Genomic DNA, 144,179 nt, shown 5'->3' with positions numbered 1-144,179 from the left:
AGCATCTTACCTGGTCTCACTCTCTCTTCCAAGCCATCCTTTATGTAGATGTCAATCATCTTTCTAAAACAAGTCTATGACTCTCTAACTTCCATTCAAGAGATCATCACACATAGAGAATAAAGACCAAACTCTGTATTCCATCATTTCAAAACCTCAACAACAGCTTCATCCCATTCTCCCTGCCCTGCCTCTTTCTTCCTAACATCCCTCTTCCTTTTTTTTTTTAAATCCCTGATGGCATGTATGTTGATTCTTTGAACTGGTTGTAAATCTTGCCGGTTCCCTCATTCATGAGTTAAACAAATCATTGACACGTGTTTTTATATAATGTATGAGTCGTGATTTCTCCCTTTTACTGGCAAAACCTCTGTGTAACTTCATGTACGCTTACCCCTACCCTCTTGTGCCTTTGGTTCATAGTACGTTCTTTCTGTTACTAGTCTCATGTGATAACACTGCATCACAATACTGTCACCCCTGGTCACAAGAATCTGACCTTGACTTTATCCCCGGTGCTTCATACAGTGCTTTGGTGTGTTGTCAGGCACTTGACATGTTGCGTGAGATCTGGGGGAGAGGATGCAATCGCTGGGCTCTCCTGGGTTTGCAGGTTTGGGGAGGGCACATATTCCCCAGGCTTTATGGCTGCCTGGGTCCTCCACCACCCGCTTCATCCCCAACCTTACTTTCACACTACCTGCCATATTCATTTTCTACTGCTGCATAACTAGTCACCACAAACGTAGAGGCTTTAAACAATATCCGTTTATTACCTCATGGTTCTGTAGGTCAGAAGTCCAGGCAGGCTCACCTGGGTTCTGTGCTCAGGGTCCCTAGGAATCATACAATTCTGCCTCCCATACCTGCCTACCTGCTAACAGTGTCACATCCAACAGAAATGAGATTCAGAAGGGCATTCTGTGCACTAAAGTTTAGGGACAGAAGCTGGCAAAAGGGGAGCCTCTTGGGGTAAAAGGACAGAGTTGTGCCTGCAAGAGCAAAGACTGACAATAAGAAACTGCTCTCCAAAGAAGAGCACTTCATGTACTTCCTATACCCACCACTTAAAAGATAACAGGCAGCTAAATGCACCTTCTGAAATCTGTCTAACATGGATAAAATTCTACAGAGGGTTGCCAGACATATTAATGAAATAATGTATCTGAAAAAACTAATTTTTAAACTATAAAGTACGAACCAAACCTGAAGTTATTACTATTCAAATGTTTCATATGTTATTAATATTTTTGTTATATAAAAGAAGAACTAACAGTTTTTGAATTCTTGCTATATGCCAAGTCCTACACTTTCACATGGATTATGTCTCACAGCAACCCTCTCTGGTGAGTAGTAGTATTATTCCCATTTTATAGATGAGGAAACTGATTACCAAAAAATTTAAGAGAATTACCCCAAACTCATGCAGTCAGGAAAATAGAGCCAAGATTCAAATGCAGGTCTGTCTAGTGCCAAGCCTGTTTGTGATCATTATGCTTTTCTGTGGCTGTTAAGGAAAGAGTCAGACAGTTACAATCAGGGAGAAAGACCTGAAGATGGACAGACAAATGGAGAATATGAACATGGACCCAAGCTCTGCAGGGTTAGGTTCACTAGCTAAGGCAACCTGCTCTAGTTGCAGTTTGCTTTTCACAGCTTTTCTGGAATCTTTCTGGAATTCTGTTTCATATTCCCTGTTTTCATAATGTTTGATATGAAATTAGTTCTTGAGTATTCACTTGTTCTTTATGACTTTCACTTTTTTTTCCTTGCCAAGTTGTCGGGGATACCTTCTGTGGCTGGGGCCAAGATGGAGAATTACCATACTGATTAAATTGCTATGGACAGAACAAAATTACCTCATTGGAATTAAATCAAAACCTAGCCATGACTAAATATTCCCTACTTCTATAAAAAGCAAAACAGTGGGGTTTGGAGAACAGATACATTATGAAATCTGTCTCACGGAAGGAAAACTAAAGAGAAAAAAGTGAGAAAAGGAAGCCAGTGACACGTGGGAACAGGGAGAAGGGGAAATGGTGGACTGGTAAAGCAATGATGTTGGAAATGTAGCTATCCATTTATGGGGGAAAAGTTAGCTCTTTACATCACAGGTGATTTAAAATATCACCAAGTATGTAATTAGATCTGTCGTGCCATTGTTCTACTTGATTTATTTATAAAATAATAAATAAATTCCTATATCAATATCACACTGTAAGGTTTTATATTGTATTCTGATATCTTATAGGGTAGGACTTCCCCATTGCTGTTTTTCAAAAATTTACTGGTTCCAAAGCAATGTACAGAAAGAACAAAGCTGAAGGCATCATGCTCCCTGATTTCAAACTATATTATAAATTATAGCAATGAAAATAGGATAGTACACAGATCAATGCAACAGAATAGAGAGCCCAGAAGTCAACCCACACATATACGGTTAATTAATTTATGACAAAGCAGCCAAGAATATACAATGAGGAAAGGACAGTCTCTTCCCAATAAATGGTGTTGGGAAAACTGGACAGCCACACACTGAAGAATCAAACTTGACCACAATCTTACACAATAACATAAAAATTAATTCAAAACAAATTAAAGACTTGAACATGAGACCTGAAACCATAAAACTCCTAGAAGAAAACATAGGTGGCAAGCTCCTAGATATAGGTCTTGGTGATTATTTTCTGAATCTGACACCAAAAGCAACAGCAACAAAGGCAAAAATAGATAAGTGGGACTACATCATACTAAAAAGCTTCTGCACAGCAAAGGAAACCATCAACAACATGAAAAGGCAACTTACTAAATGGGAGAAAATAGTTGCAAATCATATATATGATAAGGAGCTAATATGCAAAATACAAAAAGAACCCATACAGGTCAATGGCAAGAAAAACAATCTGATTTAAAAACTGGCAGAGGATCTGAATAGACATTTTTCCAAAGAAAACATACAGGTGGCTAACAGGTATGTGAAAAGATTCTCAACATCATTAATCATCAGGGAAATGCAAATCAAACCACAAGAGATATCACCTCATATCTGTAAGAATAGTTATTATCAAAAAGGCAAGATATAACAAGTGCTGGAGAGGATGTGAAGAAAAGAGAACCTTTGTGCATTGGTGTTGGGAATGTAAATTGGTGGAGCCACCATGGAAAAGAGTATGGAGGTTCCTCAAAATATTAAAAATAGAACTACCATATGATCCAGCAATCCCATTTTTGGGTATTTATCCACAGAAAATGAAAACACTAACTCGAACAGATATATGCACCCCCATGTTCACTGCAGCATTATTTACAGTAGTTAAGATATGGAAATAACTTAAGTGTCCACTGATGGATAAATGCATAAAGAAATCAAGGTATATATACATACAATGGAATATTATTCAGCCATAAAAATAATGAAATCTTGCCATTTATGACAACATGGAGGAACCTCGAGGGAATTATACTAAGTGAAATAAGTCAGAGAAAGACAAATACCATACAACTTTTCTTATATGTAAAATCTTAAAAAAAACAAAAGAACAGGGCTTCCCTGGTGGCGCAGTAGTTGAGAGTCTGCCTGCCGATGCAGGGGACACGGGTTCGTGCCCCGGTACGGGAAGATCCCACATGCCGCAGAGCGGCTGGGCCCGTGAGCCATGGCCGCTGAGCCTGCGCGTCCGGAGCCTGTGCTCTGCAAGGGAGAGGCCACAACAGTGAGAGGCCTGCGTACCGCAAAAAAAAAAAAAAAAAAAAAAGAACACACAAGTTCATAGATAACAGAGAACTGATTGGTGGTTGCCAGAGGCAGGGGCTGGGGAGTGGGAAAAATGGGTGAAGGGGGTATAAATTTATTTTAATTTATTTTACTTATTTTTAAATTAATTTATTTATGGCTGCATTGGGTCTTCATTGCTGCGCACGGGCTTTCTCTAGTTATGGCAAGCAGGGGTTATTCTTCGTTGTGGTGCGTGGGCTTCTCATTGAGGTGGCTTCTCTTGTTGTGGAGCATGGGGTCTAGGCACGCGGGCTTCAGTAGTTGTGGCACGTGGGCTCAGTAGTTGTGGCTCACAGGCTCCAGAGCACAGGCTCAGTAGTTGTGGTGCATGGGCTTAGTGGCTCCGCGGCATGCGGGATCTTCCTGGACCAGGGTTCGAACCCGTGTCCCCTGCATTGGCAGGCGGATTCTTAACTACTGCACCACCAGGGAAGTCCCAAATGGGTATAAATTTATTTTAAAAGAAAAAGAAAAAAAAGAGGAAAGTGCAAAACAATATATATCGTATGCCAAATTTGTGAAAAAAATTTATTGGCTATTTTTTTCGCATTTTCTGTTCCAGATGAACTTTAGTATCAGCTGTCAAGTTTCACTTTATAATTTCAATTGAAAGTGTATCAAATTCATGGATTAATAATTGACATTTTTACACTCTTGAGACTTTGCTTCAAGGAACCTGGTATGTGTACCACTTGTTCTTTTTGTCTTTTCATAAACTTTGTGGTTCACATAATTTGGGTTTTACACATTTTTGGAAGTTTATTCCTAGATATATAATGGTTTTCGTGGCCATTGTCCATGGAATTTTTTGGCTGCTATATTTTCTAACTGATGTACAGGACAGCTAGCTTATTGAGTTCTTTTATAAGATCAAATTGTTCTTTGAATGATTTCTCGAAATTTCTAGGAAGACAGAGATACTGATTGTTCAAAAGAACAAATAGGGCTTCCCTGGTGGTGCAGTGGTTGAGAATCTGCCTGCCAATGCAGAGGACATGGGTTCGAGCCCTGGTCTGGGAAGATCCCACATGCCGCGGAGCACCTGGGCCCGTGAGCCACAACTACTGAGCCTGCGCATCTGGAGCCTGTGCTCTGCAACAAGAGAGGCACGATAATGAGAGGCCCGCGCACCACGATGAAGAGTGGCCCCCACTCGCCGCAACTAGAGAAAGCCCTCGCACAGAAACGAAGACCCAGCACAGTCCAAAAAAATTAATTAATTAATTTTAAAAAAACATCAGAAAAAAAAACAAATAGTTCTTACTTCCTTTACTTGTTCTTTATTAGCTAGGACCTTCAGCAAAATGTTGAATAGGGCTAGTAGTGGAAGACACTTCCTTTATTGGGCTTGCTTCTAACATTGCCCCATTCCATATGATATTTGTTATTATTTTTTGATATGTACTCTTTATCAAATAGAGAAGGTTTCCTTCTATCCTTGACTGGCTAAATATATTATTACCAATGGGTAGTGAATTTAACCAAATATATTTTGTGAATCAGTTGAAATACAGTATTCACTTGGTTGTGTTAATTTCTGGAGCATGAGGTCCTCTTTCAGGTTCATGCGGTTGTTGCTAAAATTCAGTTCATTGTGGCTGTGGGACTGAGGTACCTGCTTCTTTCTGGCTGTCACCTGGGGGTAGCTCTCATCTCCTAAAGGCCCCTGATGTTCTTTGCCATGTGGCCTCTTTACAGGCTCTCTAAAGACTCTCTAACAACATGGCAACTTGCTTCTTTGAAGCCAACAGGAGACTCTCACTTCTGACTCCTCAGATGGAGTCTTATTTATTTCTTTATTTATTATTATTATTTTTTAGGCCATAAAACACGGCATGCAGGATCTTAGTTCCCTGACCATGGATCAAACCTGTGCCCCCTGCATTGGGAGTGTGGAGTCTTAACCACTGGAATGAAGTCCCAGATGGAGTTTTATTTAATGTAAGGTAATCACAAGAGTGACATATTCTATTATATAGTCTATTCTGTTCTATATCTATGTCCTATTCTATTGTATCCTGTTCTACTTGATTTTATTCACAGTTGTCACACTTCATTGGCTATAAGCAAGTCACTCAAGGAGAAGATATTATATATTAAAGTTGTACATAACGTGGCATACATCATGTTCTCTCATTAAAAAAATTCTCTATATTTGTGATCACACTCTTTCCAAAAAAATTCCTAAGGGTTTTTATTTGTGCCTTTATTTTACTTACATTTGTCAGATTTTATATTTCCCAGGAACTAGTTGGTTTTGTTTTCTATGTAATTAATTTCTGCTTTATCTTCAGTCTTTAAATAATTTTTTGTCTTTCTTTGTGTGTGTTTTGACTTCAATGTTTAATTCAAATTCATTGAATCTTTGAATTTTCTAGTGTTCTAACAAATGTATTGAATAGAAACACACACACATTTTCTTCCAGTATGGCTTTGACTACATCCCAAAAGTTTCGATAACTATTTCTTCTTTTTTTTTTTTTAACATCTTTATTGGAGTAGAATTGCTTTACAATGGTGTGTTACTTTCTGCTGTATGACAAAGTGAATCAGCTATATGTGAACATATATATCCCCATTACCCCTCCCTCTTGTGCCTCCCTCCAACCCTCCCTATTGCATCCCTCTAGGTAGTCACAAAGTGCCAAGCTGATCTCCCTGTGCTGTGCAGTGATTGTCACTAGCTATCTATTTTACATTTGGTAGTGTATATATGTCCATGCCACTGTCTCACTTCGTCCAGCTTACCCCTCCCCCTCCCCATGTCCTCAAGTCCATTTTCTACATCTGTATATTTATTCCTGTCCTGCCCCTAGGTCCATTAGAACCTTTTTTTTTTTTTTTCTGACTTACTTCACTCTGTATGAAAGACTCTAGGTCCATCCACCTCACTAAAAATAACTCAATTTTGTTTCTTTTTATGGCTGAGTAATATTCCATTCTACATATGTGCCACATCTTCTTTATCCATTTGTCTGTCGATGGACATTTCGGTTGTTTCCATCTCCTGGCTATTGTAAATAGTGCTGCAATGAACATTGTGGTATATGTCTCTTTTTGAATTCTGGTTTTCTCAGGGTATATGCCCAGTAGTGGGTTTGCTGGGTCATATGGTACTTCTCTTTTTAGTTTTTTAAGGAACCTCCATACTGGGCCTTCCGTGGTGGCGCAGTGGTTGAAAGTCTGCCTGCCGATGCAGGGGACGCGGGTTCGTGCCCCAGTCTGGGAAGATCCCACATGCTGCGGAGCAGCTAGGCCCATGAGCCATGGCTGCTGAGCCTGCGCGTCCAGAGCCTGTGCTCCGCAATGAGAGAGGCCACAACAGTGAGAGGCCCGCGTACCGCAAAAAAAAAAAAAAAGAAGCTCCATAGTGGTTGTATCAACTTATATTCCCACCAACAGTGCAAGAGGGTTCCCTTTTCTTCATATACTCTCCAGGATTTATTGTTTGTAGATTTTTTGATGATGGCCATTCTGACCAGGATGAGGTGTTACCTGACTGTAGTTTTGATTTGCATTTCTCTAATGATTAGTGATGTTAAGCATCCTTTCATGTGTTCTTGCCAATCTGTATATCTTCTTTGGAGAAATGTCTATTTAGGTCTTCTGCCCATTTTTGGATTGGGTTGTTTGTGTTTTTGATATTGAGCTGCAAGAGCTGCTTGTATGTTTTTGAAATTAATCCTTTGTCAGTTGCTTCATTTGCAAATATTTTCTCCCATCCTGAGGGTTGTCTTTTAGCCTTGTTTATGGTTTCCTTTGCTGTGCAAAAGCTTTTAAGTTTCATTAGGTCCCATTTGTTTGTTTTTATTTTTATTTCCATTTCTCTAGGAGGTGGGTCAAAAAGGATCTTGATGTGATTTATCTCATAGAGTGTTCTGCCTCTGGTTTCCTCTAAGAGTTTGATAGTGTCTGGTCTTACATTTAGGTCTTTAATCCATTTTGAGTTTATTTTTGTGTATGGTGTTAGGAAGTGTTCTAATTTCTTTCTTTTACATGTAGCTGTCCAGTTTTCCCAGCACAACGTATTGAAGAGACTAACTCTTCTCCACTATATATTCTTGTCTCCTTTGTCAAAGATAAGGTGACCATATGCACATGGGTTTATCTCGGGGCTTTCTATCCTATTCCACTGATCTATATTTCTGTTTTTGTGCCAGTCCATACTGTCTTGATTACTGTAGCTATGTAGTGTAGTCTGAAGTCAGGAAGCCTGATTCCTCCAGCTCCGTTTTTCTTTCCCAAGATTGCTTTGGCTATTCGGGGTCTTTTGTGTTTCCATGCAAATTGTGATTTTTTTTTGTTCTAGTTCTGTGAAAAATGCCATTGGCAGTTTATTAGGGATTGCATTGAATCTATAGATTGCTTTGGGTAGTAGACTCATTTTCACAATATTGCTTCTTCCAATCCAATAACATGGTATATCTCTCCATCTGTTTGTATCATCTTTAATTTCTTTCATCAGCGTCTTATAGTTTTCTGCATACAGGTCTTTTGTCTCCTTAGGTAGGTTTATTCCTAGGTATTTTATTCTTTTTGTTGCAATGGTAAATGGGAGTTGTTCCATAATTTCTCTTTCAGAATTTTCATCGTTAGTGTATAGGAATGCAAGAGATTTCTGTGCATTAATTTTGTATCCTGCTACTTTACCAAATTCATTGATTAGCTCTAGGAGTTTTCTGGTAGCATACTTAGGATTCTCTATGTACAGTATCATGTCATCTGCAAACAGTGAAAGCTTTACTTCTTTTCTGATTTGGATTCCTTTTATTTCTTTTCCTTCTCTGATTGCCACGGCTAAAACTTCCAAAACTATGTTTACCAGTAGTGGTGAGAGTGGGCAACCTTGTCTTGGTCCTGATCCTAGAGGAAACTGTTTCAGTTTTTCACCATTGAGAACAATGTTGGCTGTGGGTTTGTCACATATGGCCTTTATTATGTTGAGGTAGGTTCCCTCTATGCCTACTTTCTGGAGAGTTTTTATCATAAATGGGTGTTGAATTTTGTCAAAAGATTTTTCTGCATCTACTGAGATTATCATATGGTTTTTATCCTTCAATTTGTTAATATGGTGTATCACATTGATTGATTTGCGTATACTGAAGAATCCTTGCCTTCCTGGGATAAACCCCACTTGATCATGGTGTACGATCTTTTTAATGTGCTGTTGGATTCTGTTTGCTAGTATTTTGTTGAGGAGTTTTGCATCTATGTTCATCAGAGATTTTGGCCTGTAGTTTTCTTTTTTGTGACATCTTTGCCTGGTTTTGGTATTGGGGTGATGGTTGCCTCATAGAATGAGTTTGGGAGTGTTCCTCCCTCTGCTATATTCTGGAAGAGTTTGAGAAGGATGGATGTTAGTTCTTCTCTAAATGTTTGATAGAATTCACCTGTGAAGCTATCTGCTCCTGAGCTTTTGTTCGTTGGACGATTTTTAATCACAGTTTCAATTTCAGTGCTTGTGATTGGTCTGTTTATATTTTCTATTATATCCGGGTTCAGTTTCAGAAGGTTGTGCTTTTCTCAGAATTTGTCCATTTCTTTCAGGTTGTCCGTTTTATTGGCATAGAGTCACTTGTAGTAATCTCTCATGATCCTTTATATTTCTGGAGTGTCAGTTGTTATTTCTTTTTCATTTGTAATTCTGTTGATTTGAGTCATCTTTTTTTCTTGATGAGTCTGGCTAATGTTTTATCAATTTTATCTTCTCAAAGAAACAGCTTTTAGTTTTATTGATCTTTGCTATTGTTTCCTTCATTTATTCTTCTTTTATTTCTGACCTGATCTTTATGATTTCTTTCCTTCTGATAAATTTTGTTTTGTTTTGTTTTGTTTTTTGCGGTACACGGGCCTCTCACTGTTGTGGCCTCTCCCCTTGTGGAGCACAGGCTCCGGACGCGCAGGCTCAGCTGCCATGGGTCACGGGCCTAGCCGCTCCACAGCATGTGGGATCTTCCCCGACTAGGGCACGAACCCATGTCCCGTGCATCAGCAGGTGGACTCTCAACCACTGCGCCACCAGGGAAGCCCCGGGGGGCTTTTTGTTGTTCTTCTTCTTCCTCTAATTGCTTTAGGTGTAAGTTTAGGTTGTTTGAGATTTTTCTCGATCTTTGAGGTAGGATTGTATTGCTATAAACTTCCCTCTTAGAACTGCTTTTGCTGCATCTCATAGGTTTTGGGTCGTCATGTTTTCATTATCATTTGTTTCTAGGTATTTTTTGATTTCCTCTTTGATTTCTACAGTGATCTCTTGGTTATTTAGGAGCATATTGTTTAGCCTCCATGAGTTTGTATTTTTTACAGTTTTTTCCCTGTAATTGATATCTAGTCTCATAGCGTTGTGGTCGGAAAAGAAACTTGATATGATTTCAATTTTCTTAAATTTACCGAGGCCTGATTTGTGACCCAAGATATGATCTATCCTGAAGAATGTTCCATAAGCAGTTGAGAAGAAAGTGTATTCTGTTGTTTTGGAATGGAATGTCCAAAAATATCAATTAAGTCCATCTTGTCTAATGTGTCATTTAATGCTTGTGTTTCCTTATTTATTTTCATTTTGTATGATCTGTCCATTGGTGAAAATGGGGTGTTAAAGTTCCCTACTATTACTGTGTTACTGTCGATTTCCCCTTTTTTTGGCTTTTAGCATTTGCCTTATGTATTGAGGTTTTATGTAAATATTTATTGTGCATAAATATTTACAATTGTTGTATCTTCTTTTTGGATTGATCCCTTGATCATTAAGTGGTGTCCTTCTCTATCTCTTGTAATAGTCTTTATTTTAAACTCTCTTTTGTCTGATATGAGAATTTCTATTCCACCTTTCTTTTGATTTCCATTTGCATGGAATATCTTTTTCCATCCCCTCACTTTCAGTCTGTATGTGTCCCTAGGTCTGAAGTGGGTCTCTTGTAGACAGCATATGTCTGGGTCTTGTTTTTGTATCCATTCAGCCAGTCTATGTCTTTTGGTTGAAGCATTTAATCCATTTACATTTAAGGTAATTATCAATATGTATGTTACTATTACCATTTTCTTAATTGTTGTGGGTTTGTTTTTGTAGGTCTTTTCCTTCTCTTGTGTTTCTTGCCTAGAGAAGTTCCTTTAGCATTTGTTGTAAAGCTGGTTTGGTGGTGCTGAATTCTCTTAACTTTTGCTTGTCTTAAAGTTTTAATTTCTCCACCAAATCTGAATGAGATCCTTGTTGGGTAGAGTGACCTTGGTTGTAGGTTTTTCCCTTTCATCACTTTAAATATGTCCTGCCACTCCCTTTTGGCTTGCAGAGTGTCTGCTGAAAGATCAGCTGTTAACCTTATGGGGATTCCCTTGTATGTTATTTGTTACTTTCCCCCTGCTGCTTTTAGTATTTTTTCTTTGTATTTAATTTTTGATAGTTTCATTAATATGTGTCTTGGTGCGTTTCTCCTTGGTTTTATTCTGTATGAGACTCTGTGCTTCCTGGGCTTGATTGACTATTTCCTTTCCCATGTTAGGGAAGTTTTCAATCATAATCTCTTCAAATATTTTTTCAGACCCTTTCATTTTCTCTTCTTCTTCTGGGGCCCCTATAATTTGAATGTTGTTGCTTTAATGTTGTCCCAGAGGTCTCTGAGACTGTCCTCAATTCTTTTCATTCTTTTTTCTTTATTATGCTCTGTGGCAGTTATTTCCACTATTTTATCTTCCAAGTCACTTATCCGTTCTTCTGCCTCAGTTATTCTGCTATTGATTCCTTCTACAGAATTTTTAATTTCATTTATTGTGTTGTTCATCATTGTTTGTTTCATCTTTAGTTCTTCTAGGTCCTTGTGAAACATTTCTTGTATTTCCTCCATTCTATTTCCAAGATTTTGGGTCATCTTTAGTGGCATTACTCTGAATTCATTTTCAGGTAGCCTGCTTATCTCCTCTTCATCTGTTTGGTCTGGTGGGTTTTTACCTTGCTCCTTCATCTGCTGCATATTTGTCTTCTCATTTTGTTTAACTTACTGTGTTTGGGGTCTCCTTTTCGCAGGCTGCAGGTTCGTAATTCCCATTGTTCTTGGCCTCTGCCCCCAGTGGGTGAGGTTGGTTCAGTGGCTTGTATAGGCTTCCTGGGGGAGGGGACTGGTGCCTGTTTTCTGGTAGGTGGGCTTGGATCTTGTCCTTCTGGTGGGCATGGCCGCATACAGTCATGCGTTTTGGGGTGTCTGTGAACTTAGTATGACTTTAGGCAGCCTCTCTGCTAATGGGTAGAGTTGTGTTCCTGTCTTGCTAGTTGTTGGCATGGGGCATCCAGCACTGGAACTTGCTGGCTGTTTAGTGGAGGTGGTTCTTAGTGTTGAGATGGAGATCTCTGGGAGAGCTCTCGCTGATTGATTTTACATGGGACAAGGAGGTCTCTGGTCGTCCAATGTCCTAGACCCGGCTCTCCCACCTCAGAGGCTCAGGTCTGATACCCAGCCGGAGCACCAAGACCCTGCCAGCTACATGGTTCCAAACAAAAGGAAGGGGAAAAAAGGAAAAAAACCCACAAACAGGGAGAACCCCAAACCAAACAGTAAAAGCAAAAAAAAATTTTTTTAATAAAAAATATATTTAAAAGTAATTTAAAAATAAAAGAGAGCAACCAAACCAATAAACAAATCCTCCAATGATAGCAAGCACTAAAAAGTAAACTAAGATATACATAAAAACCAGAAACAAATCAGATGCAGAAAGCAAACCACAAGTCTACTGTTGCTCCCAAAGTCCACCACCTCAATTTTGGGAACATTCATTGTCTATTCAGGTATTCTACAAATGCGGCATTCATCAAGTTGATTGTGGGTATTTAATCTGCTGCTCCTGAGGCTGCATGGAGAAATTTCCTTTTCTCTTCTTTGTTTGCACAGCTCCTGGTGTTCAGCTTTGGTTTTGACCCCACCTTTGCGTGTAGGCCACCCTCAGGCATCTGTTCCCTGCCCAGAGAGGGGGTTAAAGCAGCAGGTGATTAGGGTTCTCTTGCTCACTCAGGCCAGGGAGAGGGAGGGGTATGGTAGTCATAACTGGAATGCGGGGGGAGCCTGCGCCGGCAGAGGCTGGCGTGACATTGCAAGAGCATGAGGAGTGCCGTGTATTCTCCCGGGGAAGTTGTCCCTGGATCACAGGACCCTGGCAGTGGCGGGCTGCACAGGCTCCCAGGGTGGGTGGTATGGATAGTGACCTGTGCTTGCACACAGGATTCTTGGTGGCAGCGTTAGTGTTTCATGCCTGTCTCTGTGGTCCAAGCTAATAGCTGCAACTCACACCTGTCTCTGGAGCTCACTTAGGTGGTCCTCTGCCTTTTGTGGGCACACAGGACAGGAAGCCCCTCTCCTCACACACCCTGAAACAATGGTCTCTTGCCTCTTAGGCAGGTCCAGACTTTTTCCCGGACTCCCTCCTGGCTAGCTGTGGCTCACTAGCCCCCTTCAGGCTGTGTTCACACAGCCAACCCCAGTCCTCTCCCTGGGATCTGAACTCCAAAGCCTGAGCCTCAGCTCCCATCCCCCACCCACCCTGGTGGGTGAGCAGACAAGTGTCTCAGGTTGGTGAGTGCTGGTCAGCACCAATCCTCTCTGCGGGAATCTCTCTGCTTTGCCCTCTGCACCCCTGTTGCTGCGCTCTCCTCTGTGACTCTGAAGTTTCTCTTCCCCTGCCACACCCCGTCTCCACCAATTAAGGGGCTTCCTCGTGTGTGTAAACCTTTCCTCCTTCACAGCTCCCTCCCACTGGTGCAGGTCTCGTAACTATTCTTTTGTTTCTGTTTTTTCTTTTGCCCTACCCACGTACGTGGGGAGTTTCTTGCCTCTTGAGAGGTCTGAGGTCTTCTGCCAGCATTCAGTAGGTGTTCTGTAGGAGCTGTTCCAGGTGTAGATATATTTTTGATGTATTTGTGGGGAGGAAGGTGATCTCCACGTCTTACTCCTCCACCATCTTGAAGGTCTCATTGATAACTCCTTCTTTTAACGTTTTTCATTTCTAAAGAGTTTGTGTAAGGAGAACAACAGGAGCGGCAGCTGCTCTCCCTCTGTGTCCCACATTTCAGACAGCTATTTTCTTCCAGTCTGAGTCCAGAGAACTGATAAACTCTCCCACAAATGGCCTGCATTCCCCAAGAGTACCTGCCTTTTAAAAGTGGATACAGCAGAGAAGAGGAGAAAAACCTTAATGTAAAGAAAGGAATGGATGGGTGATTTTGAAATTCTAAGCTGAGAGGGAAGTAATGGAGTGGGAAGAAGAGAAAGGTGGTAGACCTCTGGTGTCTCTAAGACACCATAATTAGGAAAACAGTCATGCTGCTTTATATACAAGGAAGATACATACTCTTGCTGACTGAGGCTTCTCAGACACAGGTGTTCCAGAAAGGTGAGAACTTGGGACCCAAGAAGAATTGCTTCTCTGTGCAGTGTACAGAACTGGCAAAGCAGTGGCAAATTTGCTAGTGAGCTACCATCGCTCTTAGGCAAACTCTGACAGAAAGAATACAAGTGCTCGAGCAAAATGGTTTTATTCTTTCAACAATTAGTTTGTTTCATTGGAATATAAACACTGTGGAGCTGAACCAAAAAATACTAGACATTCTCTCCATCGTTCTAGTTTTGAATTTTACTAATTTGATCATAGACACACTCGTCGATACGGATATTCTGAAGATGGTTACTGTGCTGGGCAGAACGTGGTACCCCAAAGACATCCACTCTTAATCCCCAGAACCTGCAAAAGGTACTTTGCAGATGTGATTAAATTAAGGATTTTGAAACAGGAGATCATCCTGGATTATCCACGTTAGGGCCAATGTAATCACAAGGGTGTTTTATAACGGGAAAAGGGAGACAGGAGAGTCACGGTCAGAGAAGGAGATATGACAGTGCAATGATTCATTTGCTGGCTGCCAAATGCGATAAGTGTCTGGAAGCCAAAAAAGACAAGGAAAAGAATTCTCCTCTGGAGCCTCCAAGATGAAGACAACTCTGCTGACACCTTGATTTTAGCCTCCTAAAACCCATTTCCAGCTTTCCAACTTCTGACCTCCAGAACTGTAACATTATAGTTTGTTCTGTCTTAAGGCACTATTCGGTAGTAATTTGTTACTAGCGATAGGAAACTAATATAACGACAAAAGTCATGAGTGCGGTAGCCACAGAGCAGGCATCTGGGTATAACTGCTGGTTGATAATTCTAATCTGTGAAACCTAGTGTTTCTCAGTATGAATACTGGATCTGCCCAAGCCTAGTTTGTTTTGGTTTTTGGCTTTGGTTTTTTACTGAAATATTCTAGGTTTCACAAACTGACAACACTATCTCACTATGCATCACTATGGAACTGGTTAAGCTTGGGAATCTGGTAAATGACCTCAGCTGCACTCACAAATTCCTTGGCCCCTGGAGCTGGGGTGCAGGGCCTGGGGAAGTTCCATCTGATCCTGGATACCTCTGCCGATATAAGTCACTCCTCCACAAATCTGCTGTGCTTCTCACTAGTAGTTGGGGTTTGGTCAATGAAACCTCTGGGGACTGTCCTGAGCATCTTGCGTCACCTGTCACTTAGGTTTAGTGACTGCAATCCTTTGGAGAACACAGAATGCCTTTGAATTATGTTCAAAGGAAGGAGTTTGCATAGGTAAAAGTCTAGGCAGACAAAAAAAGATTGAGGGTGAAGGAGGGACTGGCAAGGGACTCTTTCTGCTGCCAATACAGGCAAAGGCAGGTGGCATTTTTTGCCTCTGAGCTAATGATTCCCACCCAATTTCCAACCTTAATGAGCTCAGCAACGCCACCACATGTGCAGAGCGTGCTTATCAGAGAATAAAAATTGAATTTGGAATACCTATTTTTAAAAATTAAATTCTTAAAGAACCCAAATCTTTTTTTTTTTTTTTTTTTTTTGCGGTACGCGGGCCTCTCACTGTTGTGGCCTCTCCCGTTGCGGAGCACAGGCTCCGGACACGCAGGCTCAGCGGCCATGGCTCACGGGCCCAGCCGCTCCGCGGCATGTGGGATCTTCCCGTACCGGGGCACAAACCCGTGACCCCTGCATCGGCAGGCGGACTCTCAACCACTGCGCCACCAGGGAAGCCCAAGAACCCAAATCTTACTTTACTTTCAGGTATTTAGTTATGTTACTCACCTATAGACCAGGGCTTCAGAATATCTAGTCCTTTTTCAAACTTCCCTCTGTTCCTCTGGAAAATGGAAAGCAATGCAAATATTGAACATCATATTCTGAGCTAGGCACTGTATTAGACACTTTATATTTTTAAATGGTGTGAAACCTATTAGATAATTACTATCATCCCAATTTTAAGATGAAGAAGTGAGCATAACCAGAGTGAGTGACTCACAAGGACTCACTTCTGGCAGAGAGCCTGTCTAGGGCCTAGACTCCATCCAGCTCAGGGGCCCTTCTCGTCTTTGGGTTCATTTAATATTTATCTGACATTTGTTTAGTACGTACTATGTACCAGGCACTGTTCAACGAGATGCAGACAGCAGTGAACAGACAATAATTCCTATCCTCATAGAATTTACATTCTATTGTGTTGGCAAGGCCCTGGGTTTTTTCACTGGTACCCTAGGATATTCAGCAATACATACCCATCATACACCATACAGAGAGATGCTTAATTCTAAGCATCATCCTAGTTATACTTTCCTTGGGGACCTGACTTCAACCCTAAAATAAACACAGGGAGAGTTCTGAGTTCACACTTCATGTTAATTTGCATATTTGACAAGAAGAACTGGAATTATGCATTTGTGATTCAGGTTTTATTTCCTGATGATTCCCAAGGGGTGACAGCCAATTGTGCATTTTTGGTGACGTACCCCTGCCTTCTGTTCTGCTCTTTAAGGGCTTGAACAGGTCAGGACTTGGCAAAGGAGCTGGCCCAGGTTGGATGATCCTTTATATATTGAATCCAAACTCTACTTAAATGTGGGAATTCAAGGAATTCTTTCATGTGGTAGTTCCCATAGCCCCCTACACTTCCTGTAACTTCTGTCTCACATTACTTTTTCATGCTGCCAGAAGTATAGTGGAATTTCTATGAAGATGAGTTTTTCACTTTTAACATATTTTAACAGGCAGTGAATGGAATTGCTACCATAATTGCTGAAACACATGGATACATGAGGCAAACGAAAATGTATTGGTATCCATAGAAATATGAATGCCTGTGCTATAAAGCACTTAGGTATAGGCATGCTTGTCTCAAAGATGGAAATCTTGGAGCAGCCTGCCACCTTCAGGACAACTTTCCAACTAACTCTACCAGAGAACACTGGTTTTAGCCTCTATAAATTCCGACTACCAATTCCAGTTAAAAACATTTCATGATAATCAATGGTGGAAGCTATGTTCCTTATAAAACTTTTGCTATTATTATTATATGTAATAATTACCTTATTTTTCTTTAAATAAAATGGCCCTTTCTTTACTTCAAGATTCTTTTTAAAAATTATTACCTCAATTCAATTATCTTTACATCAATTATTTCATTGCTTTTAACTTTGAGGCAGGAGGTAGATGGGCCCCCAGGGCAAATGGTTTGAGTTCGTTCCTGTGGACTGATACTCTGAGACAAGAATAACAGGACAATTGAGAGAGGAGGCTGGGCCCTGCCCAGGTAGAACATGAGACCACATATTCCTCATTCTCAAAGTCAGGAGACCACCCCGACTACACATGCATAGAAAGTCTCCTTAGAGGTCAGAAAGGGAGTGATGCCAGGTGATGTTGTGTATCCATATGCCTCTTCGGTAGAATCCATCTTGGCTAAGAGATGTGTGTGCACACGTGGGAAGATCCTGAGATATACCAAATACGGACTTTGAACCAGGCAAATCAGAATGATTGGTCAAAGGAAACCCGGAACAAATGCCCCATAAAAGTGATTCAAACTGCCACGAGGGTGCGACTCTCTCTGAACCCACCCATGTGTCTATCCACATGTACTGTACTCTTTTTTTCTCCTAATAAATACTTTACTTGTTTCACTACTTTCCGTCTTTGTGGGAATTCTTTTTCTGCAGAGCTGTAGAACCAGGGCCTTGTCACTGACCACTGGTCTAGTGGCTAGGATTCGGTGCTCTCACTGCCACGACCGGACCTCAATCACTGGCCAGGAACTGAAACCCTGCTTCAAGCCGCTGCAGGCCGAGGCCACCTGCATTTCACTAAGGAGAGCTGAGAACACTAAAAACAGATCTTGCAGCCACAGTCTGAAAAATACTGTAACCTTTGGAAACTGTGCTACTTCCTAGTGGGTTCTTTGATTATGGATTAATGACAATATTTCTAAAGAATCTTAAAGAAAAGCAACAACACAATAATCCATTCAGAAACAGGAGGAGGAAGAGGGAGAGAGGGAAAGAGGGAGTGAGACAGAGAGAAAGAGAAAGGAAATATGTACAGCACTTGCTTTTTTGGTTTGTTTTTTCCCTATTGTCTGTTCCTTTCATTAAGTTAAAGGAGGTCTCCCTGGCTTAAAAAGAATGAGGAAAGCAGAATAAAGGAGAAATAGGCTAGGGAATGACGCGGTGACTCAGTACTTAATAGTATGGAGATATAACACAAATTAGTATCAAAAATACACAAAGAGAAGGGAAAGGTCAGCATAACGGAAATCGATACAATTAGATCAAATGGGTTATGAGAGAGGGATGTAAAAGATTATGGTAAAAGAGAACACGGCTCAGATTCAAACTCATCAGGTAAGGGGACAGGAAAATAAGGCACATTTAAATAAAAGAGTGACAGAACAAATATTCATGGAGAATGATTAAACTTTCATTATTTCCTTTCACAAAAGCAGGAAAGGGCCATTTTAGAATCTTCCGTTACCCTGGTGCCATTAGTTCCATTTTTACTGGCTTCCTCTTTGGTTGCACTGACCTGTGAAAGGACTTCAAGGTCAATTTGCTTAGACTTTCTCAGCCCGCAACTTTGGAATCACGAGGGAAGCTTGAACCAATGCCGGAACTCACTTGGGAGGAATTAAATCAGAAAATCTGGGGTGAGGCCCGACTTGAAACTGCTTTAAAACTTCCCGCCCGACTCCACCAGTCTCCGGAGAGGTAAGCCATCGTGTGTCCGAACCTTAAGTCCCGCCCCATCTCGCCGGAAGCGGCCACAGGGGGGAGCACATCCAGGCCCCGGAGGAAGGCGCGCTTCCTTTGAGATACTCTGGGCGGAGACGCTGCATGCGCCCTCCCGACCGCTGGGGGGCGAACGGCGCGCAATCAGCGTCCGCTTTCCGGCGCGCGGCCAGAGCGACCCCAGACATGCTCATGCTCCGGTGCGTCCCGGAGGTCGCCCGCGCCGGTGTTTAACCACGTGTGGTGTGAATTTAAGGGCATCATGTTATGAAGAGATGGGGGCTGCGGTGACTCGCGCAATCAGGAATTTCAACCTAGAGAACCGGGCGGAACGGGAAATCAGCAGGATGAAGCCCTCCCCCGCTCCGAGGCACCCCTCCACCAAGAACCTCCTGCGAGAGCAGATGAGCAGTAAGTGGTGCCAGGGCGCGTGGGGCCTTGCGGTGCGGGCTCCCTGTGCGGGCTGGGCTGTTCCACGCCGGTGGACCTCCGTCCAGTGGTGGGGGTGACCGGGGTCGGCTGCAGTCACTCGGGTCAGCCGAGCGCGGGAAGGGGGAGCCACCAGGCCGGTGACATTGAGACAGTCCCCTTGCGCTCGCGGTGGAGGCGGCGGCTCTGCCTACTTCGTAGTCCTGGAGATGTTAGCTTGTGACCCCGCTGCCCCCGCCCTCCCCGGCTTTTGTCTTTAATGCTCAGTGACTTGATACAGGGAATCAAAATCAGAAGGGATCGTGTGCAAGAGAACTCTCTAGATGTCTTCACAGATTGATAGACACCGAGCTTGACCTAGCATTTTGAGTTACACTTAAAACATGTTCTGTAGTGTTCGAGTGATTGTTGATTAAGCAAAAAGTTAAAAGTGACTGTCTTGTGTTAAGTGTTTACGATCTTAGAGGAAACTTTCTTTGGCTTTAAATATTGTGACATTCTTTTTCTTTCTTTAGGCCATCCAGAAATTAAGGGAGAAATTGCTAGAAAAGATGACAAACTGCTGTCATTACTAAAAGATGTGTATGTCCATTCCAAAGATCCCGTGTCTTTTGTTCAGGTAATGTGTGTTTTAATTGAGTAAATACATAATTTAACCCTTTGGGGCTCCAGGAGAATGACCAAGAGAAGTGTGGCAAATAGTAAAAAAGAGTGAGCACTCTGCAAGTGTAAAACTGTCAGTGTGCTTCTGACCAGAATGCAGAGCATTGGCAAAGTTGAAGTACAGCAGTCTAAGCCAGACACATATGCCTCCGTTCATTGGATATTTTCCGAAATTCTAAAAGACTTGTGAAAGTATTGATTGTGTGCAACTCGGTGAATTATTTGGTATTATTTCAGAATTTGTAAGATTTGGTACGGTACTTCTAGTGATTGTCATTGGAATGACCAAGGGAGGGCTTTAATACTATTTTCTCATACTTCAGTGGATTGAGGTATGTTTTAATATCAGAGATTCCTTTAGTGTTGTGTTGTTGGTGCTTGATTTTTTTAAATTTTGTTTTTTAAGAATATTATTAAGATAGAATACGTAAAGATAGGGAGATCACAGAATACACTGGGAACGGGAACCTGTATGTAAGTGCCAGGCACAAGTGCTTTGCATACAGAGAAGAACAAAACGTCTCTAGTCCTTGATTTCACGGTGCTTATAGTGTTGTGAGGGACACAGGCATTAAACAGATGAGCAACCATAGGTACATAGTTACTAATGACTCTCTGAAGGAGAAATATAGGCACAGTGAGCATATCAGAGGGACTTTTTTGAGACTGAAGGATCAGGGATGGTTTCTGAGGAAGTGACATTCAAACTCAGGCCTGAAGGATGGGTGGGAGTTAACCAGATGAGTTTGTGGGGCAGGAAGGTTCTAAGTAGGAGGAAGAGTTTGATTGAAGGAGAGGGAATTGCCAATGACAATTCCTATCTTTCCATTCTAAAATTCTCTGCTTGTCTCTGTAGATAGGCAATAGACGGTTTGCACAGATAAAGTTATTAGTATGATTTTCACTAGAGAAGAGATATAAAACTCATGTACAATAAGGTATGTAAATTGTTGCACACAATAGCAGTTATAGAGTTCGATTATCATCACATACTCATAAGAAATATATGTATAGGGGTTGATGTTCATGTTCTTTATGTTATTTTTAGGCAGGAGTTAGATAACACTTCTAAGTATTGTTTCTCTCACATGTACTTATTCATTCGAAAATTGGCTCTTGGGGAGCAAAAAACACTTCTTATGTATAAAACACAGAAATGTAGTTATAATACATAGGATACATACAGTGGTATTAAAATTTCTTGGGGGGGGTATTAGGAAAAGTCTGAAAAGACTCACGCCGAGTGATAATGAAGAAAAGGTTGAAGTGCCTATTTATGTTCTTTGTACCTTTTTTTCTTTTGGGCAGTTCATAATTTTCTTAATGATTTGTGATGTCCCTGGACATCAGTGGAAAGTGAAGAAGTTGTTAGGAGTATTTCAGGCCAGAGTTACAGTATGAAGGTAGGAGAGAGTGTGATGCCTTTAGAGTTCAGTACAGTTAGGAGAAAGTATGAGGGATGAATTTGGGAGAAATGAGGTGGGGTAGAGAGTAATAGGGGCCAGATCATGAAGATCCTTATTTGTCTTGCTAAGGAATTTGGGTTTTATCCTGAGGGCGGTGGGAAATCATTGAAGAGTTTCCTGTCGATCAGTGACATCAGATTTGCTTCATTCTGGGGACAGTTTTGAGAGTGGGCTGGGAAGGAACGAAATGCATTTTATCTAGTTAGAGGAGACCAGGGTTTTGCAGTAGTTCCTGCAAGAGACGTTGGGTTGGACAAGGGTGATTTAGTGACTGGGAGAGAAGTGAACGGGTTTGAGAGGGACTTTGGTAGTATCAGCAGGATTTGGTCGTTGATTGCCTATAATGAGAGAGAGGGGGAGGTGTAAGGTATCACGTAAGAGAAGCTCTGGGTTTTGGAGTGGGATATGGGAGGTGGGTGGTAATGGTCACCGAGCTAGTGGATATGGGGATAGTATTGGATTTTCAGAGGAAAGGGATAAGTTCAGTTTTGGACATGTTGATTTTGATGTGCTTATAGATTATCCAAGTAAAGATGTCATTTGTCATTTGGGAATTTGGATCTGGAAGTCAGGAGAAAGGTCGAGGTTTGAGATCACATTCGAGAGTCATTAACACGTAGATAATAATAATAAGGGGGTGTGTGGGATTGCTTGGGAGGAATGTGTAGAGTGAGAAGACAGCCTGGGCTAGAATTTGGTGCACACTAACATTTACGGGGCATCTGAAGGGAAATAGTCCACAAAGGAAACAGAAGGAACCACTACAGAGACAGATGGAAAACTAGGAGAGGGGTGGTATGGAAACCAAAGGAAAGATAGTTGTGGGTCCGTGGGAGTGGTCAGCAATGTCAGGTGCTGTAGTGAGTTCAGATAAAGCCTGCAAAGTGTCCTCTGGATGCAGATCTAATCTTCTGGATTTGAGATCACAAGTATCTCTTTTAAAGTTGAACTAAAAAGAAGGAAACTGGTCGTAAAAAAAGTGTTGCTTTTGGGTTTGGTGGGTGTGTAAAATTTGGTGACTACAGCATTTTCATATTTTGACCAAACAGCAGTAATAGGCAGGGTGCATTTGAAAGGAAAGGTAAAGAGGGATGGTTGGTGTAGCTGATAGAGGAATGGAATACAGAGCACAAATGCAAGGGTTAAGCTTGGGCGGGACAGACAGATGGAAAGATGGGTGTTATAGGTAGTTTTACTTATATTTATTGCGGTCTTAGAGGCATTAGTTTATTTTCTCTGAAGAGGCAAGATCTCTAGCAATATTTGAATTCATTCAAGGTGTTTGGAGGCACTGAATATGAAATACAAAACTAGGAAACAGAATGGAGATTATCAAGGTACGCCGTTAGAGCAGCATCAGAATCCTGCCCTTCTAAAGCAGTTTTTTATCTTCTAATCAGTGCATTATTGTTGTTCTTTTAATATATATGAAATAATGTAGTAAGTGGATGGTATACATTTGATTATTATTTTCTAGAACTACCTAAATTTTCTAATGGTTGACTTATGGTTATGAAACGGTGATATGGCAAAAGTGCCATTGAACTATGACTCATTATAATGAGAAAATATAGTTTAGAAAATCATGGGTAGTATTTATTTGAAGAAGAAGAATAGAAATTCTAGAATCATGGAAGTAGATGTCAAATCCTTGCTCTCATCTTGAAAGCTTATTTTTTGGTTTTTGTTTCTTGATACTAGGTAAAGGATGCTGGAACACCTCAGAAGCCAAAGGAGTTCAGGTTGCCAAAAGACCATCATTCTGACATGATGAATGTTAAGAACATTCCCAAAGGCAAAATTTCCATTGTAGAGGCACTGACACTTCTCAATAATCATAAACTTTATCCAGACACATGGACTGCTGAGAAAATAGCTGAAGAATACCATCTAGAACAGCAAGATGTAAATTCCCTTCTCAAATATTTCGTTACTTTTGAAGTTAAAATCTTACCCCCTGAAGGCAAGAAAGCAATACAATCAAAATGAAGAGAATCTTGAAATAACTTTTCCTTTATTTACTCTGCATCCCTGTACCCTGTTTATTTTCTCATTTTTAGCATATTAAATTATATAAATTACCAAATGTGTTAAGCTCCCTCCTTGTGAGAGCATGCTATTTATTGAGCTCTGCTGAATTTTCAGGATTGCTGTTAGAATTAATTTTGTTCTCTTTTAAACTTTAATTTGGTTTAGGCATATGTTCTTATGCAATAACTTATTAGCATGACTAATCAGCACATGTATAAATGTATTATAAATAAAAGAGTTATCATACTTTAGGCAAATCATATCATCAGCCTTTAAATTGATATATAACCTCTTGGGAAATGTCCTGAATCCCTCGTTTAACATTCAAAGCTTCACCTTCCAATTTTGGTGGTTAGTTTATGTATGAAATAACTTTTTAAAAATATAAACAGGAATTGGTGTATTTAAAATTTTAGCAGTCTCTGCTTTGACAAACATAAGTTCAAAAACTTTCAGAGAGACAGGCATAGTGGAACCTATCTGAAAAAAATAACTTTTCTCTGGACTTAGCATAGAAATACAAGGAAATTTTAAAGAGTGGATAAATCAGAGAACTATGGTAAATTGAATTTGGTGATCAAATACATATATTATTTTCTAATTTAAATGCTGGTTGAAAGAAGAGAAAAAATAGCAAGTAGAAATATAAAGTGGGATCACTGGAAGGGAAATTGCTGCTTCATCCATTTAACAAACTTCTGAGCACAGTGTGTCTTAAGTGAGATTGTGTAACTTGAGCTCTGTCATATTACTACCTGTGGGATTTTGGGTAGATTGTGTAACCTCTTTGAGATTGAATTTCCCCTATAAGAAGTATAGTGCTGCCTTATTAAATCAAAGGGTTACTGTGACGATACATAAGATAACAAAGGACTACAAAGGACTGAACAAATTCGACTCATTTTTTTCCATCTGAGAAGAGCAGCCTGGGGAGGTTTCATGACCTAGCTAAGATTATTCTGTAGTTTATGACATAGCCAGGCCCAGAATTTAGGCTTTCAAAGTCCTAGTGGTATGTTTTTTTCAAAAAATATATCTCAAAAGTGTAGAAGGTGTGAGTTGTGGGAATATTCAGAGAATGTGGTAAGAAAAATTCCAGGTTATCAGTGTCTTTCTGAGGGAAGACAGGCATTCCCTACTTTCCAGGGATTTCCCTGGAAATGGTATGGAAGTTGCTGAGGAATTCAGCATGATGATGGAATGAGGCATTTGTAATGTTGAGAAGAGAAAAACTGACGGAGATGGGTAAGTTTTAAGCTGTATTCAAGTGCAGTCCCATTATGTGAATAAACTATACCTACCTATATTTGGTTCAAAACTAGTTCTTTTAAGAAAAAAAGAATTCTTAATATAAAATTGTATTTTAAAACTCCGATAACTCAATTATCAAAACTGTTTTCTTTTACCAAATAAAGGTCAATACTTGTACTTGAATCACTAATACTGCTATTTCTGATCCATCTTCCCTATTCAAATTTGCACTGTGATTAGGCGGCTGTAAATATAGCTGTTGTTATGTGTGTCACATGATAAAATAAAGTACTTCCCATATCATTCATTGGCCTATTACTGCTTTTTATTACAGGTAGGAGAGTGTTGGGTAGTAGTGGTGTCACAGAAGGCATGGAGTTGAGATTCAGAAAAATCTAGATGTAGATCTCAGCATCCGTCTAGCCATGTGATGTTAGAAATGTCCTCAACTGTAAAACAGGTAATTGCTAACATCTTAAAAGCAGTTACTGTACTAGGCATTGATCAAGAAAATTTAATAGGCATGAGGGTAAGTACTGTTAACCATATTTTACAGGGAAAATTGAAACATAGAAATCTAAAGTAACTTTTAAAAGATTACCTAGCAAACATTGGAACCTGGATTTAAACCCTTGTAGGTTATTTTCAAAACCTTGTGCTCCTAACTACAACACTATGTTGTCTTTCTGTGGGATTATAAGAATTAAGTGAGGAGGGACCTTCAAGATGGCAGAGGAGTAAGACGTGGAGATCACTTTCCTCCCCACAGATACATCAGAAATACATCTCCATGTGGAACAACTCCTACAGAACACCTACCGAATGCTGGCCAAAGACCTCAGACTTCCCAAAAGGCAAGAAAATCCCCACGTACCTGGATAGGGCAAAAGGAAAAACAAAAAAAACGGACAAAAGAATAGGAATGGGACCTGAACCTCTGGGAGGGAGCTGTGAAGAGTGAAAAACTTCCACACGCTGGGAAGCCCCTTCACTGGTAGAGACAGGGGGCAGGCAGGGGGGAAGCTTCAGAGCCACAGAGGAGAGCGCAGCAGCAAGGGTGCAGAGGGCAAAGCGGAGAGATTCCCGCACAGAGGAATGGTGGTGACCAGCAGTCACCAGCCTGAGAGGCTTGTCTGCTCACCCACCGGGGAGGGCAGGGGCTGGAAGCTGAGGCTCAGGCTTTGGAGGTCAGATCCCAGGGAGAGGACTGGGGTTGGCTGTGTGAACACAGCCTGAAGGGGGCTAGTGCGCCACAGCTAGCTGGGAGGGAGTCCGGGAAAAAGTCTGGACCTGCCTAAGAGGCAAGAGACCATTGTTTCAGGGTGCACGAGGAGAAGGGATTCCTTCCCCATCTTCCCACAGAAGGCACAGCACTGCTTAAGTGAGCTCCAGAGATGGGCGGGAACCACGGCTATCAGCTTGGACACCAGAGAAGGGCATGAAATGCTAACGCTGCCACCAAGAATCCTGTGTGCAAGCACAGGTCAGTATCCAACCCCTGCCCCCCGCTGGGAGCCTGTGCAGTCTGCCACTGCCAGTGTCCCATGATCCAGGGACAACTTCCCCAGAGAACACACGGCACGCCTCAGGCTGTTGTAGTGTCATGGCGGCATCTGCTGCGACAGGCTCTCCCTGCATTCCAATTATGACTACCATACCCCTCCCTCTCCCCAGCCTGAGTGAGCAAGAGAGCCCTAATCAGCTGCTGCTTAACCCCCTCCTGTGTGAGCAGGGAACAGACTCCTGAGGGTGGCCTACATGCAGAGGTGGGGCCAAAACCAAAGCTGAACCCCAGGAGCTGTGCAAACAAAGAGGTAAAGGAAAATCTCTCCCTGCAGCCTCAGGAGCAGCAGATTAAATCCCCACAATCAACATGATGAACGCTGAATCTGAAGAATACCTGAGTAGACAACGATGTTCCCAAATTGAGGTGGTGGACTTTGGGAGCAACTGTAGACTTCGGGTTTGCTGTCTGAGACTGATTTGGTTTTGATTTTTATATTTATCTTAGTTTAGTTTTTAGTGCTTGTTATCATTGGTGGATTTATTGTTTTTGTTGCTCTCTTCTATTTTTATTTTAATAATTAAAAAAATTTTTTTACTATTTTTTTATTATTATTTTTTTCTTTCTTCTCCCTTCTCTCTGAGCCATGTGACTGACAGGGTCTTGATGCTCTGACAGGCTTGAGCCTCTCAGGTGGGAGAGCCGAGTTCAGGACACTGATCCACCAGAGACCTCCTGGCTCCACGTAATATCAATCGGTGAGTACTCTCCCAGAGATCTCCTTCTAAACGCCAAGACCCAGCCCCACCCAATGGCCAGCAAGCTCCAGTGCTGGGCACTCCATACAAAACAACTAGCAAGACAGGAACACAACCCCACCCATTAGCAGAGAGGCTACCTGAAATCATACTAAGTTCACAGACACACCAAAACACATCACTGGACTTGGCCCTGCCCACCAGAAAGACAAGATCCAGCCCCACCGACCAGAAAACAGGCACCAGTCCCCTCCCCCAGGAAGCCTACACAAGCCACTGAAACAACCTCACCCACTGGGGGCAGACACCAAAAACAATGGGAATTAACGAACCTGCAGCCTGGGAAAAAGAGACCCCAAACACAGTAAGTTAAACAAAATGAGAAGACAGAGAAATACGCAGCAGATGAAGGAGCAAGGTAAAAACGCACCAGACCAAACAGATGAAGAGGAAATAGGCAGTCTACCTGAAAAAGAATTCAGACTTTAGTCTGAATTCAGATAGTAAAGATGATCCAAAATCTTGGAAATAGAATGGAGAAAATACAAGAAGCATTTAACAAGGACCTAGAAGAACTAAAGAGCAAACAAACAATGATGAACAACACAATAAATGAAATTAAAAATTCTCTAGAAAGAAACAGTAGCAGAATAACTGAGGAAGACTCAAATCAACAGAATTAGAAATGAAAAAGGAGAAGTAACAACTGACACTGCAGATATACAAAGGATCATGAGAGATTACTGCAAGCAACCGTATGCCAATAAAATGGACAACCTGAAAGAAATGGACAAATTCTGAGAAAAGCACAACCTTCCAAGACTGAACCCAGATATAATAGAAAATATAAACAGACCAGTCACAAGTCCTGAAATTGAAACTGTGATTAAAAATATTCCAACAAACAAAAGCCCAGGACCAGATAGCTTCACAGGCAAATTCTATCAAACATTCAGAGAAGAACTAACACCCATCCTTCTCAAACTCTTCCAAAACATTGCAAAACATTGCAGAGGAAGGAACACTCCCAAACTCATTCTATGAGGCCACCATCACCCCGATACCAAAACCAGACAAAGATGTCACCAAAAAAGAAACTACAGGCCAATATCACTGATGAACATAGATGCAAAAATCCTCAACAAAATACTAGCAAACAGAATCCAGCAGCACACTGAAAGGATCATATACCATGATCAAGTGGGGTTTGTCCCAGGAATGCAAGGATTCTTCAGTATATGCAAATCAATCAATGTGATACACCTTATTAATAAATTGAAGAATAAAAACCATATGATCATCTCAATAGATGCAGAAAAAGTTCTGACAAAATTCAACACCCATTTATGATAAAAACCCTGAAGAAGGTAGGCATAGAGGGAAACTACCTCAACATAATAAAGGCCATATATGACAAACCCACAGCCAACGTTGTCCTCAATGGTGAAAAACTGAAACCATTTCCACTAAGATCAGGAACAAGACAAGGTTGCCCACTCTCACCACTATTAGTCAACATAGTTTTGGAAGTTTTAGCCACAGCAGTCAGAGAAGAAAAAGAAATAAAAGGAATCCAAATCCGAAAAGAAGAAGTAAAACTGTCACTGTTTGCAGATGACATGATACTCTACATAGAGAATCCTAAAGATGCTACCAGAAAACTACTAGAGCTAATCAATGAATTGGTAAAGTAGCAGGATAAAAAATTAATGCAGAGAAATCTCTTGCATTCCTGTACACTAAGGCTGAAAAATCTGAAAGAGAAATTCAGGAAAAATTCCCATTTATCACTGCAACAAAAAGAATAAAATACCTAGGAATAAACCTACCTAAGGAGACAAAAGACCTGTATGCAGAAAACTATAAGACACTGTTGAAAGAAATTAAAGATGATACAAACAGATGGAGAGATATACCATGTTATTGGATTGGAAGAATCAACATTGTGAAAATGACTCTACTACCCAAAGCAATTGACAGATTCAATGCAATCCCTATCAATCTGCCAATGGCATTTTTCACAGAAGTAGAACAAAAAATTTCACAATTTGTATGGAAACGCAAAAACCCCAAACAGCCAAAGCAACCTGGAGAAAGAAAAATGGAGCTGAGGAATCAGGCTCTCAGACTTCAGACTATACTACAAAGATACACAAAAACAGAAATATAGATCAGTGGAACAGGATAGAAAGCCCAGAGATAAACCCCCACACATATGGTCACCTCATCTTTGACAAAGGAGTCAAGAATATAGAGTGGAGAAGAGACAGCTTCTTCAATAAGTGGTGCTGGGAAAACTGGACAGCTACATGTAAAAGAAAGAAATTAGAACACTTCCTAACACCATACACAAAAATAAACTCAAAATGGATTAAGGACCTAAATGTAAGGCCAGACACTATAAAACTCTTAGAGGAAAACATAGAACACTATGACATAAATCACAGCAAGGTCCTTTTTGTCCCACTCTTAGAGTAATGATAATAAAAACAAAAATAAACAAATGGGACCTAATGAAACTTAAAAGCTTTTGCATGGCAAAGGAAACCATAAAGAAGACGAAAAGACAACCCTCAGAATGGGAGAAAATATTTGCAAACAAAGCAACCGACAAAGGATTAATCTCAAAAATATACAAGCAGCTCATGCAGCTCAGTATCAAAAAAACAAAAAACCCAATCCAAAAATGGGCAGAAGACCTAAATAGACCTAAATAGACACTTCTCCAAAGAAGATATACAGATTGCCAACAAACACATGAAAGGATGCTCAACATCACTAATCATTAGAGAAATGGAAATCAAACCTACAATGAGGTATCACCTCACACAAGTCAGAATGTCCATCATCAAAAAAGCTGCAAACAATAAATCCTGGAGAGCGTATGAAGAAAAGGGAAGCCTCTTGCACTGTTGGTGGGAATGTAAATTGATACAACCACTCTGAAGAACAGCGTGGAGGTTCCTTAAAAAGTAAAAATAGAACTACCATATGACCCAGCAATCCCACTACTGGGCATATACCCTGAGAAAACCATAATTCAAAAAGAGACATGTACCACAATGTTCATTGCAGCACTATTTACAATAGCCAGCACATGGAAGCAACCTAAGTGTCCATTGACAGATGAATGGATAAAGAAGATAGGGCACATATATACAATGGAATATTACTCAGCCATAAAAAGAAACAAATTGAGTTACTTGTAGTGAGGTGGATGGACCTAGAGTCTGTCATACGGAGTGAAGTAAGTCATAAAGAGACAAACAAATACCATATGCTAACACATATATATGGAATCTAAAAAAAAAAAAAGGGTTCTGATGAACCTAGGGGCAGTACAGGAATAAAGACAAAGACGTAGAGAATGGACTTGAGGACATGGGGAGGGAGGGAAGGGGAAGCTAGGACGAAGTGAGAGAGTAGCGCTGACATATACACACTACCAAATGTAAAATAGATAGCCAGTGGGAAGCAGCTGCAAAGCACGGGGAGATCAGCTCTGTGCTTTGTAACCACCTAGAGGGGTGGGATAGGGAGGGTGGGAGGGAGACGCAAGAGGGAGGGGATATGGGGATATATGTATACATATAGCTGATCCACTTTGTTATACAGCAGAAACTAACACAACATTGTAAAAAATTTAAAAAAAAAAAAAAGGAATTAAGTGAGATGGCTCTCAAGGTGCCTAGGCCATGTGAAGCCAGGATGACTCAGTGCCCACTGTGTATGAGAATCGTCTGTGGACCTCTGGAAAGATTGGTGTCTGGGCCTTCTCTGCTGTCGTTGACTGCTTTAGTAAGGGTGAGAGACTCCTCTGTTGATGAGCTTTGGATCAGGATGTTTTGAAAATATTTAATGGCCAGTGTGGCACCAGACTGTCCAAATTGTGCAGACCATCTGTGCAGTTTGAATATCAGCATTGTCTGGGTTTAAAGTTTCCTGTGAAAGAAGAAAAGGAGCAAGAGTTAGGAGGGTGAATTTGAAGGAGTTTGAAGGAGAGAAGCTTTCCAGGGCACGAAAAAGGGAAGAAGGAAAGAGTTCCTTGAGATGAAAAGGTTTGGGTTAGCAGGGTCAGGGGAAGAGGCAGGGAGGTTAATCATAGGGTGGGCAGGAGAACTTGGATCCAGAAAGCTGATTCAGGAATGCTGCCCAAGTGGGTGGATTTGGCAGAGTTCTATCATTAATAGGGTCACCATATAATTTACTGGCCAAACTAGAACACTTTTGAGAGTGAAAAGGGCACCAATTACATTAGGACAATTGGGACAATAGTCCATGTATAAAAACCAAAGCTTTACATTCAGAGCATTTGGGTGACTAATTCCATGGTTTTTCTTTGCCATTGTCAGCACTCCAACAATAGAACTATGTCTTGGGGAGCATACATGAGAAGAATTGTAGAAGTTAGAAGAACAGAATCCTGAGCAGAGATGAAGTTCTGTAAGTTTTAATGTATTAATGTTGTGAAGTACATAGCGGATAACACCAAAATTGATTCTTCCTTACTTCCTGTGAGGAAAAAGGCAATGTGTACAGCACTATAAAGATGGGTAATTTGGAGACAAGAATTTAGTCAAATGGAATAAACCAGTACTTGGATATTGAGAAGTATTCCCTGAGATGAAAGGAAATAGGTAACAGTGCACAGTCTTGAGGAGCAGGAATATTTCTTGGCTGTGTGAGAGAATATAACCTTTGGAAATGTTATCTAATTTTGAAAGAAGAAAGCCACCACAATGGCACCTGAATGACAATGAACTCTGCTGTGGCTCCAAAGAAAATAAACTAATGAAAGGATTTATGTGTAGGATTGCTTACTGACATTCACATCAGGAAACGGAGGTGGGGGGGGTCACTGAGGAAAAAAAAATAAGCAGTATTTAATTGATTTGTAAAATAAGCCTCAGGCCTCCTCCTTATTCCAGAAGAGTAAGTAATGATTAAATGTAATATATGTTTGGTAGTAAAAATTCCATTTAGAGATAATGATTTTGAGCAGTTTTGCTCTTTTAGTATACTTTGTAGCACTTATGCATGGGAAATATCATAGCCAGATTTTTCTTTAAATGCCTTCCTGCATTTCTAGGTAAGCATAATAGTTCAGTTAAATTAATCTAATAATTTAACTGAACTATATAATGAAGTTCATTATTTTTATTCTGTAATTATCTATAGTTTCCTTTCATTTTTCAATGAGGCTTATTGCACAGTAGTATGGTTTTGTGTAATATTTAAATTTTATTTTTCGTTTAGTTTAGTTTTTTCAATATATGGCATTATGATTTCACACAAATTTATATGAATTAGTGAGTAAACAGATGCTGCATTTTAATTTTTCAATTAAGAAACAAGTGGGCTCCTATTTATTATTTAGATTTTTATTGGTGTAGGGAAACCCCTGCAGAGAGTATTCAATTCTTACTAACTCTATTTACTGCTCCTTAGGCCATTATCTGTTATTCAATCATTTCTATTTCAGCCTTTCTGTTCCTAGTGCTGGTCCACAGCTGATGCTGTTGGTTCAGATAAGGTGCTTAGAAATGGAAAACCACTTAAAATACCACAATGTCACCAAAGCGAATGAGCATCTTTTCTCCTCTTTGGTTATTCTTGTTACATATTTTTCCTATTGTTGCTGACCATGGTGTTTTAGGAGGAACAGAAAAATTAACATAAAAGATTTTAAAAGGACCAGATTTAAGAGATTCTAAAGCCTTTAAGACAACATCCTTAATGAGCCCTTTATTAAATATTTAGGTTGCCACATTCTATTTATTAAGAGACCCACTTTTAGGTAGGTCAAATGTGTGACCCACTTCTGCATGTAGGTATAAGATTAATAGCACGATTTATTAAAACTTTGCTTGCTCAAGTAATTTGTTACGCCAAAAGAAGACAAACATTTCAACTTTGCTTTGTAGTGTTTAAGAGAGAAGTGGCTTTTCAAATCATTTCCTCAAATCAGTAATAACTATTCATTTATTTATTCATCACCACAAATATTTATTGCTCTATTTACTGTGTGCCAGGCACTGTTCTAGAAGCTAGGGACTCAGCAGGGAAGATAACAAAATCTCATGGAACTTACAGTTTTACAACATTAGCTGCTGTTTTAGTTATCTATTGGTCCACAACAAATCATCTCAAAATCTAGCAGCTTAAGAAAAACAATTCCTTATTATCTTTCAGGGTTTTGTAGATTGTTGGAGCTCAGCTGGGCAGTTTTCCCTTGTGATCTCTCATGTAGGTATGGTTGGGACTGGTGTTATCTGAAGGCTAAACTGGGCTGGGCATCCAAGATGGCCCACTCACATGACAGGCAGTCGATGCTAGTTGTTGGCTGAGAGTTTAGCCAAGACTGGATCAGAGCATCTGTAGGCAAGCTCTCCATGTGGCATGGGCTTCTTATAGCATGGTGACTGGCTGGGTTCCAAAAGCAAATGTTGCAGGACAAAGAAAGAAGAACCGTCAGAAATTGTCAGAGCATCACTTCTTTACTCTATTTGTCAGTGCAGTCAGAGCATGGCTTGATTCAAGGGTAGGGGGCATAGGCCATACGTCCTAATGGGAAAAGTGTCAAAGAATTTGTTGTCATCTTTGCCCTTTGCAGTGCATCATATCAGGTAATGCATGCTGTCAATTTGTCTCATTTGGATGATGTTAACTTTGACAGCTTGTTTAAGGTGGTATCTGCCATATTTTCTCTGTAAAATTACTAGTTTTTCCCTTGTAATTAATAACTTATTGATTAAGAAGGGACATGAGAGGTACTAAAAGTGTTATCTGTTTTAATCTGGGCAGACATTGCATTAAGTATATACCTATGTACAAATACATCAAGCTGTTCATTTCAAAATAAAGCATTTTACATACTTTAGTATAATATGCTTACTATTTCAATGAAAAAGAAAAAATTTTTTTCACTCTTCACCTTTATACCTTGCCCAGTTGTACTTTGGTTGGTTTGACAATGATTCCACTAATCTCCCAATTACAAAGACCAAAAAAGTCAGACACCTCTTCACTGTTCTCTAACTTACCCCCACCTGCAGCTTCTGGCCTCTGTCATGACTCTCTATAATTCGTTTTCCAACTGGCACCCAGACTAATTTTTCTAAAAAAATGCAACTGTGAAACTGTTGTTCCCCTGCTTTAAATTCATTTCATCACCCCTAGGATAAAATCCAAGTTCCTTGAATTATAAGTAACTCCATGACTGCTTAATCTCTCCAAACTCATCTCTCATGACTCTCAGTGTGAACGCAGTCTTCCTTACTTAGTTTCCTACTGAGGTAGGTATTTGCCTATGACCTAAAAGGCAAAATAACACTTCAGCGGTTTATTGAATGGTAATTTAGTTCAATTCTGTTTGATGAATATTACTGAGTACTAATTGAGTGCAAGCCTCTGAGCTAGGTACAGAGGTAAGTGTTATGATAAGGAATGAATGTAGTCCTTGCTTCCCATTGGGATAAGAGAAGTGTACAAATTACCCCACTACAGAGCAGAATTTAATAAGTGCCCTAAGAAGTATAAACACAATGCAATGAGAATTCATAGGAGGGAGAGATGAAAGCCTTGCTGATCAGGGTTTGTCTTAATTAATGCTACTGTCTCAAGGAGAATGAAGCTGCCATTTAAGGGGAAAATCATGTAAAAGGAATTAGCTACTCAAAAAATTAAGGCTCCAATAATTCAAAAAGAGTCATGTACCAAAATGTTCATTGCAGCTCTATTTACAATAGCCAGGAGATGGAAACAACCTAAGTGTCCATCATCGGATGAATGGATAAAGAAGATGTGGCACATATATACAATGGAATATTACTCAGCCATAAAAAGAAACGAAATTGAGCTATTTGTAATGAGGTGGATGGACCTAGAGTCTGTCATACAGAGTGAAGTAAGTCAGAAAGAGAAAGACAAATACCGTATGCTAACACATATATATGGAATCTAAAACAAAGAAACAAACAAAAAATTGTTCATTAAGAACCTAGGGTCAGGAAAGGAATAAAGATACAGACCTACTAGAGAATGGACTTGAGGATATGGGGAGGGGGAAGGGTAAGCTGTGACAAAGTGAGAGAGTGGCATGGACGTATATACACTACCAAACGTAAAATAGATAGCTAGTGGGAAGCAGCCACATAGCACAGTGAGATCAGCTCAGTGCTTTGTGACCACCTAGAGGGGTGGGATAGGGAGGGTGGGAGGGAGGGAGATGCAAGAGGGAAGAGATATGGGAACATATGCATATGTGTAACTGATTCACTTTGTTATAAAGCAGAAATTAACACACCATTATAAAGCAATTATACTCCAATAAAGATGTTAAAAATATAATAATAGGGGCTTCCCTGGTGACGCAGTGGTTGAGAGTCTGCCTGCCGATGCAGGGGACATGGGTTCGTGCCCCCATGAAAAATGCCAGTGGTAGTTTGATAGGGATTGCATTGAATCTGTAGATTGCTTTGGGTAGTAGAGTCATTTTCACAATGTTGATTCTTCAAATCCAAGAACATGGTATATCTCTCCATCTATTTGTATCATCTTTAATTTCTTTCATCAGTGTCTTATAATTTTCTGCATACAGTTCTTTTGTCTCCTTAGGTAGGTTTATTCCTAGATATTTTATTCTTTTTGTTGCAATGGTAAATGGGAGTGTTTTCTTAATTTCACTTTCAGATTTTTCATCATTAGTGTATAGGAATGCTGGAGATTTCTCTGCATTAATTTTGTACCCTGCTACTTTACCAAATTCATTGATTAGCTCTAGTAGTTTTCTGGTAGCATCTTTAGGATTCTCTATGTATAGTATCATGTCATCTGCAAACAGTGACAGCATTACTTCTTCTTTTCCGATTTGGATTCCTTTTATTTCCTTTTCTTCTCTGATTGCTGTGGCTAAAACTTCCAAAACTATGTTGAGTAATAGTGGTCTTGTTCCTGATCTTAGTGGAAATGCTTTCAGTTTTTCACCATTGAGGACGATGTTGGCTGTGGGTTTGTCATATATGGCCTTTATTATGTTGAGGAAAGTTCCCTCTATGCCTACCTTCTTCAGGGTTTTTATCATAAATGGGTATTGAATTTTGTTGAAAGCTTTCTCTGCATCGATTGAGATGATCATATGGTTTTTCTCCTTCAGTTTGTTAATATGGTATATCACACTGATTGATTTGCATATATTGAAGAATGCTTGCATTCCTGGGACAAACCCCACTTGATCATGGTGTATGATCCTTTTAAAGTGCTGTTGGATTCTGTTTGCTAGTATTTTGTTGAGGATTTTTGCATCTATGTTCATCAGTGATATTGGCCTGTAGTTTTCTTTCTTTGTGACATCTTTGTCTGGATTTGGTATCAGGGTGATGGTGGCCTCATAGAATGAGTTTGAGAGTGTTCTTCCCTCTGCTATATTTTGGAAGAGTGTGAGAAGGATAGGTGATAGCTCTTCTCTAAATGTTTGATAGAATTCGCCTGTGAAACCGTCTGGTCCTGAGCTTTTGTTTGTTGGAAGATTTTTAATCACAGTTTCAATTTCAGGGCGTGTGATTGTCTGTTTATATTTTCTAATTCTTCCTGGTTCAGTCTCAGAAGTTTGTGCATTTCTAAGAATTTGTCCATTTCTTCCAGGTTGTCCATTTTACTGGCATAGAGTTGCTTGTAGCAATCTCCCATGAACCTTTGTATTTCTGCAGTGTCAGTTGTTACTTCTCCTTTTTCATTTCTAATTCTATTGATTTGAGTCTTCTCCCTTTTTTTCTTGATGAATCTGGCTAATGGTTTATCAATTTTGTTTGTCTTCTCAAAGAACCAGCTTTTAGTTTTATTGATCTTTGCTATCGTCTCCTTCATTTCTTTTTCATTTATTTCTGATCTGATCTCTATGATTTCTTTCCTTCTGCTAACTTTGGGGTTTATTTGTTCTTCTTTCTCTAATTGCTTTAGGTGTAAGGTTAGGTTGCTTATTTGAGATGTTTCTTGTTTCTTAAGGTAGGATTGTATTGCTATAAACTTCCCTCTTAGAACTACTTTTGCTGCATCCCATAGGTTTTGGGTCGTCATGTTTTCATTGTCATTTGTTTCTAGGTATTTTCTGATTTCCTCTTTTATTTCTTCAGTGATCTCTTGGTTATTAAGTAGCGTATTGTTTAGCCTCCATGTGTTTGTATTTTTTACAGTTTTTTTTTTCCTGTAATTGATATCTAGTCTCATAGTGTTGTGGTCAGAAAAGATACTTGATATGATTTCAATTTTCTTAAATTTACCAAGGCTTGATTTGTGACCCAAGATATGATCTATCCTGGAGAATGTTCCATGAGCACTTGAGAAGAATGTGTATTTTGTAGTTTTTGGATGGAATGTCCTATAAATATCAATTAAGTCCATCGTGTTTAATGTATCATTTAAACCTTGTGTTTCCTTATTTATTTTCATTTTGGATGATCTGTCCATTGGTGAAAGTGGGGTGTTAAAGTCCCCTACTATGAATGTGTTACTGTCCATTTCCCATTTTATGGCTGTTAGTATTTGCGTATTGAGGTACTCCTATATTGGGTGCATAAATATTTACAATTGTTATATCTTCTTGGATTGATCCCTTGATCATTATCTAGTGTCCTTCTTTGTCTCCTGTAATAGTCTTTATTTTAAAGTCTCTTTTGTCTGATATGAGAATTGCTACTGCAGCTTTCTTTTGATTTCCATTTGCATGGAATATCTTTTTCCATCCCCTCACTTTCAGTTTGTATGTGTCCCTAGGTCTGAAGTGGGTCTCTTGTAGACAGCATATATATGGGTCCTGTTTTTGTATCCATTCAGCCAGTCTATGTCTTTTGGTTGGAGCATTTAATCCAATTACATTTAAGTTAATTATCGATATGTATGTTCCTATTACCATTTTCTTAATTGTTTTGGGTTTGTTATTGTAGGTCTTTTCCTTCCCTTGTGTTTCCTGCCTAGAGAAGTTCCTTTAGCATTTGTTGTAAAGCTGGTTTGGTGGTGCTGAATTCTCTTAGCTTTTGCTTGTCTTAAAGGTTTTAATTTCTCCATCAAATCTGAATGAGATCCTTGCTGGTAGAGTAATCTTGGTTGTAGGTTTTTCTCCTTCATCACTTTAAATATGTCCTGCCACTTCCTTCTGGCTTGCAGAGTTTCTGCTGAAAGATCAGCTGTTAACCTTATGGGGATTCCCTTGTGTGTTATTTGTTGTTTTTCCCTTACTGCTTTTAATATTTTTTTCTTTGTATTTAATTTTTGATAGTTTGATTAATATGTGTCTTGGTATGTTTCTCCTTGGATTTATCCTGTATCGGGCTCTCTGTGCTTCCTGGACTTGATTAACTATTTCCTTTCCCGTATTAGGGAAGTTTTCAACTATAAACTCTTCAAATATTTTCTCAGTCCCTTTCTTTTTCTCTTCCTCTGGGACCCCTATAATTCGAATGTTGGTGCGTTTAATGTTGTCCCAGAGGTCTCTGAGACTGTCCTCAGTTATTTTCATTCTTTTTTCTTTATTCTGCTCTGCAGTAGTTATTTCCAGTATTTTATCTTCAAGGTCACTTATCCATTCTTCTGCCTCAGTTATTCTGCTATTGATTCCTTCTAGAGAATTTTAAAATTCATTTACTGTGTTGTTCATCACTGTTTGTTTACTCTTTAGTTCTTCTAGGTCCTTCTTAAATGTTTCTTGTATTTTCTCTATTCTATTTCCAAGATTTTGGATCATCTTTACTATCATTATTCTGAATTTTTTTAAAAAAATTATTATTATTATTTTGTGGTACGTAGGCCCCCCACTGCCGCGGCCCCTCCCGTTGCGGAGCACAGGCCCCAGATGCACAGGCCCAGCAGCCATGGCCCATGGGACTGGGGCACGAACCCACGTCCGCCACACTAGCAGGCGGACCCCCAACCACTGCGCCACCAGGGAAGCCGTATTCTGAATTCTTTTTCAGGTAGACTGCCTATTTTCTCTTCATTTGTTAGGTCTGGTGGGTTTTTGCCTTGCTCCTTCATCTGTGGTGTGTTTTTCTGTCTTCTCATTTTGTTTAACTTACTGTGTTTGGGGTCTCCTTTTCGCAGGCTGCAGGTTCGTAGTTCACATCGTTTTTGGTGTCTGTCCCCAGTTGCTATGTTTGGTTCAGTGGGTTGTGTAGGCTTCCTGGTGGAGGGGACTAGTGCCTGTGTTTTGTTGGATGAGGCTGGATCTTGTCTTTCTGGTGGGCAGGTCCACATCTGGTCATGTGTTTTGGGGTGTCTGTGGCCTTATTATGATTTTAGGCAGCCTCTCTGCTAATGGATGGGGTTGTGTTCCTGTCTTGCTAGTTGTTTGGCATAGGGTGTCCTGCAGTGTAGCTTGCTGGTCATTGAGTGAGGCTTGGTCTTGGCGTTGAGATGGAGATTTCTGGGAGATTTTCACCGTTTGATATTACGTGGAGCTGGGAGGTCTCTTGTGGACCAGTGTCCTGAACTTGGCTGTCCCACCTCAGAGGCACAGCCCTGATGCCTGGCTAGAGCACCAAGAGCCTTTCATCCACACAGCTCAGAATAAAAGGGAGAAAAAATAGAAAGAAGATAAGAAGATAAAATAAAATAAAACAAAGTTATTAAAGTAAAAGTCATTAAGAAAAAAAATTTTTTAAGTAAAAAAAAAAACGGACAGACAGAATCCTAGGACAAATGGTAAAAGCAAAGCTGTAGAGACAAAATTACACACAGAAGCATACACATACACACTCACAAAAAGAGAAAAAGGGGAAAAAATATATATATATCTTTACTACCAATGTCCACCTCCTCAATTTGGGATGATTCCTTGTCTATTCAGGTGTTCCACAGATGCAGGGTACTTCAAGTTGATTGCGGAGCTTTAATCTGCTGCTCCTGAGGCTGCTGGGAGAGATATCCCTTTCTCTTCTTTGTTTGCACAGCTCCTGGGGTTCAGCTTTGGATTTGGACCCGCCTCTGCGTGTCGGTCGCCTGATGGCGTCTGTTCTTCGCTCAGAAGGACAGGGTTAAAAAAGCAGCTGATTCGGGGGTTCTGGCTCACTCAGGCCGGGAGGAGGGAGGGGCACGGATGCGGGGCGAGCCTGTGGCTGCAGCGGCCAGCATGACATTGCACTAGGCTGAAGCGCACCGTGTGTTCTCCCAGGGAAGTTGTCCCTGGATCACAGGACCCTGGCAGTGACAGGCTGCACAGGCTCCCCGGAAGGGGGGTGTGGATAGTGACCTGTGCTCGCACACAGGCTTCTTGGTGGCAGCAGCAGCAGCCTTAGCATCCCATGCCTGTCTCTGGGGTCCGTGCTGATAGCTGCGGCTCGCGCCCGTCTCTGGAGCTCCTTTAAGCAGCGCTCTTAATCCCCTCTCCTCGCACACCAGGAAACAGAGGGAAGAAAAAGTCTCTTGCCTCTTCGGCAGCTCCTGGCCTTTTCCCAGACTCCGTCCCAGCTAGCCGTGGTGCACTAACCCCCTGCAGGCTGTGTTCACACCGCCAACCCCAGTCCTCTCCCTGGGATCTGACCTCCGAAGTCTGAGCCTCAGCTCCCAGCCCCCACCCGCCCCGGCGGGTGAGCAGACAAGCCTCTCGGGCTGGTGAGTGCTGGTCGGCCCCGATCCTCTGTGCGGGAATCTCTCCGCTTTGCCCTCCGCACCCAGTGGCTGTGCTCTCCTCAGTGGCTCTGAAGCTTCCCCCCTCCGCCACCCACAGTTTCCACTCGTGAAGGGGCTTCTAGCGTGTAGAAACTTTTCCTCCTTCACAGCTCCCTCCCACTGGTGCAGGTTCCGTCCCTATTCTTTTGTCTCTGTTTATTCTTTTTTCTTTTGCCCTACCCAGGTACGTGGGGATTTTCTTGCCTTTTGGGAAGTCTGAGGTCTTCTGCCAGCGTTCAGTAGGTGTTCTGTAGGAGTTGTTCCACATGTAGATGTATTTCTGATGTATTTGTGGAGAGGAAGGTGATCTCCACGTCTTACTCTTCCGCCATCTTGAAGCTCCTCTCCCCTTAATTACCTCTTTAAAGGCCCTATCTCCAAGTAAGTCACATTTGGAGGTACTGGGGGTTAGGACTTCAACACAGGCATTTTGAGGGAATATAATTCAACCTGTAACACCAACCTTTGTCAGATTTTAGTTGTATATAATTATTTTTTAAGGACATATTTGATCTTGGTGCGTTCTGCATTGCATAAAGTCAAGTTGGTTTATGCTGCAGTTTAGACTGCACATTTCTATTAATGATAATTGGGACTTCTGCTCATTGAAGCATCCAATAGCATTAGATGGTACTTTAGTCAGGACCAGATTCAACTCCTTCATTTTGCAGGTTCACTGTCTAAAGTCAAACAATTAAAAGCAGAGTCTAGAAATCAGGGTCCTTGCTTCCCAATTCACCAGGCAATATTGCACCTGCTTTGTAATACTACTTAATTTCCTAAAGCTGACCTGGAAACACTAAGATTTTAGAGTCTCTCTTTTTTCATCAGAAATAAAATTAGTATTTCTAGTTTTAGGTTTAAGGCTTTTAATGTATTCTAGCACTTTGAAAATATTTGCAATCCATATGTAATACCCATGTTAATTTTTCATAAGTAAATTAGAAGTTATAGAGCATATTAGCAAGGCATACCTGTGTTAAAATGTCAACTTCTCCCACCTTTTGGGAAGTTAATTAAACATTCTCAATTTCATTCCCCCAGCAGTGAAGTTCCCCCACTATTTAGCTGTGAGAATATATCAAAATAAGAAGAAATAGAAGTCTGATCTTTGTAATCTTCAGAATAAAACAAAGATCCCATATCATAGCAATGTACTATTTTTATATCTCCCTACCATAACTGTGATAATGATAAAAAAAAAATGGTTTCTGGGTCTGTGGTAATTCTTTTTTCATGTTATTATTTTATTTATGGATTTGTAAATTTAAATCCTTTCCACTTCAGATGTACTTCCAGATTTATAAACTTTTATTACAATTTTGAAATTTTATCAGAACTTATAATACAGTTTATGAGTAAAAATGGTTTCACTAATTGAGAGTTTAATCAATTAAAAGGAAAGAGAATTCTGTAAAAAGATGTATTGATTTAAGAAGAATGTCAAACATGATTTGTGATGAGTTATAGTATGAGATATGACATTAGAAAGAAGATTAATTCTTAATTATTTAACTTAATACATGTGTAATATAATCAGACTCCAGCACTTGGGATTTTTATTATTTGCCAGTACTAGACAGAAGCAGATCATTTAAATAAAAGTGATCTCTGGGAAGAAAGCAAGTAATAGTTTGCTAAGCAAACTATTAGTTTGAGACAAGTACTGGGAACACGTTTAACTTGTTCTGGAGAATAAATTGCTTTTAAAAGTCAAAATTGCTTTAAAGACTTAATATATCACTGTGTATTTGAGGAGATTATGCTAACTACAAATGTGTGATTATCTATTCTTTCTCTAGTAAGACTTCTATTTAGAAAGGTTTGTCTATTTACACATCTTTGCTTGTCCTGTGAATTTACAAGAGGAAAACTGCCTGCCTTTCAAAAAATATTTTTTCTTTTTTTCTGGCTGTGCCGCGCAGCTTGCGGGATCTTAGCTCCCCAACCAGGGATTGAACCCAGGCCCCGGCAGTGGAAGCACTGAGTCCTAACCACTGGACTGCCAGGGAATTCTCTAAAAATATTGTCACTAGTGTATTTTCCAAATTCATTAGCTTGATTTGGGAAATTTCAATCTAATTCTACTGATGGTAAATTTTTATGAAATTAATGATCTATTGGAAACCCCAAAGTAAAATGTTATATTCCTTTGTAGAGTACTATAAATATATGAACCACTGAGTTCATAATGATAATGTTGATAATAATAATGATATTTTTATGGCATATATTACAGTGTTTATTATTTACTAGACATACTGGTAAGTACTTTACATTTCTTATCTCATTTTATCCTCACAATTATTCTATATGGTAGCTTTTTTTATTATCCCCAATTTTCAGGTGAGAAAACTAGATATTAGAGTGCTAAGTAGTTACTTGACTTACAGTCATGTTGTAAGTCAATGGGGGTAGGGCTATCCCAGCTGCACTTCCTCTCTAAAACGCAGGCCTTGACCACAGTAGCGGTGGTGGGCTACTTTACCATCACCACACCTATATTCTACTTGTCATGCTCAGTGCCTAGCAAGCAAGACTCTTTTTAACTCTGAGACTAGAAACAAATATGACCTATAGCAAAGATTCCCAGAAAGATAAATTTCAAAGGGAAGTGATATGTCACAATGAATCTTATAGAAGTGGTTACTGGGCTACACATAAAAGGAGAGATAGGTATTTGGAGGAAAGTTTAGTGTAGAGAGAGGGAATAACATATAAAGACTGGAAATAGTCATTTTACGCAGTATTTATTTATTGAGTGTGGGTCAATAGTTTGTCTTACATTCTTTTACCTTACATCCCCTCTGCCCCCTAGGAAGGATTATGCTTTTGGTTTCTTTATTTTCACAGATTTAGAGCACCTAGACTATCTTGTATTGCTAGAGCCTATCTTACATCATCACTCTGTCTTGAGACTCTTTGACGTCTTGCTGCTTGCCTCATTTATGATGAATCAGTGCTGGCCTTTGAGGTGTACACACTGGTTCTGCATAGTATCCTTGGTGATGAGTTGCTGATAGAGGCTTTCAAATGCTGATTAACTAGACCTTCATACCTCAGACATCTCAAGGGCTCAGAAAAGAAAGTTCAGCTCCCTAAATGAGATTCCTAAAGATATGCACCGAAAGCTCTCTCCTCTCTTGACAACATCTTATTATGTTAATTATGGCATGTTAGTTGGTTGTTCTGATGATAGTTAAGGGAGAAGAGACTGAGCAAGGAAGGGGTGGCGAAAGGTTTTGCTCTGAGGGGAGGGAAATAGTCTCCAGCATCTTTTACCAAAGCTCACTCTCATTAAATGGCCTTGGCTATCATGCGACCTCTGTCTGTGATGCTGGTATATTTTCCATATGTAATAAATATACTTAAGAATCCTGGAAAAGTAAGAAAAGGACTATGATATTTGTGCTTGTTTTCTTCTGACTAGCCTCTGCCATCACTTTAAACCTCTTGACTTATATTTATAATCATGTCCTGAAAGCAATACTGATACATCTTTTCTATTTCATTCTTTGCGAACAGCATTTAAAGTTTTCAAAGTTATTTCTCCAGTTCTGTTGCTTACGTATCTGATTTTAACAATTATGATTAAAACATAATCAAGTAAACACTTGACCCTTACCATTCTTCAAGGCTCAGCTATTGACTTCTTCAAGGAGAATGAATCCACCCTATTGGTTAAGATTTTGGCAAATGTGCCCCTCTTCCTCCCCATATCTAACAGTCTTGACTAAGAGGGTTTTGAGGAGCCAGACATCATGATGGGCTTTTCCGGGACCTCTCTCCTCCCAGCTGATTGTGACAGAATGTCTTTTTAAAAAGATGCCCTATCAGACCTTGCAGGCTGTAAGGTGCCCTCTGAACAATTATGGGTATGAAAGATGAAGAATAGCCTCCCTCCACACTCTCTGCTGTATTAACTTAGGGTTTGGGGGGATGGGGTTTGGCCTAGATTTCCTTCTGGCCTATTTGAAACATCAAAGACTGAGACAAGGCCACTGGACACCACAGTATGAGAAACCTCTTTGCTGAAATGTGAAGGTGGAGCAGCCATCTAATTGATCGTTTAGCTCTTCCTTATGTAGCTTGCCCATTGTCACTTAGGAGAGAGAAGCTCTGTTCTCCTTCTGAAAAGGAAAACAGGGAAAGCTGGCAAGAACTTGAAGAAGATGGTTTGAATTGTGTTTTTCCCTGGATTTTCAAAAATTGTGTTTGCATGTATAAATACTTTTACGTATCATTCTAAAACTGAAAGAAGAAAATGATCATTTTTGGAAGGGGCAGGCTAGAAATAAAAATACAAGTATGGGGGCTTCCCTGGTGGTGCAGTGGTTAAGAGTCCGCCTGCCGATGTAGGGGACGCGGGCTCGTGCCCCGATCCAGGAAGATCCCACATGCCGCGCAGTGGCTGGGCCCGTGAGCCATGGCCGCTGAGCCTGCGCGTCCGGAGTCTGTGCTCCGCGGCGGGAGAGGCCATAACACTGAGAGGCCCGCGTACTGCAAAAAAAAAAAAAAAAAAAAATACAAGTATGAAAGTTCTAAAATAATGCAAATATCTGCTGCGGTCTTGATTTACTTTCATTGTCATGGCAGAGGGCACAGAGGAAAGAGATTAAGCTATTTTCTTCCTCTGGGACTCAAGCTCTTTTCTTTCCCAGAAGTCTATTTTGTATATTTTGCGAAATCCCAAATCCATGTTTAATTTTTCAGTGTAGTGTACAATTTAACACGTCATTTGTCTTCTTCGTTATTTTGTACATTTAAGAACTTCATAAACATCTTGTTCTCAGGATTCCAGAAGACGCTGAAGTCACACAGGCTTATTCCCCACTTTACCTCAGAACAACACAATAATATTATCTGGGTATTTCTATTTTTACCCTATAATGAGGACACTCAATCTAAAATTGCTCACAGCCCTGAGCTGTTACATTTCTGGTTCACTTTAACCTGAATAAGGGCTTCAGATTTTCCTGAAATCAGATGCTTGCAATGCCTGTTTCAAGGCAGAACATGGCTCGTTACCATCAGAATTCAATGTTTATTTCTCATTGTAATGAAAAAGGCCCCTGGCCTTACCAGCTGTAATCTTTCACCAGTTCTGAATAAACATTTCAACCCATAATGAGTCATTGTTGGATTTGATGAAGAAAATGGAATTAGAGACAGAGTAATTTACATCTGTGCTGGCCACCCATTAAAGTTTTTCAACAAATGTGGGTGAGGCAAAAAGATGTAAGGCAAAAAGATGGCTGTGGTTTTCAGAATGTGGAGAAACAGTTGAAAACCTGTAACTGATGCTACCTTAACGTACTGCTCTAGGAAAGAAACGGGCCAAACTGGTTTCCTTGTTGGTGTGACTGACTGGTACGCAGACCTCGTGCTCTGTGTCAAGAAAACCTTCCATGGAGATGAAACTGGATCCCCAAAAGCAGGGCCTAAATTTCCACCCTGGGAGCTGATCCCACAGGATCCATCCCTGTCCTACATTCCAGCACCTTCCCTTTCTCGAGATGGGAGTTTTGGTCCAGAAGGAGGCTCCTGTGTCAAAGAGGCCTGGACCAGCTTCATCTCTGACCTGTATGGCTCCCCTTGAGGCCCCGGAATTGCTGCCCTTCTGGGCGAGTCAAACCATTTGGGGCAGAGCCTGCTTTGCAGAGTCCCAGTTAATTTAGAACTCTCTCAGGTGTTTTAGGGAATTCTTCTCTGTATTCAACCACTATTGTCTGGAAAATCACTTGGGGTGAGCCTGCCTGAGTCTCCTGTGATCCCTTTTACCCCCTTAAACCACTGGGGGTGGTTTTCTCAAATAATCAAGTGAACTTTCAACATTTTAGCCAAAACGAGTCAAGTTGTACAACTTTAGCTTTTGAGCTTTCCACTTTTTGAAAGCTCTGGCCTTCGTGCCAGAAAATGTCCTTCTGAGTGTAAAATTGTATATTTGATATTTATGGTGGAATTTTGGGAAAGATCAGGAGCCTCAGGATGATGGATGATGGCATAAATAAACAGGTTACCACAGGAAAGAGGGAAGAGGAAGCTTGAGAATCCAGTTAATAAGCATAGGCTTCAAAGTGCAAAACCTCAGCATTCAGCATTGCTCCTTGGAGCAAAGGCCCACACCCGACGTCTTCTGAGTTGCTGGTTTCCCTGCAGTCTCCATGTCCTCTCAGAGAAGAGACAATTATGTTAATTTTATATTCACTGGTTGAATATCCTTAAACCACTTTAAATATCAGAGCAGCATGCTTACCATAAACAGAAATGTTGTTCTGAACAGATTATTTAAATGAGTTTGTCACTTTCACAGACTAGAAATCTTTTAGGGAATTTTGTTTCCAAAAGAACTTGAGAAAATACTAGCGAAGATCTTTTATTAAAGTGAGACAAGTGATGAAGAACCAAGTCTTTCTAAAATTACAGATTGTGAATCACCGGAAAAACGGATGGCTTATGCATATCAAATCTGTGCTTGAAAACATCATATTGCCAGAAGGCTGTGACTGGAATGCAGAGGAGAAGGAAGATGCAAAACGTCAGTGGTGAATGTGTAAAAATGATCAGCCAGATTATTTTTTGACAGAAAAGCAGACCTAGTAACTGTATTTTTACTTCTCTAGCAGACAACGTTACCCACCTTAGATGGTGAAAAAAGACCCTTCTGTGATGGTTCCTAGCGAAAGAAAAATCAGATTATTTTAAAAGATACTGACATTTACCTAAGAAGCCGTTTTTGCTTTCAACAGCAATGCCTTCTTTTTAACTAATGATGTTGGGCTCTTGAAAATGATTTGATTCTTGTATCTGAGGGCATGATGATTATAAAATCTGAGATAATGAGAGAAGGAAAGTCTATCGTCAAAGGCCCTATGGATGAGAGCAACAGGTCAACTCTTTCAACCTTTTGCTTTTTTTAAAATTATGTTTTAAAACATTTGATAAGCAAAGGGATTCTCCTTTAGCATACTCTCCACCACCCTACTTCCTGAACCCTCTTTGGGAAATTATGGCTGCACCAAGGAGCTCTCTTCTGGGTGTTAGCTGTGTTTGCCCCTACAGAGGAGGAGGATTTCATGAAGTTAAAAAAAAGAAAGAAAGAAAAAGAAAAGCTATGTATATGAGTTTTAGATGTTGGTCTTCCCTCTTTTTGACAGTGGACTGGTCTTTTATATTTCTGCATTTCCTCTAATATGGGACAGAGAAAATGATCAGTAAATGATTTTTGAATGAATGAATGATTCCAAATAGAATCATTTGGATAGAATGATTAGAATCATTCTAATAGATTCTAGAATAGAATTCATAGATTCTAGTCATAGAATAGAATCAAGCAGATTTCCAAATAGAATCCAGCATGTATCATATCTAGAATTGATATAACATATTTAAAAAATCAACTCGAAGTTCTCTATGAAAAAAACAAGTTTTGAAGCAAGTGTAAGCTAGTTGGTTTTTTTTCATGTGTTTTCAGAGTACACTGCCACTGAGTAGACATTACCCTTTCCTCAGTAATATTGAGGGAACCAGATCGTGAAGGGCTTTATAAGACATGCCAAAGAGTTTATGCTTGACGCATTGGCCCTGGGGAGGCACCAAAGGCTTCACAGCATCAGAGAAACGTAAAGAGGACGGTTGTGTACGTGACAGGGCTGGAAACAAGAACACCAGGAGGGATTCTATCATGACTTGCCCAGGTGTTGCAAGAAAGAGAACTGGTCTTAGATGGTGTCAGTAGAAATGGAAAAGAGAGGGATATGAGAGGATTTTTGAAAAACTATAAACTCCTTGAAGGCCAGGAATTTTGTTTCACTTTTCTCTGTACCTGCTCCATCACCCCAATGTAAGGGATCCAATAGACGTATGTTAAATTGAACTATGTGGGCTTCTCAGGTGGCGCAGTGGTTGGGAGTCTGCCTGCCAATGCAGGGGACATAGGTTCAAGCCCTGGTCCGGGAGCATCCCACATGCCGCGGAGCAGCTAAGCCTGTGCGCCACAACTGCTGAGCCTGCGCTCTAGAGCTTGCGAGCCACAACTGCTGAGCCTGTGTGCCACGGCTGCTGAGGCCTGCATGCCTAGAGCCTATGCTCCACAACAGGAGAAGCCACCGCGATGAGAAGCCTTTGCGCCGTGGCCCGCTCTCTGCAACTGGAGAAAAGCCCGCGCGCAGCAACAAAGACCCAATGCAACCAAAAAACCAAACAAACAAACAAAAAATTGATCTGTGTGACAGGACACAGCACGTGAAGACTAAGTACAAAGCAATAATGCCTGCAGTGCCTATGGTGTTGTTCAGGATGAATATTGTCATCTTTTTAAAAAATGATTCTAATATGCCAGTAAATAGGAAAATGATGATATCCTTGAGAGAGACTTCCCTGGGCTAAGGGTCATAATCAAACACTAACTCCATACTTGCTTATGGTGCCTTTGAACCCTCCCCGGACAGAATTCCTTGATTCTTCCTCCGTGCTCTGTGGACACTCCATTCACTAAGTATATTGTTGCTCTTATTATATTATATTACAATTAGTCCCCTCCTATTATAACTTCTTGAAGGTAGGGACCTAATCGTGTTAATTAAAAAAAAAAATTGAGGTAGGATTGTCATGCAGTAAAATAAACACACAGTAGTGTACAGCTCACTTTGTACTTCTGTATTCACCCATGTAGCCACTACCTAGATTAGGATGTAGAATATTTCAATCATCTCAGAAGTTCCCTCCTGCTCCTTTTCACTCAAAAGTTTAAAATGCCTCTTCCCCTGCTCCAGGTAACCATTGTTCTGATCCCTGTTATATAGATTAGCTTTGCCTGTTCTTGAATTTCATATAAATGGAAACATTCAGTGTATATTCTTTGGCCCAGCATAATATTTTTGAGGTTCATTTGTATCACTGTATAAGTTGGTTGTTTTACAAATTGTTATTTATTATTTCATTGTATGAATATCATTTTCCTGTTGATGAATATTTGAGTTGCTTCCAGTTTTGAGCTATTATGAATAAAGCTGATATTAACATTCTTGTACATGTCTTTTTTTGGAACACATACAGTCATTTCTCTTGGGTATGTATCTAGGGGTGGGATTGCCGCATCATAGGGAGGCATATGTTTCATTTTATTAGAAACTACCTAATAGTTTTCCAAAGTGGTTGTAGCATTTTATTGTCCCACCATTAATTAGCCTTGCAGTTGGTCCAAAGCTTTACCAGTACTTGGTATGGCCGGTTGTCCAATCTTAGTCTTTTGGGTGGATATGTAATGAGGCTTTAATTTGTATTTCTCTGATGAGTAGTGACGTTGAACACCTTCATTTGCTTATTGGCCATTTGAATCTCTTTTGCTAAGTGTCTCTTCAAGTGTTTTACACATTTTAAAAATTGGATTTTCTGTCTTTTCTTATTAATTAATCATGTTACTTTTTGAATTCCCAGTGTTCAGCATAGTAACTGACAATTAAGTATTTTTTAAAGGTTTGTTGAATAAGACAATGAGAGTAAATAAAACTGGCTTTATTTGCAAATTTTTCTCTGCCTCTGGCCACAGGAAATGGGTTGTGGAAGTAATTAGCTTCTATGGTGCATTTAAATTTGTTGGTTTTTGAAAATATCAAGACATAAATTCTAAACACAGCTGGTTATATTTGTGATAGAAGCACTTGTGATTTCATATTAAATTTTGGTTCATTCATGCATTTAAAGTACTCATCATAGCGTCTGGAAGCCCAGAAAAATTTTGGACTAGAATACAAATTGTAATATTACTTTCTGTTCTTCTTTCATCATGTTAATAAGGTAGATTAGATATGATATCAAAAATTCAGGTTTACAGCTTCCCTGGTGGCGCAGTGGTTGAGAGTCCGCCTGTCAATGCAGGGGACGCGAGTTCGTGCCCCGGTCTGGGAAGATCCCACATGCCACGGAGTGGCTGGGCCCGTGAGCCATGGCCGCTGAGCCTGCACATCCGGAGCCTGTGCTCCGCAACGGGAGAGACCACAACAGTGAGAGGCCCGCGTACCAAAAAAAAAAAAAAAAAAAAAAAAATGCAGGTTTTATTCCACTAGTAACATTTTTTATTTGATTTCTAGACTGAAAATGTGCTTTCAAATTCCTTGAAGATAAATGAGCTTTTAAAAATGTGAAAAAAAATTAAAGTCCAGATTTAAGTTTATTTTGTATTTTAATAACTTTTTATAATTATCAAAATAAAAGCCACACAATTTTGAATATTTAGAAAATACGGCAATGTAAAGAGAAAAAATCTTTTTTAATTGAAGTATAATTGATTTACAACATTGTGTTAATTTCAGGTGTACCGCAAAGTGATTCAGTTATTTTTTTTTCAGATTATATTCCACTATAGGTAGGATATTGAATATAATTCCCTGTGCTATACAGTAAATCCTTGCTGCCTGTTTATTTTATGTATAGTAGTTTGTATCTATTAATCTCATACTCCTAATTGATCCCAGCCCTCACCTCCCTTACATTTTTGATAACCGTAAGTTCATTTTCTATGTCTGTGAGTCTGTTTCTGTTTTGTATGTAGAGTCATTTGTATTATTTTTTAGATTCCACATGTAAGTGCTGTTGTACAGTATTTGACTTTCTCTGTCTTACCTCACTAAGTGTAATATTCTCTAGGTCCATTCACGTTTCTGCAAATGGCAATATTTCATTTTTTTTGTGGCTGAGTATATTCCATTGTATATATAAACCGCATCTTCTTAAGCCAATCATCTGTTGATGGGCACTTGGGTTGTTTCCATGTCTTGGCTATATAAATAGTATGAATATTAGGGTGCATGTATCTTTTGGATTAGAGTTTTTCTTTTTTCCATATATATACCCAGGAGTAGGATTGCTGGATCATATGGTATCTCTATTTTTCATTTTTAAAGGAACCTCAGTACTGTTTTGCCTATTGGCTGCACCAATTTACATTCCCACCGACAGTGTACAAGGGTTCCCTGAGAAAAACAATCTTAATTTGGCCAAATACAGATTCCTACTCTGAGCATCTGGCCGTCTTTATCAGTTTTGTGTGTGTGTGTGTGTGTGTGTGTGTGTGTGTGTGTGTGTGTATACTTATCCCTACATATATGTGTAAATATGTGTGATGTATTTGACTATATGTTTTCTTTTGTAGCTACACTCAACTTTCCCCTATGGTAGATTAGAGGATTGTATGTATATTTGTATAAAGAAGAAAGTTAGTTGTTGAATGTTTCTGGTATTTTTGTATAGCTTTTTGCTTCATGTAGCAAAGCTGAAAATAGGTATTTATTAAACCTTTCCCACTGTCTGTGCCACCTCAGGATGGGAACTATGTCCATCTTTCCTGCCCTCTGGCCCCTAACATTATGCCTTGCTGTATGTAGCAGGCACTCAGGTTAGTTTATTATCAGGCCTTTGGAGAGCTACTGGCTCTGTGAGAGGCATCTGTGTTGTAAAGAGGAGGCCAGGTTCTCTGTACTAAGTAAGAATATGCTGTTCTATGTGATTCCAAGTAGATGTAAGAAACTCATGGTTTGCTTCCACTCCTGAGGTTTTATAGACTTAGGAGCTCAAATCGATCCTTAAAGCTCTTCTCATTTACTTCTTTGCATCCAGACAGATGAATTGGTGAACTCTAGGACAGCCATGAATTCTCTTGAAGCTTTTTCAAGATGGAGACTATTGAAATATTTTATCAAATGCAGTCTCCCGCAAACATTATTTCATGGGTAAATTTAATCAGTAATTTAGTTATGTTTGAAATAACTCAATTCCAACTTTGACTTTTCTAACCTTAAAAGAGATAATTATATTCCATATTTAGGTGGTAAGAAGACAATGATAGCAGAAAGCAGTATGCTGAATTTACAAAGTAAAGAGGTTTATTCTCTAGATTTTGGATATAAAAAGTTGTAGCCCTGCAAATTAATGACATATAGTTTTAAAATATGAAAATTAAATGTGATTTTATAAAATCTCACTTACAGAGAAATAAACCCAAAGGAAATGTATAAGTATAATATAGTGATCTCTGATTATATTAATATATATAAGGGTATATTTTCCCTTATTCATTTTAGTATTAGTAAATGCTTTGTGTATAATGTACCTTCAGAATTACCTTCAAACATTATTTTCTTTTAAAATAAAATGAAGTTTATGTGGATCACTCGTGGAAACTTTACATGAATTTACAACTTACATCTTTAGGAACTTCAAAAGTTTTAATTAATGCAAATAAAAATCAACCTTGACCCCAAAGTTTCCCCTCAGGTAAAAGATGATGCCAGGTGTGTGGAAGGATACCTCCTCCTGTATCATTTTCTTCCCAGAGTTTTCTGTTAAGCTGGAGAGAGGATCTACTCAAATCCTTTGTTAGGCCAAGATGCTCTGGAAAATGGGTGTATAACCTTTCCTATTCTACGAATTTTCTGGGTGTTATAATGTTCAAGCTGTGGAATATTTTTAGCAGCAATGGTACTCAGCAGCTGCCCCCAGGAATGCAAAGCCGGTGCATCACTGCTGACTCCGTACAGGCAAAAGGATTCTGCTTTCTCTTTCTCTGCCCTTCTCCCTTCCATAACAGTTTCACTCCCTAACAGGAAGAATTACGCTTCTGAGTATGCTCAGAGTACATTGATTATATTTTTGAAATTGATTATGGTTAGTAAATAGGCAAATATTAATCAATACCCAATGTGGCACTGAAATCCTATTATAAATCTAGTTCTTCTTACATCTGAAATATCAGTTTAACTGAGTCTGAGAAAAAGCAAACATTGGGTAAACTTAATGAATTTAAGTTCCTTGAGTGGTTCCATATCAAAGCACTTAGTGGGGTTAAAATAATTTCATACGATATATATATTGCAACTTACCTCATACTGAGTATAGGACGTTAAAATACAGTTTGTGCTTTCTGTAAGAAATGGATTCTCTGTGTGGCTTACTCTTTTAAATGCACTCCTTTAAAATGAATAAAATAGATAAGTAGATAAAATAGACACATTCTACTATTAATCCCCAATGTTGCCTTTCCCATTAGACATCAGGGCTGTTGATCGTTGCTCAGAACTGGTTGGCTCCACCTGTCTTTAAAATTGCCAATTAGCAACCTTGCCCAGATGCAGCTTGTTACCAGCCGCAAAGGAGGGATGTTGTTTAAAAACAGGCAGCTCGTTTCTCCCATGATTGGGCTGAAAACATGCAAGTAGGGCTATGTGAAACAAAGGATGGCTTTGAAGTTGTTGAAATCATTCTAAAACTAAGGAGCACTGCTGGAAATTTTACCATATGCTTCAGTACTTCTCCGCTGAGGATAAGCACCCTGGAGACTGGAAGCGATGTTTTGCTTCACTCAGTGCAAACTGCTTTGAGACTCTCTGACATCATTAAGTCAAATTTTAGCCCAGGCGTTTTGTTGAGACCTAAACTCTGAATGACACTTGCTTGGTTGATTAAGAGGGAAGTACAATATCTGGGAACTGCTCATAATGTGATAGAAATGCCAAAGTGTTCAACTTGGGCTGAGATATACATATGTTATATATTATATACCTGTATCTATGTGTGTGTCTATATATCTCTATATCTTTCTATCTATCCACATATGCATGTATCTTAGCTTTCAATGTTTTATATCCTGCTGTGAAGATTTTAATTTTTTCTCCTTCTGACACACCTCAGCCTGGTTAATAGTTCCTCAGGTCTGGGGCATGTTTTTTTGAGAAGCGTGCACATTCTTTTTTTTCCACATGTTCCCTCTTACTTCAACTTCCCACCTCCCATCTTCTATCCCCAAAGAAGTATTTGCCTTTCCATTTGTAGTCTTTCGTGTTTTATTATTTTAATACTGCAAGTTTGAGTATGAACCTATACAAAATGTCATCTAAAGAAAATAATACTGGGCCAAATTTATAAAAGATATATAAATCTAGATAAATTCATTTAAAACAAGTATTGCATACTTAATCTTGTTGGGATAAGATCTGGCCACATGCCTTTAAGTATAATAGTAGAAATAATTATACCGATAATAACAATGTTAACATTTATTGCAATCTTATTTTGTACTAGACACTGTATAAAGTACTTTACATGCATAATCATCTAAGATAAATTCAGTGATCCCCATATTTCATATGAAGAATTTGAGGCCCAGAGAGGTTAAGTAACTAGCCTGAGGTCACACGTATTAAATGGGCCCTAGGTAGGACAGAAATTTGGACTGAATCTGCCTGACTCAAAGCTGACATACACGTACAAGGCAGTAAAATATCTAGGCAAGCCATTGGGAAATCGAGTGTTCAGATGTAGAGAAGAATGTAAGAAAAGGAAAAATAATTTGAGACTTGGGTGGTTAGGAAAAGTTCTACAGAAAAGACGAATGCTCTTAGAAGTGGTAGGTTGGAAATGTGAAGAAAAGGAGCCTGGGAGAGCTCTTGAGGGAAAACTCACACCCTCTGCAAATCTGTGCAGACTGTTCCATGTCGAGTCTTTAAGTCCTCAGGGTCCCCACGTTTGCCAAAATCGTCAGGCAGCCTACAGACAGAGCAAAAATTGTATCCATTCACTATGCCTCTGGTTGGCCTTCTATGTACAAAAGCCAGTGGGTTTGGTCTGCATTATACCATTGACTTACAACTTTGGGGAAAATGTCAGCATTAGTTTCAATGAGAGAAACATAATTTGTCAGAAACTTTGTGGTTTACTTATCTCTTTTAAGAAAATTATCTCGTTTTGATCCTATCAAAATGGGACTTAATTGTACTCGTTAAGAAATTAAAGCTCAGAAAAGCTTTATAAGAACAGTATCATAATATAAGCATAAGAATAGTATTTTCTTGCATCTTTTTCTTCCTTGAAAATATATCATTAGCATATTCTTATATGATTAAATATTCTTTTACACAATAATTTTAAATATTTGCATACATTTCTCATGTAGGTATGACATAGTTGCTTTAAGCAGTTCTGTGCTGTTAGACATTCAGTTTGATGATATCCCTCTATTGTCAATGGTATGGGGAAAGATTCTCCTATGTTTTATATATTGTGGGTGGGAATATAAATTTGACAATATCTATTAAAATTTAAAATATGCATGTTTTTTGAGCAAATGACTCTACTTAGAAAAATTTGTCCATTAGAAATATTCCATATATACAACAGCAGCATTGTTTATATTTGCAGAAACATTGGGAACAACTTATACATTTGTATACTACAAATTAGGTAGATCATGGTATATTCATACAACAAATACTCTACAGTCATGATGTGCCGTCATGGAAGGTTTTTCAAAATATGTTTTGAGTGAAAACAACAGATTGTAAAATAGTATGAACCCATTTATTAAATATGTGAGTAGAGACATATATATGCATAAAACATGTTTGGAGTAATATAAATCAGGTCATAAAAAGTGATCTTTTGAAAAGTTTATGGGTGGGTGCATGTATATGTTGGACATAAATTGGAGGCAGCTTTGTGTTTTATACATTTCTGGTTTCCCTTAACTTTAATATTACTTTTATTTTTAAAACTTTTTTTTTTAATTAAAAAAAATTTAAAAGTTTTCTCTGGGAAAAAATAAACAAGTGTCACAGTTGGTAGAGATCTTCTCCGCTTGGCTCCTGACCCCTCAACATGGCTGGGCCCAGATTCCAGTTGTATTTCAGGTGCTTGGTGCCCTCCCATTCCATTGCTGGCTCTTTGCTTAGTGGAGTTGCCCTTACTCTGGGGTCCTTCCTACCCCCATCAACCACCCTCTCTCCCAACACCCTGAGCCAGCTGGATTGAACTGTCCCCCCTGCCCCCAGTTCCTCCCATCTATCTCACAACCTGCCTTTGCCCTTCCAATCAAGGAATTATTTGTGAGATTTTTTTCCACCTCATTTTCTCAGAGGCCAGGCTTCTTCCTTAATGTGATGAACTCCATAGCCAGACTCTGTGCTGTTCTTCAATCTGGACCCATCTGCTCTGCATCCGATAGATACCTCTTGATATTTCTGGTATTTCAATGGTTCATTTCCAGTGCTGATACGTCCTCAGTCCCTATTTTTACATTTCCTTAATCGTTTTTGTCTGGAACAGAAAGAGGAGAGTTGTCTGTCTCTACTCACATTTCTATCTTTACGTGGAACTCACAGAGCCTCATAGCAGTGAAGCCAGACCCAGGAGGGTGTACCAGGCACAGGGAGTAGCGCAAGCAAAGGCACAGGGATTAGAGAGAACAAGATACACTAAGGAAACTGCAGATAATTAGGCATAGCTTGAAGATGTTACAGGAATATAAAACATGTGCCCTTAAGCTGTAATTGCACCTTCATCTACTCCACACACGGCCAACTCGTGCCTGTGCCAGACATCACTAATTATGGAGGTGACCTCATAATCCCTCTCCACAGACTCCTCCCTCAGCCATCATCTGTGGATATTAGTTTATGAGAGGAAACTCATTTTCCACCTTGGCTGTAAAACCTTCCCTGAGGCCCCAGGTGGACTGCTCACTATCTTTGTAGGGTGACCTTATCTATAGCAGTCATGACAATACCAAGCCGACAGTATTCAATGGGTGACCTTCATTCTAATTTATTTAGTAAGCAAATAGATTCACTAATCTTCTTATTCATCCTTGGCAGGCAAATGGCTGTCTAAGGAGGTAAGATTGCTTGAGGCTCTGGAAAAGAACTTCACTTTATGATTGAGAAAGAAGTTCAGGGTTGAAAAGTTCATCGCAATTTACAAGGGAGCGATAGAGCCACAGTTCTCTGCTGATGTATAATTTACCTCTTGAATGTTTCCCACATTTTCCATTGGATCGGTATTTCTTAAGTTTATTGTTTTGTATTTAAGTATTGTATTCTCGACATTTATTTGCTGACAAGATCAGCTTTAATCAATGACAGGGAAATTTAGGACGTTTAAAATGGATGCTTCAATGTTAATAATTGGGAACAAAAGGTGTTTATTTTAAAGTTATTTTTATTTCTGAAGCAATTAACATGCTCTTCTACATTTGACAGTCCACTTTTTCTCTTGAATGAATAGACTCTTGGAGGTACTTACAGTCTAAAAAGCTGCTGGAATTATGGATTGAATTTAACTCTGAATCCTTCAGCACTATTTCACTTTCTCAGTTCTGTTTTCAATTAGGAGGACTTTTAATGATCATCATTAAAATGTTTACAGTTAAATTTATATTCAGTTCTTTGTATTGAAATGTTGTAAGCAACATTTGAATTAATAAAGAGAAAACAATGTTTTCCTACATTTTTTATGTTTTTAAAATTTATTGTCCAAACCACATAAAATCAAAATGAAGGAAAAAAAATGATCCTTTCACAATCTTATCCTCCAGCATCTCCATCTGCTTTCATTTTTATCTGTTGTCTTTAAGTTCTTATCTATGTATAACAGAAAATTTAAAATTGTACTATAACAGAAAAACAATGTTTATTTTTATTATAATAGGAATTACATTTTACATGCTATGACCAAGATGCAAATCTTTGTAAATATAAGCTTTTTATCTGGTGTCATGTTTTCCATACCAAGATTTCTTGGAGTCTCTCCAAACTCCTTTTTGGATGTGTTCTGTCACTAAATCTACATGTCACGTGGCCTCATCGCTTAGGAAATTATTCCCTCATTCATTCCATAACACAAAAGGAGAGAGAGCTCTCAAATTCTGAATCTGTTGGCTTTTTGGATAACCAAGGGTGGTTCAACCTTCCTCTTTTCTGATACTATAACTCAGTATTTCCTGAATTTCTGTTTTTAAAACATGCCATTTATATTCTTATAAGCCTAAAGTATTTGTGACTGGATGAAACTGAAATTTTATAGGCTATCAGCACACCAATCCATCTTAGATAAGAAAAAGACGGAAAAAGTAATAGATTTGTGCCCAGTAGAAGTCTTGGTAAAGAGGATGCTTCATCCCATCTTTCATGGGTACAAGAAATTGTGGCCACAGAAGGGCCTGAAGCTAGGATGTTTGTTTCTCTAAAATACAATGACCTTGAAAGCAGGGCAAGAGTTACCCTTTTACTCATGATGGCCCTGAATGTAACTCAAGTATCAGCTCTTACCAGATGTATGCCACAGAGCAACTTGTGAACAGCTATTTTTAGTTTTAAAATCAAGACTGACATTTTTTTCTATATTATCTAGACTTTAAATATTCTTCATGTATGTCAAAATCCCATTGATTTTTACAAATTATAGCCATATCTAAGGCCGGCAAGCGTTTATAGTCCACTAGGTACTTGTCCAAGGAATTTCTAAAATTCCTTTGATCCGCTTGTGAATTAGGCACTGTTATTGTGTGTTTGTCCCCACTTTTAGGATGACATGACCATTGCACAGAAAATTTAGGTAACTTGCCCTGTTTAAGTGGAGGAGCCAGGAAGATGAACCAGGGAGTCTGGTTCTAGAGCCTACAAACCTACCCTCCAGCTGCAGCAGCATCCCAACGTGCAGCAACGCAAAGAGCAAGAGACTTGTTTGGAAGTTGAGAATAGTCTGTAAAAACCTGTTATGGAAGCCATGGCTGCATGAATAGGGAATGGGCATTGATAGAAATATCTCATCTGTATTAATTTTGAATATCCCAGAGAAGCTATTTGGGTTTCAAATTATTTGTGGAATATAGCAAAGCCATTCCTATTTTGCAACCTTGCACAGAATGCAAAGGAACTGCTGGGATGTAATACTTCAGTGGACATGGAGATGCCTTCCAGAGTTTGGGCGGAAGCCCTTTTAGGCTGCATCTTAACCTCAAATTCCAGGTATGCTTTGGTCTCTTCACACAATAGCACCACCTAGACTCTCTTCCCTCGTCTTCTCTTTCAACATAAAGCCTTGTGTTCGCCTCCAGTGAATGATCATGAGATAATGCGTGTGGTCATTATCATGCTAAGTATCAACATTTACGCTCCCCGCAGGGCAGCTGGAGCTCAATCCAAGATGAGCTCATTAGGACATCTGGGATAAACGGAAATTCCAGGCCTCTAAGCAACTTTCAGATCAGAGAAATAAAAAAAGGCTGGGGACACAGTAGTTGAATGTGAGGCAGAAAAGTAATCCTCCCTAAGACTTGGCCCAGAGCCCACCAGGGTGCCACCTCCTGCTCCATGCATCCCCCCCTCCCCTCCTTCCTCCCTTGGGTACAGCTGGGAGGCAGGAGGCTTGTTTTCAATGGAGATTTGGCTTCCCTTGGATTCAGCTATTTAGACTCCTTGAACTAAATCAGAGGTGTCAATCAGAGCCACACTCCATCCTGTCTAGTTAGGATCATTTCACTTTATGCCCCTTGATAATGGTGAAATAAGTCATCTGTATTTAAGCCACTGTGGAGTTGGCCTGGGCAATCCTGTATTGTTTGCTTAAAGCTCAGTATGGGTGGAAGAAACAAGCTCAAGCCTATTGTTGCTGCATTTTAGGGTTTGTTCGGTTTTTTAGTTTTTATTTAAAAAATCTTAACATGTGAAAAATGGAACAACTTACTTAAGATTCCAAACTTGAACTCTACTTGGTTTAATAAACCAAATGCTCCTATGTGGAGTTTGAACAAGAATCTTTAAAGATAACCAATTCGGGGACTTCCCTGGTGGCGCAGTGGTTAAGAATCCGCCTGCCGATGCGGGGGACACAGGTTCGATCCCTGGTCTGGGAAGATCCCACATGCTGTGGAGCAGCTAAGCCCGTGCGCCACAACTACTGAGCCTGCTCTCTAGAGCCCGCAAGCCACAACTACTGAGCCCGCCCTCCAGAACTACTGAAGCCCGCATGTCTAGAGCCCGTGCTCCACAACAAGAGAAGCCACTGCAATGAGAAGCCCACACACCACAACGAACACCCAACGAAGCCAAAAATAAACGAATAAATAACTAAAAAAAAATTAAATTAACCAGTTCGATTCTTCTAGTGAAAACAGCAGCAACAACAGCAGCAAAAACAGGAAACTCCTCCTTCTTGTATATAAGGGCTGCTCTGTGAATGGAAAAGTGAAAAACCCAGGCTGTACCAAGAGAGAAGGAGTCAGTAGATACACTGACCAACTGAGAGGAGACAGAGAGATTCCTGGATGCTTGCTGATTCTTGGCTTCTGTCCTGTCTGTGGGTTGGTTTCTATTAATTGCAGCTAGAATTGTCTTCACTAATATTATAAATAATAGGAAAAGCTCTAAAGTCTTAAAAATGAAATTCATGACACACCTTTTGCTGAAAGAAATGTACTGGAAACACTCAAATGCTGAGGTTTATTTGCCTTTCAAGGTTGAACAGTGAATGTCCTCGTGGGGGTGGAAAAGCTGCTATCACAGCATTTCTCAGGCCAGATCTCCACACCTAGAGGGGAAGGAATGTAACCTGAGGGTAGGAAGAGGTCACAGAGTTAACACAGGAAGGCACGATTCTCTCAGGGTAAGAGAAAGTGCAAACCTCTGTTTGCCCATTGTTGCCTTTGGCTCAAGGAGTTGTACACTTGTGTACAACAGAATACTGGGGTATTTCAGGAAGGGCTTGTGGGACAAGATTCTGACAGGGCGATGCCATCTGTACTAGATCTTTTATCCTGATAGCACTTCCTAATCCCACAAGATGCTCAAAAGAAACCACAAATAGAGAATGGAAAGAGAGAGAAATCAAGAATTTAGAATAACTTGAAAAGACATAAATATAAGATTTAAGTGGGTGAGATACAAAAGCACTTGTCTTGATCTCGTAGTTGCTTCAACGGGTAAACAGAAGAGGCACGAAGGTGTGTGTGCTTCAGGCACCTGAAAATGGCTTGAGGAAGGAAAAAATGAGTGGATAAAAATAATGTGGAACTAGTGTGATTGGGAGGCACATAAAAATATATGACTTGAGAAAATAAACATGGGGAAGGCAGGATGTGAATGTTCAGATGTGTTCAATTTAGACACTTCATAAATTGTGTTTTGTTTTATCTTTGATGCCCTAGAAATATAAATCGAAATATTATACTTCTTCACCATCCAGGAGAGTTTAAAGAGACAACCAACACCTTCCTGCCCTTGAGAAAAGAAAAAAATAGTTTTAAGATTTAGGCCCTGGGTATAGTGAGCTTTCACGGCTCATTATGAAAGAGCAAGAGGGAGTAGAGGGTTTGTGAAAAGAAGTGGAAGAGCATGGAGTAGCTGAGGCAAGAGGGGACTTCCTCAGCCTGGAATGAGATTCCCCTGGGAGTAGGGAGTAGAAGGGGCTCACAGCATCCAGAATCTGTCGTTCCAGGAATGGCTGCAAGGTAAGCCTGTGGAGGTGAGATCCTAAGTACCAGAGTTGCCAGCCTCCTGGAAGATCCCAAGGCCTGCTCAAGGCATGCAAGCTAAGAGTTTAAGAGACCTTATCAGGCTTGATGAATGAGGATGCCTGCAGCAGCCATGGCAAAAGGAATATTCGAAGTCTTTTGTCTCCAGCCAGCCGTTGTGCCTCTTGTTTCTGTCGAAGGTCTGAGATGGGATTAGGGGTCCTACTAATGTCCCAGATAGAATTGACCTCCAGTGAGATAGGCTTTAAGATAAAACTTGGATTGAATTCATGAAAAGTAGGTAAGTTTTCCCTTATGCTTGAGGCTGTGGACTGAGTTTCTCGCTAGCTACATAGCTTTCCCCAATATTGGTCTCTGTCCAAACACTAACAGTGCAGCTGCTCTTGTTTTCTGTGAAGGTAATTTAGATGCACACTTCTCTACAGAGGCTGTATTGTCTTCCATTGGAACTCAGCCTTTCCTCCCTGCTCCCCACTTTGGTCTTATGGAATCTAACACAAATACTGAGAGTGAATAAAATTACCGTAGATTTACAAGATTCCCCAAATATATGGAAGTATTCCCTACCCATCATTTCCTTAATTCTGGTTTAAAAGGGTTAGGTGTTAACATGTATGGTGAGGGTTTCTCTGATAGAGTCAGACTTCACTGCATTTGGTCACTAATTTCAGGTGTCTCGCCTTCTAAGTAGACTGGATAAAGGGAACTTAGATTTACACAAGCATCTGATCTGTTTTGCATGAATGGAAGCATGGAATTTAAAGAAAAAAGTTCTTACCTGAGGTAATTCTTGCTTATAAAGTTATATCAAAGTCCCATTTTCTCTTCCTTGTGTTAGTTCTCAGATGAACGCCCTAGGGTGTGGAGTAGCAAAGTCATAAATCTCTGATGATAACTCAGGGGTCTTGCCTTGAGAGAAATTTCTGTGAAGTAAAAGCAGCAGAGGGAAGATTTGGATTTGATTTGGGCAAACGCTACTACCTATGAAGTGCTGAAAGCTTTGCAAAGGAAACATGAATTCCAAGGTGGAGACCACACTATCATAGACATGTGGTTGTATTTATAATGTGTTGGACTAGATGTAGAAGAGGGAAGGATAGAAAGATACCAAATTCGTTTGAAGAGTTATCTTCTCCTAATGATAAAAGTATTACATGCTCAATTGAGGCAAATGTGGAAAATTAAATACAGAGAAGAAAACAAATATAATTTCATCCAGAGATAACTATTATAAACATTTTGGTGCATTTCTATACAGTGTTTCTCTACGTATAGATACACAGAGAAATGCATATACATATATACATGTAAACTGATATTCCATCAGAAATGTGTACAATAACTTACTTAACCATCTTCTTTTTTAGGGATCTTTTTATGGTGAAAATCATTGTACATAAACCTTAGACATACTTCTGTTATTTCCTCATGACAGATTAGTAGAGGTAGAATCACTTGGGGAGACAAAAGATATGAACGTTTCTGTGGCTCCTAATTTATATTATGAAACAGCTTTCTAGAAAGGTTGTACCAGTTTATGCAAGAGTGCCCATTTTATTATACCTTGAAGATCTGGAACAGTATCCCTGAAACTCTTTGCAACTCAAAATGCTTAAAAATTTGCAGTGGTTTGAATTTACATTTCTTTGATTGTGAGCTTGAATGTATTTCATGGTTTACCAGTCACATACACTTCCTCTTTTGTAAATGTATCTTTCACTTGCTTTTCTGTTGGGGGTTTTAGTGTTTTTCCTAACAGGTCTATTGTTATACTGAAAATAGTAATCCTTTGCTATATTTGAGATATACATTGTGAATTACATGGTATATGTGTACTTCTCTATTAAGACTATACAACTCTTTGTCTTTGCTGGAATCTATTTTTGTTTCGTGTACATAGCCTCCTCTGAAGTTCTTATCAATTCTGCAGGGGCCAAGTCAAATCTTATATCCCTGAGGTGAAATGAAACTTCTCCCCTTCTCCCCTTCCACATTACCATCATATTTGGTTTTGTTACTCTATACCACTTGTTTCCAACTGCTTTAGAAGAAAGCTTCCCCCTTTAGAAATAACTATTCTGTTTTACCCACTTTGATATACTTTCCAGTACTCACACAATCCTTTGTACAAAACAATTGTCCAATATATGCTTGTTGTGTTAAATGAAGTGACATCAAAGCCATTATAACTTAACTTTCAAAAGATGGTAGATCCTTATCATCTTGCAATTGCATGTGCAGTAGACTTGACAAAATTAGCTATAATCTGATTGAATTCTTTTTTTTTTTGCGATACGCGGGCCTCTCACTGTTGTGGCCTCTCCTGCTGCAGAGCACAGGCTCCGGACGCGCAGGCTCAGCGGCCATGGTTCACGGGCCCAGCCGCTCCGCGGCATGTGGGATCTTCCCGGACCGGGGCACGAACCCGTGTCCTCTGCATCGGTAGGTGGACTCTCAACCACTGCACCACCAGGGAAGCCCTAAGTAGTCTTCTTGGACTTGCTTTCTTTACTCAATATTATGTTTCCAAAAGTAATCAATTGTGTTGCATTTTTTCTGAGTTCATTATAACATCTTTGTGATATTCCATTATGTGAATGCACTATAATTTATTTATCCATTCTTCTGCTGTCTCTAGGGACATTTGTTTTTCCTTTTCTTCCCCCTCCTGTTAGGAGTATTGAGATGAGGAGCATTCTTGTGTCTCCTGGTGTACGTATGCCCAGAGTTTCTCTTGGGTGCAAAGTTAGGAGTGAGACTGCTGGGTCACCTGCTATAACAATGTCCAGCTCTTAGAGATATTGCCAAATTGGTCTTCCCTCTCACCAGCGATATCAAGTTGAATCAAGTTTCCATTGATCCAACAGCTCTCCACAACCACTGTGAAATGATATTCTACTGAGGTTGAACAGTTTTTACATTTTATATAGTGATTGGCCATTAATTTTTCTCTTCTGTAAAAAGCCTACTTACATCTTTTCTTGATTTTTCTTTTAGATTGTCTTTTTCATATTGATTCGTAGGAGTCACTTATTTATTATGAATACCGATCTTTTGTTTGTTGTGTGGTATAATCAGCAAGGGTCCTGTCAGGAAAAAAAAACACATCAATTATCTGAACAGGGAAATTCTAATATAAAGAATCATTAAGTAATAGAAGGTAGTTATCTACTAAAAGGGGTGAAAGATGAAGCTAACAGGTCCAGAAGTAGCAGGTGCATAGCCTCCCAAGCTCCCGCTGCCAAGGCTGAGATTCAGACATCTTTGAAGAGGGAAAGGTCTCTTCAAAAACCTACTAGTGGTGAAGAGAGTTTTGAGAGGGTGCGGCCAGAGCTAGTCTACTAGAAACACCTGCCAGTTCAGAAGGTGTGGGCAAGCTGAGTGTGGTCTCTAGAAGTGGCTCACCATTGCTGGAGGACATAGGTGGGTGAGAGCTGGTCTCTAGACGCCATCAACTATTGCAGATGATGTGGTGGCTGGGGGATGGCCAGAAGCTGTGTCTTAAGGTTTGATTAGGTTCAGATTAAACATTGTTGGCAAGACTACTTCATAGGTGACGTTATATTCTGCTACTTGACCACATCAGGAAGCAACTACTGGTAAGTTAGTTCTTGCTATCACCTATCAATCTCCATGATAAACCCACATTCCCTTTTTGCTATAAGATGAAATGAAATGTTGCACTCTGAGAACATACTGTTCCTTGATAACCTTTCATATAATTTTATAATTTTTAAAAATACTTTTACCTTCATCAAATAATACATTGGGAATTGCAAAATGGTAATGATTCCAATTCTATGGTACTGTTTGCATTTATTAGCCTGCATTCTTCTGTAAACAAGTACTTTCTTTTCATTTTTCCATTTTTCTTATGACAGCAAGTAAGCAAATACCAAAGACTAACTGATAATGTCAAAAAGCTGCAGAAGTCAGCCAGAAGATGCTTTCATGGGCCAAATTTGGGACAATTTGAGCACCAAAAAGAATAATAATATAATTAATTCTAATGTATTCAGTAAATAAAATTCATAAGTGTATAGTGATACAGAGAGCACAGAGAGAAAGAGATCTTTGAACTACTGAGTTTAATCTATTTATATTTTTGTTATGATCATTGATCATATGGTTATGATGATTATTATGATATTTGGAATTATTTTTATACTATTACTTTTTTTTTTTTTTTTCTTTTTTGCACTATGTGGGCCTCTCACTGTTGTGGCCTCTCCCGTTGCGGAGCACAGGCTCCGGATGTGCAGGCTTAGCGGTCATGGCTCACGGGCCTAGCCGCTCCGTGGTATGTGGGATCTTCCCGGACCGGGGCACAAACCGGTGTCTCCTACTTCGGCAGGTGGACTCTCAACCACTGTGCCACCAGGGAAGCCCTCTGCCCATTTTTTGATTGGTTTTTTTTAATATAGAGTTGTATGAGCTATTTATGTATTTGGTATATTAATCTCTTGTCGGTCATATAATTTGCAAATATTTTCTCCCATTCCGTAAGTTTTCTTTTCATTTTGTCGATGGTTTCCTTTACCGTGAAAAAGCTTTTAAGTTTAATTAGGTCCCATTGGTTTGTTTCTGCTTTTCTTTCTTTTGTCTTAGGAAATAGATCAAAAAAAAAATATTGCTCCGATTTATGTCAAAGAGGGCTCTATATATGTTCTTTTCTAGGAGCTTTATGGTTTCAGGTCTTACATTTAGGTCTATGATCCATTTTGAGTTTATTTTTGTATAAGGTGTGGGAAAATATTCTACTTTAATTCTTTTACATGTAGCTGTCCAGTTTTCCCAGCACCACTTATTGAAGAGACTATCTTTTCTCCATGGTATATTCTTGCCTCCTTCATCTTAGATTAATTGGTCATAAGTTTGAGGGTTTATTTCTGGGCTCTCTATTCTGTTCCACTCATCTATGTGCCTATTTTCATGCCAGTACCATGCTGTTTTGATTACTGTATCTTTGTAGTATAGTCTGAAGTCTGGGAGGGTTATGCCTCTAGCTTTGTTCTTTTTTCTCAAGATTGCTTTGGCAGTTTGGGGTCTTTTGTGGCTCCATATAAATTTTAGGATTATTTATTCTAGTTCTGTGAAAAATGTCATGGGTATTTTGATAGGGATCACATTAAATCTATAGATTGCTTTGGGTAGTATGGCCATTTTCACAGTATTAATTCTTCCAATCCAAGACATGAGATATCTTTCCATTTATTTGTATTCTGTTTCATATTCTTATCTTTCTCTCTCCTATGGCTATCATCTTTAGTTCTCTTTTCCAGGCAGTCCTTAATGCTGGTCTCTGCTTCATTGTAACTATGTCACACCTTTCTCAAAGTTGCAGATGGATTCTCACTGTTTCACAGGTAATGTACATGATGGTCCTTCAAGGAAGTCTTCCTGTATTGAGAAAAAGAAGTATACACTATTTCCTCGTGTCCCTAGGCTGGCTGTGCTACAACTTCCCTACCCTTTCTAATTAAATCTCAATTATGCTCTTATTTTTGTTTCTTAACTGTCAAATTCATGTTACCTGAGTTTGTTTGTCTTTGCCCACCAAGAAGCAGGCACCAAGATGGGACAAGTTTTGCCACATATATTGGTGGAAATATCAGTGAAAGGTAAAGAAGAGGAAGGAGGAAGGCAGGGGAGACTTCTGAGCATGATGCAGGTCTCACACCTGTTCCTGGAGAGAGGGAAGGAAGGAGGACTGGCTATAAAGAATCTCAGACTGCAGCACAATTCTGAGAAAGTTTGACCAGGCTGATGATGAGTCCTGGAGCCAAAGTTACATGTTAGAGGAGTCCCAGGTGTGCAGGACTGGGCCCACACTATTTCCCCAGCCATTCTTTGTCATTGGCTGAGTTTAGGCCTAGGCAAGTGTGGCCCCAGTGAACACAGTGGTGGATCTTTAGGCCGGCAGTGATGTGGATTCCAGCAGTAGGACAGTTGAGTGCATTTTAATAGCCACCACAGTGAGCTTATTCAACATTTTTATTTCTATTCATATATTAATTTATTACTTGCCCATTATCTATATAAGTTACATATCTAACATCAGCAGAAAACCTTCAGAAGGTGAATATTATATGTCAAAAATAATTATGTAAAATAAGGAACCAAAATGATTTTATATACTAATTTTGAGAATAATTGTTTTCTTTTAGTGATTTTTGTTCTAAAATGGAGGATTTTTGCTTACTTCAAGAAAACCAAAAAATTTGAACAACATCCATCCCTTTTAACTCAACCAAATGTTTATTATATTTTTAAAAAACTAAAATACTGAGATTTTATAACTTCTAAATATTCTTTAAAAGTTCTTTGCAAGGGCCAAGTATAATTGTTTTTAAAAATATCAATTGTATGAAAAATGAGTGATTGATTACAAAAGAGATAAAATGGGAATTCCCTGGCGGTCCAGTGGTTAGGACTCCATGTTTTCATTGCCAAGGGCCCAGGTTCAGTCCCTGGTTGGGGAACTTAGATTCCTCAAGCCTTGCAGCGCGGCCAAAAAACCCCACAAAAAACAAAAGAGAGAGAGAGAGAGCGAGAGAGAGAGGTAAAAGGTGATAAAATTTACTATCAGCAGGGTAATAACCACTTCACTTGTTAAAAAATTCGTGCTGAAAACAACTACTTACAGTCAGTGACACTGACATTGAATATTGTTAGTTATGTTTCTGAATGGAAAATTTTCAAATCAGCTGCCTACTATTCCACAACTTTCTAAAAGGGAATGAGATAAAAGAATACCTAGAAAACACAAACTCTGTGCCTTTAGTGATGGCTCTAACATGCATTGACATTAACTTTGTGTTGGAGACTATTAAGTGTTTTAGATGAATATCTTAATACTCGTTACACTTCATGCTTATTTTCAATTTACAGATGAAGAAAGTGAGGGTTAAAGAGGTTAAATAATCGCCTTGTGTCCCTTCATCATGGTGGCACTAGAAGTAGAACTTGTGATTATTAAATGGCAAAGGATTTACTTACCTACTACACTACCTTGCACTTCTAGTGAAGCTCCTGCTCAATTGGGCCGGCATTGTGTGAGCTGTGAAACCTCTTTCTGCTTCTATAGATAAAGGTAGAATTTCAAAACTCTTAGTTGTCTATGAAACACCTGTGCAAATTTGGTCATATCCTCAAAGTAGCCATACTTTTGTTCATTTAGGTTTTTTTTAACTAATATTTTTTAAAACTTACCTTCATCTGAAGAAGTAATACCCAGGAAACTGATGTGCTCGTTATATTTTCTAATTCATAACAAATTAAATACACATAGTAAAGGTTACCCTCTTCTAAAGTGAAATCACATGCCAATAGACATCCAGACACCAGTGTTGGAGAAACACTGGCCTAAGACATAGACTGAAAGCAGGCTGAATGGCTGCTCTCTATCTCCTCTCACTGGTCTTGGCCTGCTGCATCTTACCACTGCAAAGTTTACTTGGTATGTGTGTGTCCGTACGTTCGTGTGTGAGTGTGCACCTGCTCTAGGGGGTGGGAAATAGTGTGATGGGGTAAAGTGGGGGCAGGGAAAAGGCTAAGAGATCATGTCTCCACTACAGCTTACCAAAAAATAGGAACATCCAGGCAGTTAGTCTCTATGGACTTACCTGTAGACTTTACCATGGACCTTCCAAGGTGGAGGCAACCAAAGCTAGTCATTGGAGATAGTTATTGGGGCACAGAGACACTTGTAGAGCAGGCACGTGTAATACAGAGGGCAAGCTGTGTTGGGTAGTTGAGTACTCTTCCCACAGAGGCCCTCTTTTTGTCCAACCCTATGCCCCTGAGGGATCCCTTAGCAAAAGGATTGGCTTTGGAGCTTTGTCTCCAGTGTGCACTGACTTGAACAATGCTTTGAATGTGACCAGTAAATACTGGCCAAAAAATATTATAATAAAAGACTTTTGAGCCTAAATCCTTGTTTCTAAAGATACTCAAGAGGCACCAAGGCCCACACTGACATATATTTATCCCTGCCCTATTGGCAAAACCAAGAGAAGGATTTTAATAAAAGGTCAACTCAACATCAAATACATCAAAGACAAGGTTTTTTTTTTTTTTAAATAACTTTATTAGGGGACTTTACAAATATACACAATAATGGGAAGTATAAGATAATAAACCTTCATGTATCTGTCCCCCAGCTTCAAAAATTATCAATCATTTTTCATCTATTCCTCCTTCCATTTTTTTTTTGCAGGATTACAAAATACTTCAGTGTGTACCTCTGATGACATTTCTGTTTTACACATAATTGTTATGCCATTATCACATCTAACAATATTAAGAATAATTCATTTATAGTACCTAATACTGGACTTAGTCTATAATCTGATTTTCCTGACTGTCCCAGGGGTTCTTTTCATAGGTGCTTTGGTCAAAAGAGAACACAAAGCCCACACATTGCATTTCATGATTATGATTCTTAAATCTCCTTCACTCTTTTATAATTGGTCCCCTGCTTTTCCATGCGATTGATTTGATAGAGAAGCAAGGTCATTTTTCTTATTGACTGTTCCACATTCTAGATTTGACTGATTGCTTCCTTGAGGTGGTTTTTAAACTTGATCCTTTGTCCCTTGTATTTCTTATTAGGTCTAGAGGCTTGATTAGATTCAGGCAAGAAGACCTTATATTGGTTCTGGGTACTGATTTTGTCATATCATGACACACATAATGTCTGGGTGTTGGATTTTGGGGTTTAGGTTTTTTCTTTTTCTTTCTTACTTAGTTGTTCTCTCTCATTGGCAAGGTTCAAAATTATGCTACATTTATTTCCTTTGTCCAACCAGAAAAAAAAGTCAAGATCTACATAGACAAAATGACTAGGCAGAATACCAGTGGTTCTGAATCTCTTGGACAATCTGTATTTGAAGAAAGCTTCTCCTGCTTCGTACACAAAGGAATTGACTGTACAAAGGAAAATGTATGAGATATGAACACTTAGGGATTACTGAATGTAGAATTACAAAAAGCACATCACTAATTACTATATTTAGAAGCTAAACTATTAAAAATCAGGTTGAAAATAGCTGAAATGTCATGAGTCATTTGCTAATTATTTAGCTTATGGATTTCCAATGCCATTTGCTTCTAGCCCTTTTCTTCTTCCTTAGGGAATTTTTGGTGGCATTGCTTTTTAACACCTCCAGAAACTATTGTATGCTGATAACTGACCATAAATTGTACATGTGGAGAGACACGTAAGAGATTATGACTCAGGATCCATGCTGTGTTATTGACTGAGATAAACCATGAGTGGATTGCACCACAGTTGAGGACTTTCAGAGCAGAAAGTAGTTAGAATTCTGCTGACTAAGTAGTATGCTATCTATTGATTGGTAAAGAATTAGAAACGTAAAGCAAGAAGGTGAATATGCCCCTTGAAGAGAGACAGCATATCACCATGCTTCTCAGGTGCTAGACGTGTTCAGTTATGGGTCCAGCCCATGGGTTTGCAGCCATGACTGTACCAGGGCAGCTTTTAAACTTACTGATGCCTGGACTCTACCCCAGCACTGAGTCTGGGTCTCTGAGGGTGGGTTCCAGGCATTGGTATTTTGAAAAATCTCTTTAGGTGATTCTAATATGCAGCCAGGGCTGAAAATCTTCAATCTAGCCAGCAAACAAGAGGTACCATTTATAGGTCTTTCTCTGTGCAAAAGACTGCGCTGGAAATCTCTTGCACATAAGGAAAATGACGCTTGGAGAGACGTTATTCACTCACTGTTTTGCTACAAAGAGTTTCACACTCATTCTATCTGGATTCAGAACTATGTGTTTTGAAATATTTTTGAAAGTGACCAGAAGTATGAAATGAAATTTACATCATAACTTAGAACACAGAAGATAATGAAACACAAGTTCAACAAATAATCTTATTGTGATGCACTTTAATATTTTTATTTTAATTAAAAAAATACGAGTCAAAACCTACTAAAATGATTTCATGACCTGCTGTTTGAAACACTCATAAACCATGACAGTGCAGATTTCCTTTCGGTTCCAAACACGTGGCAAGATCTTTTCCCCCTCAATCCTGCTCATATTTTCTCTTCTTACCTGGAAAACCATTATGTTTTTTCTCTGCATTTTTAAAAGGCCATCAGGTTGGTTCCTGGCTGAAAAGCATTTCCCAGACTACTTCAGCTCATTGTGTCTCTTATTTCAGTGCCTATAGCTAACACGCAGAGCTCATCACACTTTTTTTTTTTACACTAAATCATGTGATATACTGTGATGCTCTGTAATTGTCCTATATCTTAGATGGTTATGTCTCCTTGACTAAATTTAACCGCTCTGAGGGCAGTGATCATGTTGCATGCTTTTGCTTCTATACTTTTCGAGATGCCTAGCACAGAGCAGGGCAGATCACAAAAGCTAAAAGCTGTCCTGTGACCCTAGGCAAGTCAATCTCTTACATTTTATTTCTTCCTCCTTAAAGTGAAGGGGGCCATTTTAGGTTAATCCTAAAGTTTCCTCCAGGTTTTTAAGTCTATTTGTGTATAATATCTATGAACTTCTTCTATAAATACAGAAGTGAAGAATACATTAAACATTTTTATGAGCAACCAAAGGAAAGTTCTCACGTGGGAAGAAAAAAGGCTGAAATTATTCGGCAGTTTTGGTAGGCAAAATATAAACTCCTCTGTGCTATCTCTGAAAAGATAAAGAAGAACTTACTGGAGTTTGGAAATGGAATTGGGCCCTGGGTCATTTGGATTCTGATATGTGATTATTCATAGGCTGCATTTCTTTTTCAAGTTGAATGAATATATGGGTAGCAAGAAATATCCACGGACTTTTTATATTATTATGAATTGATCACATAATAACACAAGGCTTAACAATGAATGTGGGGTTGGGCGGGGGCGTGTGGAGGCAGAGGTAGCATGATTTAGGGAAAAAATGATTGAATACAATTACAGTTTAGGTATTGTTTGTTTGCAAGTGGTTTGTTAACATCACTGAGGCCCTTCGGAGTGGCTTCTGAGGTGAAAGGATGTGGCTGGCTGGGTCAGTTACTTGCATTCTTCTGAACCAGAGGCTATAGGCAGAGTAGCCAGAGAGGTAGGTGCTGCGTGTATGTGTGTGTGTTAGGGAATGGGAGGTATGGGGAATAGACCGTCTATGGACTTTACCTGCTCATTATTATACCAATTATACCAATCCATGGTTATAATGATTAGTTCAGAGACGGGCATAGGATCTAAGCAAGTCCAATGAGACTCATTCCTTGGCCTGCTTTCTTGTTAATGGGACCATTTGCTAAGGAGGTGGGACGAGGGGGAAAACCTGGGGCTATAGGTCTAGGCCCTGATTAGAGAAAATAAAGCCAGTGTAATGAAAACACAACCACGATTTGAAGAGAAACAGAGTCCTAACACTCTTTGAACACCTGGAGAAAAGCAAGGATTTTTTTTTTTTACGTTTTTTTTTAAAAGCAACATTTTATTTATTTATTTTAATATCTTTATTGGAATATAATTGCTTTACAATATTGTGTTAGTTTCTGTTGTACAACAAAGTGAATCAGCTATAAGTATACATATATCCTCATATCCCCTCCCTCTTGAGCCTCCCTTCCATCCTCCCTATCCCCCCCCTTTAGAAAATCAAGGATTTTAAAAAGCATTGTTTTTTTCTGCCAGTTCTACTCTTGGGATTTATAAGCATATGAGTCAATACATTTCAACCTCCTTTGCTGTAGGCTTTCAAAAGTCAGTTTGAGTTGGGTACCTATTACATCCAACTATCCTGACTATACAGGAGTTTATCATGAAACCAGTATAGCTTCACTGTTGCTCACTGCTAACCTCCTCTCTCATCTTGTCCTTTGGTTAAACAGGGCCATGTCTCCTGCTTTTATAGAGTCCAACATTCGTTTCCTCTCCACCTGGTAAGAAAGGTTTCTCCAACCTTCTGCGCATGGTCTTCCAGGTGTCTTCCTCCACAAGTTAACATGTGCTTGTTTCACAACAGCAAGTGGCAGGAGAGGAAAAAAATGAGGTCCAGTCTTAGGCAAGTGATGCGACTGCCTTTGTGTCTATTACAAAATACCTCTCCCTCAGAGTCCCCACCCGCCCAGCACCCCCATTCTTTGTAGCCCAGGCTGGATTTTAATCTTCAATTGCCTGTCCACCTCCACCTCAGCCAGAGGACGCTGGGCAGGGTACAAATGACACAAAGACTGTGCTGAGGTCCTACAGTACTAAGAAGAAGCAAGAGCTGGAGTCAAGAGGTAGAAAAACAAGCCCACACCCACACCCACTGTTACTGTGGTCACTTCCTAGGGTGTTGATAGCTGCTGATGCTGCGTCTCTGGGCATCGCCACACTGGGCATATCCCGCTGTGCAGTGATCACAAATGTTGATGATAGCTGGAAAAACAGTATCACTTGTCACTTGAAAGCAGTATTTCCCAGTATCATTTAGATCTTAAGTTTGATATCTTTTCTTAAGGGGCTTCCTGAATTCAGTTTGGTGATCTTTACAGCCAGTCTTTGCTGATGCAATAGTTCAAGACATCCAGTTGGAGGCCACCTGGCCATTGGCCATTGGAAGAGAACAGAGCACATGGTAAATCAGGGCATTTGGTAAGTCTCCCCTGACACACCAGTGACACCCTCAGGGGTCAGTCTAGGGACCCCAGCTGGTCTTTAGTTTTTTCGGTCTCCTGCACTCCTCGTGGTGGTGGGGGACTCTCAACACTGTTGGAGACAGGAAGAAAAAGCAGGAAACATGGGAGGAAACGCAATTCCACTGGGCAGTCTCCAGCAGCGCGCACGGGCTTCGGGGGCGTAGGTGTGGGCGGTGCCTCTGTGGAGGCGGGAAGACAAGCCCCTAAGGGGGATGGGGCGATTAGGAGAAGGGGCGAAGTTCCAACACCGTCGTGGGCGCAAACCAACGGCGAGGGCGGCCCGCCGGTGCCGGGTCCCAGCACTTGCCCTGTTTTGGCCCAGGCGGAGGGCTGGGGCAGACCGGGTTCTGGCCCCTGGAATCTCTCCGTGTCTGCAGGCTCCCTCACTATTTTCTTGCTTCCTACACCCTCGCCGCCCGTCCTAAAACGCGGCGCCTTTAAGAGGGAGCTCGGTTACCCTGGGGGCGGGAACCCCTCGGCAGATTGCGAGGCGGCGGCGCTCGGCCGCGATGCTTCTCACTTTCTGCTCCAGCTGCCGTCGCCGCCGCCGCCGCCTGGATCGCCACCGCCATCCCCGCCTCCTCTTCCTCCTCCTCCTCCTCCTCTGCCTCGAAGCGTCGTTTTCTGCAGCAGAGGAGAGAAGTGCTATGTCAGGAAAGTTCCGGGAGGGACTGGCTGGGGCCATGCTCCCCGGGCTCTCCCGCAGGCGCCCGCGCGCAGCCCTTTGTATGAGGTGAGACTTGGGGTCCCTGGCCCCAGGGACAGGTAGCCGCCCGCGGGGAGCGCTTTGATTCGTCGCGGTGGGAAGGGTGTGCGGTTGGGCGGAGTGTGCGGCGGGGGACGAGGCTGGTGAGACCGAAGTTGTGCCGGAGAAGCTCCGGGTTTTCGGGAAGGTTTTTGCAGCTGGACTAGAGGGATTTCGGCAGCCAGCGCCACACGGTGGGGCCCGGCCGGGACTCGGTGTCCCCGGGTCCCGCCTCGCCTCGCCTCCCGACGCCCCCTGCCCCGTCCCCTGCCCGCCCGAGCGGTGAGGCCTTCGAAGAAACCGCTCCGCTGCTGGCCGGACCCCGGTGCCGGGTTTCTCTCTGCCGGGCTCTCCCGTCGAGATGCTAAGCGCTGGGAGTGAGAGGCAGGGGATGGAATCCTCCTGAACTTTTACACTGTGGGCTCCTCACTCTTCAGGGGTGAAATTCACCTCGTTTGCCCAAGTCCGAGGGCTCCTTCGAGCTCCACCAGTTCTGAGAGGTTGCCTTTTACTTGCGGGTGAGCTTTCCGAGCTGTGGCTCTTTCAGCCTTGGTCGGTTTTCAGCGTTGCACTGATTTTCGTCCGCCCTCCTCCTCCCCTTTTGGGAAACATTTTTTTTTTTTTAAGAAAAAAAATATCTTGGAGGATTCGGGTGCTAAAACAAACCAACCAACCACCACTACAACAAAACCCAACAATGCTTTTTTGTGAAATTTACCCCCCGGGGCTGACCTAAGTATTCCAAGCGATCGTTTAGTCCCCATGAAATATTTAGTGTTGGTCTTAACACTTAATGAAAGGCAAAGATCACTGCAGTAGGATGTAGGGTTTTTTTTTTTTCTTCTTTCAGTGAGGTGAGATGAGGTTTCAGTCATGTTTTTTAAAAATTTCAATCATGTTTTTTAAAGATTTTTCTCTTTGTTTATTGGTTTTCATTATAGCTTAGATTAAGAAGGCTCCCATTAATTTTAGGAGTAATATTTCTAGAATCATAAATAAAACCTGATGTTTCTTGCGTAATCCGACATTGCTTCAGACAGTTTTACTCCTGGATGAGGTGTGTAGTAGGTGTAATTATTTGATGAAACCTAATATATAAGTACATTTGTTGCCCAAGTGGCTAAGTTTTCTTTTTTCGTATATCCTGTGGGTGAAGGAAGCCCATTTTCTCACACCCCCAGGTCTCTACCACAAATGTCTGTTCTTGTTTCTGCCTTCGTCACTCACATCGTATACATCTGATGACAGGGACAAATCAGAGGTGCTGATGGCAAGTCCCTATATTTTGTGAAGTGTTGCATAGCCAGAATTGTAGTGATGTAATTGATTATACCGTCCAGATTATTTTGAAAAATAAAAATAGAATGTGGGAGCTTGTTTAAAGAAAAGAGTGTCATGAAGTATTTAAATTCTCAAGTATATGCTTTACATATAATTTGTGTGTAGAAAGATATATTACCAAAATAGACGGGGAATACTGTAAGAGACAACTTATGTGCAGTGGGGAAGTTTTGAAAGAAAATCATTCCAGAATAAACATTAATATAATAACATTTTGTTTGGGATATAGGTTTTCATCTCTGAGCATGGTTTTGTCACTCTGTTGTCAAATATACCAGAATTGAAACTTTAAAAAAAGCACTCTCCATCTCAAGCATTTTCTGAAAATTTGTAGCAAACTGAGCATTTTTGGAAAAAAATTTGCTTAGAAAAAGTCGCATACTTAAAGCCCTAACTGCAGTTACTATTTTATCTTAAGTTTGCTGGACTCTAGGCCAGAAAGTACCGCATTCAGTAGGAATTTGGGGTTCTAAGGTGGATGTGACTTATTTCCTAGAACTGTGTGGGTTAATATGAGTACCTTGAGATTTGGTATGTGACTTATTTGATTGAGATGATAGTTTTGTGAATAATCCTTTTTGAAACTAAAGATATATATTCATATGTATATCACATATCACATATATATATATCGCAAAATCCATATCTATTTATAGATATGGGTATACATATATTTATGTATCTCTATATATCTATAGAAGGGAAAACTGTTCAGGGACTCAATAATACTCCTTCACTAAGAAGAGCATGTCTGAAAGATCAAAAGCTAAAAACATTTCTTGCTACGACTTGTCATTTCTTCAGCAATTTCATCACTATCAGTTAAGTTAAAAAAAAATACTGTATTTTCCAGCATGTTCTTGTTCTCACACAAGGCTTGGACCAGGGAGCCGTATGCCAATGATCCTAACCGCATATTTTTTAAATGAACTGAAGTATCACACCAATGGATGATTGAATCAGGCATTTAAGCTTCTGCAATTTAACTCCAGTAGAAGAATCCCTGGTAAAATTTAGCTTGTTAGTATAGTGTTTTCTTCTTTTAACACTTCAATAATTACTTCAGGGCATTCCCCATAGGTCTGGGTCTTAGAGAGTAGACATCAAAGGCATGGGAGGCAAACCTTGGGTAAGTTTTGGTACTCCAATTTGTGAAATGATGTCTTGAGTATTTGATTTGAGAGAGCTACTCATTTATACTTGGGAAAATAATACCTATGATACAGTGCTCCAGTCTATAGGCAAAGCTTTGGAATATTTATCATGTTCCACAGCTGAAGCTGCTTCATTTTAGCATATGTATGAAAGTTAGAAATGAAATGATTTTTTAGACTTTTTTTTCATTTGCTAGACATTTACCAGGAATGTGTTTATATTTGCTACAAATGCCCTTTACTTTATTGCATATGGCAATTTTTTCCTTTTCCTTTTCCTTTTTTTTGCTACTATGGTGTGTATATTTAGGGTGAGTTCTTAGTGTTTACTTGAAACAGACAGTACCATGTTTCACAGAGTTTATGTTGTGTGTCTTCAGCTTAAAAAAATAACATTTGAAATGTTTGACTATGAACATGAGATCACAGACTTTCAGAACTGATGGGATCTTGGTCAATTATAGTTTCAGTTTCCTGGGAATTTTCTGTTTAAGGTCAGATGTGGCCCTGATTTGAACTGGATGATGCACAAATAAGTACTTTTGCAACCACAAAACATGGAGAACATTCCAAATAATTTGCAGTGTGGGCATGCTTTAGTGTTTAGTTGGCTTGAGGCAGTGTGCCATGCTTGTAAAAAATGGTTTTTGAAGCTGACAGCAAGCTGTTTCACTCTGAGTTTGACACATAGGATGAAGTGCCTTTTAGCCTCTGTGCCAGTAAATATGGACAGGATTGGAAAAAGTAATTTGTTCACATTTCTGTATGTCAGAAGATTCAGAAAACTCAAGCATGAAACTAGCTTAATATACTGGAAAACTCATTCATATTCATTAAAAATGTAATGAAGAGTTGAGAATGTTGGATTTTAACACAGCTTTCAGGTCATGGGCAAAAGAGTGTATATTTGCAGTTAGTAGGGTAATCTAGTGGTCATCTCTTGAAATTAATAATAACACTATTATTAATAGTATTTCCTTTGAGTGATAATCCTCCCAGGCCCAACTTTGATTAAAAAAACATCCCCAGCCAGACACTGTACCAATCACCTAGCAAATATGTTAATTGATTCTTAAATAATTTTAAGTTGAAACCCTTATGCGTCATTGTAGTCATAAGCTTTATGTACCTTTGGGGGTTTTGACCAAAGTTTCTTGGTTAACTTCTTTTCTATCAATTGATGAAGCCCAATCTATATCACTAAAGCGTTTAAAAATATTTTAGGCACATTTTTTTATGTGAAAATTTCTAAGGATTTGCCTTGGGAAAGGAGTACAGAAGGGACATGATTCTTTATTGCAGCTCTTACCTTCCAAAGGAAGGTGCCTTCATCTCTTCCTGTCTTTTTTTTAAACAAAAACAAATGCATAGGTAATTTTAGAGAAAGAACATTTGCAGGCATTTGAAGGTGCTTGAAGTTTCAATCAAAATAAGGGTTTCAGCTCAAAGTTACCTAAGAATCAGTGAACGTTTGTGCCAGGTGTTGGTTACAGTTTTTGGTTGAGGGTGTCTGCTGCTGATCCAAGTTGATCCTGGGAAGATACAGATTCAAAGGGAGTTGGAATGGAAAGGGGCTAATTCCAGGCATAGTATCTATTGCCTTCCAGAGGGAAAAATGTTTGCCTAAGTGTGTACTTATATAAAATACACTTTTTATCATTGTAGCTTATTTTTTCCGTTTCCTCCATGCTATATATGAAGTGTATAGTGTCTTCCTGCTCCATTTTTTTTTTTTTTTTTTGCTGTACGCGGGCCTCTCACTGTTGTGGCCTCTCCCGTTGCGGAGCACAGGCTCCGCGGCCATGGCTCACGGGCCCAGCCGCTCCGCGGCATGTGGGATCTTCCCGGACCGGGGCACGAACCCGTGTCCCCTGCATCGGCAGGTGGACTCTCAATGACTGCGCCACCAGGGAAGCCCCCTGCTCCATTTTTGATTAACCTTGCACTTCTAAAGTTTCACACTGTTCAGCACTAGCAGAAAGTCTGTTCTTTAAGCCTTTGAGCTTGTTCCCAGCAGTACTTTTCAAATGTGTTCCTCTTATTTTGAATTATTGAGTTCTTTAATGATACGTTATGAGTTTTGAATTTAAGATTCCTCCATCTTCCTTATTAGGCCTTGGTTGAATTTGTTCCTACTTAAAGGTGCAGTGATGTTGGTCACTTCTCATTTTTGTGCCTATATTTCATGTACAGTTGCTATTGTGAGGTTTCAAATCTTTATTCTTTATTCATACGCATGGAAAATTTAGAAAATCCAGACAAGCTAAAAAACAAAAAAAACAAAAAAAAAAAAAAAAAGGAAAAGGAGGGCTTCCCTGGTGACGCAGTGGTTGAGAGGCCACCTGCCGATGCAGGGGACAAGGGTTCATGCCCCGGTCCAGGAGGATCCCACATGCCACGGAGCGGCTGGGCCCGTGAGCCATGGCCGCTGAGCCTGCATGTCCGGAGCCTGTGCTCTGCAACGGGAGAGGCCACAACAGTGAGAGGCCCGTGTACCGCAAAAAAAAAAAAAAAAAAAAGAAAAGGATAGTTATGCCTATTAACATTTTGATATATATTTTTATATACATATAGAAAAATACTATAATATTTCATTTTCTAAAAATGATACTTTACTTACTATATGTTTTTCTTTTAAATTTTCATACAAAGGTGAACCACATTCCATATCATAGAGTGATCTTCTGTAACATATTTTGAATACTAAATAGTATTTTGTTCTGTGGATGTATCATATTTCATTGGGGAGATGCCATAATATCAGACAGATTTTCTTTTTTTTAAATTGCTACTATATAGCAGTAAATATCTTAAAGCTCAGCTTTTGTACATATCTGTGGTTATTTCCTTTGAGTAAAACCCTGGAAGTAGAAATTTGGGGTAGGGATAAAAGGCAATGATGTTTTTTATTGACCTCAAGGCATTTTATTAGTCCCAATATAAATCTGTAGATTTAATCATAGCTTTCCTTGGTTACCATCTGCAGGTTTTTTTGGTCAGTGTAATATGAAAGACTCAAGTCAGATAGCGTTTGAGCCCTGACCTGAGTGACTAGGGCTTTATCCAAATGAAATAACCCTAGATATTTACAAAGACTTATCTATAAGGTCCGGCCTCAACACCAGAACATCCATTAGTGCCCAGTTATAGCTGTAAATGCTGTTACCACCTAAACAGGAATAGCAGTTGATAGTGTGCTCTGAGAGTTCTCTCTTTTTCACTTTCGGTCTCCTTACTGTATTACCATCTGAGCTCCTGGCCACATTTACTGATACATACATAATTGCTGTATGGTAGAGTAAATAAATACTGTTTCCTTATGTATAGTCATCTCTAAGATTTAAAGATTCTATTTTCTGCCCTTTGCTGCCAACATCTAGACTCTTAATGTCCTCTGTGTGTTTATCTCTGTATCTCTATATCTTTTTTTTATATATTTATCTCTATCTTTCTCACTCTCTGTCGATAATACAAAACTTCATCATAGCCAGAAATTACGTTTTAAAATCAGATAAGTATCCCTCTGGCTACCACACAAACATAGTCACTCCCGGGAACAAATCTAGGGGTATAAAATGGGCAAACACCAGGAAAAGGACATGTGTGAAAACTTATGGATTGATAGTTTAATGTAGAGACAAATTTTCTCCTTCATTTTTATGACTGACATTGTCTTTAGCTGTCAGACATGACCCTAATGACTGGAGAATGGCATTTGTATTTTCATGTACATTTTTCATCTTTAGAATTTGATGCTGGCTGTAAAAAGGAAACAGAGGGCTTCCCTGGTGGCACAGTGGTTGAGAATCCGCCTGCCGATGCAGGGGACATGGGTTCGTGCCCCGGTCCAGGAGGATCCCACATGCCGCGGAGCAGCTGGGCCCGTGAGCCATGGCCACTGAGCCTGCGCGTACGGAGCCTGTGCTCCGCAACGGGAGAGGCCACAACAGTGAGAGGCCTGTGTACCGCAAAAAAAAAAGAAACATAAAGTAAGCGTGCACACACACACAAACACAAACATATTTTCTGGGCCAGCTATTCTTTTTTCAGACAGTGTCTTCTCCACTGTGTGGAGACCATGTCCTTTCCTCCTTTCTCTAAGTCAGGCTGAGCTTCTCTGTGCCCTAGTACGTGGTGTTTTCCTGTTCTAGCACTTCAGAATGAATTTTTTGTTTAGATGAGTATAATGTCCCTCTTTAATATCTCAAACAACAGGAATCATATCTTTGTATTTTGGCATGGAATTTAACAGGCATATAAGGATTGAACAGGTACATTTTTTCATGAGATTGTCTGGATGTTCATTGTTTACATGGAGAGGTTTAGAAAATGCTTTTTTTTTTTTTTTTTTTTTTTTTTGCGGTACACGGGCCTCTCACTGTTGTGGCCTCTCCCGTTGCGGAGCACAGGCTCCGGACGCGGAGGCTCAGCGGCCATGGCTCACGGGCCCAGCCGCTCCACGGCATGTGGGATCTTCCCGGACCGGGGCACGAACCCGTGTCCCCTGCATCGGCAGGCAGACTCTCAACCACTGCGCCACCAGGGAAGCCCTAGAAAATGCTTTTGAAACTGATTTTACTACATATTTTTAAAAGAATATTTGTTGTGAAGTACCTTGTACATATAAAGGTGCATAAAACGTATTTGTAAGTTAAAAAAATAGAATACCTTTGCACCTACTACCAAGGTTAAAAAGTATGGTATACCTAGAATTCCTCAGTTTACCCATTCCCCACCTAAAGGCAACCCTTGCTTTATCTCTAAAGCAACATATTCTTTAGTTTTGGTTATTTTTGGACTTTACATAAAGGGAATTATCATATATGTATTATATACTTTTATGTTTGCTTCATTTGTTCACTGTTATGTTTTTGAAATTCATCAATTTCATATCTGTAATTTGTTTTTGTTTCTGTTTAGTGTTTTATTGTATGAATTCTATAATTCATTCATTTCACTCTTAAGGGGAATTTGTCACTGTAACTAGGTTTTCAAAAGCATAAAGTATAAGCATAAAGTTTTCCGTGATATCCTTTTATCTGTTTAATCACTGCCACATCTGTGATATGTCCCATTTCTTTTTTACTCCTGATGCTGCTGATTTCTGTCTGTCTGTCTCTGTGTGTTGCTCTTTCACTCTCTGTCTCTCCTTCAATCTTTTTTTAAATTTTTTTAATTTTTTGGCCACGCCACTGGGCACGTGGGATCTTAGTTCCCTGACCGGAGATCAAACCCTTGCCCCCTGAAGTGGAAGCGTGGAGTCTTACCCACTGGACCACTAGGGAAGTCCCTCTCCTTCTTCAATCTTGAGATATATCTTTTCAAAGAAAAGATCTTTTCAAAGAACCAACTTTTGCCTTTGCCGATCATCACTATTACCTGTTTTTTTTTCCCTAAATCCTTCATTTTTTGTTATTTTATTTTCTTTCTCCCATGTTTTTAGGTTTATTCTGTCATTATTCTAATTTCTTAAGTTGGGTGCTTAGCTCATTAATTGAGAACTTGCCTCATCAGAGGACAAGGAGTTGTCCTTGAATCATCACATTAGCTGCTTATCAGAATTTTTATGTAGTGCTTTTGTTATCATACAGTTCTAAATAATTTGCTATGGTTTCTTTGATTCATAGATCCAAGATCCATCTTGAGAATGGTGTTTTCTAATTGCTAAACATAGTTTGTTGTTGCTGTTGCTGATTTCCAACCCACTTGTAATATGGTCACAGTATGTGGTCTCTATCATACCAGTCTTCTGATGCTCTTTGAGGTTATCTTCATGGGCTAGGGCAAATGTTCTCTTTTTAATAAATGTCCCATGTGTAGCTTGAAAATCATGTATGTTCTCCAGTTTCTGGGTGCAGTGTTCAATGTGTATCCAAAAGATGAAAATTTTAATTGTGCTGTTTAAATCTTCTTATTCCTTATTAATGATTTTGTCTGCTTGATTATTCAGTTACTGAGAAATTGTAACAATGGCTTTATCAATCTCATCTCCATAATTCACCTTCTGCTTTGAATATTTTGAGATTTGTTATTAAGTACCTTTACAATTAGATTTTTAAATATTCTTATGGTAAATTAAACCTTTTTTCATATGTAATGACCTAAGTCTCTAATCATGCTGTTTGACTTAACTTTTTCATTGATATTAATAAAACAATTTAGGGTTCCCTCTAGATTTTGATTGGCTTGATATATCTTTCTCTACTCTTTGACTTTCAAGTTGGATTTATGTTCTTATGTTTTTAGATGTGTCTTTTGTAAATAGCATATAGCTGGATCTTTGCTTTTAACTGGAGAGTTTAGTCTTTTTATGTTTAGAATGAAGACTGACATATTTGGGTTTATTATCACATTATGAGGTATTTTCTGTTCTGCTTTATCTCTTTCTACTCTCCTTTGTTGCCTTGTTTTGAATAGGTTGATTCTCTCCCATCCCCTTTTACTATCCTTTTTATTTTGAGGGTTAGGGCACTGGCTATAATAAGCTCCATATCTATTCTTTTAGTGGATACCCAGACAGTTTTACTAGGCATACTCATCTTAATCTAGTTTAATCAGTATCTTTGCCTTCTGCCATAGACTGAATTGTGTTCCTCCAGATTCATATGTTGAAGCCCTATGCCCCAATGTGATTGTATTTGGAGATGAAGCTTATAAGAATGTAATTAAGGTTAAATGAGGTCACATGGGTGAGGCCCTAATCTAATAAGACTGGTGTCCATATAAGAAGAGGAAGAGACACCAGAGATATCTTTCTTCCTTTTACCTATGCACAGAGGAAAGGCCAAGTGAGGACACAGTGAGAAGGTGGCTGCTCTTAATTGCTCATGTTGCCTTTATCATTTTAAGGTTTTGTTATTTTTGACTATGAGCTGCTCACTTTCCCTAGAACTTTATTGGTGGTAATTTTTTCAGGCCTAGGTTGAAGGTGAGTTCCTCCAGAGGGGAAATATATTTTGATTCTACTACTAGCTTGGACACTATTGGCTCAGGTACATTTAAATGAGATTTCTGCTTGAGGGTTTGTTTGTTTGTTTTTTTAATCTCAGGACTAGTTTGTGGATATGAATTCCTTGGAGAGATTATTTTCCCTCATCTGTCTAGCACTAGATTCAAGACTCGCAGTTTTCTTTGCTGTCTCTTTTGGCATGGAGGAGTTTATTTCTTGTTCACTTCTCACATAGTGAATTAGCCCTTTGAAGTCCTGGTTGCTGTTGGGGTCTTCTAAAAAAGCAGACAGTAACGTGTCAAGCTAAGATTGAAAAATGCTTACTTTTCTTTTTCTCTTTTAACTCCAATTTTGCAATTTATCATTTTCCTCTACTGATGCATTTTGAATTTCTGTATAGTATATTGGTATCAGCACTTTCCTAAGGCCAAACTTCATCTTGTTTACAGTCATTTAATATTTCGTTTTATATTTTGTTCTTTAGGAAGTTAGTGTAGGCATCTTATTTTAAATTATTCGGTTACATCGGCAAGCTTGAAAGACACTGCCAGTTACATTTATTTTTCTATTGCTTCAGATTTCGGGTTTTGCCTTTAAATGGTAGTAGGGAAAGTTAAAAAGCCACCTTTGGTCTGCATTGCCCTTATTTATAATCTCCGTAGCAAGTTAAAGATGGCAGACTGCAGGATTCTTCTGGGTAGTTCACTTTTGAAAAGGAGTAATTATTCCATGCTTATTTCAAATGGTTACATCTTGGTAAACATTTAAGAAATGTTTAGTTTTTCTCTTTGTTATACTCAATATTTTTCCTTTAACCCTATGTAGTATAGATATGCGGATGCAGCCTTGGTTGTAATGATCAGTTAAAATGCAAAGAGTTTGAGAACCTCAGCATTTATATTTCTTAGTACTCAGTTACTATGGATTAGCTATAAAAACTTAGATACAGTGGTAAAATGAAGTCAAATACAGAAACAGACTGAAGTAATTAACTTGATTACCTTTGGGTAATTATTTCATTCATCAAGTCATAAAGCTAAGCTTTTAATATTTTCTGTGCTCTTTTTATGAAATAATTTTTCTTTTGCATTCTGAGTTTTAAAATCTTTTTATCCTACTAATTTTCCTTATCTTGCATAAGGAATCACCAGAATAGAAATGATCTCCGAGGCTCGCATAATAGAATTTTATTCTGGTAAGGTCTTTGCTCATATCTAGATTCTAGGTTGGAATAAAGTTTCAGGAAAAGATCCTTCAGGTAATTTTTTTTTAGTGGGTAGCCAGGGAAGACTCCTATGAAAAGCCTCATTACATAACATAGCATCCATTTAGTTTGCGGCCCTTGTAGAAAGGGAATTTTCTATTTGTCTAATATAAACTTGAGACTTGGAGTGATCATTTCACTGAATGCTGTCCCTCCCAGAATCTACGTTAAATGCTTATTCTATTCAATTCCAGCATAATAAATATTCTGCATATAAGAAGAATTTTCACGTTTGTTTCATCAGCCATTAGACAAACTCTATATTTGGGCCATTCCAGTGCAATGGTTCTTGCCATTATAGAATCTATATTGAGTCCACCCACATGTATACACACTCATGCACCTCTTTCTGGTATCACTTTCATAGGCCACATCTGCTAGGAGAAATCAAATGAGAACCAACATGAATGAAGTATAACAAAACTGGAAGAACTCCCCATAAGTATAAACAGTGATGTGTATACAGTAGTATATAGTGTTCTTTCCGCCTTGAAATTGAAATTCCGACTATTATGTGTACAGTTGACATTGGGTGAGTGAATTCCCTCTAGTTCCTGGGTCTTACCACCCATATGTCAGTTGAATCAGCACTTGGTGAACTTGCAAAGCTTTACTGACACTTTGATTTTTGAGCAGAGGACCAGAGACTAGCAGCAGGCATCTTACTGAATGGCAGCATCATTGGGGCACTACCAGTGGGGAGCCCAGCAACAAACAAACATCACAGCCTCACCCCAAGTTCCTTCTCTTTTGTGGTTTTGTGGTGCATGATGAAGAATTGTTCTTTGGTGTTCAGAATACAGCCATTTTATCAACTTTATTTATTTATTTTTCATTTCTAAAGGTTCAAAATGAATATTCCAGATTTTCTTTAAATATTTTCTTTGCTAAGGCATGATTTTTTGGTGGGGAGGGAGCATGGTAGGTGTTGGGAGGTGATATGCAGTACTTTGAATTTAGAATGGCATTATGTAACCCTTTTTACTTAGAGCAGTCCTTCCCCGTTGTTGGCTACACAGCAAACTTAACTGAATATTAAAATTTGGAAATAATAGAAATGGAAATAAGGTTGTGTTAAAGGAAATAATTATTTTTATTCATGAACTTTGTTTTATGGCAGGATTTAGTAGAGAGTCCTTCAGCAAGTGAGGTTTCAAGAAACACTTTTTTGAATTTAAAATTATTTGTCAACAATTTGGTTTTAGAAGACTTTTTTAGGACCACATGCATTTAGTAAAACTTTATTTATTCTTGCAGTGAAAACTTCCTGCTTTTAGTCTTCATTTATTTATTTTATTTTACCTCTTATTCCCTATGACCTACTTTCTCTCACCCTTCTCCCATCAAAAAATAAATAAAACAGAATACAAAATAAACTATAACTTCAAAATCAAAATATATAGGCCATGCCTCAGAGATATTGCAGGTTTGGTTCTAGACCGCTGCAGTTAAGTGAATATTACGATAAATTGAGTCACGGAATTTTTGGTTTCCCAGTGCATATAAAAGTTTACACTATACTGTAGTCTATTAAGTGTGCAATAACAGTCTGAAAAAACAATGTACATAACTTAATTAAAAAATACTTTTTGCTAAAAAATGCTAAACATCATCTGAGCCTTCAGCAAGTCATAGTAGTAGCAACAAAGATCACTGATCATAGATCACCCTAACAAGTATAACATATATAATAAAATATATACTATAATTATATAAAATACAATAATAAAAAGTTTGAAATATTGTGAAAATTACCAAAATGTGACAGAGACATGAAGTGAGCAAATACTGTTGGAAAAATGGTGCCAATAGACTTGCTAGATGCAGAGTTGCCACAAATCTTCAATTTGTAAAAAGTGCAAAATCTGAGAAGCACAATGAAGCAAAGCACAATGAAACAAGGTATGCCTATGCTAGTCTTTAGCCTAGTACTTTTGCGTTTATCTTAGTGGATAATATACTATCATAGAGCATGACATTTAGAGAATGTTGTAAGAAAATATGGACAAATAAATGAGGAATTATATTTTCTCTGTTTTCTACTCTTGGGGCATCCTGAGTTTTTCTTCACAGCACAGGCCACAAGGTGTAATGCAGTGGTTACTTTGTGTTTCTATGTCTGTTTGACGTGAGTCAGGGTTCTCCAGAGAAATAGAACCGATAGGAGATATATATGATTTATTATAAGGAATTAGCTCATGTGATGATGGAGGCTGATGAGTCCCACAGTTGGCCACCTGCAAGCTGGCAACCCAAGAAAGCTGATGGTGTTGGTGGGAACTGGAGGGCTGTTGGTATAAGTACCAGTTGAAGGTAGATGATTGAAGTCCCAGCTCAAACAGGCAGACTTCGAATTCCCCCTTCTTGACTTTTTTGATTTATTCAGGCTTTCAATGGATTGGGTGATATCCACTTACTTTGGGGATGGCAGTCTGCTTTCCTCAGTCTACTAATTCAAATGCTAATCTCATCCAGAAACAAAACCACAGACACAACCAGAAATAATGTTTAATCCAGGCACCCTGTGTCCCAGTGAAGTTGACATGTAAAATTAACCATCACAGTGAGTATCCCCACTAGACTTGAGAGTTACCTGAGATCAGGAGATATACCTGTCTTTTCATTGTATGCCATGCTTAGTCAGAAGCTGGCGTAGAGCAGGTGCTTAATAACTATTTGTTAAAGGAAGAGAATGAGTTTAAATAAGTGTATAAGTTAAGTTGAAAAGTATATATCAAAGATTTAGAACATGAATGGCATGGTGAAAGACTGAGTATCAGGTGAATATCAAGATATGCAAGTGAGGTAATTTTAGTTGGCATATGATGATTCTGTTGACATTTCCTTTGTCTTTATTTGGTGGCCACTTTGAATATTAAAACTAAAGTATTATTTCTTAGATTTGTTTGTTTGTTTGTTTTGTGGTACATGGGCCTCTCACTGTGTGGCCTCTCTCATTGCGGAGCACAGGCTCCGGACGCGCAGGCTCAGCGGCCATGATTCATGGGCCCAGCCGCTCTGCAGCATGTGGGATCTTCCCGGACCGGGGCACGAACCCATGTCCCCTGCATCGGCAGGCGGACTCTCAACCACTGCGCCACCAGGGAAGCCCTACTTCTTAGATTTTTGAACTCCAAGAATTTTAAGTGTGACCTTTAGATTTTTCAGAATCTTCCCAAGTTAAACATATTACTTTGATCATGGCAGTGAATCAAGGTCAAAACAGAATTGCCATTATTTCTGAGATGATTCAACGCTGCTCTTCAGCAATCCTGTTTTGAAATTGCACACCAAGAGCAGAATGATATTTCATTCTAGGCTGTTTCCCTTGCACTATTTTTTAGCTTCCCACTTATGAAAATGTTTAGTAATTACATATTTTCCCTTATATTGATTATTGGAATTTGCTATGGTAATGAATTTATATTTACAGAGCCAAGGGACCAAGGATTTCAGCATCTTTTTAAAGATACATATAAAACTAAGGTATATATATACATACATAAATATATATATTTTTGACTATTGTATATTCAAATATACACTCAAGAGGTTATTTGAAGTATCTGGTGATGTCATTAAGGTCTTCCAATTCCACATTCTGTAACATTTCTATTCTACCATCAGAGAAGATGTATCTGGTTGATGCGGGTGGGGTGGGATAGTAAGGTGGTAGGGGTAGGGAATCTTATACACTGTCTTATACCAAGAGATGATGCTTGAATCGTCTCAGACAGTATCATTGCCCAGATATGTAGCAAGAGAGAGGAGACCATGGTGTAGCATATATGTCCCCCATTTGTTTTGGATAGGATGTCCATGAATCTCCAACAACTAGCACACTACCTGGCACATGGGCGATGCCCTGAACATTTTTGTTTAATTGACTTGGTTGCAACTCTCAGGGGCAGTCACAGTCAGCAACAACAAGTGTTGTTCTGAAAAACAAGGAAGCTGTACTACAGTTTTGCACCTGGAAGTAGAGGAATAAACTGGGCATGGTTGTAGTGGACTGTTTCTAGGTGTAGGAAGGAATATACAGACTTCCACCAGGTTTGAAGCAATGACACAACAAAAGAAGCTGCATCTCTTTTGTTTTGAAAAGAGACTATTGAGGTTCACTTTTCTGAAATAAATGGGGTGGAAGCTGGAGTGGAGAAGGTCAGAGGAAGAGAAACAATAGTACGTCAAAATCACAGTGCAGAATCTTGAGGTGAAAAACAGGTTTAAATTCAGTTGGGTGAGATGTGGAAAATAGTCATTTCCAAGGGTGACGGGTAGAACGCTGGTTTTCTTTTTTGAGTAGAACTGCTAGCTCGTAAGTACTGGGCACTGACTGTGTGCCAGTACCTTACATGTGCTGTCTCATTTAACACGGCCCCACCGCAGCTTCAGGAATCAAGGTGTACCGTGGTCATCTCCATTTTTCTGAGGAAGAACCTGAGGACATGAGAGATTAAGTAGCCTGCACAATGACACTTAGTAAGTAAATGGTAACCAGGTACTCTGACCCCTGCTGAGGTGGACACAGTGGGCATCTGGAGGAAGGGCATGGAAGTGCTCAATAAAAAGCTTATTTTCACCCTTATTGAGTTTTGATTCCCTCCAAAGGATATGCCAAAATCATTTGTTGTTAAGAGGCAGTGGCGGGGCTTCCCTGGTGGCACAATAGTTAAGAATCCTCCTGCCCATGCAGGGGACATGGGTTTGAGCCCTGGTCCAGGAAGATCCCACATGCTGTGGAGCAACTAAGCCCAGGCGCCACAACTACTGAGCCTGTGCTCTAGAGCCCACGAGCCACAACTTCTGAGCCTGCGTGCCACAACTACTGAAGCCCATGTGCCTAGAGCCCGTGCTCTACAACAAGAGAAGCCACCACAATGAGAAGCCTGCGCCCACAATGAAGAGTAGTCCCTGCTCCCCACAACTAGAGAAAACCTGTGCAGAGAAACAAAGACACAATGCAGCTGAAAATAAAATAAATAAATTTTAAAAAAACCAAAAAAAGAGGCAGTGGAGGAGAGAGTAGCAGCATTTTTAGAAGAAATATATATGATGGTGTAAACATTTATTTTTTATTTTGTTTTATTTAAAAATTTTTTGGCCACGCCATACAGCATGTGGGATCCTAGTTCCCCGACTAGGGATCGAACCCACACCCCCTGCACTGGAAGCTTGGAGTCTTAACCACTGGACTGCCAGCAAAGTCCTGGAAACATTTAGTTTTGATAAGATAAACTTAAGGCCTTGGAAACTTTCACTTTGTGCTGTGTGACTATTAAAGAAAAATTAAATGTCTTATTTCACATAGATAGGTGTATGGGGTCAGATGGGTTACAGAGTTGCTTAAGGAAACAGTTTTAAAAAGTAGAATGGCAAGCCGAGCTGTACCCAGAAATTCAGCTGCATTAAAAAAATAAAACTTTTGCAGAATAGCATGAAAGCAAACAAAAATTAGCACTTTTTTTTTCTTTTTAAAATTGCATTGATTCCCAAGAGATGTTTGTGGAAACCAGAAAGGTGATCTAGAGAATAATGTGTAAAGGTAGGTACTGTTTTTTAAAATTAGTAGGTAAATAATTGGAAGAAATATGGGGTAATTTACAAGTAGTGACTAGATAAATTACCATATATAAATTTTGTGTTTTGTGAGAAAAAAAAAATTCTTCTCATAAGTTTCTTATGCCCTTTACTGTTGAGAGTACATTTCTTGCATAGTAATAGTAAGACTTGCCTAAAGGATAAGGGACGTTTCTAAAAATTTATTTTATTGAAGTATAGTGGATTTAAAATGTTGTGTTAATTTCTGCTGTACAGCAAAGTGATTCAGCTATGCACATATATACATTCTTTTTCATATTCTTTTCCGTTATGGTTTACACAGGATGTTGTATATAGTTTCCTGTGCTCTACAGTAGGACCTTGTTGTTTATGCATCCTATATATAATAGTTTGCATCTGCTAATCCCAAACTCCCAATCCAACCCTCCCCTACCTCGCTCCCCCTTGGCAACCACAAGTCTGTTCTCTATGTCTGTGTGTCTGTTTCTGTTCCATAGATAAGTTCATTTGAGTCATATTTTAGATTCCACATATAGTGATATCATATGTATTTGTCTTTCTCTGACTTACTTCACTCAGCATGATAATCTCTAGGTCCATGTTGCTGCAAATGGCATTATTTCATTCTTTTTAATGTATTTTGTTGTGTATATGTACTACATCTTCTTTATCCATTCATCTGTTGATGGGCATTTAGGTTGTTTCCATGTCTTGACTACTGTGAATAGTGCTATGAACATAGGGGTGCATGTATCTTTTTGAATTATAGTTTTGTCTGGATATATGCCCAGGAGTGGGATTGCTGGATCATATGGCAACTCTTTTTAGTTTTTGAGGAGCCTCCGTACTGTTGTTTTCTGTAGTGGCTGCACCAATTTACATTCCCACCAACCATGTAGAAGAGTTCCTAAAGGATAAGGGACATTTGAGTAACTCTTCTTGTCACCATTTTCCAAATTTTTTTTTTTTAAGTAGATGTTGGGGGTAGGTGTTTATTAATTAATTAATTAATTTTTGCTGTGTTGGGTCTTCGTTTCTGTGCGAGGGCTTTCTCTAGTTGTGGCAAGCGGGGGCCACTCTTCATCGTGGTGCGCGGACCTCTCACTGTCGTGACCTCTCTTGTTGCGGAGCACAGGCTCCAGACGCGCAGGTTCAGTAGTTGTGGCTCACGGGCCTAGTTGCTCCACAGCATGTGGGATCCTCCCAGACCAGGGCTCGAACCCGTGTCCCCTGCATTAGCAGGCAGGTTCTCAACCACTGTGCCACCAGGGAAGCCCCATTTTCCAAATTTTTAAGTACTGTCTTCTGTTCTACCCATGGGCAATAGGCATGTTGAGAGAATGCTTATTTTGCTTCCTTCCTGTCTCCTCCTAAGGAGTAGAGTTTTTTTTTAAGGAATGTGTCTTATTAAAAAGAAATATTAATGTTTATATTTATAATATATGAAAATATTCTTCAAGAAGAAGTCTTTCTTAAATATAAGAAAACTACTCATTTTACAAGATTTGGAAAATACAGAAAAGTAAGAAAAAATATGTCACTGATAATCCTACTGGTCAGAAACATCTGTTAATATCTTGATGTGTTTCCTTCCAATTCTTTTTAAGAACTTGAAAAAACGTATCAAGAGCATGCTTTATATATGGCTTTGTAGTCTGTTTTCTTCACTCAGCATGCTCACATAATATTTTCTTGTGTCTTTATTTATTTATTTTTTTAAAGGAATCACTATCTTTTGTTTAAATCCATACACCTAAAACAGATATCATATAATATCGCTTATATGTGGAATCTAGAAAAATGGTACAGATTAACTTACTTGCAAAGCAGAAACAGAGACACAGCTGTAGAGAGCAAACGTATGGATACCAACGGGGGAGGGGGGTGAGATGAATTGGGAGATTGGGATTGACATATATACACTATGTATAAAATAGATAACTAATGAGAACCTACTGCATAACACAGGGAACTCTACTCAATGCTCTGTGGTGACGTAAATGGGAAGGAAATCTAAAAAGAGAGGATATATGTATTTGTATAACTGATTCACCTTGCAGTATGGCAGAAACTAACACAACATTGCAAACAAACCACACTCCAACAAAAATGAATTAAAAAAACAAATCAATACACCTATTCTCAGTCTTCCTCTGGGTCGAACTCTCAGCATCTTTTAAAATAAAACTATTTTTCAAAAAAAAAATTAAGAAATCTATTTACAAGAGCATCAAAAAGAGTAAAATACTTAGGAATAAATTTAATAAAAGAAGCATAAACTTGCACAATAAAAATCATAAAATGTTGTTGAAAGTAATTTTAAAAGTCCTAAAAAAAAGTACTAAATAAATGAAATGATATCCCGTGTTCATGAACTGGAAGACTTAGTACTGTTAAGACGACAATATTCCCCAAACCCCATCTGCCTTTTTTTTTTTTTTTTGGCAGAAATTGACAAACTAATCCTAAAGCAATGGTAATTAAAACAGTGTGGTACTGGCATAAGGCTAGACACATAGATCCATGAAACAGAATCGAGAATCCAGAAATAAACTCTGACATTTATGGTTAATTGGTTTTCCAAAAGAGTGCCAAGATAATTCAATGGGGGAAAGAACAATGGTGTAGGGACAACTGGATATTCAACAATGGTGTAGGGACAACTGGATATCCATGTGCAAAAGAGGCTGGATCCCTATATCACACAGTGTAAAAAAATTAACTCAGAATGGATCAAAGAAGGAAAAAAAAGGATCAAAGACCTAAATATACACACTAAAACTATAAAACTCTTAGAAGAAAACATAGGAGTGGATCTTTGTGACTCTGGATTAGGCAATGACTTCTTAGATATACCACCAAAACCCCAAGCAACAAAAGAAAAAATAAACTGGAATTCATCAAAACTTAAAACTTTTGTGCTTCAAAGGATGCCATCAAAAAGGGAACAGACAACCCAAGAAATGGAGGAAATATCTGCAAATCGTATATCTGTTAAGGGTTCAGTATTCAGAACAAATAGAGAACACTTATAACCCAACAATAAAAAGACAAATAGCCCACTTAAAAAATGGGCAAAGTATTTGAATAGACATTTCTCCAAAGAAGATACACAAATGAAAAGATGCTCAACATGATTAGCCATTAAGGAAATGCAAACCAAACCCACATTGATACACCACTTCACATCCATTTGATCTTTTGTTGGGTCTTCATTGCTGCGCGTGGGCTTTCTCTAGTTGCCTCGAGCAGGGGCTACTCTTCACGGTGGTGCGAGGACTTCTCATTGCGGTGGCTTCTCTTGTTGTGGAGCACGGGCTGTTGGTGTGTGGGCTTCAGTAGTTGTGGCACATGGGCTCAGTAGTTGTGGCTTGTGGGCTCTAGAGCACAGGCTCAGTAGTTGTGGCCCACAGGCTTGGTTGTTTCGCGGCATGTGGGATCTTCCCGGACCAGGGCTCGAACCTGTGTCCCCTAGAGAAACAAGAATCTCATAACTGGTTCTCATTACTTGCTTGTAAAGCTCCTTGTGCCATGCCTCTAGATTCTGCCATTCTTGCTCAGAGAAATAGACGGCTACATCCTCAAAAGTCAGAGGTAATGGAGCCGGCTCGGCCATGGGCCCTCGCAGTCCCACCTGGCCCCAGACCGGGTTATGGCCAAGCCAGGCATCCTGGCTGCCCATGGCACCTCCCCTCCTGTGTCTTTATTAACTACTGTTCAAATACAGCTTTAATGGCTGCCTAGCATTGTATTATATAAATCACATAGTTAACTCAATCTGTTTCCTTAATGTGAACCTTTAGATTAGTTCCATTTTCTTACTATGTACATGAATTTTTTTATGAGCTTTATTAAGAGATGTATTTCATATATCATAAAATTCAGCCATTTCAAGTGTATAGTTTACTGGTATAATTTTACCAAGTGGTACAGCTATCACCATATCAGTTTTAGAGCATTTTCTCCCCCGCCCCGTCCAGTAAGATCACTTATGGCCATTTATAGTTAATTCTTCATCTCATCCCTAGTCCCAGGCAACCGTTGATCTACTTTCTGTCTCTTTGATTGCCTTTTCTGAACATTTCATTCAAGTGGAATTACATAATACGTGGTTTCTTATGACTGATTTCTTTTGTTTACCGTAATAGTTTGAGGTTCATCCATGATGTGGCGTGTATCAGTACATTATTACTTTTTACCGCTGAACAGTATTTCATTGTAAGGATATACAGGCACACCTTGTTTTATTGCACTTCACTCTATTGAGCTTCGCAAATATTTCTTTTTTACCGTTTTTTACAAATTGAAGTTTTATGGCAACCCTGAACTGTCAGATGGTGGTTAGTATTTTTTAGCAATAAAGCATTTTTTAGTTAATGTATGTACATTGTTCCTTAGACATAATGCCCTTCCTCACTTAAGAGACTACAGTATAGTATAAACATAAGTTTTGTATGCACTGGGAAACGAAAAAGTTTGCGTGACTTAATCTTTACTGTGATACTCGCTAAAATTTAATTGTGGTGGTCTGAAACCAAACCCATGATATCTCCGAGGTATGCCTGTAATAATTTTTTTCTATCCATTCACCAGTTGAGGGACATTTAGCTTGTTTCCAGCTTTGTCCTCTAAAGAATAATGATGCTATGAACATTCATGTGCAAGTCTTTGTGTGGACATACATTTTTGTTTCTCTTGAGTCAGTACCTAAAAGTGGAATTGCCATGCTCTGTAGGAGACTTATTTTTCACTATTTGAGAAACTGCCAAACTGTTTTCCAAGGTGGGTCTATCATTTTATATTCCCACCAGCAATATATGAGGGTTCTTATTTCTCTATATCCTCACCAACATTTGTTATTATCTGTCTTACTTATAATAGACATTCTAGCGGGTGAGAAATATCTTATTGTGATTTTAATATGCATTTTCCTAATGGCAATGATGTTGAACATCTTTTCGTGTGCTTATTAAACATTTGTATATCTTCTTTGCGGTAATGTCTATTCATCTTTTGTCCATTTTTCGATTTGATTTGAATGTTATTAAGTTATAAGTGTTCTGTGCAAATTCTGGGTACAGGTCTTATATTTGATATCTGTTTTGCAAGTACTTTGAGTCTGTTGCCCGGCTTTTAATTTTCTTAAATATGTCATCTGAAGTGCAAAAATAGAATTTTGATGAAGTCCAGGTTGTTAAGTTTTTCTTTTATGGACTGTGTCATGTGTATGAAGTCTTTGCCTAACCCAACGTCTGGAAGATACATATTTTGAAGGACATTTAAAAATATTTCTAAAGGATGGATCCGAGAAGTAAAAGTTCTAGAAACTTGTAGTACAGTCAGCCTTTCGTATCTGCAGGTTCTGCATCCACAGAGTCAACCATCTGCAGATTGAAAATATTTGAAAAAAAATTACAGAAAGTTCCAAAAAGCAAAACTTGAATTTGCCATGCACTAGCAACTATTTATATATAACATTTACGTTGTGTTAGGTATTATAAGTAATCTAGAGGTGATTTAAAGCATATGGGAGGATATGTACCTTACTTATATGAAAATACTGTGCCATTTTATATAAAGGACTTGAGCATTCTCAGATTTTGGTATCCATGTGGGTGGTATGGGAACCAATCCCCCACAGATACCGAGGGATGACTATATATTTTCAGTAAAGTTTTATTTGAAGTATTACATACAACAGGAAGTTGTACAAATCCTAAGGGCAAAGCTCAGTTAAATTTGAAAAAGTGAATACGTATGTTATAACTACCACACAGATCAAGAATGTTACCAGCATCCCAGGAAAACCCCCCAGAACCTCCAGAAGCCCCTTCCCAGTCTTTACTCCTACTCTTCCCCAAAGTTAATCAGTAATTACTAACACTATAAATTGATTTTGCCTGTTTTTGAATTTTATATAAATGGAATAATATTGTATATACATTTTTTTTTTTTTTTTGGCAGTACGCGGGCCTCTTACTGTTGTGGCCTCTCCCGTTGCGGAGCACAGGCTCTGGATGCGCAGGCTCAGCGGCCATGGCTCACGGGCCTAGCCGCTCCGTGTCATGTGGGATCCTCCCGGACCGGGGCACGAACCCGCGTCCCCTGCATCGGCAGGCGTACTCTCAACCACTGCGCCACCAGGGAAGCCCCCGTATATACATTTTTATGTCTGTGTCTTTTGCTCAGTATTGTATTTATGAGATTCATCCACGTGGTGTGTTACAGTGGTTTGTTCCGTTTCATGTCTGTGAAGTATTTCATTTTATGAATATATCACATTTATTTATCAGTTCTACTATTATAGATATTTTTACTGTTCTATTTTTAGCTATTTTTAATAGTGCAAGATAGTGGCTAGTTTTGGCTATTTTTAATAGTGCTAGCAAAATACTTGTACTTGGTTTTTGGTGCACAAGTGTGAGCATTTCTATTCAGTGTATACTCAAGAGTGGGATTCCTGGGTTATAGAGATGGCATAACTACAAATTTACCGTAAATGACAAACTGTTTTCCATAGCCAGTTACAATTTCCACTCCCAGCAGTAGTGTATGAAAGTGTCATTTGTACCACATCCTGACCGACACTTGCTGATTTTCCCTTTTTAATTTTGGCCATTCTGTTGGATTTGTGTCTTACTGTGGTTTTTATTTGCATTTTCCTGGTGAGTAATGAGGGAGAGCACCTTTATTTTTATTAAAAAAAATTTGTATTTTTGGTGTGTGTAGCTATTTGGTTATCTTCCTTTGTGAGGTTTTTGTTCAATTCTTTTGCTCATCTTTTGCAAGTGTCTTCTATTGTTTGGCTTGCCTTTTCTTATGATGATGCCTTTTGGTCAGCTTTTCAGTCTCTCCTTTATAGCTAGCGCTTTTGATGTCTTACTTGTGTCTTAAAAGTAAACTTGGTTTGGAGACTTCATTAAGATAAAGAAACTTACACTTGAGCTAATTAGAAGCTGATGTTTGGTGTTACTGAGGGCTCTCCAATTTCCTGTCCATACCTGTTCCAGGGGGTTCTTCAGAAGTCATTTTTCCCACCTTCCATGGCCCTGAACACAGCTTCCGGCCCTTTGAGACTGATACAGACTCTGCTCTGCTCAGCTTCTCAGGCTCCCAGCTGCCTCTCTTACCCAACTTTAAGCTTCTCAGCTGTTTTTAAGCCTTTCAGCTGCCAGTTTTCAGGCTCTCAACTTCTCAACTGCTTTGAGAGAACCTCTGAGCTGGCATTTTAGAATTGGCCTATGCCTCCAGGGGAAAAGTATCTGAATGCTGAGCTACCTCACTTTTACATACTTCCTTCTTTCTGAGATCTTGGCCTCTCAAGGTCTCCCTGCTTTGGTAGCTCTTAGGTGCCTTCAAAGAGGTTTAAAAAAATTATTTAGGCTATTTTGGTTGTTCTTGGTTGGTGCATTGGTCTGCCACAAGCTTGTCTTTCTTTGCCAGGAAAGGAAATCCCTAGGAATGTTTTTTAAGGCTGTTGATAAAGCTTGTTGAATTATTATAAGGTTGCATTTCCGTTGATAGAGTATTAGTTTGCCAGAATTCTTTTCATCTTTTATAAACCTTTGAAAATTGACCAAGGAAAAAATAATCTTGTGTTTTTCTTTTTCTTTTTATTCTAATGAGACTGAACATTGTTTCAAACACTGGTTGGTCTTTTGCATCTTCCATTTATGATTTACCTATTAATCTCCCTGATTTTTCATTGATATTTAAGAACGGTGTAATATTGCTTATATTAATAAGAATTTGTACATCTGAAGATAAAGGATTGTTACCTTAATGAACTTAAAAATAATTGGCATTTCCATTGATCTTTATAATGTTTCAAGACTTTTGAAGGCAAGGGTTGTATCTCCTCTTTCGTGTTCTTTCTTGGTACCTGGTAAGTGGTATAGTCCAGGTTACCATGAAGCAGACTGCATTAAAAAATAATGCAGGGCTTCCCTGGTGGCGCAGTGGTTGAGAGTCCGCCTGCCGATGCAGGGGACACGGGTTCGTGCCCCGGTCCGCGAAGATCCCACATGCCGCGGAGCAGCTGAGCCCGTGAGCCATGGCCGCTGAGCCTGCGCGTCCGGAGCGTGTGCTCCGCAACGGGAGAGGCCACAGCAGTGAGAGGCCCGCGTACCGCAAAAAAAAAAAAAAAAAAAAAAATGCAGAGATAGGGGCCAGAAACCCTTGAAGATTGTTCCCTTTGTTCACTGTGAAAAATTTCTTTAGTTATTGTTACTTCATTTAGGAGCATGGCCTCAAGCCTAATCCCATTTTTGAGTGATTATCTTCTTTCTCATATCCATCTAAATCACTAATGTAGGATCAAACTCTCCTTTGTGCTGTCCCACATTTATTGGGGATAAGTATCTGCTTCATAACTCTCCACAAATGTAAAAGGGGAATTACATGTCTTACCTTCCTCATGTGAAGTTGAATTAATGTCATTGCTAGAAGTATCATATAAATGCTGAATGGCAACCTTGCCAGTTGCATTTTGAAGGGGTGTAAGGGTAAGACAGTTTCAGACTGACTTCAGGGTTCTAAAGCATGCATATAAAATTTTTTTAAATCTAAAGCATTCTTCATTCACGCTCTAACCAAGTGTCTGGATTTCAAGAAATCATCTAGACAGTTTAATTTTTAGTCACATTATGAAAATAATGTCTGAGGATGAGGGATAGTAGAATTTTCCTTATCGTGTTAGGCATACTTTGCCTCTCTAAATTGTGGAAATATAATTTTACTCCTTGAAATGTCCTTGTTTTAGTCACTGCCCAACCTTTTTTTTTTTGGTTATTTCATCAACTCTGCATAAACTGTAATATTTGCTCTCATGCTGCTGTCTCTGGCCCTTGGGGAATGATGTTCTGAAGAAAAATTGAAGTCTTTGGAGAAGGCTGGTGTAAAAATAAAATCCTCAAGGTGTCAGACCAAGGATGTGGGCCAGATCTAGGGACAGCATTTTTGACATCGCAGATTGCTGTATTAAACGGAATAAAAGAGCCTTTCTCTTTTTTTGGGTGATGAGGGAGGCAGCAAACCATTTTGGAAGGAGTAGGGACTTTGGATCCAGGCTGCCCTGGGTTCCAATTCCAGCTCTCCCACCAGCTATGTGTTTAGAGACATGTCACGTTCTGAGCCTTGGTTTACTTGTATTCAAAATGGGCAAATTAACTCCTATCTTTGGGGTGACTTGTCAGGAATAGCAATAATATATGTGAACATCTGGTACATGGTTGGTGTTTAAGAAACGGTAGCTATAATTGCACGTCTTAAATTTTCTCTCTTATTCTGGCATAAGACTTTTTCCCCTCCCTAATGTCATAGTGATTCATGGACTAGAGCCAGGTTACCTAGGTGCTAATAAATAGCTCTGCTATTTTTTCACTGTGTGACCTTGGGCAAGTTACCTACTTTGTAGCTCAGGCTCTTCATCTATACAAGAGGATGGTTTTGATGCCCACCTCCTAAAGTTGTTACAGATATTAATATTTATAAAGTATCAGAATAGTGTCTGGCTAATATGTAAGCACTAGGTAAGTATTTGATATATAAAAGTAGACACTCAAAGCCAACATTAATTGGTTATTGTTATTAATAGGGGTAATAGGATTAGGGATGGGTCTGGGGCACCATTGCTGTGTGCTAAGCAATGACCCGCAGGTAAGAGAAATAGACTGGAAGAAGTTTAGTGAGATAAAAATTGGCAACTCAAAAGCTGTCACAGATTCAGATGGCTGCTGTTGATCAGTAGGCACATCAGAGTGGTGGAGGTGTTTACTTTCAGCTCATTCTTATAAGAACCTGTAGAGAAAAGTCTTCACAAGAATGGTTTCTGCTGTGTTCTCCACTGTCAGGAAAGAGACCTAAAGGAACAGGAACATGACTCAGGTAGTGTTCCAGGCAACACTCAGCTGACACTGGCACTCCATAATGTCAGACATTGTCTCCTTTGGTTGGTAAATATATATATTTATATGTATATAAATAGTATGTTTCACATATGAAGTTGGAGGTCGAACAAATCTATGGATTATTTTTTGAGTACCATTGAATATGGTACATAAAATGTTTTATTTTTATTTTTTTCAGTTGCTTTGAATTAGCATAAATAATACCAGTGTTGTCTTCTTTATTGTTGAATTTTTATAATAATTTTCTTTTATATCCTTTTATATTCATCAGGTAGTATGAATCTTCACTTAAGGCTTTGTTTTAATACAATTTGAGTATCTGGTAGACTCACGCAGATGTTTATATGTTGCCATCCTTCACAGCTCACCCTTATGTTAAAAAACCATAGGTACTGCTCAGAGAGAAGTCAAAGAATACAACATATTTTAAAGGTAAAACAAACTCGTAGGGGAGACCCAAGAATGTGTCCATGTCTATAAAATGAAAAATGAAATGCTTTTTATTGCAGAGTGATTTTCTCTCCATCTCAAATATTACAGAGGTTTTTTTTAAAAAAAGAGAAAGAATAAAAACAGATGGGTTCAGTGATTTCTTAGCGTGAACATTGAGAATACTTTTACGACTGGGGATTTTTGGAAAGTTCACCACTTCTTATTTTCTGCAGACTTCCATTGCTCATAGTAGGTAATTTAAGTTAAGAATAAAGATTCACAAAGCTGTCTAATTGCAGTAAATGGAAGAGGGAGAATGAATAGCTAAGCTGCACCCCACATGTGCACTGTTCTTCCTTTACCTGCAAACCTACCCTGTAGGACAGAGCAGCCCAGCATTTACCCCTGAGTTGAAAACCAGCGACTTCTTTTCTCAAGAAATCAAAGGAACTGCCTGGGGGGGAATTGGAGCTGATAAGGGGAGTGCACATGTGACAGAAAAGCCCTTATCTTCTTTCTGTTTGAAGGCCCACCCCCTGCTCACCCTGAAATAAAGCCTTTTGTTAAGTCCAACATTTCCCCACACGGAGCTCCCTGACTGCTGTCTTATACAATACATAGGAGAGACTCCCAGAAAAGCAGAGGAAACCCACACTGGCCTTAGGGAGACAAGCTACCGGAAATATCCACCAGATATATGACAAGAAACAAAAGAGTGATAACACAAACAGAACAAATGTCCCTGGAAGAAACAGACTAATTAAGGAATAGAAGAGAGTATAAGTGAAAACTTTAGGTGAGTTTCAAGAAGATGACATCTGGAAAACAACAGGATGCATTAAAATAGCAACATCAAAGAATAAGGAAGAACTCTTGAAAATTAGGCATTGTTTGCTGAAATTAAAATAATCAGTGGAAAATTTGGAAGGTGAATATTAGAAATTTCCTAGAACACAGTGCAGAAAGAGAGGCAGAAAACTTAAAGGCAGAGACAGGCTCAGTCAAGTTGGTCTAATATCTAAATACTTGGAATTCCAGAAGATACAACAGAGTCAATGAAGAGTTGAAAATATCAAATAAATAATAGAACCTCCTCTTGTGCTCTGGGAAATAATCCAAATCTTCAGATTGACAAGTTCTGAGGGCCCAGCAAAATGAATGAAGGCGATTTTAAATTCAAACTGATTCTTGTGAAATTTAAAAACACTAAGTATAAAGAAAAGATCCTAAAAACTTCTAGAGAGAAAAGTGAGCTTGTCAAGTCTTTGAACACTTCTTTGCTTTCTGGTATGGTAAGGTACTTCAGCCTCTACCCATATGTTTCCTACCCCAGGCCTGGAGTCAGCCCTTTTTCTAGGAAGCTTTGCTTTCTTTTAATGGTGAATGTGTTTAGAAACAAAGATACCCTAGGCATTCACTGTATCTGCAGTATTGTGGCTTCTAGACTTTTTCAGTGGATAGAGCGGGGTGGGGAGGGGATAAATGTATATATGCTTTATCCCATGATACATACAAAATGGTTTTACCAAATAGCAGTATCACTACTAATAGCAAATAAGCTAAGAAAAGTTGAGAGGTTTTTTGCTTTTTTTTGTTTGTTTGTTTTTTGTTGTTGTTGTTTTGCAGTACGCGGGCCTCTCACTGTTGTGGCCTCTCCCGTTGCGGAGCATAGGCTCCGGACACGCAGGCTCAGCGGCCGTGGGATCTTCCTGGACCGGGGCACGAACCCGTGTCCCCTGCATTGGCAGGCAGACTCTCAACTACTGCGCCACCAGGGAAGCCCTGCCTCTTCTTTTTCTTTTTGTCCTTAGAATATATAGGGTGTTATAAGGGCATACAATCAGAGTGCTATGTTCAGAGATAAATTCTTTCTTCAGTGTGATTATCAATTTGACAATAGGTTTAGGTTCATTTTTTTTTTAACTGATTAAATCTTGAGGGCTTACATTTTTATCCCTTTAATTTTTGAATATGTGAAATATTTAAGTGGTTCAAATGTCAAAACTATTAAAAATATACTCAGAGAAGCTTCACTAATATCTCTGTCTTTTCTATTTAAGTACTGTCCCACACCCTATTTTTGGTTTATCCTTTTTCCAAAAATAAACGAATATATGCATATATTTGTATATATATGCATATATATACATATATTCCTTACTTACATATATATGCATATATTCCTTATTTCACAAAAATAGCACATTATATATACTTTTTTGTACTTTGCTTTATTCGGTTTACAATGTGCTTGGAAATCACTGTTAGTTTATTGAAATCTTCAATCTTTTTGACAGCTTCATAGTATTCTGTTATGTGGATGAGTAAAATTTATTCACCTAATCTTCTAGATAAGCAGTTAGGTTGTTTTCAGTATTTTGCTTTTACAGTCACTATTGCAGTGAGTAGTTCTGTGCATATGTTGTTTTGTATTTGTGGAGATACTTCTTTAGGGTAAATTCTTGGAATTGAGCTTGCTGGGGCAAAGGGTGAACACACATATGGTTTTGTTTGCGAAATTCCCCTTCCAATAGGTAGTATCATTTTGCACTCCCATCAACAATATGTGGAGTTGGCTAACAGATTTACCAATATCGGGTATTTAAAAATTTTCGCGAGTCTCATATGTAAGTAATAGTATCTCTGAGAGTGTATTATTTACCTTTCTTTTAGTGAGAGTGAAGTTGAGCATCTTTTCACGTGTTTGGAGGCCGTTTGTGTCCTTCCTTGTGAACTGTCAATGTCTTTTACCTGTTTTTTCTTCTTTTTTTTCACTTATGTAGGTACTCCATTTGTAAACTTTCTTATTGATGTGTAATGTGCTCATAGAATAAAGTACACAAATGTTAAGTGTCTACCTCAGTACATTTTTAAGTTGTAACCACTAGCAGATCAATAGAGAGAACATTACCAGTTCCCAGAAGCTCCCCCTAAACCTTCTCTCGTCCTCAGCAAAGGTATCCACTGATCTGACCTTTATTATCATGGGTTAGATTTTCCTGCTTTGGAACTTCCTACAAAGTGGAACCAAACAGTATGTCTGGTTACTTCAACTGTTAAACATAGTATTTTGTGTTGTCGTATGTAGTAGTAGGTTTTTAAAACTATTATTGGTGTATATATTTTGTTGTATGAGTATACCAAACTTAATTTAACATTCTACTGTTAATGAACATTTGGGTCATTGCTGGTCTTTGGCTCAGGGAACATCCTTCTACGTATGTTTTGGTGTACCTTTGTACTCAGAGTTGTGTGTATGTTCAGTGTTAGTAGTACAATCTAAGAGAAATGGTTGTACCAAGCTACACCCCACCAGGACTCTGTGAGGGTTCCAGCTGCTCCAGATCCTCAGCAACACTTAGATTGTCATTTTCTCCTTAATGATAGCCATTCAAGTGGGTGCGTATTATTTTTTTATTGTAATTTTAACTTGCTTTCCCTAATGAATAATAATATTGGTCACTTTTTCATATGCTTAACTGTACATTTGTATATCCCATTTTATGAAAAGCCTATGAAGTAATTTCCTCATTTAAAAAAAGAAGGGCTTCCCTGGTGGCGCCCATTGGCAGAGTCCATAGCTCTGGAGCCTGATATTACACATTTCTAACGAGCTCCCAGGGGATGCGATGATAGTGCAGATTTGCTACTTTTTCATTTGACATTCCAAAGGCAATAAGATAGCAACTGGCTTATATTAAAGGCTTATCTTTTCACTCAAAGTGTACGAGTGGAATGATAGGAGATAGAAGATGACACAGGAGAAGAAGGAGGAAAGAGGAGCAGATAGCCAGGGCCATGGAGAAGGCCTTCCGAGAGCATCAGCAGCAGCCTGCCCTGCAGGAGGTAGAAGCACTGGTGAGGATGGAGGCTGGAGACACTTACAGCAAGAAGAGCCATCAAAAGCAGATGTGGAAATAGCTCTGCTGGGGGTGGGGTGGAGTGGGGGGCAGAACAGCTTTTGCTCTTCTCTGCTTTGGCTGAAAGCACAGGCATTGGGAACCTCCTTGAAATGTGTGCCCTGGTGTGGGCTTCACATACAGTTGGTTCCGTCACCCCCAGGGATAGCCACGTGTCACGCTAAGGAAAGCCACCACTCAGAACCTGTCTTTCTGCAGTCTTTTGCGAACTCTCAAGATGTACGGTAGCATACCAGCCATGAAACTGAGCCCTGTGTCCTGCACAGCTGTATCTTTAACGACATCCCAAAATAACTAGAGAGGCTGGGGAAGTGAATAGTGTTCGTCAAAATATGTCTGTCATCAAGGTGGAGAAGCTCATTCACTCACCTTAGTGGTAGCTGGGCCACTCAGCTATAATGAATAATTCTTATAGACTACGGTTTTACTATATTAGAATTTCAGTGAGGCATGGCTTTATGCTTTCTTTCAGATATATTGAAAATATTCTTCAGGATTCGAGTTAATTATTTTCTCATAAAAATAATAAAAAGACATTAAAAAGTAGAAAGAAAAGGAAAAGCCCACAATCCTACCACCATTAACATATTACTTTCAGCATTTGAACGATTATTTCTTTTGAGGCTGTGTGTGTGTGTGTGTGTGTGTGTGTGTGTGTGTGTAAAACAGGTATAAGTATACAAAAATGCAATGTTCCATCCTGCGTTTTTATGACTTTACATTATAAGCATTTCTCCATGTTTCTACAGTCTTAAGTAACACTTAAAGTGTCTGAATCATGTCTTACTGAGTTAACTAGGCCTCTAAATATTGGTCATTTAGGTTGAAAGAGCCTTAAAGAGCTGTCAGCATTTGGAGTATATGTGTGGGAATGGGAACTAGAAGCAGATGATTAGGAAAAGGAAATGTTCTTTCTTCTGGGTAGCTTTTTTTCCAAGTTTAAAATTCTCTCTAAATCCTGAAGTGTGAGGCAGTTCTGTTACTTTATTACAAGGATTCACAGAGGTGGGTATTTTACTTGGTGGGTAGTTATATGTAACAGAATGTATTTAATCCAAGAGAATCCCAGGTTACTTTTTTTTTTTAATTTTTGAAAAATTAAAATTTTTTTAATTTTTTTTAATACATCTTTATTGGAGTATAATGGCTTCACAGGGCTGTGTTAGTTTCTGTTGTACAACAAAGTGAATCAGCCATATGCATACATATATCCCCATTACTTCTTAAAAATCAGTCTTCCTCACCATCTGGCCTTAGTGAAAGACCTAATAAAAACTTCCTACCAGATGCCTTGCTCCTGGGGAGAGAATGTCACTGTAACACAGCGATAACTTGGGGTGGTGGTGTGCAGACAGTGCACTTGGAGCACAGAGACAAGGTGCTTAGTCCAATTTGCAGCCTTAAAAAAGGTACCTGGAGGGAATTCCCTGGCAGTCTAGTGGTTGGGACTCCGTGCTTTCACTGCCAGGGCCCCGGGTTCAATCCCTCGTTGTGGAACTAAGATCCTGTAACTCTCTGGCTCTTTACTTAGAGAACAGAAAACTGCCCTGAGGGTCAGATCCCACTGGGTACTTGACTTCGTCTATTCCCTGTATTACTATACTAATCTCTGTAGCTTGCTTCCCAAAGAGACAAGTAGATCAAATGTTTTAGTAAAGAAGTATAAAGACAATGCTGTAGAATAAACTGTTTTTTTAAGGGTTTCACAAACAGAGAATAAAAGGAGACACTGGGTTATAAATATGATGAAAGAATTTAAAAAAATAATGACTCACTAGCTTTTTATGGAGTGTATACTATATACCAGGCTCTTAACTGGGTTTAAGGACACAGTGCTGAGCAAAAAGTATGTCACATCTCTGCCTTCCTAGAGTCTGTTCTCCAATTGGGGCAGGGGCGGGGCAGGCCTGTGCACAGGTATGGATCTAGGGATGCCATGGATAACTGTAAAGTGACTGCCAATGGAGTCTTATCACAGAGAAATACATGTAGAAATGAGACAATAGGACAGGAGTCGGGGGTTGGCTAGGTTTTGGCCAGAGAAGATTTCCACAGTAATAGAAGAGAAAGACTTCACAAAGCAAATGGGGAATGGGGATGGATGAATAGTTAGCAGGAGGCTGTTACCCATTTAGCAAATGTTTACTGAACGTGGACCATGCGGCAGGCACAGTCATAGGTGTTGGGAATCAGTTGTGAATAACCCAGGAAAAAATTACTGCCTCATGAGACTTGTTGGTAGCTTGGACCAGAGTGATGGCAGAGAGGTTCAAGAGAAGTGGCCTGAAAGGCAAAATATTTAGGAGTTAAAATGGACAGTTCTTGGGGGAAGGAATGAATTATAGCTGAGGGAGGAAGCTGTCAAGGTGACTCTTAGGTTTCTGGCTTGTATAACCAGATGGGTGGCAGCCCAGTCAGTGAACATGGGAACTCTGGTGTGGGGTCACTTAGAGGGGGGAGAGACCACCCCCCTAAGTTTAATTTGGACATTTAAGGTTTGAGGTGCCTTTGAGATATCCAAGTGCAGATGTGAAGTGAACAGCTGGTTATGTGAGCCTGGAACTTAGAAGTAAGGTTTGGGCCGTTGGAACATATTTGTCAGGTGTCTGCATTCAGGCAGTAATTGAAGGAATGGGTAGGGAGGAGATTACATATGGCATGAGAAGAAAAGAACCAAGCTTAAATCTTCTTTTTTTCTTTTTTATGTTTCTCAAAATCAGACTAAATTATATTGCTTTTAATTAGCATGTGGATTTCAATCTGAGTACCCATATACTCCCTTAGGTATAAAAAACAAAACAGAACAAAACTTGTTTTCACCCTTTGCTCTATGCAAGTAGTTTATAGGCAAAAAAAAGAGATATTCAAGTTTTAACACAGCAGTTACAGTTCTAGGCAAAGCTGTGATAAAAGATTCCAGGTCCATTACCTAATAAGACTTGGTATTTCCTTGAATTTATAATCAAACACCACTGTGAGAAACATCAATGGCAGGTTAAATAATGTGTCTGAATTATTCAAAAAGGCTGATGAAATTAAATTGGCCTGCATTTTCCCCAATAATAGTTTCAAGGCAGGTAAAGATTTCTCAGCACAACAACGACCTAATGAATGTGAGCCAAAGACTAAGAATTAGAAATAGGAGACAAAAGGAGACGAACAAAACCCATCACCCATGGGGCTCGTCATCTCTGTTGGTTTTTGTATTCCTAGAAAGGTTCCAGAAGGTTAATCTTCTATTAGCCACTTAAAAAATACATTTTCCTAGTTTTTAATTGTAATTAATTTACTTTTCTATTAAATGCTGATCTTTCTTGCCACTTGAGTTTCAGTTTTAATTGTCATCAGAAGTCGCTTAGACTATTTTCCTCTGAAACAAAGCCCTTGCTGATACTTAGTTTAATTTCTCCTTGGTGATTGTGGGGGAAAGTAACATGAATGCAAATAAATCCTCATGCTTAATAATCTAATTTTTAAAATGTCCATGGAAGAACTAAATGTTCCTTTGAACATTCTTGAGAAAAATGCTTCTTTTTTTGTGGTGAGTATTCTGGTTGGAATTAGAAATATATTAGGAATGGAACAGTGTTATAAATAGAACATTGCTATGATTCATACTTAAAATGTGCGCATAGCATTTTTTTCCCTTTAGCTTTATTGCATATAGGTTTTAAGTTAGATATACCTTGAAAATATGTGAAATTTTGATGCAATGATGATTTTCTCTTTATAAAAATGACTTCAAATAAGGCTTCCCCTACCCCATCCACTCTACTTGATTGTTAAATATTTTCCTCTGGTTAGTTTGTTCAGAGCTTCCTTTTACTCTGTCTACAGATAAAACAAAAAATAATAATTCAACCCAAAAAAGTAGACATTGCTATAGTGATATAAATTTATTTGTAGACTGTTTTTCTAAATTTTAAAGCAGAATGCCCAATAAAGATGATTGCTTTTTTTTTTTTTTTTTTTGCGGTACGCGGGCCTCTCACTGTTGTGGCCTCTCCCGTTGAGGAGCACAGGCTCTGGACGTGCAGGCTCAGCGGCCATGGCTCATGGGCCCAGCCGCTCCACGGCATGTGGGATCTTCCCGGACCGGGCCCCGTGTTCCCTGCATTGGCAGGCAGACTCTCAACCACTGCGCCACCAGGGAAGCCCAAGATGATTGCTTTTGTAAAAATGAAATCAAGTTGAAGTTTGGGCTACTTCTGAGGTGAAATGCCTGGTTCTTTATTTCTGGCTCCCCGTAGAGAACTCAAGAGTAGACTGAGTGTATTTGCGTCCATCCTGGTATGTTCTTTGTCTACCATTCCCCTTTTCTAGTTAGAATCTCTAGACAAGTATTAAGGGCCTACTATAGGTAAAGAAGATGGATTTATGTGTGATGCATGGTCTCTTTCCTCTCTTAGTGTTAATTTTATTTCTTTCCTGAATGAGAGGAAAGATACGGGTGAAGGGAGGAATCCTTTGAGACCAAGTGAAATTTTTGTCTGAGAGTGTGGTGAGTATCAGAGAAGGACAGTGGTGTGATGCCTTTCCTCCTCCAGCATTGCCTGTGGCCCAGAGTGGGAGAGAGATGCTCAGTAACCCAGGATACGAGTGCTTCTTCTCTTAGGCATTTTCCTTTCCTTTAGATTTTTACTTTGCTCAAGACAAAAGCAGACAGTCTGAGTAAGGCCAATATTTCAAATTCTTACCTGTTTTTATTTTACTGTGCCAGTTACGAATTTGCTAGAACACTTCGGTTATCTTATCAGTCCTCTGCTGGTCTTTACTAGAGGCCAAATATGTATATACTTCACTCCTTAAGGGACAGAAGAGTTCTAGAACAGCAGCAGTTGTTTTAATTTCTCGACCTTCCCAGCAGCCTGGGCTCAGTGAACTCAAGGTCACCCTTTAGAGTGTGTACAGGGAGCTAGGACCCAGGGAGGTGGGAGGTGTCTGCTGGGAGCCCTGAGAAGTCTGAACCCAGGGCCTTCACTGGGCCCAGTTTGTCAAGAAGATCCACAAACTAGATGGCTTGCTTCTCTTCTCCATGGTTAAAGGGTGCTCTAAATGGTTATTGCATTTTAAGCATCACTAGAGTACACAGCTTTGTGTTAGGGCTGATAGGTTATAAAGAAGATAGGCTGCATCTTGCGTCCTGTTTCATATAGGAAACAGTGAGCAAAGTTCCACAGAATAATAAAGATCAGTATTGGTTTAATGTGAAAAAAACTTTTAAAAAGCCAGAAGTAAAGAAGGAAAATATATTTTGCACCCTTATTTTCACACTAGAGAGGAAATCCTTTTTGTTAGTTTGATGTATGTTCTTCTGTCTATTGGTCTGCTTAAACATATACATTTGCATGTACATACACACATGTACACGCATCTACATACACACACAACTGGGAATATGTTGTATGTCATTCTGCAAGTTGATTTTTTCACTCAGTGTTTGTGAACATTCTCTGGTGTCACTCTTATGGATTAGTTTATTGTCTGTGATAGATTGTGTGTACTATAATTCCTTTAACTACTATTTTATTGATGATCATTTAGAAAGGGTCTAGTTTTTCACTCTTAAATAATCCTGCAATAAATATCCTTATCTTCATGTTTCTGCTTTTACTTCTATAATGTGGAATTCCAGACAGTGTTTAAATTGTGTATTTTTGATATTGAAAAATACTTCCTGTTTACCCTCCAAAAAGCTGAACAAGTTTATACTCCCACAAAGGTGTACAATAAAGATATGACTTGCACAAAATAGTTGAAGTGCTGTAGAAAGATCCTGGTTATAATATGTTGTACTTTGATGGCACTTTGTATTTTATAATCCTCTTGCAACCTATCTTATTTAATTCCCACAACCACTGGGTGGAATGGTTTTATGTCTGCCTTTATAGGGATTGCGTTGAATCTGTGGCTAGCTTTGGGTAGTATGGATATTTTAATAGCACTCTTCCATCCATGAACTCGGGATATCTTTCCATTTCTCTGTGTCTTCTTAACAGTTTCTTTCATCAAAATCTTATGGTGTTTATTGTACAAACCTTTCACCTCCTTGGTTAAAGTTGTTGCTATTGTAAATGAGATTGCTTTCTCAATTTCTCTTGCAGGGAGTTTGTTGTTAGTGAATGGAAACACAACTGATTTTGTGTGTTGATTTTGTATCCTGAAACTTTACTGAGTTTATTTATTAGTTCTAATAGGATATTCTCTAAGATCATGTCATCTGCAAAAAGCAATGATTTTACTTCTTTCTTTCCAATTTGGATGCCTTTTATTTTTTTTCTTGTCTATTTGATGTGGCTAGGACTTTCTAGTACTATGTTGAATAAAGTAGTAAGAGTGGGCATCCTTGTCTTGTTCCTGATCTTAGAAGGAAGGCTTTTCACTTTTGAGTATAATATTAGCTGTGGGTTTGTCATATATGCCCTTTATTATGTTGAGGTACATTCCTTATATACCTAATTTATTTTGAGTTTTTATCATGAAAATATCTTGAATTTTGCCAAATGCTTTTTCTGCATCTATTGAAATGATCATATGATTTTTATCCTTCATTCTGTTAATGTTTGCATATGTTGAATCATTTTTGCATCCTAGGAATCTATCCCACTTGATCATAGTATATGATACTTTTAATGTGCTCTTGAATTCTGTTTGCTAGTATTTTGTTGAGGATTTTTGCATCTATGTTTATAAGGGATATTGGTTTATAAATTTTATTTTCTTGTAGTATCCTTGTCTGGCTTTGGTATCAGGGTAATGCTGGCCTTATAAAATGAGTTTGGAAGTATTCTTTCCTCTTCAATATTTTGGAAGAGTTTGAGAAGGATTGATATTAATTCTTTAAATGTTTGGTAGAATTCAGCAGTGAAGCCATTTGGTCCTGGCTTTTATTTGTTGGGAGATTTTAAATTACTGATTCAATCTCCCTGCTCATTATTGGTCTGTTCAGATTTTCTATTACTTTATGATTTAGTCTTGGTAAGTTGTATGTTTCTAGGAATTTGTCCATTTCTTCTGAATTATCTAGTTTGTTGGTATTTAATTCCTCATACTTAAAATGGGGATTATAATAGTAATAATCTCAGAGTTGCTATGAAATTTTTAAAAAGCTAATTTATATATATTAGAAAAGCTTAAGACATTCTTTCACACTCTACTTTCTAGAAAAACTCAGGAGGAAAGAAGTTATCCTCTTTAAGAATACAAATTCCTGCCTTGAGTACGGACTAAATATCTTGATATGCTTCTAAGTACTTAAAAACACAATTCTAAATGTTCTCTTTTTGCATTTCTGCTGTTTTATTCCAAATGTGTAACTGAAAAGGTAGAGATTTTTAGCTTTCTGATTATTTTTCTCTGTATACATATGGGATATTCTGTGAAAGAAAGGAAGTACAGCTATTAAACATACTGATCTTATGATTGACAGTTTAATTTGATAAAATTATCCAGGATATGAGTGTATTCCAATGAGAACAAAGTGTTCCATGATGGAAGTAGTCCATGTAATCAACCTGCCACCAGATGGCTGGCGGGTGCCCCAGACAATGATGCCATATTCACTAAGTCAAGTTTTGGCCTCAGCGTTGTCAGATTAAGTACTAAGTGGCTGTAGCCAGACTCATTTTGGTGCGTGGAAATCCCATGTTGCTGAGCCGTGTACAACTTCCATCTGGACTTCCATGGCCACTTTGTTCATAATCCCTTTTGAGAAGAACAAGAGTAGAGAAAAAGGCTGCTTGACCCCTGTAGAATGCATCATCTTCTCTACCAGATTATTTACCTCCTTATCTGTGAAGTTGCTATTTGGTGAGCATGTATATGGCCAGCCAAACCATTAGCTACTGTCCACGAATGAGTGTAGATCAGTACTTCTGACGTGTCTCTTTCAAAATGAACAACCAGGTACAGTAGGCCCTCTGTATTTGCTGGTTCTGCATCTGCAGATTCAACCAATGGCCAGTCGAGAACACTTGGAAAAACATTCAGAATGTTTCAAAAAGCAAAACTTGAGTTTGCTGCACACCAGCTATTTACATAGCTTTTACATTGTATTTACAGCTATTTACATAGCATTTACATTGTATTAGGTGTTAAAAGTAATCTAGAGATGATTTAAAGTACACAGGAAAATGTGTGTGGGTTATATGCAAATACTATGCCATTTTATGTAAAGGACTTGAGCATCCTTGGATTTTGATATCCGTGGGGGTACTGGAACCAATCCCCTGGGACACCGAGTAATGAATGACTATATACCATTCAAAGCTTTGCCCTCTGGGAAGTTTTCCCTCTGTCGTGACCTTAAGGGCTCCTGAGTGGGGCTGTTGTGTTACAACTCTTCACTCTTGGGTGGCACCAATATATTGTATAGAACCATTTCTAAATCACGCCTGAATTTTTCTTCTTTAGTTAACTGGTTGGTCATAAGGAACTCGTCTTAGTGAGGTCACAGGTGACGTTTGAAGAGAGGATCAGTGTAGCAAGAATAAGAGCTATGGGAATATGAGCCACTTGCTTATGTTAACCTAACTGTGCTCATAGGACTTGCCAGGCCTGATTTCATATACACTTCTTCTGTTTAAGGTTGAAGAGCTCTGTGCATACCCAATTTTATGGCTTTGGAAGGTCAGATAACGCCGTTCACGTGAAATGCTCACGCTCTGTAGCTTTGTTCAAAATCCCAAAGGTCTCTGTTCACCTATAAAAGGACTGCCAAATGCCATACTATGTAGCAGCCCCTACCTGCCACAGACACTTAAAACACCAGTGAAGCTGTTGGGTCATGTAGCCCAAGTGGCAAAGCAGCTGTCATGGCACTCTGGACCTGTTGCTGAGCCTTCTCTTATTAAATGTCCCACTCAAACCTGGCAGCTTTGCAGGCTACTTAATAAGTGGGTTAGAATAACATACCCAAATAAGTATATGATGCCATCAAAATCCAAAAAGGCTACTAAGTACTGTGCCTATTTTTTAGTGGTAGAAAGAGATATCTTGACCTACTACAAGATCCCTAGAAAGTTTACAAAGATGGTAGGTCAAATTTTTGTAGTAATCTTTCCCCACCTTTGGCACACCTGTGTATTTCCAAGTATAGAGTAGTTACTAATTACTTCTCAGTCAGCACGTAATGGAAAGCATGACATTCTACAGAATGGAGAGGCAGTCAAGGTCCCTGTGGACTAGATTATGAGAGTGTGCTGGAGAGCTGATAGAACCCTGAGGTAGTGTAGTAGGGTGCCAGCTGGAGCCAAACTGCTCAGGCATTCTTTGCTAGCACATATAAAGAAAAAAATAATAATTTGCCCAATCAATAGCTGTGTACCAGATGCCAGGGAGTGTGTTTATTTATTCTAGCAAGGAAATCACATCTGGTACAGCATCTGCACTCTGCAAGATCCATCTGTTTTCTCTAATGCCAGATAGGCAAGTCGAATGTGGATGTTTTAGGAATGATCACCTTCGTCCTTTAAGTCCTTGATGATGACCCTAATCTCTGCAGTCTCTACAGGAACAAAGTGGTCTCCGGTTTTCATAGGTAGAGGTAGTGCTAGGAGTTTCACCTGGCCTTTCTTAACATTATAGCCCTAACTCCACACGTCTGGGAACCAGTGAGGGAGTCTGCCAGCTGCTGAGTGTGTCGGTACCAACTCCACATTTCAGAACTGGGAAAATAATGATGGCATGAGTTCTGGGGTGAGTGGTAGCTGGAAGTGAGCACAGACTCCATTAATCATGTGACTTCTATAAGCCCCTGCTCCGCATGGTGGAACACAGTACCATTTGGGGTCTCCAGGAACGAGAGTCATTTCAGAGCCATATCCAACAATCCCACAAAGTTCTGATTATTTCCCCTTCCTCAGTGTATACCCTGGTAATTTGTTGCAGGTTTTTTGGGGAAGGCTGGAAGATTTATAGTATAAATTTATAGCTGTGTAGCAAGGTCCTTCCTCGAAGGGGCCTGGCTTTCATGAATACAAGAGGTTCTAGATCTGTGTCCTGGCTCAAGTTTGGGAATTGATTGAGGAGTTGCATTTTTCTCTATTATAGCTTTGCTGCTTATACAGATCAAGTAGCACTTGGTAGCTTTCTATTTCTCTCTTAGAAACACCATGATCAAGCACCAGTGATCTCTGCAGGTCAGACTATTCTGATTTCAGCTTTTGCTCGCTGCCCATTTTGATAATCATGCTCACCTCATCTTTTGTTAAGTACTGTCACTGAGTCCCTGCCACTCTGAGATACTATCATCCCCATTCAATTTAGGAACCCATTTCTTGGATGACAACATTGCCCATTGTCATTCCTGGTCTTCAGAGAGTAGCTACTATAGAGCTCTTCAAGGATGCTGCTGGTCCTTTCAACCAGTGTATCTCTCAAAGACTTGGTGAAGGCAGTGCCCTCTGGGTCCTACCAAGTGATGTAGTTATAAGTGGGTGAGCAGGTTGTACGTGATAAATCCAGTTCAGCATTCCTATCTGCTGAAGTCTTTGGATAGTTCCCTCTCCACCAAGGAGTTATGGCATCTCAGTTTCATGTAGTGTAGCTTACCTTGGGGACCAGGCTTCCGCCAACCAACCGAACATACTATTAGAGGCATTTTCAGCCGTTTGAGCTAGCACAGAGAATCCAGAATCTTGGTTTAGTGTGCCCATATCAATAAATTTGATCTGATCTAACAATATATTCCTTCTAAGCTGACTCAATACCCTCAGCATCCGTTTCCATGCATACTCCCTGGTTTCTGTCTATGTAAATTGGAATTATCTTGCATATCTTTTGATATAAATGGTACTTCTTTCTAGGTCACAATTTATACCTCACACTGGATTCTGCTGGGACTTGATTCTGGTCGTAGGTCTACAAGCAAGAGAGGTAGATGGAGCAGGGTCCTTAGGAAGGGCAAAAGTCCCTTGCAAGATGCTATCTTAGGTGAGGCCCTTACTGATTTTTCAGGCAAAGAGAGAGCTAACCTCATTAGGCAAGGGAGGAAAGGCTATTACTATTGGTAAAGAAGACTGCAGCACAAGGTCCTAAGCCTCAGCTTCATCAAAATACCCATATATCCTCATCCCAATTTTCAGGCCCCTACTCCTTCCCAATCAGGCCCTAACTTTAACAGAAGAGACTCTGTAAGGTTGGGAATTCAATTTGCATTGTAACATTGCCACCCATAGGATTAGACTTTGATTTAGTTTTCAGAAATTCCATTTCTGGGGCAATAGGAGATAAAAGTTTTCTTTCACTGTTGTTGAAGAAGCTTTCTGGATCTTCATCTAATCCTTGAGCTTGGAATTTAAAGTTCTCAATTTAAGTTTTTCTCTCCTCCAGAAATGCAAATTCCAGGCCCCACCCCAGACCACAGACTTAGAGACTCAGGGGGTGGGGCTCAGGAGTCTGTACTTTAACAGATGCTCCAGGTGATTCTTATATACCCTCAACTTTGAGAACCACTGATGTAGAACAACACCTTCAAAATTCTCAGAGAAAATTATTTTCATCTGAGAATTCTAAACTGAGACAATTAGTATGAACAAATAAAGACTTATTCAAACATACAGGACTCAAAATTTACCTCCCTTGTGTTCTTCCTTCAAAAGCAATTGGTTCCTGGAAAAGAAGGAATTGAACAGAAAGGAAGCAGTGAAGTGGAAGACAAAGGACCTAGGAAATATGGAAGCCAAGAGCCCAAGGCAGAAAGGAGGATTTCCAAGATGGTAGTAAAGAGATGTTTCTGGCTGGCATCTTTGTAACAGAGAGAAGTGTATCACTTCAGGGAGGGACATGAGGCCAAAAGAATGACTCCAAGATAAAAATGTAGTTGATAAATCTGACCTTCCAAAGTATAATACTTCTAGGTATAAAAATCTCTCAGGTGGGGCTTCCCTGGTGGCGCAGTGGTTGAGAGTCCGCCTGCTGATGCAGGGGACACGGGTTTATGCCCCGGTCCGGGAAGATCCCACATGTCGCGGAGCGGCTGGGCCTGTGAGCCATGGCTGCTGGGCCTGTGCGTCCGGAACCTGTGCTCCGTGGGAGAGGCCACAGCAGTGAGAGGCCCGTGTACCGCAAAAAAAAAAATCTCTCAGGTGGAGCAGGTAAAAAAATATTGATAGTTATTTTTAAAAATTGAAAATAAAAAGTAAATTATTTATTCTAGGAAATCCAAAATGTATACAAGAAAGAAAACATTATTTTAACTTATCAGTAAATATACTATTAACCTAAATACATTAATAGAAACACTAACTTCTGTAATTCAAAATTTTCAAATGAAGATTTTGGTAGTATGAAGGGATGAGAAGTAAGTTAGGAGGTGCAATGGCAGCTAAACCCTTATCCTAACAGGAAATCAGGACATAATATACAATATTGATAAATCAAATCAAAAAGCAATTTCTTCATATTATTTAGATATATAAAGAATAAGTACTTTTGATAAAAACCTTTAAAATAATTAAAAATGACTGCCTCTAAGAACAAGTGGAATGGTGAAGGGTAGTACAGGATTTGACTATCATTGAAAAGCTCTTGATAATTTTTTAAGCAAAATTATGTACATATAATGTATAAATAAATATTAAAATGAGTAAAGAAGAAATTCTCTGATCTGACAAAGCATAATGCAAATAAATATAATTTACCATATATGCATTGGCTGTGTGCAAAGCATAGTAGTCATAGGGGACAGTGAGATCTATAAAATCAGTCTCTGCCTTTTAGGAGCATACACTTTTTTCAGAGAATTGAAACAAATATCTAAAGCACTGGAATTGCAGATAAGACTAAAGGATGAAGACCAGGGGAATTCTACAACCTCCACTGCCCATTCCAGCCTGTGAAGCCCCAGTAATTGTGAAATTCTGGCGTACCCCAAACATAAAACACTTGTGTCATTAATCTGATTGCCCCAGTGTTGTTTCTGTAGATGCTATAAGACAAGAGAAAGAATCATAAATTCAATCACTTCTGCCATACGTGAGTTTTACGTGTGTACATACATGTGAGGTGTGTGTATGAATATATATACATATATATAAACCTTCACATACAATTTTAATTTTTTCTTAGAATATGTAACGAGAGTTTCTGACAAATGGCAAATAAAGACTAGCCTAGATTAAACATTAGGACTGTTAAGCAAGTATTACTGACCTGAGCTAATTTTCTACTGTTCTTATGTTGCTACTGTCCCATTTCCTGTGGAAGTACAAATTTTAAGTATAAAGCTTTTATTTAGTCTTCTGTGAAATTCAAAGAAACTGCAGGTCACAATGGTATTTGATGAGAATACCTCAGAGGAAAAAATCTTTCAACATAGTTACAACGAGTATTCAAAAGCTCTGCTTTGGTTATTACACTTTGCAGTGAGAAAAGAAAGGCCAGAGAATATTTCTATTCTGGTAGCCAGGAGTACAGTGAATGAAGAGCATGTACAGATACCAGGGCAAAGGCATTATTAACTTCATGTATGTTACGTTCCCTGTTATTAGAAATTCCAGTTCTTTTCCTTAATGTTTAACTACAACATTGCTTTTGTTTAATCCTTTTATAGATTCTTTATATATTTGGGAAATTTACCATTTCTATTTAATGAGCACTGAAAAACTGATTGGAAGCTCTGTGTGTGTGGGTTGGCCTTGATAGTGGGTGGACTTCAGTATCGAGGATAACTGGGCACCAAGCTGGCATGTTTCTTGGGACACCATCAAGTGTTAGTATCTAGAATTTTTTCCTCTAGGACTTTTTAAGTTACTGGAAATGACGAGTCCTTCAGTCCTGCACGGTAGCATATGCCTGGCTGCTGGCTGTCTGGGAACAGGGTGGAGATGGGGGCTAGGTTCTCATACTGAATGTGCAGACATTCATCCAGTCCTGCTGTGTTCAGCCCTGCACCAATATGCTAAAGTTTAGTGCTTATCAGGTTCATTTGTGCCAGCGACTTGGGCTACCGGCACAGGAGTACGTGCTTTCATGTGGTTGCTGGAGGAGAAGACCCCCGAGCCTGGAGTGGGGTTCCGATGGCTCTGTGTATAGATTTTTCAATTTCCCAGTTTTCAGCCACACCTACACTTACTGTGGTAACTGGTACCTCCTAATCCAGAGCTTCTCTGGGGATCTACAGGGTGTTTCAGCTTCTTCTAAGCATATTTCTGTGTAAGTATTGAAGATAAAAAGTTCTCTGTTCTACTTTGTTCCGTTACCACACCACCATCTGCTTTTTGCTTTGAAACATTAAAAAAAATCTCTTATCTATTGATGTATCTTTCATTCATACTTCTTGTCCTTTTGAGTTGTGCATTTTATTTTTAAAAATCCCTTTACTGTCATTTCAGTGTAATTTTGAGGTGGTGGTTCAGTCCTGTTTAACCAGAATTCCAGGAACCGTTTGTTCATCACTGTCTCTCCAGTGCCTGGCTCATAGTAGGCTCTGAAATAAACATTTGATGGGTGAATAATTGAGTGACTTGAGTTAGAAGTTTTTACAATGGCAGTAAAATGTTGTGACTATATTTACACATGTATCAAGCTTAAAAAGCATCTTTCAAATTATGGTTTTGTTTTGGCTCCGTTCCATTTTTTGTTTTAGTTCCTCAACATGGTCGAGAAAACTAAGTGTTTTAAAGTGTGTGCTACCTTCAGGATGGATATGTTGGTTTACTTGGTCAAGCACAGTTATCACTGTTACCTTAGGCTTAATATACACATTTGCCTAAGGTACACATTTATAATTTTTCTCTAGAGATAGAATCGTATTGAGGCTGATTTATGTAGTAAGCACCGTCTTTATTCTTATTTGTATGTATATTTAGGTAGTTATAAAGAGACTTGTGGTGATTATGGTGTAAAGCTACCACTGCCCCTTTTTCCATTGGCCCTTTGTGGTTAATAAAGTTTGGGAGTCACTGGATTAGTGGGGCATCTTATCCAGGTATGTTTTTCATTTCAAAGTGAACATGTGAGGATGGATAACATATAGTAGAGACAAAGAAATTAAGCTATAACAGTGAAAGTGTATAGTACAGTTAATATTTTGAACAAACAGATGAATATTCTCCTCCTTCATAAGGTTAGCCCTGGACCACAAATTGGGGATTGTAGATATGAGTATAGTAGAGAGCCCGTGATTTGGCTACAATGCTGGATATTGGGTCTCGTAAATGGGATGCTTCTACCCTCAATACTATAGGAAATGAATAAATGAACTTTTAGCATTTACCCCTAAGATCAATGAGTAATGGTAAATTCAAATAATGAGAAAATTACAGCATTGTCTTAAACTACTGTGCACCACCCCCCAATCTTAGGGATTTATTAAAGGAATCTACCCAGAGATCCAAAGACAGTTCTTTCTACTTAAAGAGATTAAAGCTACCTCTCCAGTAAAGAAGTAAGAACCTACATAACAGAAGTGGGTTAGGAAGATAGTAGATTAAGGAAGTCCTTTACAGAGAACTCCAGGGTCACAGAAATTAAGAAGTTGGGGGTTAGGATAAGAGAAAGGTGATAAACTTTTTGGAGCAAGGAAACGAAATGTTTTCTAGAATGCATTATTCACGCCTGAATATTTTCCTAGTCATCTTCTTTAGAATCCTCATCTTTATTTCTTGGTTGACATCTATCAAGTTGCTGACATACAAGGCTTAGGGAGAAGAAATTGAGAAGGTGGAAGTATTTGTATCAGAAAATAAAGGGTGGAAATGGGTGCATGGGAAAGAAGAGAGAATAGGAGAAGCAAAGAGAGCTTTAGCAAAGAAAGGAAGTCTTAAAAATATGACCAAGACGTTTTACAGATAATTTTTCTTCTCTTCTTGAATAACTTCTCCAGTAGTTATGTGGTGGGATTTCTGGGAAGAAACACTTACAAATAAAATAGAAAGCCAGGAAACTGTTTCAGACCCTTCACTGGAAATAACCTAGTGCCTACTTGTGAAAGTGTTAGAGCAAAAGTGTCTGATTATCATGTGTTAAATACGATACTGATTTCAAGGTTCTTTGCCCACTAGTTTTGTGCTAATGTAAAAATGGAATATGAACCTGTACCAAAGATCTATCAGGAATACTCTCAGGAGAACCATTATTAATAAAATCTGTATTAATAGTGACTGTGGAAAGGCTATGCTGCTCCTGGAAATTTAAAAGAAAAATTAACTGTAAAGTTATAATTTTTGCCTTTAAGGCAGTAATACCTTTTCATTCTTTTCACTTTCACTTTATACATGAATGTCATGAAATTTCCATTGTAGTTGACTAAAAATGAAACAACAGAACTACAGTACTTTAGTGATGACTAAGCTAGAGACTTAAATGTTTTTAAAGGGTTAAAAAAAGCAGAAAACTGGTCCTTCATGATGAAAAGTAAGAAGTCAAATGTTATTTACAAAACTCATTCCCATTCATTTTTTTGTGTTTTGGGCTTGTTTTCAGGCAAAAGGACTCCTATGGAAGATGGAAGTCTTTGTGCGTTTTCCAGAGTGTGTTTCCAAGCCCATCAGTGAAACATGATACTGCTGCTCTGTGTTGAAATACTTGAAGAACACCTACATCTCTGCCGGCACCTTCCATCCTGCTGAAACCATGGTATTCTCTGCAGTGTTGACTGCGTCCCATACTGGGGCATCCAACACAACATTCGTAGTTTATGAAAACACCAACATGAATATTACGGTCCCTCCACCATTCCAGCATCCCGACATGGGTTCGCTGCTTAGATACAGTTTTGAAACCATGGCTCCCACCGGGATGAGTTCCTTGACACTGAATAGTACAGCTGTGCCCCCAACACCAGCGGTTTTAAAGAGCCTAAACTTGCCTCTCCAGATCATCCTTTCTGCTATAATGATATTTATTCTCTTTGTGTCTTTTCTTGGGAACTTGGTTGTGTGCCTCATGGTTTACCAAAAAGCTGCCATGCGCTCCGCCATTAACATCCTCCTGGCCAGCCTGGCTTTTGCAGACATGTTGCTTGCAGTTCTGAACATGCCCTTTGCCTTGGTCACCATTCTTACCACCAGATGGATTTTTGGGAAATTCTTCTGTAGGGTATCTGCCATGTTTTTCTGGTTGTTTGTGATAGAGGGAGTAGCCATCCTGCTCATCATTAGCATCGATAGGTTTCTTATTATAGTCCAGAGGCAGGATAAGCTGAATCCATATAGGGCTAAGGTTCTCATTGCAGTTTCCTGGGCAACTTCTTTTTGTGTAGCTTTTCCTTTGGCAGTAGGAAACCCTGACCTGCAGATACCTTCCCGAGCCCCGCAGTGTGTGTTTGGGTACACAACCAATCCAGGTTACCAGGCTTACGTGATTTTGATTTCTCTCATTTCTTTCTTCCTACCCTTTCTGGTGATACTGTATTCGTTTATGGGCATACTCAATACCCTTCGGCACAATGCCTTGAGGATCCATAGCTACCCCGAAGGTATATGCCTCAGCCAGGCCAGCAAACTGGGTCTCATGAGTCTACAGAGACCCTTCCAGATGAGCATTGACATGGGCTTTAAAACACGTGCCTTCACAACCATTTTGATTCTCTTTGCTGTCTTCATTTTCTGCTGGGCCCCATTCACCACTTACAGCCTTGTGGCGACATTCAGCAAGCACTTTTACTATCAACACAACTTTTTTGAGATTAGCACCTGGCTACTCTGGCTCTGCTACCTCAAGTCTGCATTGAACCCACTGATTTACTACTGGAGGATTAAGAAATTCCATGACGCCTGCCTGGACATGATGCCTAAGTCCCTCAAGTTTTTGCCGCGGCTCCCTGGCCACACAAGGCGACGGATACGCCCCAGTGCTGTCTACGTGTGTGGGGAACATCGGACGGTGGTGTGAATATTGGAACTGCCTGACGTTTTGGGTGATGGTTGTTCTTTATCTGACTTCGAATTTTTTTCTCGTGGCTTCTCCACTTAAACTATATTGTTTTTCATAGGGAGTGTGTGTGTGTGTGTGTGTGTGTGTGCAGTGTGAAGAAAGAATGGTGATTAGTTATAAGTCTGTTACCAAGGATACACAATAGGGAAGTGATCACACGTGTTACCTCCAGGGTTCAAGAGAAATCCTTGACTTAGGGTGGGGAGATGGTTTTCTGTTCCTTTGATTGATTTTGTTTTTCTAGTAGGAATCAGGATTGTGCTTTATTGAGCCTGCAGTTACAGTGAATTGTAGCTATTCTGTAATGCTGCTAAGATGCTTTGTCGAGTTTATCAATTATTTTTTTCTGGAAGACACTGCTGCTTTTTGCCATCACATTGGAGCCAAAAACCACATACATCTCAGTAGATAAATATTTAGTTTTATTTAAAAAAATAACCCAAGGGGGTTAGTGACATTCTAAAGGTCATGAATATTTACTTTGGTGCACTTTAAGAAACAATGTACAAACTAATTCAGTCATGTTTTTCAGAATTGTTTTTATACATGACATGTTGTGCTTTAGAAAACATTGCATTATTTCTAGGAAGATAGTTTTTTAAAAATGTTTTGTCTGTATGTACAGTTTTAAAGGAGGGAACATAAAAATGAAGAACTTTTTCTAAGCACAATAGTGATTCTTTGGAGCGGTAGGGCAGAGTTGAGATAGAGCACCCTTGCGAATTTCAATGGGATGCAGTGAGGCTGTGGCTGGTGCAGGCTGTGGCGATTCCTTTTACCCAAGGATTCTCTGAGTCCAGTGGGGAGAAGGGCACCATTTACTAGACGTCTGCCATGTGCCAGGCCCTGTGCATCATTTTATCCTCACAGCATCCTGTGAGGGAAGTATTATTTCTTCCTTTTTGCAGATGAAGAAGGCAAGTCTCAGAGAGACTAAAACCCTGCCCAAGGTTCGTGGTAGAGCTGGGATCCAAAACTCTGTCCGAGTCCTGAGACTGCATTTCTACTGTACTACACGGACACCTCGTTCAGGTTCAGGTTTGGACGTTTCAGAGTCAAGAGGGAACTATGTGTATCCTTTCATTTTCTTTTAGACTAAAACCTTCTTTTTAAAAATAGCTTCATTTTTTGTATTACCAAAAGAAATGTGAAACCATTACAGAAAGTCTGGAAAATAGAAAAGAAAAAATAAAATCATTTGTAACTACCTTTTTAGAGCGGAACTAAAAATCTTAGGTAAGTAAGGGTATAAGGAAATAAGGCAATTTTTTGGTTTGCAAAACAAGTGACAATGACTGAGAAGTTAAATACAGCTGTATATAGGTCTTTGCCCTGTGGGTTTAGATGTTACCAGTTGTCCAGATGTGTTTCTCAATGTTCTGGGCAGAACAGCATTGTTGCCCCAGTGCTTGCCCAGAGCAGAGATGGCTATTGAAGAACGTGAATGTGCTCAGAGGTGTGTCTCCTGTAAAGAGGTGAAGATAAGCCCTGGTCTGAGCCTAGAGCAAGTTTTTATTAAGGCAGGTCTGGGGTTTCAAATTATTTTTCTCTTGATGATGTTCTGCCTCTCCCCCACCCCAGGTGCAACCAGGGCCTTTGGTGCCCTTCTTTCTCTAATCATGGGAACACGTTATAAAACATCCCCCGGGGATGGAGCTTCAAACTATGGCCATAAGTGCTGAAAGTGTAGCCTCTTGGCTACATCATGGGCTTTATAAATAGGCAAGTTAACCTTGAACATTTTTTGGATTTATAGCATGTTTTCAGAATTATAGTGCTTTGTGACCAGTGGGAAATTAGCCACTTTTCTTCAGTTGTACAACCAGAGAGTTGGACTAGATGAATCTTCAAGGTCTTGTCCAACTCTAATGTGAGAGTAGAGATTTTTTTTTTTTTTTTTTTGCGGTACCTGGGCCTCTCACTGTTGTGGCCTCTCCCGTTGCGGAGCACAGGCTCCGGATGCGCAGGCTCAGCGGCCATGGCTCACGGGCCCAGCCACTCGGCGGCATGTGGGATCTTCCCAGACCGGGGCACGAACCCGTGTCCCCTGCATCGGCAGGCGGACTCTCAACCACTGCACCACCAGGGAAGCCCGAAAGTAGAGATTTTTAAAGAGCCCAGCTGATATCAACTTCACTCTTTTGTCTCCAGTATTATTGTTTTACATTTTACTTCATCAGATGTTTCTTAAAATTGAATATCTGAAGAGCATATGGCACCATATCAGGAATCAGGACTTTGGAAGGTGGACGTCATCATGAAAGACCTGGGAAACCCTGCTCTTGAGGCGGTTGTCATGGTATTGGATCTCATTTTCCAGTTAACTTCTCTTTTGGGATTCAAGCATGTTATTCAACATGTTGTTTTGAGATCATCTTCTGATGATACTTGCCTACCTCTTTGGTTTCTAATTTATATTAGTCACAGGCAAAATCGCTTTTATCCATAGGGATCTTACAGAACATAAACACTGTAGTAGATATTAGTAGCACATTGAAGTGTATCATGCTTTCCACTTCCAATATAAACTAGATTTCAGGCAGATATTAATAAGTATATTTGAAATTAGACTTTCTCTGAGGAAAGTCAGCATGATCTGTATTCATCTTACATATTGGCCGTAGGTCTTGAGACTCCTTTTGTGGTTGGAGCTGAAACTGAGCTTTTGTTTTCTTTGTCCTGTTTTTATGAGCAATCCTTAGGTACTTTAGTGCTGCCTGGTAGACAGTGCATCGTTTGGTGAGAGCTCTCGGGTGCCTGCTAAGAGGCTCAGTGTTTGTGAAAGACAACCGTGAGGGACCTTTGTGAGAATTCAGCAACCACACTGAATAGCAGTTCTCTTTACACTGGATCGTCTTGATCAGATGACAGTTTACAAACCATTTTGAACGTTTTTATCATGTATACATTTTGAAAGCTTTAAAAAAAAAGTACTGTGGTGTACCTTTGAAAAATTTAGGTGCAGTATCGTATGTTGCCTATTCTCCTACATTTGTCTGAGGGAAAAAAAATACCACTACTAGTTGTCACCACTGGCTGACAAAATCAGAAATGTTTTTGGTTTTGTTTTTCCTTCTGGTGAATAAGTAAGAAGCAGGAAAGAGATAATGAAATATTTGTGGTCAAAGAAAGAGTCAAAAGAAATCCCCAATAGTCTGCAAGAGTGACATTCCAACTTTCATATGAATTTGTGTCTAAGTATTCCCGGGGGGCTTGTTAACAGTACAGATCCCCAGGGCCCCCAGAGGGTCTGAGATTGGGCCCACAAATGCACACTTTTATTTTGTTGAGTATTTGGCCTGATGCTGATTCAAGTGGTCTCTGGGGCATACTTCAAAGAAACACTCCTGTGGAAAATATATCTACTTAAATATTGTCTGTTTTATCCAAAAAATGTTTGTTTTGTGTTGGAAGCCATTATCTCCTAGTGCATGGATAATGTGCATTGAGAGGAAAGCCTGTAATTGTGCCTAATTTGCTGCCACTCGTATTAGTGCTGGATCACGCCAGTGTCAGCTTTACCGTCTTTCAACTGGCAAAATTCTGATAAACCATGTAGTTTCACAGAAGAGCAAAAAAGGTGACTTAATATTTGAAAGTCATGATTTTCAGGAGTCTGATTCCTCTAATATTTTCTTTTCTCATAGAGAGGTATCTTTATTGTACGTATCCTCCCAAAGCGTATGAGGGGAATGCAAAGATTCATCCAATTCCTATTGCTGTGCTTATGCCAGCTGTGTTCAGTGGAAGCATGAAGAACATAAAATAACCATTTTAATCTATGTATTTCAGTTGCTGACAAGGATATTTAACTTAATCTTGATCTTTGCTTTTGTTTACATGACAATATTTATGTATATATCACAGGAAAAATGTTCACTTGCTTGACATTTTACTCTTCCATGATTTTTAGTTTATGTTTAAAGGACTGTTTAATTCAAATTTATTTTCACAACCATAGTCTTCATTGAAAACTCGATTTTTATAATAATAAATGAAAACGTCAAAGCACATGTTTGTTATTACAAGTAAATGGTAATACAGTTCTTAGATATATATTGGTACTAGTCCTTTGTAATTTAAATTAATTTATTTTACAATAGTACCTAACCTATATGAAAAAACCTCTTTGAATTTTGGGTTGCAATATTCAAAATCAAAATGTATGATTATTTGTGCATATTCTTATTACAACCAGGAAAAGAGCTCCCAATAAGAAAATGAATAAATGTTTAACATTTCTAAAAGTGAAGTTTTTTTAAAAGGACTGCTTCATTTATCTTAGAAAAAATTGTCATGAATGATACTTTTTGTTAAATTAAAATCTGAGTTTAGTTTCAAATCCTGCTTCCTTTGGGTTTTTATTTTCAAATTAGCTTTTAAAGCCTGTATGTGTATTCTAGTTTTAGAAATTCTCAGAGTAATTAAGGATGAAATGAAACTTGGCAAAAGACTATCAGTATTAAGAGACAGTTTTAAGACATTCTGTCTAGGAGAGTTATAAAAATTTTCCTGCTAAGTCATTTGAAATTAGATTGTCACTGGCAAAGCAGTGACAATGTTTGCCTCTATCTTGATGAAATGATTTCTTATTGCACTTCCTTTTCTAAAATCTAAGGCCTTTCTAAAACCTACTTTTAAATCTTAAGGAAATATTTATTTTTATATGAGTTTCAACTTTTTTGCCAATTAGACATGAGGGTTTTATTTTCTCTTTTTCACTTATATGCAATAGCTAAATATATTTATTTTTAAATTATAAAAGGTTGATTTACAAAGGAAGGTTGTTATTGAATCTATTATACATCTGATCGTTCTTTCTGAAATGGAAAGGTAAGAAAGAAATAGCAAAATAGAGGAACCTGTTGAATTAAAAGCATTTTCACATCTATCATGAAAATAATTAACCCCACTCAGCTCATTCATAATAAAGAGAACCTTTAGGAGAAGTTTCTACCTTCTATGTCAAAGTGCAGTCAATTAGATTTAATGCAAAAAGAAACAAAAATTTCATGGCTATCTCAGCATTTAACCCAGGGAAGCAGAACTAGTAGAAGATATTTATTAAGAGATTTATTGCAAGAATTGGCTTACATGATTGTGGGGCGGGCTGGGCAGACCTAAAGGCCAGAGGGCAGACTGGCATGCAGGACAGGCTGGGAATCACAGGCACAAACTGAAGCTTGCTGTCCACAGGTGGAATTTCTTTTTCCTCAGAAAAGCCTCAGTTCTGGTTTTGACCTTTCAACTGGTTGAATCAGACCCACTCAGATTAACTAGGATAATCTCTTAGTTAATGTGGACTGACTGTAGACTTTAATCACGTCTATGAAATACCTTCACAGCAACACCTAGATTAGTGTTTGATGGAATAACTAGGGACTGTAGCCTGGCCAAAGGGACACATCCAAAGACCGTCACAGTGATGACATCCAAATGTAAAATATAATAAAATCGGGACTTCCCTGGCAGTCCAGTGGTTAAGACTCTGAGCTTCCACTGCTGGAGGGCGCAGGTTCGATCCCCGGTTGGGGAACTAAGATCCTACATGTTGCATGATGTGGCAAGAAAATTTTTAAAAATGATAATAAATAAAATATAAATTAAAAAATAAAATATAATAAAATCCTTCTATGATGCTGTAGTGGTAGTATAAAAAACTAAGTCGCATAAATCTCAGTGTTGAGATTAATATAATGACCAAGATAAGTTTGTTGAAGAGGATGGGAAGCATATTCTGACTGCATTATATTCAAATTCACATAATCACAGGGCACAGTATTTATCTCTGGATTTCACTGTAGCTATTGTGAAAGTTCTCAAAAGGAAGTAATAATCAACTGATTAGATGATTATGTAAATCAACTTTCTTCCTACGTAAATTTTATTTGTGATACTTGCCAAGGATGATGCCTTTCTTCTAAGAAATTTGAAAGCATAATTAAAACAGTATTAACTCAGCATAAAAATATGCTAATAGTAAATAATAATAATGATGATGATGATGGGTGCCATTTTTTGTCCACTTATTGTAGTCAAAATGCCCTTTATTTTAATCCACAGTATTTTCTCCTTTTTCCAACTGAGGAAACTATGCTCCCAAGAGATTAAGTAACTTTTTCAGGTAATAGCTTAGATTCAAATCTAGGCCTAATGCCACAGTTCAGAGTTTTCTGGACCATCTTCCCCTGTTATTCCCCGATAACAGAACTGAGTTTCTTTTTAACATCTTTATTGGAGTATAATTGCTTTACAATGGTGTGTTAGTTTCTGCTTTATAACAAAGTGAATCAGTTATACATATACATATGTTCCCATATCTCTTCCCTCTTCAGAACTGAGTTTCTAGTGAGACCAACTTACTAAGCATCATACTAGATGATGATTCCTCTCTATGCATTAGGTAAATAATCATAACAGAAAAACCTATACATAAAGTTGTGGATATTAACACAAAACCTAGGTTAGTTTGTTCTCGATTTTAAGTCAATAAGTAGATTTGGCTAAATCAGAATTGAGACTGTCAAGCTGTCTGGGCCCCAGGGAGCCTTGGGTACACCAAAGCCCACTTGGGTTCTAATGTCACAGAACCTTCAAAAACTTGCTGACTGTGGCAGAAATTTTGGGAATGCTTAGATACCCAGACAGTTTCCTAGATTGCATAGATCTCACAACCCCTTTTGGAAAGTTTCACCCTGATGCACATTTGGGGTTTGATTATGTGCCGATTTGTCTGAAGTACTATGGGTTTTATCTATAGTAGCCAAGACTTTGGAAGAGAAGGTGGAGGTGATAATCAGGAGCCCTTGGGTCCTCCTGCCAGCTTTGACACTCCTGCTGTGCTGCCAACCAGGACTCCTTCAGCCTGACATAAAATGGCAGGGTTTTAACATGCCTATAAACTCATGATTGGTATAGTAATTAGAATTCCTTAGTTGATTGCATTATTTGTACAAAAAAAAAACCCAAAAAAACTTTGTTACTGTAGTTTGTCATGTATTTTTGCAAATGATGAAAAAAATTTAATTGTGTAATTTATCTTATTGACCATCTGTTCAGGTACACTTACATTTGAAATTTTGTAATAGTAAATACTGTGAAACTACAGGATCCGTGGTTGGTTGGATTCTTGCCAGAGGAGCCGGAGGGCAGACCATAAGTTCTACAAGGATTTCCCACCTCCTGGAGGGTGGAGATCCCAAACCTCTTGTTCAAGGGTCAGCGGTATTCCCTAATAAGCAGATGAAGAAACAGGTTTAAATAATTAAATGACTTTCCCAAATTTTTGCAGCAGTTAGGAGGCAGAACCAGGATTCAAACCCAGCTGGACATCTCTCAGCTTGAGAGCTCTTAACCACTTCGAGTCAGTGGGATTTTACCGTCACAGAGAGAAGGGCTGGAAAGTGAGCTTGCGAGCTTTGGAAAAAACCAGTAACCAAGTAAACAAAGGTCAGATAAATGATCCTGGAAAGGCTCTTAATCAAATAGATACATTTTTATTAGTAGAAAGAAGAAAAATAGAATGTTTACTTTTGTGTGTGTGTGTGTGTGTGTGGTACGCGGGCCTCTCACTGTTGTGGCCTCTCCCGCTGTGGAGCACAGGCTCCGGACGCGCAGGCTCAGCGGCCATGGCTCACGGGCCCAGCCGCTCCGCGGCACGTGGGATCCTCCCGGACCGGGGCACGAACCCGTGTCCCCTGCATCGGCAGGCAGACTCTCAACCACTGCGCCACCAGGGAAGCCCCGAATGTTTACATTTTTAAGAAAACAGTTTTTTTTAGTTCATCACCCAAGATTTACCACTGAAAACAGCTGAGCTTGTGGAGAAAGGCGCACAGCCAGGTCAACGTGAGGAGGCCAGGAGCAACTGCTTCCCAGTGCGCAGGCAAGCAGTTTATTCTCAGTTCGGACATAATCTCTGAGGGGGCCTAAGCTGGGTCTACACACCCCAAACTTCTCTGGTAACTATTGCTATCGCTATCACTTTTGCTCTTCTGGACTTAACACTGGAAGAACTTTTTCTTCAGGGGCACTGGGGACTCCTTGGGAAACTGTTAGTACCTAGAGAATTTCACTGTGCTCCCACCCCCTCTTCCAGAATTTACCTAATGAGCAAAGTAACTGCAAATGGCACGGAAGACATTTCCCTCTGACAGGAAGAAAGATGGAGTCTTCTTGTATGACTTACCCAAAGGTATTTGTAGTCTTAAATGCCGTGATTAACTTGAATTGCAAGACATCACAGTATTTTATTTTCATCTGTGTGAAGGCTACTATTGCCAAGTAACAGGTTCTGTTAGATCTCTCTCCAGGGCAAAAGGCTTCTCGTGAAAACATTTTCAGTAAAATAAGATGCACATTGAAGGAAAAATAGAGAAATAGAGAAATGTAATCTGACAGAGATGCGATGACAACCAAAAAAAAAAAAAATCAGCTCAGTCCTGATTTCTAGCCCTACCTTTCCCCCTGGAGTTCTCATCTTTCTTTTCCACTAGGCACTAAACTCCCTGAGGGCAGGGCCCTGTGCTTGTTTATTATTTCTCCAGGACCTAGCATGGTGGCTCACAGAGAAGGGCGATTCTCAAAAGTCTGGAAATGGACCTTTTGATAATAGAATGTTGATGGTTAAAATCATAATGGACTTACATAAACCAAGTAGCAAGTGCTAAGATCAGCACACAGGGCTTCAGTCTCCAAGTCCAGTAACCTGACCACTATATAAACCTGCTTCCTTGACTTAGAGGAGAAAGTAATCAGAAGGTTTTCTGACACTGAGTTTAGGCCAGTTTAGGAGACAAGTGTGTGGAGTGGACAGAACTGCTAAATTTTTTTTTCAGCATCTTTATTGGAGTATAATTGCTTTACAATGTTGTGTTAGTTTTGGCTGTATAACAAAGTGAGTCAGCTATATGTATACATTATATCCCCATATCCCCATATCCCCTCCCTGTTGCGTCTCCCTCCCACCCTCCCCATCCCACCCCTCTAGGTGGTTACAAAGCACTGAGCTGATCTCCCTGTGCTATGCGGCTGCTTCCTTCTAGCTATCTCTTTTACATTTGGTAGTGTATATATGTCCATGCCACTCTCTCACTTCATCCCAGCTTACCCTTCCCCCTCCCCGTGTCCTCAAGCCCATTCTCTACGTCTGCGTCTTTATTCCTGTCCTGCCCCTAGGTTCATCAGAACCATTTTTTTAAGATTCTGTATATATGTGTTAGCATACGATATTTTTCTCTTTTTGACTTACTTCACTCTGTAGGACAGACTCTAGGTCCATCCACCTCACTACAAATAACTCAGTTTCGTTTCTTTTTATGGCTGAGTAATATTCCATTGTATATATGTGCCACATCTTCTTTATCCATTCATCTGTTGATGGACACTTAGGTTGCTTCTATGTCCTGGCTATTGTAAATAGTGCTGCAATGAACATTGGGGTGCATGTCTCTTTTTGAACTATGGTTTTCTCAGGATATATGCCAGTAGTGGGATGAGATGCTAAATTTTTATTTGTTAAACCTGGCAACCCTGAGAGTAGTGCACATATGTATACAGTTTTTTGATCCTATAATGTGCAAGTCGTGGCATGGAGGAGGTCCTCTGTTCCTCTTGTTTATGAGGCTGGTCTGTGACTACATCTTGTGGTCTTGACTAAATATGCTGGGGTAGAGGAGGACGTGACTCCTGGTGCAGCTGAGGAGCAGATACAGATGGACGGATAACAGAAGTAAAAGGTGTGTTTTGTAACTGTTTTGTGTAATCTCAGTTTGTTGGTAAATGACTGGTGATGGTGATATGGACAAGATGTATTCAATAACCACCTCCATCAGGGAAATTTTGGTCGGGAAAAGTTTTCAATTGCTAGAATTAGACATCCATGTGTTGAATGCCATTTCAACACTTGCAACAGAAATTTGGAGTTTAAAGCACTTTCACCATAGTTTTGGCAGGACTGGGAACACATTTTTTTTTCAGCTGTTCTTCCTGATGGGTGCTATAAATAGCTTTGGGGAAGTATATAATTATCTCAAAGTAGAAGCTAAAGATAAAAAGCTGCTTGAGATTTTAAAGGAACATTTAATAGGTGTTATTATGTAAGATTTATTAAGTATGCTCACTGTGCTCATTGTCTTTGCCAGGAAGAAACTTAGAATAAAAAGTCAATCCAAGATGTGACATGTATAAATAGACCAATAGGTATATTAACATGGTGCCAGAACAAAGGGTTGATTCAATAAAAAAGAAAATTTGGGAAACAAAAAAGGCAGCCAGATCAGTACAGTGTTGTGTAGAAATGAAGAAAACTTACATTTAGTAACATATCTTTAAAATACTGGCAGTTTAAAACAAAGATGCATAACCACATAAAAACAGGTAACATTATGGTATGTGTATGGGTAGTACTGTGTTTTTGGCAGCTAGCTCAGCCTTTTATATATAAAAGGAGTTTACTTCTCTGTTCAATGAATAAATACTAAAAGATTTAAGTATTAAATAAAGATCCATTGTTGGCCAAAGCTAGGTCAGTGTTATAAAGAATGATTTCAGTCATTGGCTCCTGGCTAAGACTGTGATTGCTGTTTAAAGCCTATAGAAAGTCCACAACCAAGTAATCATATTAGAGACATCCGTCGTTTATTTGATGCCTGCTGAATGATGCAAGTACTATATCTACATAAATACATAGTCTCTAATTCTTATAATAATTCTAGCAGGTAGATATTATCATTCTGTTTTACAAATCCTTCAAGGTTTTAAGTAGTTAGATGAATTTTAAGAGGCGACAGGACTTACAAAGTGGAGATAGAAGAATTCAACCCCACGTCTGTGTGAACACCAAAACTTAGGGGTTTTTTTCATGTTGTAGTACTATCTATCCAACCTTTTGCCTATGCATTCTTGTTTTCTTCACCTTATTTCTCCTTCACTTATGAAGACTTTTCCTTTAGAACCTGATTGTCCCACTCAACCTAGCTTGGACTTCATGATTTATCCTGTGGCCTCTCGTCCTGCCCTCAGCTTTTCCTCAACTCTTCTATGATCTCCTAGCCCTAAGCTTTGGTGATCTGTCTACATTCCTCACATCCTCATTTTGGTATATACTAGGTTCAGCATTGCTAAGGCTAAGAACTCCTGTGTGCTGATAATTTACATAGATGCCACCCCACAAGATGAATATCCTTATTATGGCCTGAAGTCATGTGCTTCTTATTTGCAGACAAGAAGCACAGAAAACCAAAGATCCTTATGAAGCATTATTGACCCTTATATCCTCAGAGAATTTCCTAAGAGAACTTCCTAATATAGGGCAGAAATCCAATCAGCCAGGCAGGCACACAGCTCCTGGAGGCCAGCACCAGGAGAACTCTTTTGAGACCTAAATAATCCAAACAGTAAACAAAGAATGATTCTTTGTGTTGCGGTTCTTCCTGGGAAGAGATTCAGACATGGTGACCACTAGAAAGGCAGGCAAGGTTTTGGTAGCAAAGTTCCCAAAGTAGGGAACTTTGGTGAAGTTCCTACTCAGACTTTTAACCCAGATCTGAATACCTCCTTCCTTGGGGATGTTAGGTTGGCCAAGAGATCATGGAATGCCTAGAGGCATGTGGCTCTTGTCATGAGGTCCTGATTGTCTCAGAAACAGGGTTTCATGAATGTTTACCCTCTTCTGCAGCCTGGGTGCTCATCTGGGTGCTTTCAACTTAATCCCAGGCTGACACAAAGTAGTATTTATGCCATTAAAGGGCTGGGAATAACATGAGAGTGAAAACAGCAGTTCCTTTCTCTTCCAGAAAGGGGTCAGTTACCCCCAGTAATATACTCAGCAGTTAATTACTAGCTTATGAGAAAACTGAAATCTAAGGCATGGATACGGTGAGGAAGTAGAACATGAGAACACTGTCAATGTGTGGCAGGTGCAGACCAAAGTTAAATAAAAGAATTTGGGAAATGATTGAACCTTGAGAAATGGGGTTTGCAGGAATGAGGCCAGTGAGTAGAGGCTTCAGGAAGCTAATGGATAAAGAGCTGGCTATTAAAGATGAGGGCTGAAGTTGTCTGGATTTGCACAGAAAATGGACCTTTGCTGCCCTCACATCTCTGCCCAAATCCTGTACCATGTGCTCTATTTGTCTTCGTGCCCAGCAACCCAACTGGCTCACAGGCCTCCTGACTCAATCCCCATTACTTACTGTGTTGTGAATGGCTTCCTTCCTTGACTTTTGGGAATGCTTTCCTAGCATTTGGTTTTGCTTCCTTCTTATACTACAATTGAAATTCTTTATGCTTCTTCAGGCCACCCTGGACAGTCATCTCCCCTGGTCTAACCATAACTCTGGGTGTTATTATCCTGGCCCGACAAATGTGACATGAACATCAGTGGGTATATTCAATAAAGTAGCGCTAGCGTTTTTGACAGCAAACTCCTCAAATCAGTATCTGAACAACAATAGTTTATTTCTTTTTCATATAACAATTCAATTTACATGTTCCTGGTTTGGCTCCAAGTAATCATTCAGGAATCCAGGATGATAGAAACTCTACATCTTCAGCATGTGGATTCCAACGTGCCAATATCCAGTCAGTAGACTGGATAAAGGTACCATGCCTGGACACCTGGGGGATTTTTATGGGCCAAGCCTGGAGGTGGCATTCATCACTTCTCCCCCATATTCCATTGGATAAAATTTGGCCACATTGGATACACCTTCTTGCAATGGAGACTGAGAAATGTGGTCTAGTTGTGCAACCCCTGATGAAGTAGAAATGAGTTTTTGTGAAAACGGTGTTTTCTGCCACAGTAGAGCCAGCAGTGACCTCTTTGTTTCTGACCAGAGTATCCCAAAGAGAAGAAACCACCTGAGACCATGGGCTTCCCTCACTGTTTGGTAGTGACACAGGGCAATTACCCCATATGCAGGCCCAGCTTCCCTTTGAAAGACTTCCCCTGACATAGTCTAGCACCTAGATTTCCTTATGCTATTGATGAACTCTGTATCTGAGGCTGTGAAATTTATGGGTGAGCCAGAGTGAGTAAAAATCTTGATATCCTGGCCGAGAAGAGAGACAAATAGATGAACAATCCCACACTCACGACCAGCCAGACTCCTCCTGAAGCATCATGCAGGATTTCTGGAAGTGTTTCAGGCCACATCAGGTCATCCGACCTGACAGCAAGTGTCTCCATCATCTGTCCTCTGTACGGGGACATCAGGCAATGTGTTGCTGTGTATAGGAAGGAGTTCTGGTTGTTGGTACACATTTTATTTAACAACGAGGAGAACCTGAATGTCTCAGGAATGCTTTCTGGACACTTACTGACATGATACTTAAATGATTTATTAGTCTGGGCCATAAAGTCAGTTGTCTATGCATAGAAAGTCAGCTGGTAAGCCAGCCATACAGTCTCATTGGCTGAGGACTGGAGATAACCCATGTGAGTGGAGGACGCATGTTGTTGCCATATGAAAGTGCAGTCAATGGGTATGTCTACAGTTGTACCCTAGAGAAACCAGCTACTTCTGTAAATATTACCCTCCCTCTATTCAAGGTGCCCTTTACTCAGTGATGAGAAATGTGCAGCCTGCTCTAGTAAGTGCAACTGCTGGATTTTCTCTTCTTCTAGCTTGTTCTCCTCTTCCCTCTTAAGCCAGTGGATTCTGGGTGCTCATGGGACTGAGGTGAACTGGGCACAAACCCATAGAATGGTAGTTGTAGAGAATCCTGTTTTCTGGATCCTGGTGCCTAGGCTCAGCTGCCGAGCTGCCCCAAAATTGTGCAAGTCTGAGTTATACCACTGATTCCCACTGGGGGATGGACACTGGGGGAGGGTGCATGACCCATGAATGTCTGGGTGGTAAATCACATAGAACCCCTGGTGCTAGAGGTCAACCATATGACCACACAGGCATAACATGTAAAAGTGGATCTTAACCTCATGTGTCTATGACCCTAGCATTTGTGCAAACTCATGAATTAGATTCTCCTACCTTCTGACCATATTTCTTAATTCTTCCATTTATGAATTCACTGTACTTTTAGAATCTGATGCTTGGCCGTAAATTCCTGTTTTAGCTCCTTGATTATGATTCATATTATGCTCCTGGAATTGTGGCTGCAAGCTTCCTTGGGAAAATATTTCGGCTGGTCCAAGATTTCCCCAAGATTCCTGTTGATCACCTAAGCCTTAATCTGCAGCTGTCCTGCTGGGGCTTCCTGGGCCTCAGGAGCTGAAGATGGGCATATGTGACCATTTGAACAGATAGGACAAATCCTCAATGAAGGTCAGTGCCCTAACTTGCCTGTATCTTGATTCTTTTGCCTCTAAATTACTATATTCCAAATATTTGTGTGTATGTGGGAAAAACCCATTTAGCTTATTAAAAGTACAGAGCCCCAACCAAGACCTACTGGGTCAGAATGTTTAGTAAACAGTTTGGTCCCTATTCTGTTTTCTAGGAGGTACTCTCTCATCCACTGCTTTCCATGGCTACATCTTAGTGGATACTGAGGAGAATGAGCTATCTATTCATATCATCATGGCACATTCTACTTTGAGCTAGTAGAGTTTCAGGGTCCTAGGAGTTGATTTCGAGTTCAAGCAAAGCAACTTCCTTAACAACTTGGAGACTTTCCACCCACCACCTCCCTTTCATTCCCTGGATTTCATGGGCTAGCAACCCAAAGTCAGACATCATATCAAGGCGTAGCTTTTGAAAGATGAAACTGGGCATGGGAATTTCAGTCTCTCAGTAGCTGGTGTTGCATTAGTCTCAGACATTGGTGTATGCACTTGACTGTCAACTAAATGGCTTTCATTTTGGTCTCTGCCTAGGGAGAACATTAAACAATAGCTGTGGTATGAGTCACCAGTAATTTGCCTCTTGATCCTAGGCTCCATCCCAGCTTCTACTTTGCAATTAAGTTCGTTGTTCCCATTGTCAGTCATTCCTAGAGTGCGTGACAGCAGATAGTTGAGTGGGAACACATCCTAATTTTGTCTCCTGGAATAACTCTTCCCTGCCTTTTCTGGCAAGAACCTTAACTGACAGCAAAGCATTTCATCTTTTCCAGCCCCTGGTTTCATTTCTCTGGATTTTTAGCCAACTCAGATTGCAGGCCACAGGCAGAAATCATTTCCATCAGCATATTCATAATTTTCATTCCTTTCTGCTTTGAGATGGGCCAATTTCAGCTGAGCCTAAGTGAATCTTTTCATTGTAGGACCTTACAGAAAGGCACAATAAATAACACTCGTATCTCTTTTCTTATCAAGTCTTTTATTGGGAAACTTCAAGAGGCACATGGTCTCAATCCCAAGATACAAGAGTAAATATTTTTCTACTCCTCATCAGGGATTACCAACTTTCCTGCCCAAGATGGAAAGTCTACTTTCTACCCTACCTTCGCCTATTCCATTTTTTTCCCCGTTACTTGCACTATCCTACTTCCAGTTCCTATTTTTTTTTCTAAATTCTATGAGGACTGTTTTCACTTGTAAGTGACAGAAAACCACACAGTCTGGTTTGGGTCTAAGGAACATACTGTACTCTGGAGCCCAGAAGATCATGGGCTAAAAGTGAGGGGAGGAATGAATGTTTCTCTAAGAGAGAAATTGGGGTACAATGACTAAAAGGATGGTCTATCAATATTGAGTGGTTAAAAATGAATACATTTTCATTACATTTGGTTTCTCAGCTGAGCTGCTGAATGCTGCTGGAGACTATTAGACAACCCTAAAGATCAGTGACATTTCAAGTTCATGTTCTTCAACTTTATTTTGACTTCAGTCCTACTCAATGAACTTTTCACATTGCCCTGGTCATGTCTTTTACAGGTTCCAGAAATAATTATTCCTAACCTCACCATTCTTCCTTAGGCCCAGCTCCCCATTCAGCAGACTGCCTTGTCTTTTACTTCCTACAGGAAATTGTAGGGTAAAAGGTGAGACCTCCCTCAACTTCCTGTTTCTACATATACAAATTTGTCTATATTGAGACCAGTTTTACCTCCTTTCCTGCTCCTGTGTCCTCTACTTCAGCCTTCTGTCCTGTAAAGGAAACCTCCAGTTATCATTGCACCCTCTCTCCTACATTTGCAAAGTCTTCCTCTCTATGTGCATTCCTCTCACAGTCAGAGCTGGATCTACCTACCAGAAAGCCAATGAAGCTTAAATAATCTTCAGGGCTTCTAATTTGCCTGAGCCCCTTTCAAGGCTCTGGGTGGGACTTAGTGGTGTAGTCACATGATCATATGTATTTGCACAATGTGCAAAAATAAGATATATTAATGGTAATATTTCTGTATATACTTTCTCATTCACTCTAGGACCACCGTGTCCACTTTGACTCACCTTCTGTCACATTTCCTTTGTATTTTGGAGGGAAATAGGCATTTTGGGATCCAAATTGAATTGAGGACACATTTTATTTTAGATTTAGTGGGATGAGTATACAGTTAAGTTATTGCTAGCAAGACTAGGGTAGGAATGGCTTCCAGGAATACTCCCACTCCTCACTGTGCTGGCTCACAACTGCAATGTGATATGAAGGTGCTGTGTGAATGCATCTTTTGGTGCCTGGCACCGGAAGTATGAGGCTAGTGTAGGAGAAACAATATTTGAAGTATTTGGAGCCAGAAATTAATCTGTGGAGATTTCTTTCAGTCTTCACATATGTAAAATTATAAGTAGAGAATTCAGTTCTCATTGAAGCCTAGTGAAAGCAGAAGTTCTCTTTCTGTTGGCAACATATTAGATAATAGAATAAAAAATTCAGCTTACATATAAGTTTCTTTTGGGATGGGAATAATGTGAAGGAGAATTTATCAGAATTCCTGTGTTTGCAAAACAGAAACATTTAGCAGTATTACAAATGACAAGTGTCTATGTTGAAATCTCATGTTTTATACATTCCAAATATCAATATTAAAAAATAAATTTTGAGCAATGACATCAGAATGACTGAATCATCTTCTTGTTATCTCTATTAAGATGTGTCCCCAATTCAATTTGGGACCCCTCTATTTTTATTTTGCTATATGAAAAATGGAATATTTATTTCAAAATGTATTTCTTTGATATTGGACCAAATAATATATCATATCTTCATTTGCCTTTTCTATTTATTTACATATGATCTATGTTGCCCATTTTTCTCTCTGGGTGATTGCCTTGGCAATTTGTAAGAGTTTTTCTAATGTACAGAAGACATAGCCTTTGCATCAGTTTCTCTTGCCTTTGGCCATCTGCTTTCGGACATTTAAACCACTTGCTGACCTTCCTGTCTTCCCATGTTCTGTCTTCTGTCTGCTTTCTTCAGGTCATGAGCATTCCTCAGGGTAGTCTTCTGTAAACTTCTCCAACCCCATTTGTCAATGACAGATCCTTTGCTATCTGTTCCCAAAGCATAACTCTGTATACTTCCTTTTTCTAATGCTGTTCACAGTCATAATTGTTTGTTTATTGTTTGCCTTCTACAACAGTGTAAAATCCATTAGGGTAAGGACTGTGTCACTTGTTTGACCATAGTCATCATTTCTCTGCTCTCTTTGCTAACAGAATGCTATTCTGGTGTCTGTCCTGTCCCCAACTCAGCCCATGTTCCTCAGTAGACTATGCTCACACCTCACTCTAAGTAGCCCTGATTGACCTAATATCCATCTCCTTTGCCAATAAATTTTTCAAAAGTGGGAATGTGTTGCTATTTGGGCCAGCAAGGCACCAGGAGAGATTTGATGGGAGTATCTACTTTGTCTTCTGGGGAAACTTTCAAAATGCAATTCTGTCTTCTTCTGGACATGTGATACATGGAAATCTGATTCTTCTTATAAGACTGAAGATGAAGTCAATGCACACAGGAAGGGAAAACCAAGAGAATCTCACTGATATAGAGCTGGAGTCCATAGATTATGTCACTCCTGAAACGCACATCACTGCTGGCCTTCTGGTTGTGTGTACCAATAAATGTCTTTAGTTAAGCCAGTTTGAGTTGAGTTTTCTACTACTTGTAGCCAGATGCACTATACCTAAGCTATATGACCAGTTCTTAGTTCTCAACAAATACTTACTGAATCAAATAGAAAATTCTCTCCCATATATAATACATGTGTCTTCCTTGGTATATACTTTTTAAAAAATCTCCTTACCTTTTAATTTTATTTAATCATAAGATAATATTCATTTTTGATAGTCAAAGCAATATAGACATATGGAAAAAACCTTTAATCTTTACTTTCTTCTTTCTAATTATACCTTCCTGATGTAACCAATGTTAACCATTAGTTATATGTACTTATATATTTTCCTTTATGCTTATAGAAACTAATATATGTCTATCATGTTTTGTTTGTTCATTTTATAAAATCTGTCATCATACTGTATACATTATTGTGGAATATCTTTGTTTTTTAATTAATAGACCATAGATGTTTTTACAGGTCAGTCTCCATAGATATAACCTATTCTTCTTAATAACTGCATACCACAACTATATCTCATTGCATCTTTGCTCTGCTTAAATGTCTCTCATAGAGTTTTATTCACATTATTTTCGCTAACTATAGAGGCTTTAACTGTTTTCTCTTTTGTTGTTCTACTTTATGCCTGTGAATTTGGAGCATTAGAAGAACACAGTGGTTGATGGAGTCACTTAGGTATTGGGAGGAGTATGTAAGCTGCACAAGTGTTAAGGCATCTAGTTTACCATTTGGGCATTTTATTTATTTATTTGTTTGTTTTTTAAAAAGATCATCCTTTCTTTTGCTTATCATAATTGGAAATTTTTTTTCTTCTGTGCTCTTTGTAAAAAACCATACCTGAGGAACAGACCCAGGGAGACTTTTCAGCTGCCACTAGTAAAGTAATGGTTTCACAAGGGATCCAGAAATTAGATAAAACCCAGAAAGATCTAATATTTTAACCCTAACCCAGCAAATAAGGACTGTGTTCTTCCTTTGAACTGAAGATTTAACTCTTAGGTATATTACTTTATTTATCATCATTGGGGGACATACCTTTTATTTTTTAATATTAATTCTTGCTGATTGGGGATAGTTTAGTTCCTTGTTAGTAGATATGCTATAGCTATAGTTGAATTTACAATAGCCAGGACATGGAAGCAACCTAAGTGTCCACTGACAGATGAATGGATAAAGAAGATGTGGCACATATATACAATGGAATATTACTCAGCCATAAAAAGAAATGAAATTGAGTTATTTGTGGTGAGGTAGATTGACCTAGAATCGGTCATACAGAGTGAAGTAAGTCAGAAAGAGAAAAACAAATACCGTATACTAACACATATATATGGAATCTTAAAAAAAAAAAAAGGTTCTCATGAACCTAGGGGCAGGACAGGAATAAAGTCACAGACGTAGAGAATGGACTTGAGGACATGGTGGGGTGGTAGGGGAAGCTGGTACAAAATGAGAAAGTAGCACTGACATATACACACTACCAAATGTAAAATAGCTAGTGGGAAGCAGCCACATAGCACAGGGAGATCAGCTTGGTGCTTTGTGACCACCTAGATGATGGGATAGGGAGGGTGGGAGGGAGACCCAACAGGGAGGGGATATGGGGATATATGTATATGTATAGCTGATTCACTTTGTTATACAGCAGCAACCGACACAACACTGTAAAGCAATTATACTCCAATAAAGATGTTAAATATATATATATATGCTATAGTTGAAAGTGTAAGTAAGTGACTTTATGATGTCAGTTATATGTCAGTTCTTCCCACGTCCCTTGGAAGGTGGAAGAAGATATGGAGGAAGAGAAAACAGCGATTTCAAACTGAGAGAAAACTAAAATTACCTGGCACACTTGTGCTCAAGGTAGCATACAATCAGGATTTTTCCTGGTTTCCCTAAGGAACAATTCATCCTTGACAACAGCTAAACCTAATTTCAGAGACACAAAAAAAGACAGAGGGAGAGAGCCGGGAGAGAGAGGAAGGATGATATGAACTAATTTGGACAATATAATAAGGGCAAGACACAGGGAGTCACAATATTTCCAAGCAGTTTTTATCAGCTAACCACCAAGGAGAACCAAACAGAACACCCTGTGGTAAATTAACCTATAAGCCAGATAGATAAAGGCAGCTGTGGTTTCTGTGTAAGTTCAAAGCACAGATGAAAATTAGCTCCTCTGGGTATAGTCATTTTAGACTCTAGGAACATGGGTAATTTTCTGAGGTTAGAAATATTGCAAAGACTAAAGCATGCTTTTTCCTGAGATAACTGTACTCAGCTTGTCTAAGTGTAAAATGAGCCAAGGCTTAGGGAGAGTAAATCCTGAGTCCTTCATCAAGTCATTGAAAATGGAAACAGAAACAAAACAAATGAACAAATAGATGAACAAAGCAAGACCAAAAATCTTTTTACTTTTATTCTTAGGACAGCAATATAAATATATTTGGGTTT

General features: G+C 39.3%; 3 protein-coding genes across 4 annotated transcripts in view; 2 read left to right on the top strand and 1 right to left on the bottom strand.

The window, feature by feature from the left end:
- KLHL32 (kelch like family member 32) overlaps positions 1–18,779 on the bottom strand; it is a 266,625-nt gene extending 247,846 nt beyond the window's left edge. The window contains exons 1-2 of the mRNA XM_079939791.1: positions 18,672–18,779; positions 15,906–15,960 (exon numbers count right to left, since the gene is read on the bottom strand). The gene's annotated coding sequence lies outside the window, so the exon portion shown is untranslated. The remainder of the gene's footprint in view (positions 1–15,905; positions 15,961–18,671) is intronic.
- Positions 18,589–25,166, top strand: NDUFAF4 (NADH:ubiquinone oxidoreductase complex assembly factor 4). 2 transcript variants are annotated; one of them, XM_079939799.1, is made up of 5 exons: positions 18,589–18,853; positions 19,131–19,285; positions 19,819–19,922; positions 23,134–23,337; positions 25,049–25,166. In XM_079939799.1, exons 1-5 carry the CDS (start codon positions 18,750–18,752, stop codon positions 25,094–25,096), a joined length of 615 nt encoding a protein of 204 aa, XP_079795925.1. In that variant the 5' UTR covers positions 18,589–18,749; the 3' UTR covers positions 25,097–25,166. The 2 variants fall into 2 exon arrangements, with proteins under 2 accessions (XP_079795925.1, XP_079795924.1); XM_079939798.1 differs by lacking the exon at positions 25,049–25,166 and having other exon boundaries at positions 23,134–25,023.
- Positions 25,167–75,201: 50,035 nt separating this feature from the next.
- GPR63 (G protein-coupled receptor 63) lies at positions 75,202–128,096 on the top strand. Its single transcript, XM_079939779.1, has 2 exons — positions 75,202–75,324; positions 122,292–128,096. The coding sequence occupies exon 2, from the start codon at positions 122,442–122,444 to the stop codon at positions 123,699–123,701; it is 1,260 nt and encodes a 419-aa protein (XP_079795905.1). The 5' UTR covers positions 75,202–75,324; positions 122,292–122,441; the 3' UTR covers positions 123,702–128,096.
- Positions 128,097–144,179: the final 16,083 nt, after the last annotated feature.

The sequence above is a fragment of the Stenella coeruleoalba genome (assembly GCF_951394435.1).
Source record: "Stenella coeruleoalba genome assembly, chromosome: 12".
NCBI classification, from domain to species: Eukaryota; Metazoa; Chordata; class Mammalia; order Artiodactyla; family Delphinidae; genus Stenella; species Stenella coeruleoalba.
Note: the sequence above shows the minus strand (reverse complement) of the source record. Positions and strands in the feature narration are given on the sequence as shown.

Excerpts from the sequence above, each read along its gene's own strand:
- GPR63 (XM_079939779.1), top strand. The coding sequence starts at position 122,442 with ATGGTATTCTCTGCAGTGTTGACTGCGTCCCATACTGGGGCATCCAAC.
- NDUFAF4 (XM_079939798.1), top strand. The coding sequence starts at position 18,750 with ATGCCGGAACTCACTTGGGAGGAATTAAATCAGAAAATCTGGGGTGAG. Across the intron at positions 18,854-19,130 it reads CTCCACCAGTCTCCGGAGAG|GGCATCATGTTATGAAGAGA; the intron begins GTAAGCCATCGT and ends TGTGAATTTAAG. Across the intron at positions 19,923-23,133 it reads ATCCCGTGTCTTTTGTTCAG|GTAAAGGATGCTGGAACACC; the intron begins GTAATGTGTGTT and ends TCTTGATACTAG.